This window comes from Callospermophilus lateralis, chromosome 14 (assembly GCF_048772815.1).
Source record: "Callospermophilus lateralis isolate mCalLat2 chromosome 14, mCalLat2.hap1, whole genome shotgun sequence".
NCBI classification, from domain to species: domain Eukaryota; kingdom Metazoa; phylum Chordata; class Mammalia; order Rodentia; family Sciuridae; genus Callospermophilus; species Callospermophilus lateralis.
This window is the reverse complement of record NC_135318.1, coordinates 103,179,477-103,323,655: the sequence shown is the minus strand read 5'-3', so window position 1 is coordinate 103,323,655 and position 144,179 is coordinate 103,179,477. Positions and strand designations below refer to the sequence as shown.

General features: G+C 39.0%; 1 protein-coding gene across 1 annotated transcript; it reads right to left on the bottom strand.

Moving 5' to 3' along the window:
* Positions 1 to 25,774: 25,774 nt before the first annotated feature.
* Mrps9 (mitochondrial ribosomal protein S9) lies at positions 25,775 to 91,477 on the bottom strand. Its single transcript, XM_076832838.1, has 11 exons — positions 91,314 to 91,477; positions 80,304 to 80,483; positions 62,358 to 62,420; positions 62,244 to 62,274; positions 54,120 to 54,199; positions 43,483 to 43,568; positions 42,622 to 42,697; positions 39,890 to 40,058; positions 38,897 to 39,005; positions 28,069 to 28,238; positions 25,775 to 26,013 (listed from the first exon to the last, which is right to left on the bottom strand). Exons 1-11 carry the CDS (start codon positions 91,446 to 91,448, stop codon positions 25,922 to 25,924), a joined length of 1,191 nt encoding a protein of 396 aa, XP_076688953.1. The 5' UTR covers positions 91,449 to 91,477; the 3' UTR covers positions 25,775 to 25,921.
* Positions 91,478 to 144,179: the final 52,702 nt, after the last annotated feature.

Sequence of the window (144,179 nt, the reverse complement as noted above, 5' to 3'; positions counted from 1 at the left end):
TCCTCCAGTTACCTACCTGCCCACAGTGACCGGCCGTTCATCCATATAAATGGATCACGTCATCAGTTCAGTTACAGCTCTCATAACCTGGTCACTTCACTTCTGAACATTTTACATAGTCTCACATATGACCTTTTGAGGGGACACCTCATATCTAGATCATAACACCCCAGGAATCAAGAGACCTCCTACTAAGTGCACCTCTCACTGTTTCTACCACCTCTCCACAGCACCAGTCTGGGGGCCACGTCTTTTAACACATGGGACTTTAGGGACATTCCAGATGCAAACTATAGCACCCTTCCAGGTGGCTTCCTTGTCCTTCTGACTCTCCCCTTTCATCTTTTTTTTTAAAGTCAAATCAACTACAGTATCATTTGCAGAGACTAAAGCCTGCCGATTCCACCCAGGGGAGTTCAGTAAGTTTTAACAAAGACGTCTGTGATCGACCACTGTCATGACATAGGGTCTCCATCATGTTTCCACCTTTCCTTGCGGCCCCATGGTCTTTTTTATTATCATTGATTATTTTGTCTTTCCCAAATTTTCTACCAGTGGAATCCCACAGCGTGTGTTCTCTTGTGTCTCTTAGGTTTTCACTCCATGGTTTTTGAGCCTGACCATGCATTGGGTAGAGTGTGGTTGATCTCTTCTTATTTCTGAGGGGTCTACACCGGAGGTGATACCAGTTTGATTATCCATCCGTCTTTTGACTGTCGTTTGGGTTGTTGGCAGTCTGAGCTCTGTGGGAGCAGAGCTACTGTATGATTGCACACAAGCAAGTGTGTGTGTGTGGACGTGGTTTTTTCTTTATTGGAGTTAAAAATCCAGGAGTGGGATTGTTGGGTCACATTGGATGTGTGGTTAACCAGGTCCACTTTGTACATTCCCTTCTCTCGACAAACCAGCCCTTTCTCCAGTGAGTCCTGGCCCCTTTTTAAATAAATAACAGTACTTAGAAATCAGGGTTGATTTCTTTGTGTGCAGTTTGCTACTAGCACCCACAGGTAATATTTATAAGCAAAAAATAAATATAAATATTTATAAATTAGTAAATAAATAAAAATAATGGACCTTGACTAAAATATTAAACCTTATACAACTGGAATTAACATAAAATGGATCACAGGCTTAAAAAATATAAAATATCAAAATATAAAACTTGGGAAGATATAGAAGAAATATCTTCCAGGCATAGGATTAGGAGTTGCTATCCAATCTCAGAACCAAAAGGGCAATCTCTAAAAGGAAAACTTGACTTCAATGAAATAAAAAACAAAAACAAAAACAAAAACTTTCTCTCTGTGAAACATCCTAGGAAGAGGGTGAAAAGATAAGCTACGTTTTGGCAGAAAATATTTTCAAATTGATACCCGATAAAGGACTAGTATCTAGAATACATAAAGAACTCTCAAACACCAAACAGTTAAAAAAATCAAATCAGAAAATGGAGATATGACATACCTTCACTGACGAGGATACACAGGTGCCCAGTAAGCATCTGAGAAGATGCTCAATATCATTCACCGTTAGGGAAATGCAAGTTAAAACCACAATAAGAAACCACTACACACCTATCAGAATGTCTAGGATAAAAAATAATGGCAAGACCAACTGCTAATAAGGATGCAGAAAAACTACATCTCTAAGTTTTGTGGATGTGGAAGTACAGTGGCAGTCACTCTGAGCAGCAGTCCAGCAATTCCTTACAAAACTAAACCTGCAACATCCATGAAACCCAGGAATTGCATTTTGGGGCATTTATCCCAGAGAAATAAAAACTAAAACACAAAAGCATGCCCAGGAATGTTCAGAGCAGATTTGCTTGTTCTCACATTGGAGCAAAAGATCCAAGTTACAGGAAAAAAAATAAAAATAAAAAATAACTAGATTCATCAGTACTTGCAAAAATAACCTCCTGATACTTAACAAATAAAACCAGTAGTTACAAAATGCCTTTTATGAAATTCTTTCCTGTTTTATAGATAATGCAAATTAGTGGATAATCAAGACAAGTTCCTGTATAAGAAGGGAAGCTTTCTATTTAGTTTATTAATATTCCAAGAAGATTTCCTGACACCTGAAATGGCTTTTCAGAAACAGAAGTAGGGAGAAATCCATCTGGTTTAAATGCAGAGGGCAAGAGCAACACACTTCCTCCCTGGCGACATCCTCTGACCTCTTATCATCTCGATGAATTGCCACAAATTACCTCTCGGCTTCATTTCTTGCCTCTCTCATTAAAAAACCCCATAAACTTTACATTCTACTTATGCTAATGTTTTTAAACAAGCCTTGCTACCTTCTGCGCATACTATCCAAATATTACTTGGAATCTTGCATTCATTTAATCTTGGTTAATTTCAAGTGCAGAGATACCTGAGCATGGAGATGAGCTGAAACCTCCTGCAACCCCAAACTTCTCCATTCTCGGGACCCTCTTTGACTGACACGTAAATCCTCTTGTGGTCATTGCTGCTCAGCCATACAGGAGATGGAGGGTGAAGGGCCTCACACCGACTTACTCCTTTCAGAATCAGAGATATTTCATCTGCATTTCAAAGCTGAATCAAAGACTTCTTGGGTGTCAGACACTGCTCTGAGCATTTTGTATACACTAAGTTAATTTGTTCCTTAGAACTACTCCATGGCATTGAAAGTATTGTTCTCCCATTTTACAGATAAGGACAGTGAGGCACAGGGAGGCAAATAACCTGCTCGAGATCAGACCAGTAGGTACCTGGCTGGATTGGGACACAAACCAGGCAGTCTAGATCTGAGCTCATCCTGTGCTGCCTCCCAGTTGATTATGAAAGTGGCTTCCTGCAAGATGAATGAGTATGAGGGACTGAACCAATCAAACAATGGGCATGTCTCTTGGAGCCATAAGGTGATTATCCTGAGAGCACCGTGGTTCCCAGCACCTGCCAGTGGCTTTGGCATGTCCACATCTGCTTTCATTCCTGACTCATCGCATGCTCTTCATGGATGCCATGGTCACTTCTATGCAATACCAGGAGTCTGGTGGCAGGGAACCAGGATTCTTATTTTGGCTGTACCACCAACTTGCTGTGTGACTCTAGGTACTTCATAAAAGTGGAATCACATAATATTTTTTGTTCTTTTGTGGCTGCTCCTCTCAGCACAATGTCCTCTAGTTTGATCCCTCTTGCTACATGTGTCAGCATTCCCTCCCTTTTAAGGAGCAAATAATATTCCACTTCATGGAAAGACCACTTCTCATTTATCCATTCATCCCTTGATGAACATTTGGGTTGTTTTCACCTTTTCTCTTGTGAATAAAGCTGCCCTGAACATGGGTGTGAAAATATTTGTTCGTTGTTTTTAATAAGGTGCTGGAAAAGTAGCAGGTTATAAATCAACATAAAAATCAAGACTTATTATATACTGAGAATATACTGAATCTACTGAAAAAACAGGAAAAGAGTCCCATTTACAATAGCATCAAAACATAAAATAAAAAAGAAACTATAAAGAAATCTAACCAAGGAGGCAAAAGACCTCTACGATGTAAACTATAGAACACTGAAGAAAAACAATGGAGAGGACACAGGAGATGAAAGACCTCCCATGTTCAAGGACAGGCAGAACTGATAGTGTCACAATGGCCCTACCACAGAAGCAAGATGCAGATTCTAGGTAATCCCCATCAAAACACCAATGATATCCGTCAAAGAACTAGGAAAAAATAAGTCCTAAGATTCATTTGGAAGAACAAAATATTCAGAATAGCCAGAGCAATTATAAGTCAAAAAAGCAATGTTGGAAGTATCATAACACCTAACTTCAGATTACACTATAGAACTATAGAAACAAAAACTACCTGGTATACTGGCATAAAACCAGAATAGAAGACACAGACACCAACCCGTCCATCCCGAGTCATCTGATCCCTGACAAAGGTGCAAAAGGCACACATTGAAGAAAACACAGCCTTTTTAACAAATGGCGCTGGGAAAACTGTTTATCCGTATGTAGAAAAATGAGATGAGACATCTCTCACTCTGTGCAAAATCAACTCAAAATGGATTAAAGACCTAGGAATTAGACCAGAAGTATGTAACTCCTAAAAGAAAACGTAGGGTCAACACTCCAACATATAGGCAAAGGCAATGACTTTCTCAGTAGGATTCTTAAGCTCAGGAAATAATGCCAAGAGTTAATAAATATGATTGAATCAAATTAAAAAGCTTCTCTACAGCAAAAGAAGCAATTAAGAATGTGAAGAGAGAACTTATAGAATGGGAGAACATCTTTACTACCTACTTTTCTGACAGATGATTAATATCCAGAATACATACAAACAAACAAAAAAACACCAAAAACCCAAGTAATTAATAAATGAGGAAATGAACTAAGCAGAAACTTCTCAAAGGAAGAAATACAAATGGCCAATAAATATATGAAAAAAGTGTTCAACTTCCTAAGTAATTAGGAAGATGCAAATCAAAACTACCTTGAGATTTCCTCTCACTCCAGTTAAAATGGCAGTCACCAACAATACAAATAATAAGTGCTGGAGAGGACGTGGAGAAAAAAGAACTTTTAAACTGTTGGTGGGATAGTAAATTAACACAAACATCATGGAAATTGTGTTTTGAGGTTCTTCTCTCAAAAGACAAGGAATGAAACCACCCTATGGACCCAGTTACACCCTTCCTCAATATTTATCCTAAAGAATTAAAGTCATTGTACTAGAGTGATCCATGCATACCCATGTTTTTAGCAGCACAATTCACAATCACCAAACTATGGAACCAACCTAGGTGTCCATGAATGGATGAATGGATAAAGAAAATGTGGTGTATATACACAATGGACTTTTGTTCAACCACAAGCAAGAATAAAATTACGGCTTTTGCAAGAACATGGATGGAACCAGAGACCATTATGTTAAGAGAAATAAGCCAAACTTAGAAGGTCAAGAATCATATGTTTTCTCTCTTATGCAGATGCAGAGAGGAAAAAGGGAAAGAAAGATTGGGGGGGGGATGACAATTGAATGGAGATCAGTAAAGTAGAGGAAGAAAGGCGGGTGGGAGAAAGGGAGAGAAAGGTAAAATATTGGGGAATGATATTGATTAATCATATTGCTAGTTGTATGCACTCATGAGTACATCACAACAAATCTTACCATCATGTTCAACTACAATGTACCAACTAAAACATTTAAAAATGGCGCTGGAAAACTGTACATCCATAGGAAGAAGAATTAATTAGGTCTCGTCTTTCATTAAATACAAAAATCAACTAAAATGAATCAAAGACCTAAATGTCAGATCTGATACTGAAACTACTAGAAGAAAATAGAGAGGAAACACTTTAAGACATAGGTATAGACGATAATTATTTTGGATAAGACCCCACAAGCACAAGGACAAAAGCAAAAACAGATGAATGGGATTATATCAAACTAAGAAATCCCTGCACAGTGAGTGAAGTTATCAGCAGACTAAAGAGATGACCTGAAATGGGAGAGAAAATATTTGCAAGCGACTTATCCAGAAAGGGATTAATGTCCAGAATATATAAGGAACTCAAAAACTCAACAGCAAAAAGATCAAATTATCTGATTTTGGAAATGGGCAGTACTGGGGATGTAGCTCAGTGGCAGAGCATTGGCTGGTTCTGTGTGAGGCTTTGAGTTCAATGCCCAGCACTGCAATAATAATAATTTTAAAAGGTAAATCAGAATCAAAATAGGATGTCACACTCTGGTTAGAATGGATATAATAAAAAAAAGGCCAAAAAATGTTGCTGAAAATATAGAGAAATGGAAACTCTTTTATACTGTTGGGAATGTAAATTATTAGTACAGCCATTATGGAAAACAGTATGGAGTTTCATTTAAAAAACTAAAAGCAGAACTAACTTATAATTCAACGATCCCAGTCCTGTGTATATACATATATCCAATGGAAATCAAATGAGTAAGTCAGTGAGATGCTTGTCCTCCCTGGTGCCTGCGGCATTATTCATGATAACCAAATTATGGAATCAGTCGAGATGTCCACCATGAAAATAGAATGTTGGTCAGATTTTTTACCATGAATGGGTAAAGAAAATGGGATGGATGGATGGATAGATACACACTTACATACACAGAGACAGATACACACAACACAAACACACACTGGGATATCAGTCAGCCATAAGGATAAAATCTTGCGGCACACGCCTGTATTCCCAGTGGCTCAGGTGGATGCAGCAGGAGGATCGCAGTTCAAAGCCAGCTCAGCAATTTAGAGAGGCCCTAAGCAACTCAGTGAGACCCTGTCTCTAAATAAAATACAAAATAGGGCTGGGGTGTGGTTTAGTGGTTGATTGCCCCTCAGTTCAATTCCTGGTCCCAAAAAATAGAAAATGAAATCCTATCATTTGTGGAAACATGGATGGAACTGGAAGACACTGTGTTAAGTAATCCAGGCACAAAAAACAGATATCACATATTTTTACTCATATGTGGAAGCTACAAAAGTTACTGTCATCAAAGTGGAGAATAGAAAAGTGGTCACTAGAGGCCAGGAAGGGTAGGGGGAAAGTGAAAGGAGGCCAGCTAATGGGTACCCCAAAGTATAGTTAGACAGGAGGAATGAATACTGCTGCTCTACAGCAGAGTAGGGTGACTTTAGTTTACAACAATGTATTACATATTTTCCAGAGAAATAGAAATATTTCAAAGTTTCTAACACAAATAAATATTAAAAGCTTAAGGAGGAAATGTTAATTACCCTGATTTTATCATGACATATTACGTGTATCTATCAAATTACCACACCTTACCCCATAAATATGTACAGTACAATTAAAAATATATTTAAGGACTGGGGATGTAACATGTGTGAGGCTCTGGGTTCAATGCATGCATACACACACACACACACACACACACACACACACACACACACAATCTGTCTAAAGGGCTTTGAGCCGATAGTTGTTTGAAGGTGACATGATTGGATTGTGAGAGCTGTAACTTGACCAGTCCACCCTAGTTTGAATGGAATGGGTGATAATTGTAGTCAGGTGGAGTGTGGCTGGAGAAGGTAGGTCACAAAGGGCTTGTCTTGGAAGGGCCCCTGCTTCCTGGCTGCTGTGAGGGAGCAGCTTCCTTCCGTCACAACTCCCACCATGACGAGCTATCTCACCTTGGGCCCAGAGCAGTGAAGTCAGCCATCTATGGACTGAGGCTTCAAGTGACCTGAGGCCCAGTGACCTTTTCCTCCTCTGAGTTGCTCTTGCCAGGTTCTTTCATCACAGGAATGGATGTACTAGGAATGGTCCTTAGCGTCTGACATGTACCACTCACGTCATCCTCCCAACCACCCCAGCCTCATACCTACTCTTCAGAGGTAGATGCTGTTTTTATCTCCGTCTTTCAGATGAGCAAATGGAGGCCTAAAAGAAGTTAAAGAAACTGCCCAAGGTCATAGCTTGTAGAAGACAGAGCCTGGAACCGAATCCAGAAGGTCTGCTTGCAGAGCCTCCACTTCCACCTGGGGGACCAGAGGAGAGAGCTCATGAAAGGAGGCTGTTTGCTAGACCATGGGAATGACCCAGGCAGGAGGCGATGAGAGCCAAGAACTGAGTCAGGAAAAGGCATGAGGGGTGAGGGTTGAGAGTTTCAATGGGGCAAATGTAGATGGACAAGCTCCCAGTAGAAGCTGTGGATGTGAGGGAGGGACGGGGTCTGGGATGACGGATCACCTCGGTGGAGAGTGGCCTCCTTGACTAAGAGAACCGAGGAAGCTGCAGGGTGGGAGGAGGGAAGTGTGATTCTGTTTGGTCCCTGCTGAGTCTGAGGTGCCTGCAGGGTATTCAGAGAAAGATGACTACAATAGGGGCCACAAAATGAGTCAACTATGGAAAGATCTGGCTGGAGTCAGAGATTGGGAAACATGATGGAAAATTCGAATCTTGAAAGTAGTAGACAGGCTTGGCCTGGATCCTGTGGGTAGAATGAAAGGGAGAGGTGGAAACTGAAACCCGGAGCCAGGGAGTCACAAAGTTGGGAGGGAGCGCACACTGAGGACTGTAAATCCTAGGACTGATACGAAAGCACAGAGAGAGGAGGCGAGGACCCACAGTGTGGCCCCAGCTGCCACTGCCTCCACTGTGTTCTCATTCTGGGGAACATGGATGGTCAGGGCTGGGTCAACAGAGAGGAGACAACAGACACTTGAAAGGCAATGTCAGAAGGGTCAGAGAGCATGGATGCCAAGATGGGGAAGCTTCCAGAAGCTTGATATCAAATGCCTCACAGGCATCAGATTAAATGGGATTGAAGGTGCCCAAGGACCTGTGCAGTTGACTTCACTGGTGAGCTGAGGAGGGGCTGGAGGAGCCAGTGCCCTCAGGGTGAGGCACCAAGGCCAGAATGGATTGTATGTGGGTGTCAATCTTTAAAAAAAGGCCAGAGATTCTTCAAAGAATGATATTTATTTGGGACTAACAGAACATTGCGATGGGAATACACAAGTCATAGTAACTACGGCCATATTCAAAGACATCAAGAAAAGGGGAATTTTTTACTATTATTATTTGTTCTAATTAGTTCTACATGACAGCAGAATGCATTTTGACTCACTGGACACAATGAAGCACAACTTCTCATTTCTCTGGCATACACGATGCAGAGTCACACCATTCATCCAATCATACCTGTGCATAGGGTGATAATGTCCATCTCATTCCACCATTCTTCCCCCCCCCTCACTCCCCTCTGCCCAATCCAGAGTTTCTCCATTCTTTCCTAGCCTATTCCCATTATGGATCATCATTCACATATCAGAAAACATTTGGCCTTTAGTTTTTTGGGGGGATTGGCTTATTTTGCTTAGCATTCTATTCTCCATTTCAGTCCATTTACCTGCAAATGCCCCAATATCATTCTTCTTCAAGGATGAGTAATATTCCATTGCATATATATATATATATATATATATATATATATATATATATATATACCACAGTTTCTTTAACCATTCATCCATTGAAAGGCATCTAGATTGGATCCACAGTTTAGCTATTGTGAATTGAGCTGCTATAAACATTGATATGGCTTCGTCATTGTACTATGTAGTATTGTAGTATGTAGTATTGTAGTCCTTTGGGTATACACCAAGGAGTGGGACATATGGGTCAAATGGTGATTCCATTCCAAACTTTATAAGGAATCTCCATACTGCAAAGGGAATTTTTAAGAAAAAATGAGGAGGAATACCTCAGATGTTCTGAACCTGTAACCCTTGGCCACAGTGAATAACAACCAAGTGGCACCAGCCTGAGGTTGAAGAGGCACTTACTGGGCGGATGTCTTATGGAAGGTGTTGTTGTTGTTGTTGTTGTTTTTGTATAAGATTGCAGTGGGCTTTGTGCAAGGCCATTCTTCCGGCAGCCCTTTGCAATAGTTATCAGTCAATCATGCAGAAGAACGCTTTCTTCATTTTGGCTTTACTTACCTCTTCTTTTTAGGGTTGACACAAGTGATTCCATTTTGATTCTGACAGGGTTCACCTTCCTTCCATAATGGCATGGAAGTCTATAGAGAGATGTACACCGGGGGCAGTAGTTAGTGGGACCAGCTCCCAAGGACTGAAGGCATCTGGAATGGAGGGAGGGGCAGGACCCACTCCCACCCGCCTGGGAGGCCAGAGGAGGGGAGGAGGCCCACGGGCACAGGCTCACGCATTTTGAAAATGAAAACTCTCAGTGCCGATCTTGACACAGTGAAGCTGGGACACTCACGCGCTGGAAATGGCGAATCCTATTGAAAAGTCATCTGGTTGGTGCCTATTGACTTGATCGTTTGGGCAATTTGGTTGTGAACTTTAAGAAAAACGGAATCTCCAAGAAGGGTCCCAAGTGACTAATGGGAACCCAAAATTCAGAAAGGAGCCTGAGACCGTTCGCTGATTGTGAAGTCACACACTGCTCTGTGTTCTTACAAAAATGACAACTGAGCTTTGTGGCTTTTGTCCAGGAATGTCCCGTTTCAACTACAAAAATGGTCTCTAGAAAGACACGTTTTGCTGCAGAGATGAAATGAATGATGAGGACCTGCAAGCCCGTGTAACTGTCAACCAATTAGAAATGGGCATGATTGGCCTCATTTACATAAAACCGACCAATCAGGATCGAGCACGCTTGACCTCCCTCTTCGGTCTCTTAAAGCCACCGACGTGGCGGGAGCTCCAGGTGGGTCAGCTCTGACCATTGCTCCTTTGGAGAGCACCTTCTACAGAAGGCAGCAGACTTCCTGATTTGCAGACTTCTTCATTACTTTTTTGAAATAAAACCTCCACTTTTCTTGAATTCTGTTTTAGTGAAGTTTGTTGACATATCCTAAGGATAAATTTTTCAAATGCCTACATTGAATATGCTCCCGACGCATTATTTACAGTATTATTTTTAAAAAGCATATGTGGCTAACGGTATGGAAACTAGTTAAGAAAATTACGGAACATATGCTCAATGGATAGAATATTATGAGGTCATTAAAATTGTAATTATGAAGTTTATAGCTACACAGAAACATGGTTATGTTTGTGAATGGAATATCAGTTTTAAAATTGTGGGTATACTCTAATGGCAACTATGTGAAATACCATTTCACATGATTGGCTGTTGACTGGGCATAATGGTGAGATTATAGGAGACAATTTTTTTCTCCAATTGGTAACTCATTTGGAATCACAATGCTAAAATTCTGGTTAGAGTAACAACAAAAATAGAACAATATCTTATTAGCTAAGGCTGGGGATATAGCTCAGTAATAGAGTGTTTGCCTAGCATGTGTCAGGTCCCACGTTCAATCCCCAGCACCTCAAAAATAAATAAGAGATCACTGAACTTTTTCTCCAATACTGATGTCTAATAAGAGACAAGGTCTTGCTAAATTGTGGAGTCCGGCGACCTCGTACTTGTGAACTTCTTGCCTCAGCCTCCAGAGTTGCTGGAATTACAGGTATGCACCACCATATCCGGCTTGCTTGCATCTATTTTTAAATTATTACTCCTTCTATTTTTCTCATTTTTTGGCACACTAACACTTAGAAAGCTTATTAGTGATTCAAAACATTGGTGCAGTCGGGCGCAGTGGCACACACCTGTAAATCTTGCGGCTCTGGAGGGTAAGGCAGGAGGGTCGTGAGTTCAAAGCCAGCCTCAGCAATGGTGAGGTCCTAAGCAACTCAGGGAGACCCTGTCTCTAAATAAAATACAAAATAAGGCTGGGGATGTGGCTCAGTGGTCGAGTGTCTCTGAGTTCAATCCCCAGTACCCGCCCCCCCAAAAAAAACCCCCAAACACTGATGCCAATAAACATTTGAAATGACAACTTGAAGTCAAGTGGTCACCATTTAATGTTGGAGACAGGGCAGCTTGATATAGAAGCAGTGGATCTCAGACTTCCACTCTCAGGAATTTTCCTTCATTGCAAAAAGCTGCTGCTAAGTATCCTAATTTTGGCTTCTCTAATGATTTACCTTTCATTGAAAGGAATCAATTTAATAGGTGAGATAATTATAGGTTCAAATGTAAGCATGAGAAAAATCAATCAGAGTTTAGAAATTCATCTACAATAGATGGATTTTAAAAAGGTAATGAATATGCCTGATGTTTTCAAGAGGCATTAAATGCACATGAATCACCTAGATTAAATCCAGGAAGGGGCAGGAATCCTGTCTCCCTCCTGCCTCTTCCTTGTGTTGCTTATTCGGTTGTACACTACTCCATCTTGTGGTCAAAAAAGGGTACTAATAGTTAGAAATTTGGCTGCTTTTATTTTCACGTAGAAAAATCAGTGTATATTACCCCCTTCCCCATTATCCATAGGGAATATTTTCCAAGACCCCCCATGGATGCCTGATACCCTATATATTCATAAATTTCCTATACATACATACCTCTGATAAACCAATTTATAAAGTAGACACAGTAAGAGAATAACCATAATAACTAATAATAAAATAGAACAATTAAAACAACAAGTTGTAATAAGAGTTAAGCCTCCCCCTCAAAATATATTGTCGTCTTACCTCTTTACTTCAAAGAAGCACTTTATCACTTCTCTTTGGCATATATGAACCCCCAGTATCATTGCTATTGACTTTGGGGCCATTATTAAGTAAAATAAGGGTTACTTGAAACACAAACACTGCTATACCATGACAGTCTATCTGGTAACTAAGATGGTTGCTAACTAACTAATGGGAAGGTCGCATGGAGAGTGCAGATACACTGGACGAAGAGATGATTCATGTACCAGACAGGACATAATGGTTCACTGTGAGATTTCACCGTGGAGCTCAGAAAACATGCAATTTAAAACTCAGTAATTGTTCGTTTCTGAGATTTTCCATTGAATACTTTCAGATTATGGTTGACCTCAGGTAACCATGCCTGGAACCATCAAAGGAACTACTGCATTTTCTTCTCTTAAAAGTTATAAATGTGCTTTAAACAAATTCAAGTCACATAAAAATTATGAACCAGCTTTAAAAAATTCTAACCATATGGAAAGGAAGAGAGAAGAAAGTAAAAAGTATCCATAATCTTATTGTCTAGAGATATCCACACACACATGTATTTTAAAAGTCAAATACAGGCACACAGCACATGCATTTTTTTTTTTTTTTTTGTAATGGAAGAGGAATAGTTACCATTCGCCTTTATTCACATCAAATGAATCGCCCACTCCACACAATTCATGAATAAAAACTGGTCGATATTTGATCACTTTAGCAGGTTTAATGAAAATTTCTGAGTGTTTTCAAGGCAATTAAGGTAACCACAGGCTACTTGGGCTCTGGCGTATGGCTCTGTTAAAGGACATAGGGGACAGGTAGCAGGGGTTGCACATCAGTGGGACCCCAAGTCCAAATTCAAAATTTTCATGGAAATGTAGGCTGTTTGGGTTAAAACATTTTTTTTTTTTCACTCCCAGGCTTTTTAGTCTGACACTGGTCCAGGCATTTATGTTGCTACCCAGGGACACATTTGCTTGCAACAGCTGGATGAAATGATTCCTAAATTCCCCTCCACTTGAGACCTTTAATGATGCTGTTCCTATCCTGAAAACCCAGTAAATGAGAGTGGTGGTTCTCCACGTGGGGTCCCTGGACCAGCAGCAGCAGCAGAAACTGGGAACTGGCCAGGAATGCACAGTCTCAGGCCTTCTCTCAGATCACCGGAACAGCCCAGGTGGGGTCAGCAAGCCTCTGGGTGACACTCGGGTGCACTTGGCTTTGAGAATGCGGATGGGGAGAGCTCAGTGAAGACGCCCCATTCCTTCTTATCCACTTGTCTTTTGCCCTCTGGTTATCGATTTTCACAATTTTCCCTGTTCTCAGGCGGGATTAGCCTTGAGGACAATATGAGTTCTAAGGTTAATTAAATGGTGCTTTGGGGAAATCTTGGTCAAGGAACAGGAGAGGGTAACGGGGTAACTTCAGATAAGTCTAGAATACTTCCATTTGATTTTAGAATTGACTTTCAAATAAATAGAGCTTTCAAAATGCAGAGTCTGACCTCACCTCTCTACCTCCATGGCTAGCAGTCTGGTACACGCCACCCTCCTGTCACCTGGTTTGGTGCAGTGGCCACTGCCTGGCCTCCCTGTGTTCATCCTGACCCCCTGCAGTCGCAACTTCACGTGGACAAGGGCGATCCACTGCTCAGATAACGCCCATGAGCTCCCTCTCACTCCAAGAAAAGCCACAGCTTCAAGTAAGTGCCAGGCCCTGCAGGTCACCCCTTCAGTCTCTCTCACCTCATCTATTTAGGCTGCAACTATCGTCCCCTTCCCTGCTTCATGGCACTTCCCATGTGTTCAGAAAACACTCTAAGTCCAAATGCAAATCAAAGAGGATTTATTTACCTGGCCAGGGACTGTCACCCACCGTTAGAGACTGAAGTTCTGTGGGACAACAGCAATTTCCTGGCCTGTGTCTTGGGAACGTAAGGATGAAAAGGACAGCTCGGGGACTTTCCATAGGGTCGCGCAAGCAAGCCAATCACAGAAGCTAACACAGCAGTTAGCAGAGCAACTCAGACAATCCCATCTTGGGTTTGAACAGGTGGCCAGCAGGGGCAAGAATCACTTCAAAGTCTTGGGTCACCAAGACCACCATATCCTGGTGAGGTACAAAGTACAGACAAACAGCTTTCATTTCAGTTTCTCAGAAACAGCTCTTGTAACAGTTTATTTATAGAAGGCAGCAAAATGGAGTCTCAGGTCTGTCTATGACAGTTTTGGCTTTATAATTGTCATCTCACTTATCAAAACCTTATTTCTATAATCCATACTTTTTTTACTAAACTATAACCTATAACTTACACTCTTACTGGTTTTATTGATTAGTTTACACCACAACACCCACCAGGTGGAACACTAACTCCTTGACTTAGTTTAAGGTTGGTTTCCCTGGCAGGAAACAGAGGGCTGAACTTTCACCTGCTTCTCCAACCCCTCCCCCTGCCTCCTGAACCTCCTCAGCATCCAGCCCAAGAATGCATACAGTAGTGGTCGGCAACTGTTTGCTGGGCAAATGAAAGATATAGATGCTAATTAGGCGAACATGCACCCTGATGTGGCGAGAGGTCTGGCTCCCTGATCTGGACGGGATTTACCCTGCTTCACCATGTGTGACCTGTGAGTGGTCAGACTCCTCCGTTGCCATCTTTGCCCCACCCAGCCATGATCTTGAATCCAGCAGGGCTCCTTCCTGTCTGGCTGAATTTGAACCTTGAGCCCTACAGGACTGAGCTCCCCACAGTCACCACCAATTAGCCTCTCCCTGAGCAAGGCTAAGACTGAGTTATACCCCAGTCCCTCTTGAAGACCCCAGCCCCTTCAGACGGAGACTAGGGATTTGTTTTGCTGGCTAAATTGAGAGTATAGAATATGAAATAAATCACTGATGTTAAAAAACTTTTTACTTAATTTTTCAACCTAAAGGATACAAGCAGATTTACTAAGCTGCAAGTAGGTTATTGCTATTATACTTCTGGAGCTCAGAAGTTAACCAAATGGTTTCAGAATATTCTAAAAGACTTTAGTTTGAGAACAAAATGGGTAACAGCCACATCCTAGGAGTGCTAGAAATGAAAGACACCTGATATTGACTACCAAGCCACTCTTGTCACCTGCCAACCTCAAGCATGGTCAGTTTCCTGCACAATGGGACATTTGGACTCCCATTCTCATGTGACCCATGTTTGAGTTCTAGCATGTCAGGGGATCTAACAGCACTAGTTAATGATCTGCTCTGGAGTTTAGGGTGGCTTATTATAGATCTCTGAATTCTTTGGCCACATCCTCTGAGGCCTAAGAAACCCGAGAAGTCAGCAGAGCAGTCTTGGAGAAGCAGGTGGAGATGAAGACAGGGAGACATTCTTTCATAAGCAGGAAACAGAATGGGTGGGAGGACAGCCAGAGCAGGGAGGGACGGGGGTCACTTGTTCATTTTGGGCAGGGGAAGCCCTCAGATGGAGAGGCCTCACAGGCAGTTAGAGACACTTATTCTGTCCTGGGATTTTATTTAATCCATAACGCTTTTTAGACAGTGGTTTTGTTTGATTCTTTTTAAGAGACATGGTCTTGCTACACTGCCCAAGCTGGCGCCAAGCTTGTGGGTTCAAGGAATCCTCCCAATACAGCCTCCTGTGACTACACATGCATACCACAGCACCTGGTTCACAAGGTATGTTTTAAAGGTAAGGGTAGGAAAATCAGAAATTAAATAAGATGGGATAAAGTTTGACAATATAATTTGGAAATGTGTCCCATCATAGTAATGAACTGAAGGAATTCTTGACACAACCCCACCCCCACGACCACCACCAATCCATGGACAAATGGTCGAGGTTTCTCAAACTCCTCAATATTATGACACAGAAAAGCTTATATGTGCTGATTCCAGGGCACTGGAATTTTTGTGTTATTTGGATTCATCTTCTCCTGAAAGAAGACAGAAATATGGATGGTGTGCACCGTGCCCCTGGCTTGGTCAGTCTTTATTTGCTACAAAGATGTCTATCAAAAGAGCACCCCATGCCTTCATGAGCGGCCACAGCTGACTCACCCCACAAAGCGCTGTTCGAGATAAGGCAAGGGGGAGTGACCCTGCAGGACACTCAAAGAGGGGACATCAACAAGTTAGTATGGTTTCCCAGTTGGTTCTTCTCTTAGGAAGAAAAGGCCTGGGTGGAGCTAAAGGAGGGGCCCTTGGGACCATGGACATCCACGTCACCCCCTCTCTGAACAAACACCACCTGTGGGCCAGGGTTCACTTTCTCCTTCAGGCAGTTTTGGTTTTTTAGCCAAGGCTGGTAGCACCTATTTACTAGGGGCTTGTCCAGTGTGGGAAACTCTGCCAGGTGCTTCACTTATGTTCTTGGGTGGTCCTCAGGCTTGCTGGGGTGGGCAGCATTGTCTCCATTTTTCAGATGGGAAAGATGAGGCTCAGGGAAGATATGAAGAGCGTGACGTCTTGAGCATCTTTATGTGCCAGGGTTATGCCAGGCCTCTGCCAGCCCGGAGCCCTGAGCTCATCACCTGCTCCCAGCTCACGTGACAGGTGAGGATGTTTCCCCCACCCACTGCAAGGACACCTCCCCCAGCTGTGAGTCATTCTGGCTCCCACTCAGTCAACACCCCACAGTCAGAACTTAATTGCCTCCTAATTGTTTCCTCCGTGTTTGTTGTGTTTCTCTAATTAGACTTGGAAGCTCTGAGGACAAAAACTCCAACTTAACTACTTTTTGTAATCCCCTGCTACTGGACCCAAAAGAGTTGTCAGTAAATATGTCCTGACTGAGAGAAGAACCCAGACTGCACCAGGCAGGCAGGCAGGCCGACTGCCACCTTCTCAATAATTTGAATGTTTTTATGGGGAATCAGTAATGGGGCTCTTCAACTACTAGGCAAATCTTTATTTCTGTGCCTTCCACGTGTCAGAGCCCGGGGAATAAAGATGGCACAACTCATGGATGTGAGGGCGATCTGGCTGCGACATCTGTCACCCCATTGATCACCAGGGTTGATTCGGCTGATCTGGCTGGCTAGGCGGGTGTCCCCTTCCTCCCTCACCGCTCCATGTGCGTCCCTCCCGAAGCTGTGCGCTCAGTCGAAGAGGGCGACCTTCCCCGATAGAGGAGGACCGTTCTTCGGTCAAGGGTATACGAGTAGCTGCGCTCCCCTGCTAGAACCTCCAAACAAGCTCTCAAAGATGGCACAACTCTACCCCTGCCTTTGTTTCCGTCTAATGGGAAACTGCCCCCCACCCCAAACAGACCAGAGGAACCACCCTAATACATGCTCAACAGAAGACAGGAGGAGGTGGGGTGGGTGGGTCTGAGGGCCCAGCAAGGAGGCAGCAACCAGCTGCAGGGTAGGGTCCAAAGCATCATGGTGAGAGGGTGCAATGAGCCTGGCAAGATGCGTAGAAAGGCGGAGCAGTTTGGTCAAGGTCCCGACAACTATGGCTTGGAGAGGGCTCAGATCATATTCTACAGGCCTAAACTCTATCTCTTTTAACACAGCCCACGGACAACCTGGGCAGGGAGAAGTCACAGTTCTTTTTTTGGTGCAACCTGCCACCTTTGGGGAAAAGGGTCCTTATTCTGGGAATTGTCCCTTCTCCCATTGGAACCAGATTTCAATGACTGCTGCCATCATTCCAGCACGTCCCCGGCTCCTAGAGTCAGCTCAGTGAGAGATTTCTGGCATCTTCTAGATTTTTTTTTTTTCTTTTCCTTTTTTGGCAGTACTGGGGGTTGAACTTGCCTCACCTTGCACATGCTGGGCAAGTGTTCTCCCACTGAGCTGCATCCCCAGCCCCTGACCTCTTTGGGAAGAACCCTGGGAACCTCAGGTGTGGAAGTGTGAGAGCCGCATTAGCAATTCTGCATGGAAGGGAAGGAGGCAGGCAGGGTGGAGTGAGGACACTGGGTCGTTCCACCCCGAGACCTGGGCAGGACTCCTCTTCCAGCAGGAGGTTGTCCAGATCTTCTCGGGAATGCTGGACACCCTGAGAACTTCCCAACTCCCCTTTTCAGCTTGCAGATCGTCCAAGTTGGGCTTTCACAGCCTATAACCAAGAGTCCTGATGTAACCTAATAGAATTGAACTGAAAATGTGATATTCAGCCTCCTTGCCTTATCTATTAACCACCACTATGAAAGACCACCTTCCTCCCACCACCTCCTCCCCTCACTTCAAAGAAGCAATATTCTGAAATTACAAAGGAGAAAGTCGACTTACTAGTGAGGGACGCTGTGAGGGAACAGTTATGCCACCAGAGTGATGTTGGGGCCTGGGTGGAGGAGGTTTGCAGTGAGGTTAGACACGATCATGGAGGTTTGGGATGAATCGTTCATTCTTGACATGGACAGAAGACCTCACGCTGGTAAGCAGGCTCCCCTGGAGACGTTCCAATCTTTTTTAGGAGAAGTCCAATCAAGTACAAATTTCAAAGAAATAAATTCTGAAGTTCTCCCGCAGTTTTCATAGACACTCCAAAAGTGGTTCTGACTTTTGTTAAAGCTTAAGTGACACAAAGAAAAGTGATGTAAAACCAAGCTCCTGCTGGATATCCTATGACCTTCCCGGAATGCTTACCAAGAGGGGCTTATAATTGTCCACATGTGTCCTTGACAGCTCAGAAGCGTCTCAAGGACCTGAGATCCGTCCCAAGAATATATCCCTGAAAGAATGAGACCTCTGTCTCCAAGGGTCCTGGAGGGAGGGTAGAATCCTAACAGATACTCACCAGCCAAGAGGCACAGCTGGCCTGGTCTCGTTTACACCAATTGACCCTTTGTACTTCTCTGATTCTTGAGTCCCTGCTCCCCGGTTGGTTACTTGCTTTTGGTTGACTTTAAGAATCACTAATTCCGGAGTCACACAGCTGAGAAACAGGTGACTAATCTCCAACCAGCTCCGTAGGAGACACCTCTGATGGGTGGGTCACAATGGTAATGGTTGCCTATGTTACTTTTCAAAGTCTTGAAGACCATTTTGTCAAAACCACTGCCTCCTCATTTGAGCCTGCACAGGTGTCTCGTGGGTGACCTGATGTCAAAGGGCTGGAAACTCCACCTGCAGATCATGATAATGCTGCCATTTTCTGAACACAAAGACACCATGAAGATTAATTAAATGTGTTCAGACCACTGATGACTTCATCTCCAATCACCAATCTTTAACATTTGGCACCCAAGTTATTATTTATAATATACTTTTTGTGAAATGACAAAAATTCTTTGGTAAGGTTTTGCTCACTCTGTTGAAGTTTCGTAGTTTTTATAGCTTAGTATTTAAAGATTACTTTCAACTTGTAGTAAGGGGTTTATGGAATAAGAAGTTTTTTAACCAAAGGCTCAAAATAAGAAGAAAAATTTCTGTACCTATAAAGTTATTCACCAAAAAAGGTAATAATCATTTCTGTGAGATTATCATTATTATTTTTTCCTTGCTTCTATTTTCTACTTAACATCCATATTCATATACTACAACATAAGGATCTTACTCATAAATATCCATGAGTTCCTTTGTGGGGAGCTATTGAGTATAGCTGCATGTAAGGGGCTGAAGACACTCAATGATTTCGAGGCTTCCTGAATAGGGCTGGCCACCATATTTCACAGGCATGGAAACATGGTGTCTACAACATCGAATTACTCCCAAGTTTGTCTCATTCATGTTTTGTTTTTTCTGAGCAGTCAGTCAGTGAGCTTAGTGCTAAGGAAGGAGAATAACGTGCCAACTGACTTTGAAACTCATTTTCAAAGAAATCACTTGTTTACACCACCTCCTCTATTCCTTTACTTTCCCCAATTCTTGGATAACTCTGCGCTTTTGTCGAACCAAGTGGCAGAGGTTCAAGAGAGGTTTGATGATGAGTCTCCTAACCAGCATGTCCAGGGCACTTCTGACGGGCAAGGTGTTCACACTGATGTCACTGAATCCTGGCAGTCCTTGGAGACATGCTGCTCTCTGCCACTTCACAAATGAGCCACTGAGGATCAAGGAAGTCAATGTGTCTGAGTTCACACCTGAATTCCAGAGCCTGTATTCTAAAACACCCACATACAGCCTCAGCTGGCCTTTTATGAAATTTCCACAATAAATAGCACATGTATCACACTTGTGAAGCGTGATAACGTGGACCCTCATGGATCTGCCTCCCAGCTTCAGGTAGAGGTCATTGCATGACCTCAGCTCGCACCTAGTGCAAGCCCTGTCACCATAGTATCCTGTTGACATCTGCCCCACTTCACCTGCTGAATTTGGTGCTGTCCATGAAAGCCAGACTCACTTTCCAGTGGTTTTATTTCTGCTAGGGATGGATCTGTCTGCTCGTCTCATGGACCCTATGTCAGTTCCTGTTAGCCTGGACCTATGCCCAGAAACACATATGTAAACTCTAGAAAGTATTTCAATGTTCTGCAGACCTCTGACAGCTACAGTTTCCCTATATATATGCTTCATCATTCCAATCAGGACACTTGGGGAGTGTAAGAGGGAGTAAGTTGTGATACTGGGCAACGGCAATGGCTGGGCTAACTCGGTCCACTGAGCAGTGCAATCGCCTCACTCTGACCTCACTGCAGTCTCAAGTTCCCTCTCTTGGAACCTTCTCATCTTCACACGGGCCACTCACTGTCCTCATGACGATCCCTTCCTAATGGATTGGTATGACATGGCCTCCCTGGGTGAGCAGAGGATAAATGCTAATTAATCAGTACTCACCCATCCTTTAGGATTCGGCGTGAATTCTGCCCTCTCTATCAGGTCTTCTGAACTGTACCAAACCAAGTGGCAGAACATGTTAGCCCAGGCCTCCCACTATGATCTCCTGATGATGTCCCCCAACAGAGGCTCAGCACCAGCTCCAGAACCAGGTTCTAGGTGTCCACCTGGCTTGGGCACTCTCTGGATGTATGACTTAGGACAAGTTGCTTAACCTCCCTGGGGGCTGATTATCTCAGTATCTACCACACAGGGTTGCAGGGAGGACGGAATACATTGTCTCTGTTTGGTGCTAGGGGCTGAACCCAGGGACTCACACAGCTAAGTCTGTGCCCTCCCACTGAGCAAGAAGCTACACCCTTAGCCCCTTGGAAGAGTTCTTATTTTTAAAATATTTACAACAGGACCTGGCACAGAGTCGGAGTCTTGCTGCTATCTCAAGACAATCATCTGATCCAATGATCATTTTAAAAAATAGTCCTGGGCGGTTTTCCCAGTATGTGAACACAGAAAATACTGCCCAATAGGCATGTTTTAGTCAGCTTTTGCACTGCTGTGATTAAAAGACCCAACCAGAACAATTTTAGTGGAAGGAAAGTTTATTTGAGGGCTCATGGTTTCAGAGGTCTCAGTCCATAGAGAGCCAGCTCCATTCCTCAAGGCTCAAGGTGAGGCTGAGCATCATGGCAGAAGAGTGTGGCAGAGGGAAGCAGCTCACATGATGATCAGGAAGAAGAGACAGACACTCCACTCTTCAATTACAAAACATATTCCCAAAGCCACAGCCCCAAAGCCCACCTCCTCCAGCCACGCCCTACCCGCCTTCAGTTCCACTCAGTTAATCCCTATCAGGGGATTAATTCACTGATTGGGTTAAGGCTCTCACAACCCAATCATTTTTTGTCTGAACTTCCTGGCTTGTTTCACACACGAGTTTTTGGGGGACACCTCACACCCAAATCATAACAAGGCATTTCCACCAAAGATAGCTGGGGTGTCTGAGAAGGAAGGGAATCAAGGGCTGGGAACTGACTGTGGCCTGCTCCAGCAGGAACTTGTGGACAAAAGAGCCTGTCCCAAGCCTGCACAAAGGGACAAGGGTGAGCCTGGGTGTGCTCTAACCCTCTTCCTCGGCTGCCTCACTTCAACATTGCCCCTCCCCAGTTCCTAGGTCACAGTGGCATCAGTGCAGATAGCTCTTTTAAAATGCTTTTTTTACTTCACTGTCACAAAATGGCAGGCAGGGCTGGGAGGACAGATAACGCAACCCAAGTTGAAGTGAGGAAATCAAGACACAGGTAGAACCACTGGTAGAACTTGAAGAAGCTGCATTTCCTTCTGACCCAGCACAAGAAAGGGCCTGTACTTCCTCCTCTCCCAGGGCCTCTCCTTGGTTGCCCTCCAACTTCCAGGAAACCTGAGGTCGGCTTTTCTCTTGCTCTGCCGCTCCTCCTCCTCCTTTTGCTGCTCTTCTCCCTGCGTCTGACTGTGCAGGTTCAAGTCTTTTCTCCAGGCTTGAGCCTTCATCTCCTTCCCTCCTGGCTGATCCCAGCCCATGTTCCAATCCCCCTTCCATGTGACAACCTGCCCACTCTGTTGGCAGCTCAACCCTTCCTCCAAGTCCCAGCCTCTTGGTTCCAAGCATTTCAGGTATTTGAGGAAACTCCTAAACATCTAAGCCCCAACAAAATTCAAGTTGACTCCTCCGGTGTCGCCCTCCACCGAACTTTTCTTCCAGTGTTCTTAGTTTTGACATCCACAGGGTTCTGCTTGAGTCACATTTAACATCTGTACTCCCTACAGTCAATCGGGTATCACATCTGTCCAGATGAGCTCAGAAACACTTTTGCTACCCACCCTCCCTGCTGTCCTGCCCGGCTCCCTGGCCTACTCCTGCTAGGTCTTGCTTCTTTGGACCCCCTGCTCCTGACAATAGCTCAGTTAGCCTGCTGGAGCAGATTTCCTAAGCCTTTTCCCTGGAGCTCTGGGTTTAGGAGATTTGTCTCACAGGAAGGCAAGACTTAACAAGGCTCAGCTGCTTGTTAAATACTATGACCCTACTTCATATACATATAAAAATATATGTAAATACATGCGTATATATTTCATAAATATATATTTTTAAAAGGGGGACATCTTGCTAAAATAAAGTTTGAATCCACTCTTCTAGTATCATCTCATTACTATATCTGGATATATATTTTAAAAGGGTCTTCTGCTAAATATAGATTAAAACCATAGTTCTAGCCTTGACTCACTATATTCTCTCAGGAAAAAACAAAGGTTCAGTGGTTCCCAACTGGCAGTACAGTGAAATGTGTCCCCACACCCGCCAGCCTCAGCTCTTTCCTGGAGGCTTCCTTGCTGAGCTCCTTCCCTCCCCAGAGCCCCAGGCCTGCAGCCTTTGGTTCCCAGCACATCCCAACTTCCTTCCTCACCACTGCCTCCTGCAGTCCTCTCCCTGCCTCTTCATCAAGGTGTCACCCTCCTTCAAGGCCTGGTCTTCAGTCTCCCTCCTGGTTTTATCATGACAACACCTGGGTCTCCACTTACTATGTTTTATCTCCTGCCTGTCACTGACACCAGAACCAGATAGCATAGGCTGCAGTCAGCTCAGCATTGTCCCCCACACACCAGGAATGGCGAGGGCTCGGCAGGCACACCACAAAGGCTGACAGAACCTCACAGCGTCCACACCACCTGCACAAACCCCACCACACGGGGGTGGGGGGAACCCTCGTCCATTTCTCTTGTCAAAGCGGTAAGAGGCATGCGCCAACAGACAGAGGCTAAGTGAACACGACAGGCCACAATTCTTGGTGTCACCTGAGAATGACTGCTATGGAGCAGGAAGCACGGAAAGCATTTCTGCAATTTCATCTGAGATAAAGAATGCATTGGGCACCAGAGGATGGTCCTTACTCCCATTTTTTGACATTACTAGGTAAGGATTTTTGATATGTACACATACACATCTCAGAACTTATCCAACAATTCTTAAAACATTGAAGATATACATATTATACAATTGTCTACATAAAGGAAAATTGAGTGTCTCTCTTTTGTGTGTGATGCTGGAGATGGCGTCCGGGTTTGCTCCTGCTTGGAAACGCTCTATCACTGAACTACATCCATAGGCCAAGGATCTAAGTTCTTAATTAAACCAATTGCATTGAAGCAGATTCAAAAGTAGCCCACTCAAAAAACACATGCAAAATTGCATCAAGGTTAAAATGCAAGTTTCTTCATTTAAGGGACCTTAGGAATCCTTGAGCAAATTCCTCCATGTAACACTCAGTCCTGACCAAGGAGTCCAGCTCCTGGCCAGACACCTGTGTGTGACTGCTGCTGTCTGGCTGTACCCAATTACAAAGGTTTTTGGAGCACTGCTGCCACACCTGACTCTGCTGGTCACCAGGAACACAGCCTGCTCCCCCATCCCATGGGCCACTGCACAGTGGCCCTCTTAGCCCAGATGTCGTCACTCTGATGCCTCTGCACCTGTCCCCTTGGGCCCAGTCCTTCCTCAGCCACCTTTGCCAAGGCCTCCAGGGAGAGGATCTTGAAGATGCTCTCTCACATTTTGCTGATTTTAAATGGAATCCAAAAGAGATCTAATAAAGAAACTATGCTTATTAGGATGTAGATCTTAAAATGTCCCCAAGGTCCATGTGTTTAAAGCTTGGTTGCCACCCTATGGCATAACCATAGGTGGCAGTGGAGCCTTCAGAGGTGGGGGCCTAGGCAAAGGAAGTTGGCTCATTTTGGGCGTGCCTTTCAAGGGACTACTGGAACCCTGACCTCTTCCTCTCTTTGCTTCCTAGACACTGTGAGGTGAGCAGCTTTGCTCCACCCCCCCACCCCACCCCCGCCATTGTGTTCTGTTCTGCCCTTGGCCCAGAGCAATAGGATCAAGTGATCATGGACCCAAACCATGAACCAATATAAATATTTCCTCTTCTTAAGTTGTTTATCTCACATATTTTGTCACAGAGGCAGAAAGCTGACTTATACAGATATATAGATCTCTTCTCTGTGGAATATCTTCCAATCTTAAGGAGATCCTGCCATTTGATACAAAAAGAGGACATTATGTTAAGTGAAATAAGTCAGGCACAGGAAGACAAATACTGCACCATGGAATTTTGCTATGAAACCTAAAAATGCCAAACTCCTAGAGGCAAAATCTTAAAGAGTGGTTACCAAATTGGGGGAGGGGGGAAGGGGAATGGGAAGATATTGGTCAAAGGATAAAAATAGCAGTTATGTGAAATAGTCTAGGAATCTAATGTACAATATGATGATTAATAATATTGTACTGTATGACACTAGAAATTTGCCATGAGAAGAGATTTTAGGTGATCTTTCTGCAAAAGGAAGGGAGCTATTTGAGATGATGGGTATGTTAATTTGCTTGACTACAGTAGTCATCTCACTATGTATACCAAAGCAAGGTATCTTACACCTTAAATACATATAATAAAAGATTATTTTTAAAACTCTCCATACAAAACTGATTCAAAAATGAGTTCAGCCTTTTGTTCCCTCTGTGCAGTGGGTGATCAAGGCTCACCTGTGACCTTCACCTGGCTGCGGTGGTCACCAGCCTTCATGCTGGCAGCTCAGCTCTCTCCCACTCGGCTGAGCTCCTGGCACAGGCACCTAAGTCACCTCATTCTTCTGAACATCACTCTCACCTCTCAATTTCAAAAGAACATCGTAGCAACTGCTGTGTGGGAAAACAACAGAATCAGGCAAAATGAGTTCTAGTCTAGGTCTAGCATTAAATTAGCAATGATCTGGCTCTGGTAGGCTGCTTAGTCTTTGAAACTGAGCCTTCTCATCTGCAAAATGAGGTAACTTGACTAGATTTTGCTGAATGTTCCTTTCAAGTCTAATATGCCAAGATTTTATGAATTATGCTTCTAAAACTATCTTTTGAAAAAGTTTAAGTAGAAGAATGAAGTAAGCATCCTTTTTTTTTTTTTTTACAACTTATTTATTAATCGTAAACTTTACAAAGCAGCTTTAAAAAAAAATCATCTTACAACTCAAATCTCTGCCAGTGCTGCCCTCAAGTTGGCTGGCAGATGCGGATCGAGCCTGTTCCCCCAACACTGGGCCCTCCGGCCCCTTCCCCAGCCTTCAGCGCTTCTTCCAGGTAAACTTCCTGCGGGCTCCCTCTTGGCCTGGCTTCTTCCGCTCTCTGACACGTGGATCTGCAGTAAGTAGTCCAGCTGCAGCAGGAAGAGAGAAGCCTTTGTGAGCTTTGTGAAAATACAGGCTGTCCGGCAGAAAAGTAGGTAAACCACAAGAACCCACGGAACTGTTGTCAGAAAGACCCACAGGAGAGCAGCCAGACCCCAATACCCGAGCAGCCCTGGAGAGCCTCAGGAGGCGGTCTGCCTTGCTTCTTGGGGGATAGTTTCTCAATTTCTGAGACAAACATCAGTGATGTCGAGACTGCTTTGCAGAGAATTATGACTCCTTTTTAGTTTTTAAACTTGTTCAACTCAGATGAAACTACTCTCTGTGGGCGCTTGCTATTCACCCCGAGGGCCTCCCCCTGCACACCTGTTAGTGCTGAGGTGAGAGTCTCAATGGAGGCAAGAGGGAGGGAGGAAACGTCTTGCATGGTGAGGTGTGGGGAAGCCCATGGACATCACACCTCAGCAGTGTACGTACATGAACAAATGTGTACAAACAGGATTTGCCAAATATGAGGAAAAAACTGTGTTATGATAATTTTTGTGAAAATTATAGTCCTTGATACTTTGTTTCAGAACCTAAATAACCATTTTTGGAGTTGTACTCTGTGCCAGGTAGTTTATTCTAGAAGGATAAAGTCAGTTTAAATTGGAAGCTGCCTCTCCCTTAATCCTCAGGAGCAATTATGTTTCCAGACAATCACTGAGTTACTCTCAGCGGATGGTTCACAAGGAAGCACCCCAGCAGTGGCTGGAGCCTTGGTATGTGAGCAAAAACCCCGATTCCCAGAATACCATGAGGAGAACCCCTGGGAGCTGCTTTTGTAAACAAAGAAGTAGACCAAGGTTTTTCTTTCATCTTTTTTGCTCTTTCAACACTAGCACTTCTCTTCATTTGATACATGCCAAAGGTATTTTTTTTAATATTTATTTTTTAGTTGTAGGTGGACACAATATCTTTATTTTATTTTTATGTGGAGCTGAGGATTGAACCCAGTGCCTCACACGTGCTAGGCGAGCGCTCTACCACTGAGCCACAGCCCCAGCTCAGCACAGGTATTTTATCAGTGGTATTTTAATGGCCAGATAGCTAAAGAAAGCTTATTATATAATCTTTTGTACTTACTTGTACTTAAAGGGCACACATGGAATATTTTGCCCAAAATACTGATAAAGTCTAAGTTCTAGTTTAAATTCCTAGTAATAATGCTTTATTACTTTCAGATATATAGAGAGTCCAGACTAGTTAAGTCATATCCTATCAAATTATTTCATAGTAGTAGATAATGAGAAGATAATAAATCCATATAATGGCAAGTTGTTTACAAGCAAATGGATTTTCAAACGACAAAAAATTAAGTAGCCGAAGCCACAGGCTGTGCCTATCCTGGATCTCAGAGGCGGATGCTGGAAGGCAGAGAGCAGGCAGATCACCTTCCCTGGCAGAGAGGGGCTGTGAACGAACCAAGGTGCTAAGCAACTCGCACGGGGCTGTGCAGCAGGTCACAGGACACACAGCACTGGATCCTCTCAATGCAAAGACAACCTTTAGCTCAAACCTTAGATTTATTATGGATGCCAGGTAGTACCCCAATGAAAGAATCAAGTGTACATTCTTCTCCCCACAGTGTGAAGATTCTTGTTCAACTGACAGGGCCATACTGAGTGGAGTAAAAAAAATTCACATTAACATCATAATGGAAAAAATTAAAATCTCCATTAATCTTGGACAGAAATGCCTAAAGTGCTCTATCATTAACCAAGCAAATTACAAATTTCTATGGTAAGAGAAAAACAAGCAATCTGTCTTAAAGCCAAAGTCAACCTTCCCAACCTCTGGACTGGATATTTTAGCAGACATCACAGGGAGTGTACCCCCCTTTTCTTGTTCTAATTCAAGTTCCCTTTGTAGAAATCAAACCTGAAAAATACTGTACAATTCTGGAACATGAAAGGAGCAGCTGACAAGCTGTAAGATTGCATGGCGAACCAAGTATTCTCTCCCAGAGTTCAGGTCACCAGGACAAGACTCAGGAAACACCTGTAGGTAGAGGGGACAGCAAAGTGTCCCACCCAAATGCATACCTTGTCTCATCCACTCGACCTCATCCTCGGTGACGAAGCTGCACAGGGCTTTTGCCATTGCCAAGCGTATTGCTCCTGCCTGCGCTGACCTCCCGCCCCCTGAGACTGTGCAGGTCACGTCGTGTTTTCCAAGGCGGTCAAGGAAGTGAAAAGGGAACATCAACTGTTCTCTAAAGCACATCACAAATAAATCCAGTTAATTCCACTATAAAGATACAGGACTACATGCACTGTTGGCATTCTGAATGTTTCTAAAAACTGTTGCATGCCAATGTCATCTTTCAAACTTCTTGTCAATCAATTCATCACACCAAGATTGTAAGGTTTTTTTCTTTTCTCTCTCTCTCTCTCTCTCTCTCTTTTTGTATACAGCAATGCACTTACAGAATATGGCAATACACTCTCTTACTGGTTACTGGTTTCCTTTGTCTCATGAGAACTTCGTGAGGCGTGAAAATAACCTCATAAAGTCTTGAAGTTGGGAGACTGCATTAATCAACTGAATCTACCCTCTCTAGATTCAATGATCAGATATAAAATTAATAGGCCTAACCAAGCAATCATCAAATGCCATTTGGATTTTCTAAGTCAAGTATACTATAATGTATTTGCATAATGTATACTGCTTAACTTGACATGGTTACTTTTTAAAGTCAACGAAACAACATTTAAAACTCTTCCTCCACAAAAAGAACACACAGTCCAATGGCAGTTCACTAAGCTGCAAGCCGCAGTGTGGCCTGCTCCCTGGGAACAGTGATGTTGTCCTAAGCCAACACCACAGAGAGGATGGCAAGGAAAAGGCCTGCAGCTTCTTTGCTCAACTGAATGAGCATTTACTGAAAACCATTTATGTGCCAGGTCTGATGTTCACCACCATCTTTGCCAAGGACTTTGATTTTGCTATTTTGCCTTATTATCCCTGCTGAATTTTTATTTTTTTTTTCACGGTGCTAGGGCTCGAACCCAGGGTCCTGCGTAAGTATGTCAGGCAAGCACTCCACCACAGAGCTAGTTCCACTGTCATCCCAGAATTTTTATTTAGGAAAGTCCATTTACATTGCATTTGCTTTTTCTGCCCAACACAGCAGCTTTAGACCCCAAATCAAACTTATTCAACAGTTAAGCTGAGAGATGCACGGGGCAAGTATTCAAATGCCACCTTTTACATTTTAAGAGCAGAATAAACCAAGACAACCCTCCAAGGCCACAGCAAACTGGATCTGTAATAATACTATACAGGATGACACAACCCCTCAGACAACAAAACACACAAATCTATACTGCCTTTTTAAAAAAGACTTCAAAGCAACCAAATCCAAACAATCCATATTATGGAAATAGTAGTATTAAAGCAGTATCCATATGATCATATAAACAAAATTTAGAAACTGATAATTCAACTCTACCACTGCATTTTCCCAGGAGGAAACAGAAGCCAAGACGGAATCTATGGGATTGTCATGTACACACACTGGGGAAGGTGGCTGCAACAGATAAACGGGGTTTGCAGATTAAGTAAAGCTCCTGGACAGCCATGTGTCTGAGAGCTTAGACACCTGTCCTTACTTTCTAAAATTCTAAGATACCTAACAAACACTTATAAAGAGATTAAAATTCAGAAAACACAGATTTCAGAGATATATCAGTAATGGAGCCAGAGTGGTCAAGGTAAGAAAGAACCATAAAGAATCTGGGCAGCTGGAAGGTGGTGGGATTCTGTGGTACAATGACAAATTTGTGTACAGGTGAAAAAATGCCCTATAGGGTTAACAACTGAAAATGATGGTTATATTGCTATCAATTTTAACTATCTTGCACTGCAAACCAGCACACGTAAATACAGTTACATGGCATGAAGTTATTTCACAATCCATCGTCTCTCAGGAATCACAGATTGTTGGGAGCCACAGCCAATTAATATGATGCATGGCATTTTTGATTGAAAGGTGATGCCAGCTAGCCATTGAGATGATATGATTATGTTAAAAAGTACATTCATATGGATACCGGACTCCTGCTGCGGGACTCCTGGAGAGTTCCCATTGGTTGGGAAAGTGCAGTAGGAGGGAATTCCGGGGAGGCGCTTGCGCTAGAGTTCCGGGAAGGAACCGGCAGAACGCCGCGTGGGTGGATCGGGAAGCTTCCCAGGCGGTCGTGTTATTGGCGGTTCTTTCAAATAAAGTTTGTTCCTGTTTGAGTGGCTCGTGATCTTGTGCCCAGCCAGACAGCGGCAACTGGTGGCCCTGTACGGGGAGCGCCTGAAGCTTGGAGGTGAGTAAAATTGCTCGCCCCTGAGGGAAGGCGACAGAATGGGTGACCATTTCAAAAAACAATGTGTTCTTCTTTTGATTTATTTTGTTTTTGTTTCAAGCTGCCTATCCCTAGAATTTTCTCAGGCAAACTGGGAAAAATGGTTGGCTCAAGGCTTGAAGTTGTTTGGCCCGGAGAAAGAGAAAATTGATACAACTATTCTTTGCTCCGTTTTTGTTTCATTCTGTTTCGGGTTTGTTTTATGCTACCTAACTGGGTTGCGTTACCTTTATAGTAGATTAGAAACTAGTAAAAAACAAACCGAAAAACTGTTAAGTAAATTGTTAGAGGTCCAAACTGTGGTAGAAAACATGTCAGGTCAAGCAAAAGAGAAGGTCTCTCCAGCTAGTCAGACAGAGGAAAATTTGAAGAAAGAAAGCTTAGAGGAAAAACGACCATCAGTTGGGGAGTTACAACAGGAGGCTGCTACTAACTCCGTTCTATCACCAGAGGGCGTAAGAGCTGAGCGGCCCTCAATTCCTGTAGTTAATGCACAAAATCCTAAGGCAAGATCCCAAAGACTAGCATGCCCTGTACTTGAGCAGGCAGGAGGGCAACGAATTCATCGCGCTCTAGATTTCAAAACAGTAAAGCAATTAAAAGAGGCTGTAACAACCTATGGCCCGCAAGCACCCTTCACCATAAGCATGGTTGAATCTATTACCAACTTAGACATGACACCAGCAGATTGGGCTAACATGTGTCGATCTGTGCTAAATGGAGGACAATATTTGTTATGGAAGGTTGCCAATGAGGAATTCTGCATGGAGACAGCTAGGCGAAATACAGCAGCCGGTTACCCTCAAAGAAATCTGGAGATGTTGTTAGGAAAGGGACCTTATGAGGGTCAACGGCAACAAATTGAATATGATCCTGGTGTATACGCACAAATTGCTGCAGATGCAGTTAGGGCATGGAAAACTTTACAGGGGCATGGAGATTTACAAGGACAGTTATCTAAGGTAATACAAGGAACTAACGAACCTTACGCTGAATTTGTAGATAGGCTTATTCAGACAGCTTCTAGGATATTTGGAGATGTAGAACAAGCAATGCCATTTATAAAACAACTGGCTTATGACCAAGCAAATCGTTGCTGCAGAGAGGTCATTAGACCATGGAAACATGAAGATTTAAACACATATATTAAATTATGTAGAGACATTAATGAACAAGGACAAGTCTTAGCAGCAGTACAACAGGCTTTAGATGCCAGGCCAAAAACATGCTACAATTGTGATCAGACAGGACATTTTAAAAGGAATTGTCCCATAGGAGGAGGGTTTAACAAAGCTAGGTATCAAAGAAATAGAATACCAGGTATTTGCCCACGATGCCGTAGAGGGAGACATTGGGCTAATGAATGCCGTTCTCAAACTACCATAGAGGGCACTCCGTTATCAAAAAACGGACAAGGATCAAGTGTTTACCCACAATATCGTGGAGAAAGGCATCAGGCTCCATTGCCAAAAAACGGACTGGAGGGCCCAATGCTCCGGGGCCCAAAACCACAAATATACGGGGCAATGGAGGAACCCAACAGCACCATCAAGGTAGTGCCCAGGACACATTATCCATTAAATCCCTCATCAGACAAACTAGAGGGAGCGCAGGGCTGGACATCTGCGCCTCCGCAAGAGCAGTACTAACTCCAGAGATGGGAATTCAAATTATTCCCACAGGAGTAAAAGGACCTCTTCCCCAAGGAACGGTAGGCTTATTATTGGGACGCAGTTCTTCCACACTAAAAGGACTTATGATAAGTCCCGGGGTAATTGATCCCGATTATGAAGGTGAAATAAAAATTATAGCTAGTTCTCCAAGAGGCATATCAGTTATCTCACCAGGGGATAGAATAGCACAGTTACTAATAATACCCAGCCTACATGATAAATTTTCTAGTCGTACTGTAGAAAGAGGTACCAGGGGATTGGGCTCCACAGGTGTAGATTGGGCTATGCTGTCTTTAAATTTAGATTCTCGCCCCATGCTAAAACTAAATATTCAAGGATACGACTTTAATGGGCTACTGGACACAGGTGCAGACCTTAGCATCATATCTAGTCAGGAATGGCCAAAACATTGGCCATTACAACAAGCCACTCAAACGCTTCGAGGCCTAGGAGTGGCTACTAATCCCCATAGAAGTGCAATGGTATTAGATTGGAAGGATCCTGAAGGATGTGAGGGAACTATACAGCCATATGTATTGGATCATCTTCCTATAAATTTATGGGGACGAGATGTCCTAGATCAATTAGGTTTAACGTTAACAAATAACATCAATCCTAATGCGCCCACTACTAGGGCTAAACAAGGTTTTAAAAAAGAAAAAAGATTAGGAAAACAAGGACAAAATATAGCAGCACCAATTCAAATAGATCAAGGAACAGACAGACATGGGTTGGATTTTCAGAAAGGGCCACTGAGACAATAAAAATTACTTGGAAATCAGAAAGACCAGTGTGGGTTCCTCAGTGGCCCCTGACTAAAGAAAAGATACAAGTAGCCCATGATCTGGTTAAACAACAATTAGCGAAAGGACATATACAACCTTCCATATCTCCCCATAATACTCCCATTTTTGTTATTAAAAAGAAATCTGGTAAATGGAGATTATTACAAGATTTAAGAGCCATTAATAATGAGATGGTTATTATGGGACCTGCTCAATCAGGGATTCCCCAATTGTCTGCTTTACCAAAAACCTGGTATGTTTTAGCTATAGATATTAAAGATTGTTTTTTTTCAATTCCTATTCATCCTGAGGATAGTCCACATTTTGCATTTACTATCCCTGCACTAAATCATGAAGGTCCTGATCAGAGATATGAATGGAAAGTACTCCCTCAGGGGATGGCTAATAGTCCAACTATGTGTCAAATTTATGTTAACAAAGCAATCCAACCACTTAGAAATCAAAATCCTGAACTACAAATATTTCACTATATGGATGATGTATTATTGGCACATAAAGATAAAAACATATTGCTGGAATGTTATGCCACACTTACAAACTTATTAAAAAATTATAATCTAGAGATAGCAATAGATAAAGTACAATTAAATCTTCCAATTAATTATCTAGGAGTCCTGTTATCCTCAACCATGGTCCGTCCACCAAAAATTCAAATACGAGTAGATCAACTCAAATCACTTAATGACTTTCAAAAGTTATTGGGAGACATAAATTGGATAAGACCTTATCTAGGCATACCAACAGGAGAGCTAGGACCTTTATTTGATATCCTAAAAGGTCCATCAGATCCAAATTCACCCCGCATGCTAACGCCTGAAGCAAGAAAGGCATTAAAAATCATTGAAACATATATGGAAAATATGCACTTGGATAGAATTGATATAAGTTTGCCTTTATTATTTATTGTACTACCAACAAAAAATATTCCTACAGGAGTATTTTGGCAAGAAGGTCCATTATTGTGGATACATTTATCTTATTCTCCTAATACTATTCTTACTAGATATCCTGAGGCTGTAGGACAATTAATACTCAAAGGAATAAAAGCAGCAAAGGGAGTGTTTGGGATTTCTCCCAATAAAATTATTACTCCATATACTATGGATCAAATTGATGAGTTAGCCAATGAGTTAAATACTTGGGCAATAATCATGTGTAAATCTAATGTTTCATTTGATAATCACTTGCCATCTAATCCTTTGTTGTCTTTTTGGTCTAAGCATCCTGTAGTTTTTCCAAAAATGACAAGAAAGACCCCTATCATGAATGCTCCAAATATATTCACTGATGGGTCAAATAATGGTACAGCAACAGTAGTTACCCCTGATCAAACTTTTACATTTTTAGTACCCAAACAATCAGCTCAAAAGGTAGAGCTTAATGCAGTATTACAAGCTTTTATGATGTTTAAAGATTCTGTATTTAATTTATTTTCTGATAGTCAATATGTAGTTAATGCTATAGTATCCCTTGAAGATGCAGGTAGGATTTCCCCTTCTTCTACTGTTTTCTCTTTGTTTTCCACTATACAAAGTCTAATCTGGGACAGAAAAGATCCATTCTTTATAGGACATATCAGGGCACATACAGGATTGCCTGGAGCCCTTAGTTTAGGCAATGAATTAGCAGATAAATCTACACATGACATACATATTTTCTCCACAATAAAAAAAGCTATAAATTTTCATAAAAGGTTTCATGTCAATGCTAATACTTTACAAAAACGTTTTAAAATAACTAAAGAACAAGCCAGACATATAATAAAACAATGTCAAAATTGTGTGACATTTTTACCACAAGTTAATCTTGGAGTCAATCCTAGAGGACTGATACCTAACCATATTTGACAGATGGACGTCACACACTTGCCAAAATTTGGAAAATTAAAATATTTGCATGTTACAGTTGATACTTCTTCTGGATTTTTGATGGGCTCCCTTCATGCCGGAGAAAAAACTAAAGATGTTATAGCTCATTGCTTACAAAATTTTGCCACTGTGGGCGTTCCAAAACAGTTAAAAACAGATAACGGTCCCGGTTATGCTTCTACCTCTTTTAAACAATTCTGCTCATCATTTGACATTACTCACATAACAGGAATTCCATACAATCCACAGGGACAAGGCATAGTTGAAAGAGCTCATCAAACTATTAAAATGTACTTATTAAAACAAAAGGAGGGAATTGGAAAGGGGTATATATCCCCCAAAGATAAACTTAAAATAACCCTCTTTACTCTAAACTTTTTAAATTTGGATTCATCAGGACTTAGTGCTGCGGAAAGACATATGTATCCAAAAAATGTGCATAAGCCTAAAGTTCTTTGGAAAGATATTCTAACAGGACAATGGAAAGGTCCTGACCCAGTAATTGTCTGGAGTCGGGGCTCTGTTTGCGTGTTTCCACAGGGAGAACAGCAGCCGATTTGGATTCCAGAAAGACTAACTAAAACGATTTCTACAGATCAAAAAGAAGATAATTTGACTCAAATCCATAACAGCTGATATCCAGAACTCCAGCTTGGCCATTCTTACATCTGCGACTGATTAACCAGGATGCTTTTTTCAATATCTATTTTATTATTGCATTTTTCCATATCATAGGTTCTATTTTATTTTTGAGCTCATACAGACCTAGGTTGATGTTTTTCTGATCAGTTTTATTTTTTAACTGTGGAGTTTTTAACATTGCAATGGAGATTTCACCTAGGTGAAACTACAAGGCCTTTACTATTGTCTTATGTGTTGTATGTTATATGTGCACACTTCTGTTTTGTGTTATGTGTCTATATGTGCGTATGTCCATAGATCATATATGAGGAGTGCTCAAAAAAAAAAAAAAAAAAAAAAAAAAATGGATCCAAGTACTTTTTATTATTCACGTCATTTTAATGGTTTAATTTAAATTGGGTAAACAGCTGTTAAAAATTATTTTAATATGTGTACAAATAAGCAGGTTAACAAATCTGTTTGTTTATTTTCATCTTTCCTTTTCATTATATTTAATAATTCTGTTCAAGATAATGTAAATTGTTCTAAAAAAAAAAAAAATGTTTTCTTAGTACCTGTTAAAATGTTACATTTTTTTTCTTTTTCTCTTTAACATCATTGTCAGAATTCTTATTTTTCATCCCAGTGCCGGTGAAGACAAAGATGAAACCAAACTACAACTTCTTCGATAATTATCACAACAAACTGTATAAACTGATATATCAATGATCTTGGGAGGAAATGGACATATTGATAGATTCCTCCACTTTGAACTGCTTACAAAACTTGCCTGGACTATGTATCACTTGTATGCACTGTGATCTATCTGTTGATACAACAAATTATTGGTAATGCTGGCGTATCTTTGCTGATGTGTCACCAGTGATACAATTTTCCCTAGGAGTCGTCAATTGATGTGGTGTTGTGGCATTTCTGTATCCTCCTCCCTTCTACTAGTGATGGTCTAATTTTGGGGGCCAACAGAGGTGAGGCAAAGAACCTCACCCCCCCACTGGCACCAAGGCCAAATCTGGGGGCCAACAGAGGTGAGGCAAAGAACCTCACCCCCCCACTGGTGCATAGGCCTATCCACAATTATGGCTATTTGCTGGACCGGTAGTCAGTGACGGGTATGATCCAATTGCAATGGTATCAACCTAAGACAGGAGGCTGACGCCTAAAGGTCAGTTTTCCAATGACGGGTAAGAACCATATGTTAAATTGGACAAACCTAACAGGCACGGTCCCTAGCCACATTACTTGCTTCTTAATTAAACAGAAGGGGGGAGATGCTGGGAGCCACAGCCAATTAATATGATGCATGGCATTTTTGATTGAAAGGTGATGCCAGCTAGCCATTGAGATGATATGATTATGTTAAAAAGTACATTCATATGGATACCGGACTCCTGCTGCGGGACTCCTGGAGAGTTCCCATTGGTTGGGAAAGTGCAGTAGGAGGGAATTCCGGGGAGGCGCTTGCGCTAGAGTTCCGGGAAGGAACCGGCAGAACGCCGCGTGGGTGGATCGGGAAGCTTCCCAGGCGGTCGTGTTATTGGCGGTTCTTTCAAATAAAGTTTGTTCCTGTTTGAGTGGCTCGTGATCTTGTGCCCAGCCAGACAGCGGCAACAGATGAAATCCTGAGAATCACATTTACTTTATTCTTTGTCAGTCAGCATAATTTTTAAAATAATAAAAAAAATAAATGATTTTCTTGTTTACATACCATCTGAATCCTACTCTTCTGGTATCAAATAAGTAGTCTTTTATTTTTTAGTAATTGATTAAAATGCTAATTTGTCTCCTCTCTTACATGGTTGGCACCGTGTGAGGAAACTGTTTCATCTGTAGCGATGACTAGGTAAAGTGCCTCTTACCTGGCTGCCTAACAGAGCACAGGCCTTTGCTGAAAGTATCCCATACTACCAGGCACATACACGCTTGTTGTAAAGGCTAAGGTCACAGAGATAATAACCAGGAATAGAATCAAGATTCCTGGCTCTTGACTGTGGTCTTCCTACTGGTCAGAGGTCACTTTGTTGCTGAGTAAGTAAGCACCTGTGCCACTCACTCCTACAACAGGATGGCCAGTCCATGGCAGGTGGGGCCACCACCAAATCCCTACAACTACTTAAGCTGGTGAGAAGGCTTGGGGGCTTGATCCCACCAAGACTAGCCTGAGGCTCCCAACCCAAGTTCTTGATGACAGGAATCACACTGAAAACAGCAGTTATCTTCATACTGCCCAGAACAAGACTAGGCACAGAGACAATCCTTATTTGATATTTGTTGATTCAAACTGAGGAATAAGATCTGAGAAGGTAATATAATTGTGAGACCAAGCCATAGTTGGGACATGCTACTAAATCATTATGAGTTATATCTGAATTCAAGTGACAGTCAAATGCCATTCCCAGGGCTGAAATTTCCATACCCGGCAGTAAGGGTCTCTGGGTTTTCCTAAGGGAAATGAGAACTTCCTCCACCCTTTTCCCTGTGAGGACGACTGCAGAGTTACGTTACTTGATATTAAATAGAGTTCAGAGTGGGCCATTTCCTGACGCAGGCACACAAACATAACAAACATACATTCCCGAGGTGATTATCCTGTCCAGAAGCTTACACCATGTTAGAACAGCCCCTTTTCCTTACGTGAGCACGGGGATCAGAGAAGCTTCAGTCTTTTGACCTTAATGTACTGCCACAGTACATTCAGGAAACAGGAAAAGGATTAGGAAGGAGGAACTAATCATGGACTTTCTGTTACTCGTGGATAATGACAGTAACGACTGAAAAAATAGTAACCATCTCAAGAAGAGGCCTTTATATAGGGACTCTCAGAGAGCTCTAAGAGGAGTACATTTAGGGATTAGAAAAACTGTAATATCTATTTATGATGAGTGGAATACAAAGTTTAAAAAATATGACTGCCATATTTAGCACTGAAAACTAAGCAAAGCTGATGAGCTCTTATTTTAACTTATAAACATTTTGTATCTCACAGAAACAGGCTTCTTTGCTTGCTCAATATATGTACAATCAACTTCTTTTAACAGGGAAAAAAATCCAAAAAAATAAAGCTGACTTTTTCTAGTATTTGTGGTCAGGAAAAACAAACATAAACCACAAGTGATGTGCTGGTACTTTTCCCTACCCGTGGCCTAAGGCACGTACAGGAGCCAAGGTCAGTTTCTATGGTTGCTGTGTTGCTTTGTGTGCAGCCACCCCCAAACCAGAAGATGGGAACCTGCTTTGCTTATGTTTTGGCATGACCTGCATTTCAGAATGTAAGATCTATTTAAGATTTAAGACTACTTAAATTCCAGCATGATCTAACACAGGGGCAAGAGTCAATTAAGGAGGATTTACAGAGATGCTTTTTCAAAAATCTGCTTACAGAAAAATAAACAGTGTCCATTTGGCTAGTCTGATATGTTAGTAAAGAGACACAATCAAACAGAATTAGAAAACAACAAGGCTTCTTAATCGATAATGACATATTCTAGAGCATATTTTCTTTACACAACAAGCTAAATAAAAATCAAACCTGTCCTGTGTGATTGGAAAGTACAGCAGGTAATCGGCTCCATTCACTGTTATTCTTCCACTTCCATGTTCATAAACAAGTACTTCTGCTTTTGCAGTCTTTCTTCTACCTTTAAAAATGTAAAGTTCCTATTAGTATACATCTTAAAAACCTGGGCCTTGAAATAAGACAAAACTACATTAAAATTAGTTTTCCTGGAAGAGCAATCTATAACACTGTTTTTAGGAACGTTCTACAACTACTGTAAGTAAAACAAAAGGAAGACAGGTAAGTGTTTTCTGTGGGGTAATTGTGATCTTCACTTTTCTTTTAGAACATTGCAATTACTTTAGTTTCAACAGTCAACATAGTCAATTCAGTTATCTTATTTAAAAAAGCAATTTACATAATGTTCACTTATAGGAATATACCTCATAATATAAATTTTTAAAAATATGTGAATACCGTAATAACATGTAAATGGTAGAAAAGAAAAGGAATCCTCAGGAAAGGTCACATTTCATTCAGTACAATAGTTGAAAATGACAAAGGGATAATGTTAAATTTTTGAGAGCTGCAAAATATAATCTAGTAGGTCAATTCTTACAAGACAGATCGTGTCAAATGTCTGTACATATACAACAAAACTGTGAGTAGAGGGTCAAGTTTTCATGTTACATAGTTTTTTCATCTGACATGTATTTCACTGAGCATTTTTTAGTTTTTGAGAAGAAACCTTTATTAGAAACATCTTATTGATTTTTCCAGTTGAAAATATGAACATAATAGTTGACACGACTGGGTAGGTATGTATTCACTCTTTTTCTTGGGACACTGTAAGATTTAGTTAAACTGTAAGATTTTGAAAACTTCAACAGAATCTTGAAATTAGGAAATCCAACGTAGCAGTAGCAAAAGCAAATCAAATGGATACCACAGAGCAATAGCAAATGAAAATAATTAGAGCTTCTCAGTCTTCGCCAAATTCATTTTCTCTCCATGGAATGTCATTACCTTCACTTGTGCTGAAGGCCCTTCCTTGCTCGTCATACTGCACAGGTTCAATCAGCTGTTTTTTTGATTGAATAGCTACACTTCTGCGAAACTTCTGCACAAATTCTTCTTCAGCAGGATCACACTGCAATGTCAATAACTTTTCTAGCAGCCGAATGAACTGCATATACTGCAGACAATAAAAATTCATTAGAAGATGCAAGTGTAATTGCATTTGCTAGATTTTTTCTATTTTTATATACTTGATCTTTCCAATGTTGCTTTTCTTGATGAATTTTGACAGGATGACACTTCGGCATCTTCATGCTGCTTTTAAAACAGCATGCAGATGCATCATTTCTCCTGTGTATCTTTAGTGCTAAGTTTTTTTCTTTTGAGAAACAAAGAGATTTATCATTCAAAGAAAAATCAGTTTCTCTGGATTATAATTATGAAATTTAGATTTAAATTAATTTTCAAAAAAAAATTTAGAAGATCTTCAAGTGTAATTTCCACTCTTTTATTAGAATTGTATCAAAAGAAACATTAGAAATAATTTTCAGTAAGTTATGTATAGTAAAATGGAAAGAGTCTGATTTTGAGAAAATGCACCTCTTAAATTATATTTCATAATACATTTGGCAAATATATTTTTGGCTGTTCAAGCTGTGTTACTTTAATGTTTATGATTTCCTTTAAAACTGAACAATCAAGCTATTTAAAAATTCAAGAGATACTTGACTTAAAGGGCAACCTCTTGAAATAAATTATCCTTGCTACTCTGTGCATTTTTTTTTAATAGTTCTTGAACATGTGATTAGAAAGTAAACAACTTGGTATTAACCCCTTAAAATTAGAAGCCAGAATAATCATTCTAAAGTGTTTATGGAGAAGGAAACAACTAATACTTGAGATCCTTAGTTAATATGGATTGTGAATCCCAGTTTTTGATAACTTTTTTTTTTTTGCTAACCTTAAAAAAATCATACTCAATTTTGTCACCATTTGCCTTTATAGTGAAAATCTGTCAATAATAATTTAAAGTATTGAGGAATTTGGTAAAATTAATGTTAAAGAAACTTCTTCAAATACAACTTTTTTATGATTTAATAACAGAAAAGGCAAATCTCCAAGGAAGGGTGAAAATACTTAAGCCACCTGTGGTCCTGGGCCTGACGGAGCTCCATTCTCCCCTCCACTCACTGGCCTGTGTCCTTTGTTCTAAGAATTCCATCTCACACACTCCTGATGACCAATTCTTTAAACTGCAAAGGGTCACTACAGGTATAAAAGCCTTACTTGTTTTTTTTTTTAAAGCTTTCCTATTTTTAATAACACTGAGGCACAGACTCAGAATCCAGGTAAGGTACCTGGGGCTATAAACAGTTATTAAAAGAATCTCCATTCCATGTCACGGATAATTAACTCCTTAATGCAACATCCATCTTGATGAAATATAATTTGAGTAGTGTATGCTGATATTAAAAGCCTTACTTGTAAACTAAGCTTAAAGTTTAAGAAGTCACTGATTGGTTTGATGCCAATCACAAACTTCAGGATTTCTTCTATATATTCAGTATCCCAAAAGTATAAAAGATTACCATATATTATTTGTTTTATTTTCATAATTGCATGAATGTATTAATCCTTGGAATAGTTCCAAAATGGAAAAAAAATACTTGAATTTTTTAAAAATCAAAGCAGTTAGAAAACAAAAGAAATAATGGAATGATGCATTTGATGAAGAAGCAAAGAGATTTTTCAATTTGATTCAAGTGTAGCAATATTTGGCAGTTAGGATGTTAGAAATCAACTCCAGATCTACCACTAACCAAATGTCTGACACCTTGTTTAAGGAAGCTGCAACTTTTCCAAATCATTAATGTCTACAATATGCTAAAAAAAAAAAAAAAGAGCAACGGAAGAACGTGACTTAAAATCTACATGGTGGCAGGCACTAACAATGCCAGTCACTGCCATGGAAGAACATAATCTTTCTTGGGAGGATTTGTGAGATTTATCTCCGCTTGAATCTAACAGAGAGTCAAACAATTTAGAACATCAAATGTTTAAAACATCAAGCTACTTCTGATCACGTCAGGCTATGTTAGAACATTAACAAAATAAGACTGCAATTAAGGTCTAAGGAAGGATGAAAGGGTCCCAAACTTCATAGGGCATAAGTTTCACCTGGGGAGTGTGTCAATGAGATAGATTTTTGGGTGAACCCCTCGAGATCTGCCCCAGGTTGAGGGTGAGGCTTAGGGACACTGCAGTTATAAAGAACACTCCAAGGGACTATGACACATGTGGTTTAGAGATCCCAAGGTGAAAACCACTGACCTTTCAGACGCTGCACATGTGATGAGCCAGGAATCTGCAAATTCCGTGTGTGACATTCCTTTTCTACTTAACCTGCAATGGCTCTGTTCACTCATCATTAGCTTGTAAAATTAGCTACCGGTCTCACTGAAGGAGACAAAAATGACATCTGCTACACTCCTCTATAACAACTGGCAGAGGACATGAGGGCACTTATAAGAGGAGGAGCTGGAGACTGGACATGGCACTTTCCTTACCACAGATAAGGCTCTCCTCCCATGGCAGAAATTGACAAGGAATACATTTCAAAGAGAAAAATTGTCCAAGGCACACCTGCTTCTAAGGACTATTACTATTAGGATCCTTAATACAGCAATTGTCTGCATTCTTATGACACAGGTCTCCTTAAATTGAAAAGATTAATTACTCACATCTTGATCTGACAGTTTTTCCACTAACATTTCTTCTAGTTCCTCCTTAATCAGCCATCTGCTGCCAATCAGATCTCTGTTAAAATATCACATATATTCTCTTTTTAATTAACCATGCAATTAGTGTTATATCACAAAAGATCTCACCTATAAGTGCAATTCATGATCTGAAAACAAATTTTCATATTATATAGTAGTATGTTCATCCAAGGAAACCACTTTTCAGAAATACTATTCTGTTTCCTCAATCTAGTTTAGAAAAGGTTCTAACACCACCAAATGTTTTGTTTGAAGAGTTAAATAAATATGCCATCATGAAACTTACCTGAAAGCCATCAGAATTCTGAAAAGATTAAAACTGTGCCTACATAATTTATTCTGAAGATGTAATAGACACAAAGTTAACCCATTTATGAACAAAAGTAGTAATAAAGTCCAAATAAAGGACTAGGAACACACAACTTAAGGTGTGTTCAGAAATCTGTCTTTTGCCCAAGAAGAAACATGAATAGCTGGGCCAAAATTTAACATTGGTTGTACAGGCTGATGGATCTGATCTATTACTGCTTGCCAAATGGAAGTACAAGCCTTGAAATACCTTACAAAAGAAAAAGTCAGAAAGCATACAAATGCTGAATAAATGTGCAGCCATACACATAAAATTTCTAAGGACATTAAATCCAAACACAGTAATTTAATACGTAAATCTTGAAGTAGCAGAAAAATAACCTCAATATTTGCTTCTTCCTAAATATAAATAACCTATTACATGGAATCCTAAATTTTAGGCTGTAGATACATCAATAAGTAGCGTGTAGAGTTCAAAATCTACATATGCTCTAATGCAAGACAAGAACTTACTTCGTTTCCTTTTTTTCTGGAAGCAGATCTTTGGCTCGCAACTGATTCTGACGTTTTTCTATCTGGAGTAGCTTTCCATATACTTCCTATAGCAAATAAAATATACAAGTTAAAATAAGAGAGATGGTACATTATTACTTATGATATAGTTTATATTTTTTATCTGTGAGTACTCCTTATTTTAATGTGACCTCTTGTCTAACTGCAGAGTAAATAAAATGAAAATGCTTTTGAATAAAACTATTTCTCATCCAAACTAAAAGATGATAGAGTAGTGTGAATGAGAATTTAGTACATATCTCAGCACATTTTAAGTGGATTTTAAAATAACTTCAAAGAATTTACAACTCCATTCAGTGAGGATGGCTGAAACAACAAGAACCCTGTGAGTCATTTTTCTTAAGAGTTTCACAAATAGGATAAAAACTTTCTTTAAGAAAAACCATCGTTTATATACTAATACGTACTTCATTTATTTATTTGCACTATGTACTTCAACTTAGAGAACAACCAGTAATTTAGAGCATTTATAGCTGAACTACTTATATAACATTTAATTTTATATAGTATTTAACACACCCCATGTAGTTTATACCTTAAAAGTAAATTTCTATTATATTTATTTTCCATTATTTGATTTTCTTCTATTAATTTACTTTATAAACAAAGACTGTGAATATGTGTCACTGATTAAACTGCAATGGAAGATTTTAAAACTGAACAGCTACATGTAACAAAATGAAATTAATCCGTACTTCTCACCCTGCATAAAAGTCAAATTAGGAATTAGACCAGAAACCTTGCAACAGCTAGAAGAGATCGTAGGGTCAATACTCCAACATATTGGTGTTGGCACTGATTTCCTTAACAAGACCCTCAAAATACAAGAACTAAAACCAAGAATAAATAAATGGGATGACATCACATTAAAATCTTCTGCATAGCAAAGGAAATGATTTAGAGCATAAAGACAGAGCCTACAGAATTGGAGAAAAACTTTGCCACTCACTCCTCCAACAATAGTAAATTAATGTCCAGAATACATAAGGAACTCAAAAAAAACCAACACCCCAAAAAAGCAAATAACCCAGTCAGTAAGTGGGCGATAAGTGGGCAAAAGAACTAAACAGAAACTTCTCAAAAGAAGAAACACAAATAGCTATCAAACATATTTCTAGTAATCAGGGAAATGTAAATCAAAACTATACTAATATTTCATCTTACTGCAGTCAGAATGGCAATAATCAAGAAAATAGTAATAACTTCTGGCAAGGATGGGGGGAAAAAGTACACCTTTACATTGCTGGTGGGATTGTAGAATAGTACAACCTCTCTGGAAAACATCCCTCTCAAAACACTAGGGATGGAACCGCCATATGACCCAGCTATCCCACTCCTTGTTACTTTCTCCAAAGAACTAATATCCGCATACTATAGCAATTCAGCCACCTCAGTGCTTACAGCAACACAATTCACAACAGCCAAATTATGGAATCAACCTAAGTACCCATCAATAGATGAATGAATTAAGAAATTCGGGCATACATACACAATGAAGTTCTACTCAGCCATAAAAATGAAATTATGGAATTTGCTGGTAAATGGATGGAAATGGATAACATCATGCTAAGTGAAATAAGCCAGAATCAGGAACTCAAAGGTCAAAAATCTCATACGTGAAAGCTAGAGTAAAGGAAAGGAGGAGGGAAAGACAGGAGATCATAGAGATATAGGGACAGCATTGTAGAAGACCAAGAGGCAGAGTGGAGAGATGGGAAGGGGAGGCAATGAAGAATGAACTCTACAAAAAATCACGTTATATGCATATACAGAAATACCACAGGGAATTTCATGTTTATGTTCAAATTAAGAAAAAACCAATCAAATATAAGTAAATATATTAGTAAAAGGAAGCCCAGCAGAGTAGAGCGAAGAGAACAGAGGAGAGGCGGGATGGAAAAGAAGGATCAGGAACTGAAATCAAATTCTATGGATGTATGATTTTTGTCTAGAGGAACGCAAATACTATGTATAACTATAAAACTCTATTTATAAAAACCGAAATGCATATACTCCTGGTTTTCTAATGTAAACAATCATGTTCTGGAAATAATGACAATTTAAAGGCATCTTTCTCATCATCAAAAAAATCTGCAATGGGAGAAAAAGTTACAATTTATAAAAAAGCAATAATACCGCAATAGGGTTATCAATGAAATATATTTCCCAGGCAATGAGTGTACAACAAGCAGAATAACACAATGGTTTCTTAACGTTTTTGACTGAGCAAACAATTTTTTGAGGACTCATACTGAATTATATTCACATTTATTCACTTATAATCTATATATAACCTGCCACATTAGTATCTTGAGAATAGGCAGACATTTTAAAAGATGAGCGAGGGATTGGGGACACAGTGGTACAGTGCTTCCCTAGCCATGTGCAAGGCCTTGGGATTGATCATTGGGGGCGGGGGCAGAGGTAGGTGGGGAGGATGAGCTGGAGATGATAAAAATGATTCTTCTTATTTTTAATACACTAATCATGTTAACATTACCTAAAGTCAGGAGACACAACCTGTTACTGACAGAGGTATCCATCTGTATCTCAAATAGTCTAAATAATTTCAAGTGCTAGGAAGCAATTTTTGTGGGTTTTGGGTAGACTGCAATACGACTTCATAATGTTGCTGAGGGTTTGTTTTAAAATGTCTCTTTGTCACTGTCATATTAACTAATGCTTGCAATTTGGCACTATTTCCATTTGCAGTCTTTTTTTCTTTTTGAGAATCCAGTTTTCTCATTGGCAAAAAGAATGCTAAAAAGAAAATTAAAAAAAAGGATGTGATTATTAAGAGTCAGTTTCTTCAAGTAAATACAGGCGAGAAAAGTTGAGATTATACCCAATGGGCAGGACTTCTCAATGAATAAGAATGTAAAACTTTTGACTGAAGAGATTCAGTTTTTTTCCCCCCCAGTAAAATAGTAGAATTGATGGTTCAGAAGAGAAAAGGAAAAGCAGAGAAAAAAGAAAAAAGTTGCACTTAGAAGCTACAAAATAGGGTGAGCTAGACAGTGTGCACACATGACTCAAACTGAAGGAAATCACTGCTCCAGCTCAGTATTTCCACAGGCTCAATACCCACACCAGAGGTAGCAGCATCCACACCCAAACCAGGTTGGAAATGTAAATTCTCAGGCCTTACCAGACCTAGGGTGGGTTCCAGTGAGCATCTCAGGGGTACAAGCTGAGATGTGTGAACAATGGAGTCAGGTTAACACAACAGCAGAGTGACAAATAGAGTTAACTTGATCCTAGTGCCCAAAGAAAGTAAGTGTGACTGCTCTAGTGCTACTTCTCACGCACAAATCCATCAGCTGTAGCAGCTAAGGATACACGTAAAAAAGAAATCATTCTTAAGTCAACAGTCCACATCTAGAAGAGGACCTGTCATTCAACTTAGAACAAAATTCTATAATTCGGCCCCCAGACTTCTATACCTGGGTGCTCCTGTAAAGGGACAGCAGCACACCTCGAAGCTGCCTGGTCCACAGTCCTGAGATGCAGAGAGTCCACAGGTCAGAGCTGGTATGCTTTCAAATCTAGCTGTGGATATATGAACTTATGAGAACATCAACTACAGTAATAAGATAACCTCCTCTGCTTGAAAGGGTTTCCTTAATTTTCTGGAGTAATCATGACAACTCTAATAACAACTGAACTTCCTCATAAGTTTCAAGTCAAAGTGTAGGCTTCACTTATGACTTTTAAGCAATCTTCACTAGTTTATATTTTTCTGGAAACATTCTTTCACGATGTCATTTCTTTCTAGTGTTATATTTATATTCATGATAATTTACAAATGGTGTAAGTAAAATAATCAGAAAAAAATGTGGAAGAGAAAACAATCCATGAAAAGTACATATCAAATTTCAAACATAGTAAGTCCCATTCATGTAAGGCAACAGCTTACAACTTGACAGTTATAATCCCTCCACCCAAAATACACAGTGCTCATTAACCCTCTCCATTCACTTCATTTCTGTGGGGATTGGGGACTAGGGATTTAACCCAGGATTTTACCCTGCCAACCACACTTTCTGCCATTGAGCTACACTACAAGCTACGTACACTCTTTTCAATAAGAAAATATATACACATATCACTGTAGGTCAGGCACTCAGCTTAGGGCCTTACCCATAGCAACGGTTAAGAATGCTTGCAGCAGGCGTGAGGTATGGCTTTTAAGAATCTAATAATCTGAACAATTTTACTGGTGTGCCACTTCTATTTATTCTTTCGCTTCTGCATAACAAAACCACTTTTGAGAGTCTACCTTTGTTAGTTAGAAACAACAGTGCTCTGGAAAGTAGATTCTCTTACTTCAACTCCCTGAAGAGATGCATTCTCATTTACATAAAAAAATCCTTGAGGGTATAAAATATGCCAGGAACTGTCAACATCACAGATTATCACTGGTAGTTTCTGGTATATTGTTAAGTTTCCACTTAATTTTTAAGGGACACTAGAGAATTAGAATGACCCCACCTACACTAAGTTTATATACTGCATTTAATAGTGTAATTTCCAAATATGACAGGAATAACCCAGATGTGAAATGCTGAATCATTAATCACAGCTATGATTAATATTTCATAAAATCAAAGCAAGCCTATCCACCCTTCGTGTCATCAGATTTCCATAATGTATGAGTCAAATTTAGAAGGTGCCTAATTTGAAAATACCAGATGCTCAGGTTGCAGAAAAGAAATGCTTAAAACTAAACCCTTCCGAGAGCATGAGCAATATAATTTTTAGTGTCCTAAAATCTGTTTTGGTCATATTAATCAGGTATAAATTCCAATTTTAGGAAGGGTAAACAAGTAACAGTTCATGGTTGGGGGGCACAGGAAGTCAACTGTATGCTGGTACACAAAATAGATAGTATCAAGCTAATAGTAACTGCCATTTTTGATACTAGTTCAAGTAACTTAAAGTTCATGCTTATTACAATTACAAAAAATCAATTTCTTAAGTAACTATTGCTCTCTCATTGTTTTTGTTGGCCATGGCATATCCAAACTCCATCGAAATAAATATAAATGTAGTTCAGAGAGGTGTCTGCTATGTACCTCAAGTTCCCAAGTGACATACTAATACTACAGATCCCAGCTATTCCTAGGTGAATACAACATGGTGCATGTTTACACATCATGCAACTCAACAAATAAAGGAAACATCTCAGAAACAGGTCACATGAAAAAGGACCCTGGGGATATGCACTGCCAAGAGTGATGACATCCACGTGCTTGGAAAGGAACTCAGATACTATATTTTTACTTTTTAAATTAAAATCATGCTTTATAATAATAATTGTACCATTACAAAAGAAGTAATCTGATTAAAATCAACATAAAGGCAATAATAATAAGTTGATTCCATGTTTTAAAAAATTAGTTTTCCTAACTGTTACACTTGGAGCACACAAGATATACAATGGCAATTATTCATATGTGAGGAAAATGTACATTAAAGATACCTCTAGAACAGCAATTTCTACTGCTGAATTAATTACTGAATTAACTCCTGCTGTCAAGAAGTCTTAAAACAGCATGCAGACATACTTTAGTACCAGTCTGCAGCTTTTTAAAAATAAGCACTTAACATAGTTGTAAAATAGTTATTTTACAATAGCTCACTGTGAGAAGGTTCAGTTTTTTAATTTCAGTTTTAAAGATAACAGCATTATATCCAAGAGTTTAAAATATTCATCACAAGGTCACAAAGAGGATCTAGAAGCATCTAAACCCAGAAAGGACAGTCCATCTTCAGGTATTTGACCTACTGGAACCCCATACAGAAGAGTGCATAGTTCTTGGGGCTGCTGTTTTTGGACTCTAAGCACTCAGGTCACTTAAATCATTTAACATGAACTGGAGAATCTCTGAGTGAGGCAGGAACTTTTTTGCACAATGCAAATGAGCCCTGTTTATGCACAAATTACATAGATTAGAATTACTTGGTTTTCTTTCAGATTTTAAACTTTTGTTTTCCAATTCGACACAATAGTTCAAGTACAGAATAAACTATTTAGTCCTTCATTTTACACATTTGCTTGGTACATCAGTGACCACGTAATTTCCTTTGATTTAAAGAAACACTTTGAAAATATTCCAGTGTTTACTATAAGATTAGCCCTAAAATCTAAATGAAGTTTCTCGTATGATACAAAATCCCCAGCGTAGGTTTTGGAGTTGTATACCTCCTTTATTAAAGACCAGGAAGAGGTAAGTTTACACAAAACTTCTGAGATGCTTATTGTACTGGGGCTGAACCAGGCCTGAAACTGAGAAAATATGTCTCAGTACTGCCTACACTGAAGACTTATTGAGAGTTTCCAACATTTTGCATAGCCTTACCCCAGCACAGTTTCATGGGATAGTAAAAGGTGTCTTGGGCACAAAGGGCTCCCTGGTCTACTCTGAGCAGCAGAGTTCTTTACTCATGGCCTTGACAGAACATGCACCTGCTAGCTGTTCCCTTACTAGAGCTCTCCACTACACAACTGCAACATTCCCAAGCTGATTCCACAACAGATTTCTTCTTGAAGAATATTTCATAGCCAGTGTTCCGAGGAAAGCCATAATCACATACATGCCTTAATACATTATATTTTACAAAAGGGTTCCCACTTCCTGGTCAAATAATCACCTCCCATAGGTTTCAAATGGTTTTTGCTGTTTGGGCAAGTTTCCCCCAAACGCCCTTGTGTAAAGGCTTGGTCCCCAGGTAGTGCTACTGGAAGGTGGTAGAATCTTTATGTGGGGCCTAGTGGGAGGTCTTCCAGTTATTGGGGGTTTGGCCTGGAAGGTGATTGTGGGACCCCAGTCTCTTCCTTTCACTCTTTCATCTGCTATTTGTTCTCCTTGCCAAAGGCCCCAAAACATGGGCCAACCAAATACAAACTGAAACCTCCAAAACTGTGAGTCAAAATAAACCTTGATTCTTTTGAAGTTGATTATCTCAGGTATTTTGTTACAGTGATGAAACACTGACTAAAACAATTTTCAAATCACCATTAATGAGAATTTTAACTTTTTTTCAAAAACATATATTGGTAAAATATGTATGTAAACTTGAATTAAATTTTTTCTTAACATTAACAGACCTTCAAAAAATAAATGGTGAGTACGGAGGTTGTAAATGCCTTGACCGGGAATATAGTCTACTCTTCCCTTCACTGTCAGTTTGGTTGTCCTGGACAGGCTCAAGTTGTTGTGGGCAATAGACAGCCTTGGTAGGGTCACCGCCATGAACCCACAGGGCATGAAATGTATTGTTCCTGCCCAGAATTGAAGCATGATAGTGAAACACAAAGCGAAGGAAAATTGCCAATCCATGGGTTTTTACACTTAGTGAATGTGTCACACTGAACTCTCCTGGCCTACCCCTTTGTCCATTCCCCTTAACCGTACATGCAGGGTCTTCTTTTTAATCTAGGCATAGGCTAGTCACAACTCAGTTATTCTGTTGTATAGCATTTTCTTTTTTGTACAAACATCTATATCCTCTTTAAAATTCTTTCCTCTCCTCAGTTATTTTAAGAAACTTCTTTTATTCTTCCTCTTTTTTCCTTCTGTTATTGAAACCAACCTACACTGAAGAGCCCTAAATCATGTCTGAAAAGCACATAAGTTCTAATGGTTAAATGGCCATTAAGGAAACGGGAAGCCATCTATTCTGGGTGAAAAGCCAGCCCAGTAAATTTCAAGCGTGGAGTCCCCTTTATGGTATTTAACACTACTCTGAGAAACTCAGGAAGTCCCTTATTTCTTCTTAAAATACTTTTTTATTATTTAAGAAACATGGAAATTTTAAAAATACTTTTTCATTACTTATGTATGTCTTATTAATCAAACTATAAAACAGTATATTATTTCCCAGGGACATGAAGAAACACAGGTCATTACATCCATAGGAAAAAGGGAGTCCCAACTGACCTACGAATGAACCTTTAGAATGTGACAAAGTGTGAGAACCCCATGGATTGGCCAATGTCCCTTCACTTTATTCTTTCCTATCATGACTCATTTCTGGCCAGGAGCAATAAATTGCACATTTCTTATCAACATCTTTCCTCAAAAACCTCTCAATTCTCCACAAAACCTAGATGGACAAAATATAGGTCAATTGACTAAAGCACTGTATATCATCCTTAATTGTAAGCTGCATCAGGGCTATCTTTAATTAGTTGTTATAAAGTAGCATATGCACTTAATATGCAAACAGCCACCAAATCCTAAAGAGAAGACTTGGCACGATTACAGAAGATGAGAAAGGTTAATCGACCTCAGAAAGGTCTCCTCACACAGCTGCACACAGGCTCCAGATCTGTTTCCTTGTCAAAAAGCATGGCCACTGACTGCCATGCCTCATGCAATTACAGCTGGTCAAAGACCTGGGGAAAAAAACTGCTTGGCTTAGTGTCTTTTACCCTGTCACAGAGGAAGAAAATTCATCAACAAAAATAAATGGTAGCAACAAAGATTCATTTCTAAGTCTTTAAAACCTGCCAGTCTGCAGGGGCTACTTCCTTTCTCCTGATGGGGTACACAGTGAGCACTCACAGTGAGCACTCCAGGGAGAGCAGGGGAGGCTCCCCCCCCACCACCAGGAGAAGGCAGAACAAAGGAGAGAGAAAGCTCTCGAAAGGGTTCCAAGTTTTATAGTGAGACTTTATATGCAGTGTCTGACTCTACCACAAAAGTGCTTCTGTAAGTCGAACAGTGAACATTCAGTCTCTATTTCAAAGTTACAGTACTTCAGCTGACAGTGATTTGTATGCATTAGAAGAGACTGATGTGTCTGCAGTTGTAATTAATGACATTTGCCATCCATGATACTAAAGATATTGGCAAACATCTAGGAATTCCTGAGTTGAACTGAAACATAAAGGCTTAAAGTATTCTGCCATTTGTAACACAACCTATATTACTCAAAAAGAAGGAATATTTATTAGTCAGATGTAATTTGACATTTTAGTCAGAGTTCAGTAAGATTCTATCCACTGAAAAACCGATCCATTTCTGTAGCAGTACCTTTTAAAGCACATAAGCAACTAAAAATAAAGTCAGACCTCTTATACAATGTGTAATTTCTTCATTATGATGGAATGCAGCAAAATATCTCGCCCTTGGGTTGCTCAGTTTCAGCCAAAACAAATGCAAATGGCTTGTCAGATGACAGCTGTTTGATAAGGCTCCTCTATAAGACCTGCATGCTTTACTTTTTTCCGTGAAACTTGGGATGAAAGGCAGAAGGCAGGAAGAGAATTAATGTAGCATACAGTCTAAAGGCAATGCTACAACCGTGATTAAGTAGAAAAGTTAAAAGGCACAGATTTTCCACAGCTTCGCTGCGTGCAACCCATCCGTGTAACAAGTTGACAGGCCTAGCGCGTCAGCTCCATCATCCCCTCCGACAGCTAAAACGCAGCATTGCATCCCTTTTCAGAGAAAATTTGCGTCTGCACCATGAAGCGTTGTACATTATTTCTTAGCACTGCAGGGGGCTCAAGTCCATATGGAACCTTCACAAATATTACCACAGATCAAACCAGCAGCGTTTGGAGGCAGATTTGACATACCTATTTAAATGAACAGCAGGGGTCCTCGGGCAGCCTCAGGCTGTGCGGGAGAGAACCTCAGTGGAAGCCAGAGCCACAGCTCCATTACTCAGCAAAGACACACTCTACATTTATCATTCATTTCATTTCTGCCAGGGCAAGAAGCTCATTTGCCCAAGGTCAACAAAAAGCGAAAAGAAGGTTTTCTTTTATTTCCCCAAGAAATAAATGTACCTGACAAGTGGGAATTTTGTCCTTTGGGTTTGTGGAGCACAAATAAACACCAGATAAGTCTAAAAAGCAGAGTAAATGTGTGCATTCATTCAAGCCACTGAGCTCTTACTGTGGATGGGGGAAACCCCGTAAATATTTCTGTAATTTTTTAAAAAAATCATATAATGGGTAAAATAGAATTCGATATCATGTTCTAAAAATAGAAAAGATTCTGCTGTTTAAAATCGGATATTGGCATTTGGTCATTCTGGGGAATTCTTCCAAATTTGCACACTATCAAACACAGCTCGGAAAACAAAACAAAAACTGTTCACAGTACACTCCAAAGCAGTTGGAAGTTAAAGTATAATAAAAGCATTTCTTAAGTTATTTGAGGACCAGAAATCTTGACTCAAGACACCGTATTAAAGTATGAGAAGCAAAAATTTTAAAGAATAACAGAAACAAAGCAGAAGATAACTGACTCAAGGTAGATGCCTTGTGGTCCCTGCTGGCACTGTCCTCTCACCTTACCAGCAAGGCACACACGGGCACTAATATTAAGTTGAATATTTCTGCATTTTAAGGACAAACCACTCTGATATGTTTTATAAAGCATACCTTTAACAAAAGTCAAATAATGTGAAATCTTTCATCAGTATACTATCTTGCCTCCAGATGTCTTATTTTTGTCCATTATGAAGTACAAAGTATGTTCTGAAACTGAGACGCCTCTACTATAATTAGTTTTGTAGCCTACAGTTCATATTACTTGTCATAAATAAAATATACTTACATGCATTAATGAATAATATGACTGTTTGCCAGTATAGAAGAGAAAATGAAATGGACGACCATCTTCTCCCCATTGGATTGCTAAGTAAAAGCCAGATGAAAACAAATTAAAATACACACAGATACTGACCACACGGCTGATATTTAATTGCAATTAAAAGACAGATTTATAATTCTGATTAACTTTTAAAATAACTAACATATTATTAGAATTTAGAATTCATATATTTAGCATACTTATTATGCAAATGCTTAGAGTATTTAATATTTCATTTTATTAACATAAAACTATGCTTATATTTGATAAAATACTTCACCATGAAAATATCTGTAATTTCTTTTAAATAAAAACACAATAAAAAATAGCCCAAATCATAATCATCTGTTAGAACAACAACAACAACAAATACAAAAACAAATTGTAGGTTTGGATATAAATACAATGTACTCCTGGGCTAGGGAAGTAGTTCAGTGGTAGAGCATTTTGCCTAGCAGGCACAAGGCCCTGGAAAAGGACCAACACTGCAAAAACAAAACAGAATACAATGCCCTCCTGCTTTCTTCAAAAGGAAAACCGATAGTCAATAATGCAGTATATTCCTAGAATTTGAAATGAGCATTCATATAACAAATTAAAAAACTAAATAACTTAATTTCTGTGGCACATCATTTATTCGAACCCCATGCTTATCTACCTCTGAGAATTTGAAATATCTACAACAGAAGGAATTAAGTTTAATTCCTTTTGCAACGCAGATAGTCATTCACATCTACTAACCACCAAACAAAATTTGTTGATTTTTCTCTTTGGCAGTGTTTCTTGGCTATTTTGTTCATTATTGATCCCATAAGGTACCTTTCCAGATGCTTCTGCCCTAACTGCCTCCTTTATTATGAAGTTTTATTACCACGGATTCACTGAGGATCTACTGATACATCCGGTGGACTTTTGGAGGGTTAGAAGCCACTGTGATATCTTGGCTTCCTCGCTCTCTGCATGCTGCAAGAGGCTTTGGACTCTCTAAACAATTTTCCTCTGGACTTTTTGTTTGATTTCACATTCAGATATTTGATCTATCTGAAATTTATGTTTTTGAAACAGAAAGCCAAGTATTATTTTGTCTATCAAAGAGTCCTTTATCCCTGTATAGTTTTTTGGACAGTATACACTTTTCTGCTGAAACAGTACCTGTAACATGTAGGATCTTTCTTTTCTAAGTATGATTAATATTGGACTGACCACTTTAAGTAAATTCATCTAAAATTGAGTAACCAAAATGTCATAATGAATAGTGGAAAAAAAAAAGTCAACTGAGTATTTACATTGAAAGTTAAAAATGTAATTCTTATTTGTCAAAGTCTTATGGATAATTTAAATACTTTTCCAACATCATTTTATAGATCTCATAAAATCCTACATGTTTTCTAATATCTGTACCTTTATTATGCAATGGATTTTTAGTGTACTGTTATAAGCCAGAAAGTGACAAAAAAAGACAACATCATACAACATTCTACTGCTAAGCCTGGGCAGACGTTTGAGTTGGACTTCATCATGTGTGTATATGGGCGCATGTAAGCACACACACTTGATTTCACAATACACATGGATGCGTATATACACACATACTTAATTTCATTGAACACAAGTTGTCACATATTTTAAGACAACTCATCATATGGTTTTATATACTGCAAAGAAAAAGAAAAATGTTAAATTGCAGCATGTGTCAGAGCTTACATTAATTGAAAACTGCATCCTGTGGTCAGAACCATTATAATTCAAAAAATATATCTTAGAATTCACAATCTGGCATAAACATACACTGGGGCTGACTATTCTACCATCTTACTGGTTCATCTGTTCTGTGCCACGACCACCAATTTAGTCATCATTTTTTCACTACATTTTGACACCAGATGGAGTGAACTCCCTTCACTTTTCTCATCAAACACTGTTCACTGCTTCTTGCGCCTTTAAACTTGAAAAGTTTCCCCAAAATCCATCCAAGACTTTGTCTGGTAATTTGTTAATTTGAAAGTAGGAACTTTGGAATACTGCTTTCCCTTCAGAACATGTAACATTTTTTCCCAACTATCCAGATTTTTATATATGATCTTTAACTGCTTTATAATTTTTTTTATATAAATCTCATATATCTTGCACATTTTACCTGTCCTTGTAATTAGTTTACCTATTGTTGCTCTTGATACTGCCTTCTTTCATTAGATATCTATAACAGATAAGAGTATATATCATAGATAAACTATAATAATAGATTTCAAAATAGGTAACTTTAATTTCACAAGTAGTACACTGACTGTTCTTATAAAAATTAAACGTTAGAATTCTTTGGCTAGAGGCAAGAAGAGAATTTATTGTCCTAGATACTGTACATATTTATATATGTACAGATGCATGAAGCAGAGTATTATTTGCCTATTAAAAAAATTTTCCACTACACCATTTTCAATTGCTTTTCAAGCTCAATGTCTCACCTGTGCTAATACAACTATATCTCATTCCTTGTATAACCTATACATATGGCTGCTATGATTCTGACAATTTATTTAGCCATTCCAAGATGAAAATTTAGATTGTTTCCAATTTTTTGTTGACACATAATATTTACAGTTTCTAATCTTTTGGGTGATAAAACAGCCTCTTGCTATTGTTTTACAAGACATTATTTCTGTTCTCTGGTATTTTAAAATATTTACTGGTTACTCTTATGAGTTGTTTTCTTTTGCCAATTTTTCTACTCAGATTTTCTTCTTGTTGTTAATTTAAAAGAATAATTTAGATAGCAGGTCTCTGTCATGTTTCAAATTTTCCAGTGTCTTTTTAATCAAAAATAAATTTTTACATTCAAAATAGATAATTTATCTTCTTTGCCCTTTGCTTTTTTGTGTGACTTAAGGGCATATTATAGCATTCAAAAATAATGACGAATCTATATTTATCTTCTACTTGCCACTTTATTTCATTCTGTTCTAGAGTCTGAATTTCTTAATTCCAAAAGCACATAAAGACTTCATTAAAGTCTTAACCCAACTCAGGTATCTTCTGGATACAATCTATTTTTTTAACATTCAATTACATGGATTAAAAGGCACACACAGGAATGTGTCTATATGTAAATATATATTTGTATACCTGGGATTCGATTTTTTAAATATATGTAAATGAGATGTGTTTGCTTCCCGCTAATAAGTCTTTCACTCACACTAGAGCAATATATTTTCCATACTGTAGTATCTGCCTTTCCCAATATCAAAGGAAAAATCCCAATAATTAGTAAAGAAAAATGTAGGAAATAATACTCCATTTTGTTTTAAATATTATCAAGGTTTAAAAAATGGTTAAAGTTTGTAATCCCTATTAGGAAAACATTATCTAAATGAACACCCTAATGGCAAACCACTGTAAAATACTTTAACTGCAAATGCTGCAGAGGAGTAGGGATTATCTTCAAAGCACCCCAGCTCTCCTGATGAGGTCAGAGGCACACTGGCTTGTATTATTGCAACATCTACCAAGCAATTTCAGTTGCTTTTCCTTCAGCCAGGGTTTTGTCAGGTGGGCATTATGTTGGTGTGCCAAAATACATAAAGTCAGAGAAAGAGGGCAATTCATTTGCTATCAATAAGACCATCAGGTTACCTAGAGCATCATTATACCCCATTCCACGCTGATTTCTTTCAGTGTGATTTTGGCCACCATGATGTCATCAACTTGCAGGGTGCTCATGTAAATCCACAAGATAGGCATTTCACTCTTTATGTTATATTTAGTATAGACAGTATATGCTTTTATATTGTGGCATGCTTTTATAAAAGGGCATCATCAATTTTTTTTCACAAAAATTCAAAATTTTAATGGTTCAATAATGATATTATACTAAAATTCTAATATCAATGTTAGGTTATTTTTTTTGTTTTCTCAGTAGGCAATCATAGCATATATGAGTAACAACTGATTTCGCCAATTTCTTTGAGATTTTTTTTTTATCCATGCTTTTTAAACTCACACTTTGGAAGTTAAGACTTTCAAAAGAATTTGGATACAGAGGTGAGTACAGGTTTATCTGTCTTATTATTGAATATAATGGAATCTAGTAATATGCTTTAAAATTTGATATGTTTCTGTTTCTCACAACAGTCTTTTTCAAAGAAGGTTTCTTTTCATTTCTGGTTTTAACAAAAAAATATTATTTTTAAATATTATTTTTTAACAACAACAAAAAACTAAGTTTAATTTGTCAATAGACTTTTTTCCTCTATGAAAATATTTTCCCTTTGACTCAACACAGAGAATCACATTAATAATTTCCTAATGTTAAACTATACTTCTATTCCTAAGAAAAAAATATTTTGGTATATTCTATTAGTAAAACGCTTTACTTGGTTTTCTGGTATTTTATCTAGCTTCCTTTTTATATAATTTGTGTCCAAATTTATAATTACATGAACTTTAAAGTGAATTTGGAAGCTTTTTTCCTGCTCTGTAATAATTTACACAATAAAAAGCTACCCGCTCCTTTTGAGGTATGGTAGAACTCTCCAATGAGACCTTCAGAGCCTCTACTTCTTTTATTAGACTTCTGATGACCTCTGACTTCTCCTGACTTTTAGTCTCACCAGCATCTTCCTGATCAAGGCAACTGTAGCAATTATACTACTCTCCAGGCCACCTGAGTGGAGGAGGGTAGTAATCACACATTTATACCCTGGAGTCACCACCACCTGGGCCTACCTACAAGTAGGCCACTTCCTGATTTTGTGTCCTTAGGAAGTTCATTTAATGTACTTTAATTTCTACATCTAAAAAGTAGGGAAATAATAGTGTGTGTTTATAAAACTGCTGTCAAGGCTTTGAGTTAATTCACATCAAGCACTTCAAACTATGCCTGGCTTACTCTAAATTTCAGTAAATGCTACTAGCTATTGCTATTATTTAAAAGATTTTTTCATATAACTAAAAGTTATAAGGAGTTACTTATAACAATCTTGTATTTTAAAAATATCCCCTGAATGTTATTACTTAAAATTTTTAATACTGGCCTGGAGATATAGCTCAGTGGTACAGCATTTGCCTAGCATGCATGAAGCCCTGGGTTTAATTCCCAGCACTGAAACAACAAAAAATACTGTTCTCTTATGTTTTGTTTCTTTCCTGTTCAGATTTGCCAGTAATTGGTTGATTTCATTGATTTTTTTTCAAAGAACTATTTGGTTTTGTTTATTATAAATCTTCTTTTAAATTTCTTCATTATGTTCAACCATTTAGTTTTTCTCTTATTGGCTTCCTGAATTGAATACTTTGTTCATTTATTTTCAGTCTCTCTTAATTACTAATAATATATGTTTGTCTCTGCATGATAAAGTCTACATCCCATAGGATTGGACAGGAACTATTCTCATTGTCATGTATTCCTAAATAGTCTACAATTTCAATTTTCATTTGGTCTAACCCAACAGCGATACAGTTTTATTGATTTTTAAGTCAAAAAATCGAACTGATACGATTTCTACTTTTTGGATTTTGTTAGGGTTTCCTATGACCCAATACATTAGAATTCTATTAATATTTCATAGGCATCTGCATAGAAAATGTATTCTTTGTATTTCTATCTGTAGCTATAAAATCATGCTATGTTTTCAGATTCTTTATAGCCTTAGTTAACAGCTTTTGCTTTACAACATTTCAGTGTTAAATGTTTGGTGCAAAAATGTTCATGGTCGTCAAATCTACTTAATGGATAATAGGTTTTTATCAATATAAATTAACATTCTTGTCTCAATAAACCACTCCTCACCCTCTTTGAATACCATATTGTCTAATATTAAGTTCTGCCATCAACCTGTTATACATCTTCATTTTCCCAATATTCTTAGCACTTGTTAAGCAGAATTTCTATGCTATTTTTATCCAGAAGTTTCTGTCTTTTAATAGGGAAGGGGTAGTACACTGTAAGTGCTATTATCTATCCAAATCTAAAGTTCAGTTATTTTTTTAAACTACACACACAAAAAAATCAGTTTCACCTATATTTACAAAGTATAACAAAATAAGGAGGTAGGGGGGTAAGCATCAAACTACCTCGCTAATCCTAAAGAAGTACTGCTTAAATACAGTTAACTGAAATGCAAAATAATCCTACCAGCTCTGATGTATTTTCAAAATAACACATGGGTACCTTGAAAGGATACACAGAAGTTTCAGTTGTTACATTCCAGCTGCCAATAACAATGAACTTCTAATACTGAAAAGCTGATACAATTTGAAGGAACAAAGGAAATTCAGGAGGAGAGATGTATTAGGAAAGACACAACCAGTAGAGGTATGTAGACAAAGAAGAGGCATTGGTGGGGAGCCTGAGAGGTTGAAAAATTAAAAAAAAAAAAGGCAGGGGAAATCACTTTTATAGACATTTATGGAAAAGCCACTGGGTGTAAATTACTATGCCTTGTGCATAAGGTTATATTATAAAACTGAGCTGTACCTTTAAAATTGGTGGATGCTTTTACGATAGCCTTCATTTATTTCCTCAAAAGAGATTATTAAATTGATACTATATATAATCAATCATGTTTGAGAATTGAATAGGAAAGACAGAACATATTTATAAAAAGATTTGAAATATTTGTAAAAAGGATGAAAGTAAAGCAATTTCAAAGAGTGAAGTAAAGCAGAACAGAAAGCCTAGTTCTGAAGATGTAAGACTTAGCAGAAACATAATGTAAAACAAATTTTCTATAGAAATGCCTCCTCTCTTACCAACTTCCGTTTAATTAACACTAAACATATCGACTAATGCTGCCTTGGAATTGCGCACTCAGCGGGTGGCTCCCAGGCCCTTCTCTGTTACCTCCACACATTTCTGCATGCTTACTAAGAGTCAGTTGTGTTTATCCCCAAACCATTTATTACAGCTGCACTTATTTCTATAATTACTGTACATGAATTAAATATTACATAAACAGACAAACTATGAGTACAAACTGAAAAGATAGTAGCTGCTTCTGTGAAAACTAGTTGAATGCTTTAGAAAGACTCAACGACAAGTTGAAAAAAAATGTTGCGTTGGACTTTAATGTGGCTTAACGGAAAAATTTGTGGAACTATAGATATATGCTGCACTGGGATTTCTTAGGAAGTTTTTTTCTTTTATTCCATTGTAAGAAAATCAAAATTGAAAAATGGTGATGGTACATAAGTGGCACAGATATTCAAAAGGAACAGAGAGGAACACATACATACTCAAAAAATCTTCCAGGAATATACATCAAGAGACTGATGAATAAACGTGTTGATATTTTGAATATTTTTTAAAGAAGTCATTTGTAGCATTAATACTCACTTTTAAATTAACAAGCACCACCAGTCTATGCTGGATAAGAGACTTTTAATGGATAGTAAATATACTATTCAATTCCCAGACAACCTTAAAGCTTCTTGTGCTTTAAAGATTTTTGTTTAAACACATTTAAAAGAGAAAAATCTTAAAAGAAGCCACAGAAAAGAGGGGACATGATTGGAATGATGGCTAACTGCTGATCAGAAACAATGCCAAGACAAGGCAATGAAATTACACCATTAAAGTGCTGAAAGATAAAACATATTTAGTGAAAATGTGCTTCCAAAATGAAGAAAAGGGGTTGGGGATGTAGCTCAGTGGTGGTGCGCTTGTGGTAGTGCGTGAGGCCCTGGGTTCTAGCCCCAATACTGAAAGAAAAAAAAAGAAAAAGAAAGAAAGGAGAAAGAGAAGAAGAACTAGAAAGGCTTCACATAAACAAAAGTTAAATGAGTTTTTAGGAGATGTGTATCACACTTTCCTCAAAAAGGCATATTAAAATACAAATAACTAGTGTGACATTAGTATAGGCTTAAACTCTAACCTGGTCTGATTTTAATATCATTTAATAAAAAGAAATAATTTGCAAACCCCAGTCATTCATTATCAGTTACAAAATATGTTGTACCCTCTTTCATGACTACCAAGGCAAAGAAGGGCTACTCTACAATAAGTGAATAACTGCTGACATTTTTTATTACCCAACATTCTTTATTACCCAACAGTGTAATAAAGAAAGAAATAATCTTATTCTTGAGCAAACTTACCTCTTTGCTTTGGGAAAATCTGTTCAGGATGCTAGAAAATAAATTAAAAGTGCATTAGATAATTACTGTAACATAAAAAATTAAATTAAATTTTTAAAAAAACTAAGAAACTACCTTCATTATTGGCCTGGCTCTTTTCTCAAACAAACCACTTGGAAATAGGTAGACAATAGCTCTCTGAAAGTAACAAACAAAGGTTAGTTAACAACTGTTATAAAAAAACAAGCTGACCTTATAACTAATAGCTATTGAGGGCTGAGCTCAGTGGTAGAGCACTTGCCTACCACGTGTGAGGTACTGGGTTCGATTCTCAGCACCACATATAAATAAATCAATCAAAGGTCCATCAACAACCAAAAAAAAAAAACACTAATAGCTATTGATTTCTCACTATAAGCCAATCATTGGACTAGAGTTCCATTTTCATTCTTATTGCATAATTTTTTTGAATGGGCTAATAAAATTACTATACACCCATTATAACTATTACATTGGTTATTGACAATTTTCAAATAATAGCTTCAAATTTAACCCCTTGAATGTGAGAACACAAATCCTTCATTTGTAAAGGAAAATTAGAGGTGCTCTTCTATAACTTCTGTCGTAATATACTCAAGGGCAATCATTCCAAATCCCAGCCATCACGCAAATAGCAAAGACTAGGCTCTAAGTCTCATTCACCATGACCCCTCAAATATAATTTCCCAGCATAAGGAACTCAATCTTGCAGAAATGGTTGGTTGCAGGCCCATGGCAAGGTACAAAATAAGCATGAGACATGTTCCTGTTCAGAAAATAAAAAAGTGCTCAAAAGGACACAGGACTCAGCTGCAGTAGGCTCCCAATGGCCAAAGGTAGGACAATTTGAACATTAAAAATTAAAAAAATAAAAGGACAATGCCTTGTAACACATTGGATATGTAGGTGTTTATACATTTAAGTCTGGGCACACACACACACAGGAAGAAAAAAAAATGCTTTATAAAACAATAACACTAAAAGTAGAAGGAATGACAAAAGTAGAAAAATCAACATTTTAAAACTTTCAAGTTAGTCTTCCATCTCAGGAAAGGATCATCAGATGTTAAAGTCCTGGCTGAAAATTTACTGGGGAATAGAAAATTCACAAAGACTCAAAATATCACCCTACAGATTACTTACTAGTTACAAAGGGAAAAAGCTACTTTTACAAGCGATTGAGTGGTCACCACCTTAATTAACCAAGAAATCATTCATACCATCATCAACAGGGGGATAAACAGACCACAAAAACCTTGGGGTGATGCAATGAGAAGCAGATGTCACTTACATAGTCTAAACAGTACTCTCTGTCCATTCTAAGTCTGATCATGAGAAGAAGCAATGAGAAGACCAGAATGCAGAACAGTTTTACAAAACAAGAGGTCTAGGTTATAAAAACAACTAGACGGCTGTAAAGATGTTTTAGGGGTAAAGTGGGGAAATTTAAATATATACTATATAAAACATCACAGAATTGTCATGATTACATGAGATGTGAAGCTACTATCAGATGATGAAGTCTTTAGGGGTTATAAATATATCTGATGCATTTACAGGTTAAGTTTAAATCTGAAATTTTCAATAGATTACTCAAAAAGAATTTTACATGTACAGAAAAAAGAAATACAGCAAAACGTTAACTGACAAATCCATGTGAAGGGCACACGCTCATCTACATGTTTGCAGTCACTGAAATATTAAAATTTCCCGGACACTGAAAAATTTCAAAATAGAAAGGTGGAAAGATGTTAAAATTTTAAAAAATGTGCAAGACCTTCCCAAAGGCAACCCAGCCTAGAGCACCTCTGGACCACATCGCTAGTCTCGGAGCTTGTTCTTACAGTTTCATACAGCAGCGTCGAGCTGGTCAGCATCTTGGCCAAAAGGCTGCTGACTCCAAGGCTTGGATCAGAATAGCATACTGCACAGAAGACTAAGCACAACTGATGGTAAACTCACAAAAATCAGAAGTAAGACACGCCAACTGATTCTCAAATGAGGATCAAACTGTCACTGGCATCAGCTTCAAAAATGAAAATTACTATTAACTTAGGTGGTCCACTGACGAAAATCCTAGAGTTTAATGAAAATTTAAGAATTCCAACCCATAGTTGAATTTCTCATTTCTCATTCTCATAGTTGAATTTCTCATTTCTCAGAAAAGGCATGAGGAAGCTGATTGGTAGAATCTGAATGTTAACTATGTAGTGCAAACAATATTGAGGACTTACAGCAATCTGTCTTAAAAAAAAATGAAAATAAGACCACAAAGAATTTGTTGAACATATTCTGAAATTCAACCGAAAGAATCAGGAAAGGTGGCTTTGCCTTAAAAAAAAAAAAAAAAAAGTAAAGCTAAAAGTAAATTAACATATCTTTATTAACTTAAAATCCTTCACCATATTATGCACTGCAGTACGAGGTATTGTATCAAATACTGTGGAAAAGCATTAGATATGACAGATAGATAAAAAGCAATCACAAATGCAGTAAAAAGAATGAAAAACCAAAGATGAAAGTAAAAGGAATGAAGAAATGGAAAATAAAATAAACAAGCTGTTTGAAAACCAGATAACAAAACGTACAAAATAGAAAAGATGAGTTCCAACATGCCACCTGCTGTTTGTTCAATGTATGCGTGGACTAATACTAACATAACTGACCTATTACTTCCATTTGTCTCCTTTGTGCATTCCACAGTTCTGCAAACTCTAAAGTAATGCACTACCTGACTTTAATAAAAAGATAATTTTTGTTACCTTCTGGGTCCACTTAACTCCCTGTTAACACAGTTGTTAAAATGCAAAAAAGATGAATTCCCTTTTGAAATAGTAAATGTATAAAGAACAAAAAGAATTTTGAATGTGAATATTGAGTTGAACAGCTTTCAGATATATTTTGAGGCCAAGTATTATGAACTATAATAGGCAAATCTTTACTTTCACTACATTGCAGAATTCAGAAGAGTGGTGAATAAGAGAATAGAAGATTAAATAAAAATCTAATTTTTATTGTGTCTTATTATAACCATGTTTTTTTTTATATATTTTTTTTATTGTTGGTTGTTCAAAACATTACATAGTTCTTGATATATCATATTTCACACTTTGATTCAAGTGGGTTATGAACTCCCATTTTTACTCCGTTTACAAATTGCAGAATCACATCAGTTACACTTCCATTGATTTATATATTGCCATACTAGGGTCTGTTGTATTCTGCTGCCTTTCCTATCCGTTACTACCCCCCTCCCCTCCCCTCCCCTCCCCTCTTCTCTCTCTACCCACTCTACTGCAGTTCATATCTCCCCCTTGTATTATTTTTCCCTTTCCCCTCGTTACCTCTTGTATGTAATTTTGTATAACCCTGAGGGTCTCCTTCCATTTCCATGCAATTTCCCTTCTCCCTCCCTTTCCCTCCCACCTCTCGTCCCTGTTTAATGTTAATCTTCTTCTCATGCTCTTCGTCCCTACTCTGTTCTTAGTTACTCTCCTTATATCAAAGAAGACATTTGGCATTTGTTTTTTAGGGATTGGCTGGCTTCACTCAGCATAATCTGCTCTAATGCCATCCATTTCCCTCCAAATTCTATGATTTTGTCATTTCTTAATGCAGAGTAATATTCCATTGTGTATAAATGCCACATTTTTTTTATCCATTCGTCTATTGAAGGGCATCTAGGTTGGTTCCACAGTCTTGCTATTGTGAATTGTGCTGCTATGAACATCGATGTAGCAGTGTCCCTGTAGCATGCTCTATTTAGGTCTTTAGGGAATAGACCGAGAAGGGGAATAGCTGGGTCAAATGGTGGTTCCATTCCCAACTTTCCAAGAAATCTCCATACTGCTTTCCAGATTGGCTGCACCAATTTGCAGTCCCACCAACAATGAACAAGTGTACCCTTTTCCCCACATCCTCGCCAGCACTTGTTGTTGTTTGACTTCCTAATGGCTGCCAATCTTACTGGAGTGAGATGGTATCTTAGGGTGGTTTTGATTTGCATTTCTCTGACTGCTAGGGATGGTGAGCATTTTTTCATGTACTTGTTGATTGATTGTATGTCCTCCTCTGAGAAGTGTCTGTTCATGTCTTTGGCCCATTTGTTGATTGGGTTATTTGTTATCTTGTTGTCTAATTTTTTGAGTTCTTTGTATACTCTGGATATTAGGGCTCTATCTGAAGTGTGAGGAGTAAAGATTTGTTCCCAGGATGTAGGCTCCCTATTTACCTCTCTTGTTGTTTCTTTTGCTGAGAAAAAACTTTTTAGTTTGAGTAAGTCCCATTTGTTGATTCTAGTTATTAACTGTTGTGCTATGGGTGTCCTATTGAGGAATTTGGAGCCCGACCCCACAGTATGTAGATCGTAGCCGACTTTTTCTTCTATCAGACGCCGTGTCTCTGATTTGATATCAAGCTCCTTGATCCATTTTGAGTTTACTTTAGTGCATGGCGAGAGAAAGGGATTCAGTTTCATTTTGTTGCATATGGATTTCCAGTTTTCCCAGCACCATTTGTTGAAGATGCTATCCTTCCTCCATTGCATGCTTTTAGCCCCTTTATCAAATATAAGATAGTTGTAGTTTTGTGGGTTGGTTTCTGTGTCCTCTATTCTGTACCATTGGTCCACCCGCCTGTTTTGGTACCAGTACCATGCTGTATAACCATGTTTTCAAATACAACCACTCCTAGTGGTTTTGTTTATAAGGAGATCAACATTTATCTGCTTGTCATAGGGACTAAATGATTAAGTAAGATATTTATAAAAGCACAACACAAAGCAGGCTTTTGATAAATGTTAATAAACAAGCATTTTTAGTTTACATAAAGTACATTATTCACCATATTAAGACATATAATAAAAGTCATGTATTCACAGCTTTGTTCTGCAGATGAAAAAGCAGCTTAAAAGTTAGTCCAAAAATCACACTGAAATAAATGGCAAAGCCAAAACTTGAACTTCCCAAATTTAATTTTGGAATGTGCTCTTCTCTCATCAAGGAATCAATCTAATTTTCTTAGATAACAGATGCACTTTTTCACTGACGTCAAGGACATTCAGCTATTTGGTAGTAAAATTTAAAAAAAAACCTCCTAAAGAAATTATTTTATTCAACAAATTAACTCCACCTGAATTCTATGCGCTCTGCTAGTTTAGTTTAGAACAAGATACGGCTCCCAACCTCATTCTACCATTAGAGATGACATACACATAATCTCAAAAACAGGGTTTACTGTAATATAATACATAAAATATTATGGCATAATAAAATACACAGGACTTATGACAGAACCATATCCAGGCTACACAGAGGGTACAAAGGAGGGCCTCAGTTACCTGTTTCAGTGATACTCTCATTCCTTTTTAATCAGCCAGTTCTTCCCTTCTAGACACCTGGCACACCATCATTCTCCTTGTCATTTTATACAGTCACATTTGTCTTTGCAGACCTAGATCAAAAGCAGCCTCACCTGTCAAGCCTGGGCCCTCAGTTACTTCTCTGTGCTCACATATGACTCTGCCATGTCAGCCAGCACCATCCTCTTTGAAGGCCCACACCACTGGCCATGCCATCCTCTCCCCAAGCTGCCCTGGCCTTCAATTTCCGCATTACTTATTTCAATTACAAAGGGCTAATGCTCCCATTTGCTCCTTTCAGTACCTATGGCTGCCATATTTGTCAGTGACCTCAAATAACATTCATGTGAACAAGTCATCTAATATTTCTATTCTTAGGAGCATCCACCCACTCCCTGAACTACCCCTTTATCCACAGACTTCAATTTAGCCTCACACTAACTCCAGTCCAGCAACTGGTTTCTCATGGTCACCAAGGCCTCTTTCAAATCCCACAACCTACTGGTCTCTTCATGTGAGGTTTCTGTCTCCTCTCTCCCTTGCAGTCGTGTTTCCCACCTACCTGCCTGAAAACTCTTTCTTAATCTCTTCTAAACAGAACTCTGGTCTCACAATTACTGGTTCCCCCAGAGTTCCATCTTTGAGTCTCTTTCTCTCAAGCAGATAGAGGCCAAATCTATTTCCCAAGCTCCAATTTCCAACTGTCAACTGCCTTTAGTATTATTTAAAGTTTTATCAATTTTAAAATTTCTATTTACTCTTTTATAGTATTGTGAAATGTTTTCAAAACTACTCTTCAGATATTTTGGATTGTTTCAATGAAAGATAATATAAAAACAAAACAGTAGACCAATATTGCTTATACTTCCGAGTATTCTATTTCTCTTAAATAATACAAGACAAAAATACAAATTCTTATTTGGGAAGAAATGAAGGAGCGATATTCTAGTTGACAGAGCCCAACAGAAATTTCTCTGGTGATGAACATATTTTCTAATCTGTGCTGTACAATGATAGCCAGTAGCCCATGTGGCTTACTGTGCACATATATGGCCAGTATAATTGAAAGAATAAAATTTCAATTTAATAATAAATTATAATTAAAATAATTGCACATAGCTAATGACAACCATAAAGTTCTAGACTGTTATAACAAGTTTTCCTCTCAATTTGCCTTTTTTCTTTTTAATATTTCTTTTATCTATCTATCTATCTATCTATCTATCTATTTATTTATTTATACGTGGTGCTGGGAATCAAAACCAGTGCCTCACACATGCCAGGCAAATGCTCTATCGCTAAGCCACAGCCCTAGCCCCTCAATTTACCTTCTTACCCTACAATAAATATTAGGATTTTGCCTTCCTAACCAGGATGACAGAGACCTAATTAAAGCCAGGCTAGGGGAAACCAGTTCAGTGGCACACATCCTTATATGTTAGTTTTGCTGACCTCTCAGTTGGTCTATTAGGCTTGATGTTTATTTTAGTAGAAAGGTATTTGCTCAAGTCCTTCCAAATATAGTATTTAAATTTCCCTCTCTACTTCCACCTCCACCTCCACTGATGTTCTTGGTTTCTTTAATCAGTTTCTCTCAAAAACCACCAGCTCCAGGGACTTCCCCAAGCTCTCCCTGCAGATGGTAGACAATTTCATTCTTATTCTTCAACTCAACAGTTTTTATTCCACTTGAGAAAACACTTCATTGAAGATAACATCTTACACAGGCTGAGTTCATGAGTCCTCTAGGCTTCCCCAAATGCACAGTAACTAGAAATGCACTTCCTTACTTCAACAGAAAAACATTAAGATTAACCTATAAAATCCACACCAAACTCACCACCTTATTCAATAAGACAATTATGATAAAGAACAAGTAACAAAAATGAGTGGGAGTAGGTTATTTCACAAAAAACCTTAGGGCAAAGATTTGGTTGGGAAAGGTTCAGAAGGACAAGAAAAGAAAATGAGAAACATGAAAGCAAAGAAGTGTTGGAATACTTCATTCCTTTTGAGCAGTTTTCTTGAAGCATCCATAATGGCATGATAAAGAACGCCAAGTTTAAATATTTTCATAGGTGAAATTTAGCCAACCAGAAAACCACAGGAGGAAGGTGGTGAGGAGACTATTCTCTGTGGATGTGAAGCTCTCTGTTCAGAGTTAATGTTCTTGAGTTCCCACTGTGTGTAGGCACTCACCAGCAGCAAGTGGCCTTGTCCCTCAAGTATTTTAGAACTAGAGAAATACTGGCATTTCACTTTCAAATTGTGGACCAAACTTGCCAACAATGAAAGAACTAATAGAAATTTCACAATTACCTGAAATAAGGGCTCTTTCCCTTCTAAACAACCTACATGAAAAATTATTACTAAGAAATAGAAAGCACTAAATAAAAAAAAAAAAAAGTGCTTATGTTAAGACTCATTTAAATGACTCTTCAAGAAGCTTTGAAACAAGATTGCTAGCCAAAAAGTCTTTGTTTAAAGGCTTAACAACTGTGTTTCAAGAAATGTTTTCTCAGGATAAGAACCATACTTTGGAGTGGATTCATACACACACTGGTGTTCAAACACCATCAAAACTCAGGTCTGAGTACCTGAAAAGATACCCAAACCACTGTCCTAATCCCTGATTTAAGGCTGTTGATTCCTTAATCTTTCAATTTTAAGTTATATCCCAAGAAAATCTAAGGAACTGGAATAAGTTCTAGCTTAGCATTTTTTATACTAAGTTTTAAAATTTGTATGGAATTTACTTGGCAAAGCCCTTAGGTCTTCTCAATTAATGTCTCATTTTGAGAAAGTGTCACATGTATGGTTTCATTTCAATGGCCAGTTGGCCACAAAAAAAATAAATAAATAAAAATTTCTCCTCCCCTCCCACCTCCCTTTCCCCCTCCTCCTCCTTCTTCTTCAAACAAATAAAAATTTCTTCTCCTTCTCCTCCTCCTCCTTAAAAAAAATGAAATATACATTTAATGTTAAGTATGACAAGTATGCTTAAAACACTGCTGACAAAAAAGAAAGAAATATAAGTTTTAAAAATTTCATCTAAAATGGGCTGGGGTTGTGGCTCTGTGGTAGAATGCTCGCCTAGCACAAGTGGGGAACTGGGTTTGATCTTCAGCACCACATAAAAATAAAATGGAGCCATTGTGTCACCTACAACTAAAAAACATTTAAAAAAAGATGCTAAGGGGCTGGGCTTGTGGCTCAGTGGTGGAGCGCTCAAGAAGCACGGACGGGGCCCTGGGTTCGATCCTCAGCACCACATTAAATAAAGGCATTGTGTCCATCTACACCTAAAAAATAAATATTTTTAAAAAGATGCTATTAAATATAAAGCTTTAAAAATTAATCTAAGTAATGGAATAAAGCTAAACTTGCAAGTAAACATGCTTGTGCTTTCTGTTGCTGCTATTATTTTTTGCTGTTTAGGTTTTAATCGGAATACTGATAATTTAAGAGTTCTTTAAAATGAAGGCAAAGGATCTGACTATACTCTTAGGCTGAAGTCAAAGTATAAAAGGACTGTAGGCTCAACCCAAGAGAAGCACTGGGTCAGGAATGCAATCTCTATTAATTAGATATCCCAGCTGGGCAGTGGGTTTGCAGCTGTTAACTTGATCAATGACTTACCTAAATGTCATCTCTACTGATTCGCTTATAAATTACCAGCAAGTGAGACTAATGTACAGGTGCTAATTTATTTAAACTGTTCTCTACAGTTCTACATAGCTTTATAAACTGCATCTGGCACCTAATGTTAGCTGTCAGTTGTACTTAGACATGCCTGTCCTAACGACTCTGTTCATTAGAAGTGAGCACAAATTATGAAATATTGTGAAAAATGATACATCAAATGGAATGGGCACAGCAAATCAATTAGAGAAACTTCATACGGCATATTCACACTTAGGAGAATAAAACATTCTGGTTTCAGAATGAGGTCTATAATACCAATTAAAAAGTAATTGGTAGACTTCAGCAGTGTTATATATCAATTTGCTGGCTTTTTCCCTGAAATTTTAATAGTAATGTAGAACTTAACTTTTAATTCCTAAATAGTCACTACTAAATGCAAGTGCAGATCTGTATTCATAGGATGTAATATAAGTGAAATGTCTCCAACTTAAAAGTTGTAACTACTACATGCTTAATTCAAAAAGGAAAGTGTAAATATCAGTGGCCCTCAACTTTTCTGTGTTTACAGCATGATTCTGAGTAAAATAATCTTTGATACACATGAAAAATTAAGAGATTCATTAAACAAACTGTCAGTCAACTGTTACTCTGTGTCTGCTCTAGTGCAGCAATGTGTTCCAATCTCCACAAAGTTCCATAGGCCCTGGCTGCACCTCACCTGACCATCTTTTTATCTGGGGATCAAGAAGGAAAACTGCTTCTGTCTTTCCTGTTCTGCACTCATGGACTTCTTTTTAACCACTTTCCACTGCTTAACAAAATCCATTCAGTTCCATGTTTCATCTGACAGATTCCTCTTAACAATGATGAATACTGTTATAGCCAAAAATATTTTTTACACAGCGATCAATGTTTGGTAACCTGTGAAAGGTTTACAGAACAGGAATTGAGAACCATAGCATTAATTTGTCTATTTTCAATAGATTACCACACATTTAAAGTACTTTCAGCATGCCACCATCTTTACTACTAGTTGTTAGAGACTAATTGGCATTTTTCCTATTGACATCTTCTGAGAGAGGTTCAGTGGGTAAGACCAATAGCAATTTGTTTCTTTTCAGTATGATTTTAAAAGTTAGGCAGAAATGAAACTACTATTTTGAAATAAGAGAACAGCCATTCCTGCCAATGACTAATTTCCTTTTAATTATCTATCATACCAACTACAATTTTTTCACATAAATGTAACAAAAAGATTGAGCATTAACTATAGCAAAGTAATTCTGTAAACATTTCAGCACACACACAGTACTGTAGCCTTAGTAATAATAAGTCTTCTAGATGATGTAACTTTAAGTACAATAGTGACACACAGAATTAATTTTGTACCAAAATTGTAACCATTATATTCCTTTTTGCTTTAGCAATCCACAACTCTATACTTTAGAATGCTTTATTAAATTAAGGAAACATTAGCATGTAAGATTAACTGGGTATAATATTTACATACAAATTATTTGGTGAGGCTAGATTGCTATTCAAACTCAATCCTCTGAAATAAAATTGTAAAACCTAGAAATCAAAGAGAAAGTCCAATGAGGAGCTAAAATAGCTGACATGAATTCACGGATTTTACTTAGGAAGGATGTACAGGTCCTCAATGACAGCTAATGACTCTTAGTTTTAATTCACATATCTAACAAGTTTAGTTATGCTAGGAGGTTGGCAGGCAGGTGAGAGCATCTAGAGGCAGACTCACAGACACAAGACATCCTGACAGGAAAGAAGAGGACAGGAATCAGGAAGAGAGTACAGCCAGGTCGTTTAGTACAGGGCAAACATGTACTCTGAGTCAGTCAGGGGTTGACAACCACACTGAAAAGGAAATTCAGAAGGTGCTATAGAGTTAAATTAGAGCCACCATACTCTACCAAAAAAAAGGTTAGGGAGAGTACCAATTTATTTTGGAAAATATTATCCCAAAACTTAATCTTTCAAAGTGTGGAAAGAATACATTCTTAGGCTACAGAAAGATCTTATACAGCCTTGCTATCCTCAACAACTAAGAACAATGACAAAACCCACCTCATAACATTTTTATAAAGATTAAATGTGGCTCCTTGATAGCATCTTTCTCTCTATCTCTTTCTCTCTCTCTCACACACATACACACACACACACACACACACAGAAAGTTTTCAGTATGTGGTGGTAGATCTCATTACAAATAATAACTAAAAATAATTTCCTCGTCTGGAAAACTCACTTGGTGAAATATCTAATTTCCTGATCATACTGAATAAGAGAAAAATGATAGTACCTATTTTTAATTTATATATTAAAAGTCAAACATTAATATACTATGTATACAACAAGAGATATAAAAATTATGCTCTATATATGTAGTAAGAATTGTAATGCATCTGCTATCATAAATAAATAAAAAAATTTACATAAAAAAGTCAAACATATGAAAGCACTGTAACTTCTAAACATGTAACAGTAATTGCAATGGGAGCTTAAAATGTTTAAAATTAGTTATCATAAATAACTAAGCATTTTTAACATGAAAATGCTAAATAAGATCCATCAGTTACATTTTCTCTCTTTCAGCTTACATATACAGTCAAGCTCTTTTTACAAAAATATTTCCAAAAACATAAATAAAAACCACAATAGGCAGATAATTAAAATGCTCTGGCAAGAGTTGGTTGTCACTGTCTACTTTTATAACTACTCAGATGCTACAGGGAATCTGCTAAAATTAATAAAATGCCAAAAAAGTTAACTGATATAAAAAGTGAGACTCAGTAAAGCCAATCAATCACTTGCAACAAAGTCTAGTGCAACAGAATGGTAACCCAGTGTCAATGAAAATGGCAAACACTCACTTCCATATGAGCGTCCAGATACCAAAGGAGGTGAGACACAGTATCAACCTAACCTTTAAATCAACCATGATAAATCAATACGCTCAACAGTATTTCAGATAATTCTCCCAACATTCAGTCTCAGGTGGCATGGAGGATTTGTGTGACAAAGACAATTAGAGAAAACAGTGAATGATTCCAGTTATGGTAGATTGTATTTATTAATACTGATAGTAATGAAAACAATAATACATTGCATTAATCTCATGCTCCTTGGTTTTATTTCGAGGCAGGCAATCAGGTATTATTTCAGAGATTAGAAAATCAAGTGACAGAAAGCTGTGACTTGCTCAACGTTACAAAGCTAGTTAGTGACGCAGAATCATCTATTCCCAGATACTACAACACCATCACTTCAGCTACAATAAATTTATCAAAACAAAGCAAAATAAACCAAAAAAATAGAAAAAAAATTAATAACAAAGTTTTACAACTTCTGCATTCAATATTCTTCATAAAAATTCAATTTCATGTTAGAAGAGATACATATTCTAAAGAAGTACCAGGTTTTTTTGTATTAATTCATTACTTAGTCAGCTAAAACTATGAGAAAATTTTATTGAACAATGACAAAATGATATCAAGTATCTTCACCAAATGTACATGTATTTTAAAAATACAGAATAATTGTCACCACTAACATTTATCTAGTGATGTTAAGTATCTCTTCTCTGGAGGACAATTTTGTTTTTTGAGGACCAGAACTAAATATATTACAAAAATTTGTTTCTACTTGATTGAATGATCATGTACTCACATGATCCTTTTAGATTTCTCTAAAAGGAGGATCCATTTAGATTTCTCTATATAACATTAAAAGGATTCTCTAGATGAAGTCACCAACGTATGGTGAAAAATATTCAAGATATTTTAATATATGAAATGATCTATTTTTGCCTAAATACATTTCATAAGTGGTTTTGGCCCTTGTTATTTTGGCAATTAGATAAGCAGAATGGAAAAAGGTGGTTTCTAAAATATATAAAATAACTAATGATTTAATCTAAACACAATGGCACTTAATTTACCTATGTAACAAGTAAAGTAACCCTAGACTTGTAACTAGATGATTGAACAAAATTATAGGCCATGTCTACTTTGTATAAACTAAGCCCCTGTAAAAATAATTTTAACATCCCAAAATAATATTCTGAGTAAACAGCCAAGCCATGAACTTGCCACTCCAAACAACGCAATTCATTTAAATATGTACAGTGTGAAAAGGTTTGTCCTTTCAGATAGAATCCCAAAACCACTGACTGATTCTTTTTCTCAGTAAGCTAAATACACCTGACATAAATCCAAAAAGATAGTTGAAAGCTGTTCAAAAACATTTCAGTGGCAAACTCAGCTGGAAGTGCAAAATGTTACTCAAGGACACAGAGGCCACAAGGAGACAGCAATGCCATTTTAAAAATCAAACAGTAAAAAAGTAAAAAACAAAAACAAAATTACCTACAAAGACAAGTCTGGGCCCAGATGGCTTTCGCCAGTGAATTGAACCAAATATTTATAAAATAATTAATATCCACTCTTTATAATCTCTTCCAAATATAGAAAAGAGTATTTCCCAACTTATTCTATGAGGCCAATATTACTCTGATATCAAATCAGACAAAGACATTCTAAGAAAACTATAGACTAGTATTGATTAGATGCAAAAATCCTTAACAAAATGCTAGCAAACTAAATCTAGAATTATATAAAAAGTACTATGTAAGCTGACCAAAGGAAATTTATCTCATAAGCACAAGGTTGGCTTAACATTCAAAAATTAAACGTGATACACCACACCAATAGAATAAAGGATAAAAATCATGATTGTAAAAAAGCAGAAAAGATATTTGACAACATTTAACACCCCTTGATGATAAAATCCTCAACCACCACCACCAGAAAAAAGTCCAACAAACTAGATATGAAAAGGAACTTCCTGAATCTGATACATTCACCCACACAAAATCCTGTGGCCACCATCATCACATTTAACTGTGAATGAATATGGATGCTTTTGCTCAAGAGCAGAACAAAATGAGAATGTCTGTTCTAGCTATCTCTGTTCAATACTGTTGGAGGTTCTAGCCAGGGATATTAGGTGAGGAAAAAGAGTGAAAGAAAAGGGATCCAGATGGAAAGAAAGAAGTAAAACTGGACTATTTGCCAGTGACAATATGTTGTATGTGGAAATCTTAGAAAATCCATTTAAAAACTATGGGAATTAATGAATGAATTCAGCAAGGTTCTTGATTCATGAGTGATAAACAAAATCACACAAAATATATACAAAAAACAACTGTACACACTTTCAATGGAGAATCCAGATTAGAAAATCAATTCTATTTTATAGTAGGATTTTTTTTTAAAAAAGAAACTAAAGCTTAGGAATTAATTTAACAAAAGAAGTGTCAAACCATGAAAACTACAAAGCATCACTGAGAGAAATTAAAGATATAAATGAAAACAGAAGAGCATCTCATGCTCATAGATTAGAACTTAGCATGAAGATGGCATCACTCACAAAAGTGATCTAAAGATTTACCAGAGTCCCTGTTAAAGTTCTACCTGACTCTTTGCGGAAATTAATAAGTCAACCCTAAAACTGCATACAGAAATTCAAGAGGCACAGAACAGTCAGAATTATGTTGGGGGTTAAAAAAAAGAACCAAATAGGAGTATGTACACTTCACAATTTCAAAACTTACTACCAAGCTATGGTAATCAAAACAGTAGTTACTGGCATAAGAATAAATAGATAAAGGGAAAAACTATAAGTCCAGAAATAAACCGTAATATTTACGGTCAATTGGGTTTTGATAAGGATGACTGTTATGGTTTGAACATGACCTATCCTCTGAAAGTTCAAGTGTGAGATGATGAAAGAATATTCAGAGGTGAAATGATTAGATTATGAGAGCTGCAACCTAATTAGTGAATTAATCCATTTGGCGGATTAATAATTTGAAAGAACTACACTGTACTAGGTGATAACTACAGGCAGGCAGGGTGTGGCTGGAAGAAGTAGGTCACTGGGGTTTATATTTTGTCCCTGGCACCTGCTTTCTCTCTCTACTTCTTGGCACCATAAACTGAGCAGCCTTCCTCCACCACCCACTTTGCCATGCTGTTCTGCATCAACAGGCTGAGAGCCATGGAGTTGGCTGACCATGAATTCAATCCCTGAAACTGTGAGCCCCAAATAAACTTTTCCTCTAAGATGTTCTTGTCAGCTATTTTGTTCACAGAAACAAAAAGCTGACACACAGAGATAAAAGAATTCCATGGGGGAAACAAGTCTTTTCAACAAATGATTCTGGAACAACTGAATATCCACATGTAAAAAAATAAAGTTGGACCCCTACCTCACACTATATACAAAAATTACTTCAAAATGGATCAAAACCTAAATGCAATAACTAAAACTGTAAAACTCTTAGAAGAACCCAAGGGCAAATCTTCATGACCTTGGATTAGCAATAGTTTCTTAGGTATACACTAAAGAGAACTAAAAACATGCCTACCTAAAAACTTGATATTCATAGCACTCATGTTCATAGCAACATTATTCACAATAAGCTAAAACAGAAACAATCCATATGCCACTCAACTGATGACTGAATTTTTAATAGAAAATTACTCAAGAACAACTTTTCTTTTTTAAAATTTTCTGACATGAAAATTGAATATGTAGCCAGGTATGGTAGAGTATGTCCATAATCCCAGTGACTCAGGAGACTGAGACAGGTGGAATCTAAAATATACTTAGTTATATTTGTTCAAATATTTCAATTGTAAAACTTTTTAAAAAATAGTGTATGATATTTATTGCTTATCTCTTACTCTATTAAAATGGAATTTAAGTGAATTTTTTAAAAAAGAAAATTACTCAGGAACAAAAATTAATAAATACTGATATAAGCTACAACATGGATAAATATTAAAAACATGCTTTGTGAAAGAGGCCAGTCACAGAAGACCACAAATGGATGGATTCTATTTATATGAAAGAGCCAGAATAGGCAAATCTATACAGACAAAATGTAGAAAGTATAGCTGCCTAGAGTTGGGGGATGGGAAGAAGTACAGCACACTAAAGAGTAGGAAGTTTCATTTTGGGATAATGAAAATATTCAGAAGTTTGATTATAGTCATGGCTGTACAACTCTGTGACTAAACTAAAAACCAGTGAATCATATACCCTAAATGATACATGAATTATGTCTTAACCCAGCAGCTACCACCCAAAACAGGAAATAGCAAAAATGTTATCTCAGGACAAATAACTAGGGAAGCAGAGATTACGTTCCTATTTAGAAAAAAACTACAGTATGACAATTTGTGCCAAATTTCTCACTAATCTATCTTTTAAAAGGGGACATGGGGAAGAATAAAATCTTATTTTTGACCTTTTCTTCAGTTCTTAAAAACTCATATTTTTTGACTATATAGATACCTAATTTTTGTGGGTTTTTTCTTCTAATTCTCTTGAAAATAATAATTTTTTGAGTATACAGATATCTTAGCTAAAAATTATGGATATTTTCAGGTGACCATGATCTATGAAATGAGGCAGATATGAAAAAAGAACTTTAAAGTTAAAGTTTAAAATCTTACAGCTCCTCCATTTTTGCATACTTATTTACACAGAATGCTAAGTCTTTCTGTGCCTCAGGTTCCTTTTTTTAAAAACGCAGCAAGCAACCATACTTAACCCATACTACCTAGGATAAAATTAAAGTGTATTAAAAATAGTTTTATTAGTATAATCCATATTATCATAAGATTAATAAAGAGGACAGCAGTTACAAGGTCTACAACTTCAATCACTAAGACCTAAAAGGGCAATAGAAAGTTTTTAAGACAAAAATGTTGATCTGAGACATTAAAAATATACTTCAGAACCATTTACAAACAGAAAATGTATACTTAAAAATGGGAATTAAACTAATTCATTAAAAATGATAATTATGTCTGTGTACTCTCCATTTGTGGATTCAATAACCACAGATTGAAAATATTTGAAAAAAGAGAAACTGCACCTATACTAAACATATGCAGACTTTTTCTTGCCATTCTTCCCTAAATAATGCAGTATGACAATTACTTACATAGCATTTATATTGCACTAGATATTATATAGGTGATCTAGAGATGATTTAAAATATACTGGAAAATATACGCAGGTCTTATGAAAATATTACACCATTTTATATGACAGTTGATCATTCATAGACTTCGGTATCCATGGATATCCTGGAACTAAGCCCCCAGGATAACAAAGGACAACTATATACAATCATGTCACCTAATAACTGTTTCAATCGTGATGATCACATAAGATTACATGGGCTAGTGACATAGTTATCCTCTTAATATAAGTACATTCTATGATGTTCACAAAACCACAAAATCACTTAAGGAAGCATTTCTCAAAACATACCCTGGTCATTCAGCAAAGCATTACTATATTTAAAAAGCATATAAAAATGTGACATCTATATGAAGATGTCATTTTCAGTTAAATACAAAACATTAGGAGATGTCAGATGTTACTTTTTAAAAATCAGCACAAGCTTAAAACTGTTAAATTTAAATTCCTCAGCTAGTTACTCTGGAATTTCGAACACAAAAGTATTATTAACTATTACTACTTTTATCAGGAATATAGTAATTCAAGAGCACAGAAGGAACTAAATTCTGACCTTAATTGTCAAAACACCTGCAACATGCTTTCATTTTAAAAATATTACCATCTATTTTATCATTTTTGTCAGAAAGCAGAGCCTAAGAGTACCATTTGAAAACAGGACAAATATTTTCAATTGGTATATAAGCATCCATAGAAGTCCAGGTCCTCTGACCTTGAATCAGGAAAAGTATCCATTTCTGGTTAAAATCTAAAATTCACCATACTTTGTGATGCTTCAAGTACAAAGTGGCATCTCTCTTTGAAATCACGGTTCCAACTTGCAATGTACAGTGACATTTTTCCTTACTCTGACAGTTTGATTAAAATTTACAGAGAGCTAAGGGGCTCATGCTGAAGAAAAGTGCTGTAAATGTCTAAAACTCTACAGCAATTACTTTTCCAACTGAGTTAACTGTACTTACGTCAATATCCTCTTGGGTAAAAGTTTCTGGATCTTCTCCCATCATGTTGGCCAAGTGTCTCTTTCCTATGTTGAACTCTTCAATCTGCTTTTTAATAAAGTCCTCTGTGTATGTTTCACGTCTTGAGGCTGGAACACTTTTTTTTGTCGTTACAACTGTGGTATGTATTAACCTTAATATCTAACAGAAAATGTAAATGGAAAGAAAAAATATTTTAAATTAAACTGATCCAACAGGCCAGCATCTCTAAATAAAAGAGGATATCTAAACAGTTGACTTTTTAAAAACTATCATACTCAGCTGGCAAGGAGTCCAGAAACAAGTAAGAGGGCTCCTTAAGAAAGGAGGACTGGGGAATACAGCTCTGGAATACAGAGCTACAGCATTTGCCTCACATGCAGGAGGCCCTAGGTTCAATCACCAATATGACAAAGCAAGCAAACAAGTAAGATGTTAAAAACTGATCCTGCTCAAAAGCTTATCTGTGAAGCAGATTAAACTACTAGTATTTCAGAACATTTAAAATACTTGAGTGGCATGCTACACATCCTTATTTACCATAAACACCCATCCTTCCCATAGCTTTCCCCTTCCTCTGAGAATACTAAAGTCAGATGACTCTACAGCAGTAATGTCACTATAGTTATAACAGGAAATATAAGAAAAAATATAGGAAAAATATTATGACATCTAATTAATGGTAAACTTATGTTTTTAAATGCTTCAAAAGAGTTTTAAAAAAAAAGGATCTTTCTATTCTTTCATGGGTCAGAAAGAGAGATTTCAAATTGCACAAAACTTTATTTTCCCTCTGGAGAGCACAGAGGAATTCTCCCTTTTCAATATGTAATTAATCAAGAATTATAATTTTTACAGTGCTATATAAAGATACACTGTTATTATCAATGAATAAAAACAAGACCACAACTTGCTTGTGTATATGGTGGCTTCCTATATCCATGGCATGGTTTTGCTTTCCTTGATTTGTTACCCTAGCAGTTGAAAGACAATACAGTACAAAAAGATATTTTGAGACCACACTGATATTATATTTATACTTTTTATTATAGTATATTGTTATAATTATTATAATTATTCTGTTTTATTATTTATTATCGCTAATTGCTTACTCTACCTAATTTATTAACTAAATTTTCTCTCAAATATACATGTTATAGGAAAAAACAGTACAGATTTCAGTACTATCTGTGGTCTCAGTAATCCACTGGGGATCTGCAATGCATCCCCTGTGGATAAGGGGGGCTCCTATAGTTAGCCTACTCTTTTACAGACAGGACTTGTTTTTATACCTCTGATCCCCACTGCCATCAACTCCTTACTTTAGTAGTTTAATCATCTCATGTATTTACTGGAGTATAGGGGTTTTCTGGTATTTGTTTTTGTTATGATTCCATGTCTTCTGTGAGCAAGAGGATGCTGCTTCTCATATTCACAGCAAAGAGAAAATGCTTTGTTGACCCAAGAATCTGTCAAAGATATAAACTGACCAAAAAAATATCAGCCATACACTAGAGGTAATTCTCCCAAATGTTTCATTGACAAACTATGATTATGATGCTGGTTTTATAAATAATATGACAAAATATTTTTGCCCAGGGCTAAAACAATCCACTCATAAAACAAGTGAACCCACAATTCAAACAAATTCCTTAAGACACTGTTTTAGGTTACTATCACAATCCCCAGCCATCACCACCCATAGACCTTGGGAGAAATGAGCCTCCCAGTGAACATGGCTCTGTCACTGAAGTAAAGAATTGTAGAAGAACAGCAAGATCAGGAGGAAAGCGATGAGTTCAATTTTAGGAATGTTGTTTGAGATATCTGATGGACATCCGAAAGGGCAGATGGCTCTGAGGATGGGCACATGGGAAAGATCTGAGATACAGGTACAGGTATGTTAAAGCCCGAATGAGACATGAAGCAGACACCATTAGCAGTGGGAGGATGGCAGGCTTTGGTATTAGAATTGAGAACTGTCTCTTCTATTACATGAACAAAATCATTTACATATGAGGGAAGGAATCAGAAAAGTAAAGTTACTTGTCTTATATGGCCACTATTTTCTTTGAGAAGTAGGAGATGAGATGGTCCACTGAGAGCAAAAGGTGATAGATTTAATGGACTGAATATTTCATATTCAAAGAGCGATGATACAGTGGTTTAAAGTGTAGCAAGAAAAAGGAATCTAGAACCATACAATATTTTGTCAGTTATCTTTTCCTTTCCTGTAGATTTTCTCTGTATGTCTCAATAGTACATTCAATACACTATTCAGTTCAGAGAGTTACATCTTAGGACAGATTGTACGCTTAAGCATTACAAAGTTTTCCACTCCCATGAAATCATTTTTACCTTGAATTAAATTCTGTTGTATCATAAAACTGCAATCCTTTCAACTACCTAACATTGCCCATGCTTTTCATTTAAATTTTAGGTCATTTTAGGTTCTGTTTGATACAATCTGAATCTTTAATAGATGAAAATAAGTGGGTTTAGCTCTTCTGTCATCAGTCATCTTATCTTTATATTTTTCATACTTTTTCCCTATTTTCTTTCTTTCACTATATGGAAGGATCTGGGTTTGCCTTTTGTTTTTAATCTATCTTTTATCTAGCAATCTGAATAAGATACAGCCTGCTCTGTTTTGCTAGTGTATCTCTGAGTAAAACATTTAAAGATACTTTTACTCTCAACTCTGGAAAGAAAACAATACCACTGAATTCTCACCAAATTACTCTGCACCCATGGCAATGATCCACTCTTGTGTTCTCCATTCATATCAGTTTCTCTCTGATTTACTGTCCCTTGATTCTGCACTTGGGACAGTGGAATTCTTACTCCTTTCTGCAGTGTCAATTCTGCTTACAGCAGCCACTGTGAACTTTTGTTTTTTGTATCACTATCTTCAAAACTCAAGCCTCAAGATTTTCGTTTAATCATACCTTCTTGTCTTTTCCCTTTTAAAATCCTTTTAATGCTATCTTTCACAGTGAGCATAGCTGTGGTAAAACACAGTTGTTAGAGGATATATTCCAAGACTTCAAAGTGCAAGCCTGAAATCATGGGTAGAACAGATCCCTATATACACTTTATTTCATGTATTTACATACTTTTGATAAAGTTTAATTTATAAATTAGGCACAGTAAGAGATTACAACAACTGATAACAAAATAGAACAATTATAAAACCATATGCTATAATAAAAGTTAAGTGAACACAGTCTCTCTTGAGAGAGTTAAGACAAATATTTGGACTACAGTTGAACACGGACAAAGGCAACTAGAGAAAAAACAAAACTGTGGATGGGGGTTGGAGAGTACTGTAATTCTTCTATTTTATTTTATTAAACAAATATGCCTTTGTATTTTCTTTCTCTATTTCTCCATTTTCTCTTCTTTGGTTCCTACATTTTAGCATCTTCTCAAGCAAAACAGATGATCACTGACTTGAAGATTTGCTTCTTCACTTGATTTAAAAAATTACATCTATCTCTGTTCTCTGGAGTTTGTAACACTACATGGTAGCTTCTCTACTTTTAACATAAATAAGGTGCAAATGTATTCATAAGGATTTTTATCATTCATTTAGAAAGGGCTTTAAAATTGACTTAACTTACTATTTTTCATAAAAGCTCTTTAGGATCTTTTTCAAAGACATACACACTGCTTAAGAATATGATGTCCTAATGATGGTGGAATGTGATGGACATTATTAACCAAAGTACATGTATGAAAACACAAATTTGTGTGAATATACTTTGTATACAACCAGAGATATGAAAAATTGTGCTCTATATGTATAATAAGAATTGTAATGCATTCTGCTGTCATATATAAATAAAAAATTAATTAAAAAGAATATGATATCCTGGAAATTCATAATATTTGTTAAATTTACAAAATTATCACAGCATTAGTACCAGGCTACTGAATATATTTATTAAATGTTCTAAATTATTCCAGCAAGGAAGTCATACAAAAATATTTACATTTAAAGGAGTTCATTATTCATCGGTACAATCCATTAAATAAGAAACAGAGAGTGTGAAGAAACAAGATGTTTAGCCAAACACACCAAGAATTCCTGGAGAAAATTTGCTTTCCAACTGTAAAGAATAATTCCCAACAAAATTTTCTATATCCCATTTCCAGCTAAAAAGCTATGATAAGAGAATTTTCATCAGACTTTTGTTGGTGGAATAGTACAGATATGACCTGACAGATTTGTTTCTTTTTAAAGATAATCAGTGGGTCAGACAACTATAATTTCAATAAAGCAGGCTGCCAAAGATGCAGACACATCTTGACAGCAGTGATGTCCCAAATTTGGCCAGATGCCAGCTTAACACTACTTTAATGGTATTACAGCAGTATTAAGGAGTTTCCTTTCAGTATAATTGGATAAAATGGAACAAAGAAGAATGTGCTGCTAATTTGAATAGAAAGGCAAAAAAAAAAAAAAAAAACAAACTTTGAAGAAATTTTAAAAAGGTAAAGCCTAAAGTCAGATAAGGGAAAATGTGAATAGGAAGACTCTATGAGTTACTTGTATAAATTAGGTCCCTAGATGAAAGCAAATGAAACAGACTTTGGTTTACCTAAGCAAAAGGGACTTTTCTTAAAAGGCTATTTAGGAGCCCACAGAACAATGCTTGAAAACAGGCAGGGCCTATGGAATCTCTCTGGCAGCCGCAAAGCAGGAATTCCAGTGATCTTTACCACAAGTTCTCTTTAGTACAATGTGGCTATTAAGATAAAATGAGAGTCAAACTATCTTGTTTCTATACCCAAGATCTCAAGGGAGGGAGTATCTAATGCGACTACCTTGGGTTAGACGTCTCAGATTGTAGTTCTTCTGGATTGCATTTAATGGGAAAGATCTAATTTTTCCTGAGGAAACTAAGGTGCTATTATGAAGGGGAAATGGATGCTAGGTTAAACAAACTAGGAAATCCACTGATTGCTGAAAAAAATTCACCATTTATATTCATTCCCAAACTACTGTAAATTAAGTGACTTAACATACTTACCAATGAAATAACATAAGCAAACTCTGAATAATGATTAAAACAATTTAACTATAAAAAGTTCTTATTGGGACAATCAGGAAAATTTGAACATGGAATGGATAAGGGATGACATTAAGAAATTACCACTTGGGCTGGGGCTGTGGCTCAAGCAGTAGCGTGCTTGCCTGGCATGCTTGCGGCCTGGGTTCGATCCTCAGCACCACATACAAACAAAGATGTTGTGTCTGCTGATAACTAAAAAATAAATATTAAAATTCTCTCTCTCTCTCTCTTTTAAAAAAAAAAGAAATTACCACTCGTTTTGTTAAGATATGATAGTAGCATGGAAGTTATGTTTTTAAAAATCTTTATCCAGTAGAGATGAATATTCAAGTACAAGTAAAATAACACAATGTTTGACATTTACATAAGTGCCTCCAGAAGGTAGCATTGGGGAAAGATGCACATAGAGGTGAAATAAGACTGGGAAAATCTTAATAATTGTAGAAATTCACAGTCAGATACATGGGCTCATTATATTTTGTATATGCTTCAAATTTTACATAATAAAACTCTAAAAAATAAACTATAAGTTCACTTAACAAATTTGAGCAACTACCAAGGGCCAGGCTCTGTGCTACATTTCAAGAGAAATAACTATAGGGCAGAACTGAGTGATGTTAAAATAGGACTATTGCCAGAAGAAAACATAAAACATAATAAAGATGTCTCAACCCTATTTGAAAAAAATAATATAGCAAGTATTTACATATATACACATATATGCCCATACATAAGAAATATTCACATTTGTTTTTTGAGAAAGGGTCTCATTATGTTTCCCAGGCTGGCCTTGAACTCTTGGGCTCAAGTGACCTACCTCAGCTTCTCAAATGCGGGGACTACAGGTTCACTACTGCACCCAGGCCAGGTATTTAAGAAACAATGAACATCTTTGAGTTACTTTTAGACACTGTACTAGGAATTGTAGTGGTGATACACGGGTATTATATTTTTATTTTCAAGAATTTTACAAAACTACTTCAGGGTAAAACTGCAAATACATAAGACACTCAGACATCAACAAAAGAGGTATATGTGGGTCTTCTGCTGTCATGGGCAACTTTCAAGACAGCTCCCCACGATCTGCTGATGTTGATTCTGCTGACATTGATGTCTTGTGTAATCGCCTTCTCCCTCAAGTGCAGGGTGGACCTCCTACATTGATTCAGACGAGTGGAATCAATTAAGAACATGGATGTCACTTCTGAGGTTAGGTTAGAAAAAGACAGTTTCCCCTTGCTCACCTCTCTTGACCAACTTGATGGAGCCAAATGTGGCAAGCTGTCCTACAGAGACCATGTGGCAAGAATTGGGGGAGAACTCTGGCCAATAGTCGGCAAAGAACCAGGACCAAACTTTGCAGGAATTCAAAGCCTGATAATGTCTACAGTAAGAACTCAAAAGTGGATTCTCCCTCAGTGGAGACTTGAGATGACTGTAGCTACAGCAAACAGATGACTTCAGTCTCATGAGAGACCCTTGACACAAAGACTAAGTAAGGTAGACTTGGAGCTCTGCATGCCCAGAAACCATGGGATGACAAATGTCTGTTGTTTTAAGCTTCTAAATAATTACTTCATCATCTTAATTACAATAATGAAGCACAATAAAAGGAAGTTTACTTATCTTGTTTTACAAGGGAAAGAGAAATGGAGATGATAATAACATAGTTATCAAGTTTTCTTTAAATAAGAAATTTATAAATTGCTACCTAAGGAAAATTTTAGTGTCAAGGTATTTTAATAATTAAAGCAATGAGGACCACATTAAATTCTATCATTATGAAGACAAGATGGGATCTCAAAATGAGCAACTTATCCCACCCAAGGAGTTTTCTTTTCCATTGCTAATAAACTAGGATCAAATATATATAGATTTTTTTTCAACAATTACTGGGGGGGAGGTCGTAAGTAATTTAGAGTTGCATTTTATACAACTGCATTTGATAAAAATGAAAGTCAATTTTAAAATTTGTTTTTCAAAACATTTTTAGACATTTATCAAAAAAATATTACTAAGCCTTTATTGTAGACCAAAGGGCTACTGTGATAATTACAGAATGTAATAACTTCCAGAATCCATCAAAGATTTTAAAAAAATATATACTTCAGACAAAAGGCAGAAATATGTTTATAGTATTTACAGTAAAATCAAAATATACAAAAGCTAAGCCATCAAATATCACTGATCATTCTTCTCTGGCAGACAACTCAAATCAATAAGTGCATATTGGCTTGGTTAAAAACTGAAAGTTTAAGCATTAAGCAAGTGTACAGAAAATAAAAATTAAGAGAAAAACCCTACTAATATCCTAGCAATAATTTCAAAACAGCAATTTGTTACTGTTTTTCCTTATTTACAAAAACATAAATATATAGAAAGTTAAATTAGCACTACTGTTATTATAGTCACAGAGGATTTAAGAATTCATGGGTAATCTTTGTAGAACATCATGAAACAGAACTGTCCACTGCTTATAATAATGCCAGAGCTATTTTCATTTGTCACAGGTTAAAGAAAAAAAAATTCAAGTACTTTAGCATAGCAAAGCAGATCACTTCTGTCCCCTGCCCAACTTTCTAATCCTTTTGTTACCATTGAAACCAAGAGAAAGCCTGCATAAAACTCTCTAGCTTCACTTGCTTTTATCACCAATTTAGAGGTCACACGCTAAGCAATATATTCCCATTAGCTCTCTATAGATAACTGACCAGGCTCACAATGGCAACAGTTACCTAAGTTGTTTTTCAAAACTTGGATGCAGCTCCAATGGGTTGAAACCACTCATCCTTCCCTTGGACCTATACAAGTATCTAAGAGGTCAACTTTTGACATTAGAGGGCCAAAACTCTACCCTCAGAGCATTCCAACTCTGCCATTTTTTGAACATGTATCCTATGAAGAGCCATGAACTTGATTAAGCATACATAGAGCACTGATTATTTCACTATACCCTACCTCTAATAAGTTTTCCCCAAACCTCAGACCACTCTGCTTCTTTATCTCCCTATCCTAGGGAGATGCTTCACTTCCTTGGCTGCCCGGTGAATCACCTCTCTTTTGCAAAACTCTTCTTGCAATGATTAGGTATATTGCATGGCCTGGTTCAGTAACCAAAACTAAGCTATAACCAAATGTTAGTTATTGCCAGAATCCACTATTATTCTACACATCTCTATACCTTTATGCATCTATTTACATTTCTAGAGCAGAATACCTCCATTTTTTCATTACTAATAGCTGCAAATGGCTCCACTTTGCTATCACCACTTGCTCTGGGATGCTGCCCATACAGTCTCTATCCTTTACAGCTCTTGTCTGCATTAGGCACTGCACTTCTGTGCTCTTCTGTATTGATCTCTGTCAATCTCACATTACATTCACGGACATATTATCTGAAAAGTTTGGCCATTCACAAAATTAACTTACTTGACCCAAAATTTGGGAGACTCAGATTATTTGCTATTGTACTAAGGTATCATATGAAACACATTCTACTAGATTGGTGAGCAAGATGAAGTCAGCCAGTGAGGGTCACAACTAAGAACCCAGGGGTTGCAGTTTAACAAAACTTTTCTTTTTTTCTTGCTGTATGAATGTTTCTCAAACTTTTTGACTGTGACCTAGTTATGTAAATATTTATAATCAACCACCTAGTACATACTAATGCACATATACAAAATGCAAAAATATTTAACTGTATAAGATGCACTTTAATTATAAATTATTCTATTTTCTCTACTCCTTTCAAGCTGCCTAAACTTCTGAGACTTCAGGTTATTAACAGGTTATGGCCCAAATTCGGGGAAAAGAAAGTGGGAGAGCATTAAGTATTTTAGTCACTCATGAAGTGAGTAAAAATTAAAAATTTTATTAACATAGCTATTAATATTTAACATGGCAATAGGTGCTTATTAATATGAATATTAAAAATATTAATATTTAAGACAGATGAACTCAATAACAGAAAAAAAATAAGCTTTAAAAATGGCTTTAACTATATACATGGAATCATTAAGGATCTAAAGGGGTCAGTTAAGTTTTTCAGTTATATCTGAGCTGTATCCCATGTGGTAAAACATATGCTGTGGTAGTGTTCAGGAATTTTGAGATACAGCCTTCTCAGAGCCATTCCTTGAAAGTGCTAAGATTGCTACTTTCAGGTAATTACTGGATTATATACTGGTTACCTCAGGTGAGGTGATCAGTAAATATCTGCCATGGGGGTGGGGGGAGTTATGTTTCAAGAGTGGTCAGGGAGATCAACATTAGGAGAAATCAGTCTTCACCCATCTCATTCCACTCACTCAATCAATTGATCTTGATGTAGGTAGAAAAGAGACATTCTCACAATGATAAAATGTGAACCACTATAGCCTTTCTGTACATCTATATGGAAAAATCCATTAGAATTTAAGATGTATGCATCCTTCATATAATAACCTCACAAGTGGAAATCTCTACCACAGAAATAAAAGTATCAGAACCTAAAGACCAGACCAGGATATTTACTGCAAACCTGTGGGAACAAAGTGAAAGAGCCAATGCCCACCAATTGTTACATTAACTTTAATACATTCATAGCAGAATATAATTCAGCAATTAAAAATGCTTTACAGATGTAAGTGACCTGATGGAATTTCTACCACGTATGTTAGAAAAGCAAAAAAGTGGAATGTGATCTGATATACATATTAATACATGATTTTAAAAACATGAGAAAATACATAGAAGGAGACTGTTTACAGTTGTGGGGAAGGTAAAGAAAATTAGTTCCCAACTCCTACATACACATTGTCAAAAACAAATATTCTGTATGCTAGGGTCCCTTTTATAAATATTTAAGTACAAACAGGAAAGACAGACTTAAAACATGCATGAAAAATTTAAATTTCCAGCATATTTTCCAATATAGTTTTTTTAAAAGTTTGATGGATAAATGAATGGACTGATTTATTTGAGCTAAAATACAAAGAATATACAAAAAAATAGTATTCTTTTTTTCAAAACAGATTTTGGGACAAAGTATTTGGCTTTTCTGCAATATTTGGTACTTTCTCTCTTTCAAACATTCTCTTGCTTTCCATGACACCACACTGATTTACTCCTACTTATTTGAAAGCGCATTCTCAATTTCCTGGGGCCAATTCCTGATTTGTTTGTCCTTTAGGCTACTATCTGTCCCTCTACAAGGTAACAGGGGACTTCTAAGTCAGTTCTCCTGGGTTATAGACAGGCATATCTATAGGCCTTGTGAAAATCTCCAGTTGGAAATGCCACAGATACCTAAAACAGGATCATATCCAAAAATAAATTCGTTTCTTTCCTTTTAAATCTGGTTCCTTCTCCTGGGACGCTGTGTCAGTGAACTGGCATAGTCAGCGAACCAGCTGGCTAGCATGACAGTTCCCCACCCCTCTCGGAATTAAGTGAATGTACAAGTTCTGGCCTCTGTCTCTCCAAAGACAAGGTGTGGGGAAATCTGAGAAATCAAACTGCAGTTGCAAGACACTTTTAAATAAAAGTTGCTGTTCTCTCCACAGTGTGACTTTCTCCATTTAGTCTTCCAGGCCCCTGCAAGAGTCCAGTTTCCACTCTCTTGTGGTGGGGCCCTCCTCCCCTCTGGACCCAACAGCACACCTAAACACAGAACACGGAACCTCGGCTCTTCAGCAAGTCGAGGAGGGTCGCTCTCGCTCCATCTGGGGGTAACTTTACTGCACTCCCAAATACCCCAAGCAACCTCCAGAGGGACCGCTAAAAGCCGATACCCACCTCCGCAGTCCTAAACTCAGGCTCTACTAAATATCTAAGACCCTAAAGTCCCCACTTGGGGACACGAGAGACGCCGCGGGTGGCAGCGCCGGTTGCACATCCTCACATTACCACCTTCTCCAGTTCTCCCAGGCCTTACCTGGGATCCGGCACCTGTCTGTAAACCGGCCGCCGCGGTTTGCCAAAGTCCTTGCCCCCGGGCGAGGCTAACCCTTCCCACGAGAAACAGGCGGTAGGAAAGCGTCCCACCGCAGGACACGAAGGAAGCTGCCATGTTGCCTGGAGGAGACCCCGGCGGGAGGGGCGAGGGGCGGGGCCTGGCGACTGCGCAGGCGCGGATGGGCGCCGGGTTCCCCGGCTATCGCGAGGAGGAGCTTAACCCGCATTTGCTGCGGGGGCGTGTCCTGCGGCCCGAGACGGCTCGCGGTTGATTGGGTGCATGAGCCCGCGGGGCGTGTCTGACTCCACCCCCTGGGCGGTGTCGACCCCTTCGTGGGAGTGGCTAGTAGATGTTTACTTTGGCCCCTTTGCCTCTTCAGGTGCTCAAGTCCAGGGGCTCTCCTGTTCTTTTTGATACTGACTTCCGCGTGACTATTCAACCGGGCTTTCTTCCCAGGCCCATTGCTGCACCTCGAGCTGGCTCTCCCTGCACCTCGCGTTTAGGCACCCTTTGTAGCTGCCGAACCTGCCTTCTTTCGGTGGGAGTTCTTTCTCCAACACCCAGGGGCCCCACCGCAGCCCTTGCGCACACCAAGTCTTGGTTCCTGTCTGCCTTCCAAGAATGGGCTTTCGGCTCCTAACTTTCCGCATTTTTCAGGATCCAGGTAAAGACCCTTCTCCAGCAACTGCCAAACCAGTCTAGGTTCCCTGGCACTCAGTCCCACACTGTTATAACACAGACTGAGAGCAAACACTGCCTTAGTCTTTGCAGAGGGTTTCTTTTTTTTTTTTTTTTTTAATATTTATTTTTAAGTTTTCAGCAGACACAACATCTTTGTTTGTATGTGGTGCTGAGGATCGAACCCGGGCCACACGCATGCCAGGCGAGTGCGCTACCGCTTGAGCCACATCCCAAGCCCACCTCCTCCAATTTTTAAAAGAATATGAGAATAGTTTCTAGTTTTAACCATCCCAAAATGTATGTGTACATCCAAATATAATTAATACATAATTATAGTTATTATAATTATACATACAATTTTTGTGTGAAAAATTTTTAAAATTTTTATTTGTTTAATTAGTTATACATGACAGTAGAATGCATATATGCCCTTTGATATATCATACTTGGATGGGATATCATTTCTCATCTTTCTGAGTGTACATGTTGCAGAATCATATTAGTCATGTAGTCAAATATATTCATACAGTAATGATGTCTGTTGCATTCTACTACTATCTTTCCTATCCCCACTTCCCTGTCCCCTTCCTCCCATCACTTCCCTCAACCTAATCTAAGGTAAAGCTATTCTGCCCTAGTGCCCCCTCCCTCCTGAATTAGCGTCTGCATATTAGAGAAAATATTCCTTTTTCGTTTTGTGGGATTGGCTTATTTCACTTAGCATGATATTGTCCAACTCTAACCATTTACTAGCAAATGCCATAATTTTAGTCTTCTTTCAACCTGACTGATATTCCCTTGATTATATATATACCACATTTCCTTTATCCATTCATCTTAGGAGGGGCACTTAACTTGGTCCATAGTCTAGCTATTGCAAATTAACCTGCTATAAACATAGTTGTGGCTGCTAAGGAGGTCATACATGTGAAAATATTTTTTAAAAAAACAAGTTGCTGAGCAGGAGAAAACATTTCTCATTACATATTTAATTATTTCCTACTATCCAGACTATAAAAGGAACTCTAATGACTCCATAATAAAATGATTGACAAATTATTTTTTTATTGGTTGTTCAAAACATTACAAAGCTCTTGACATATCATATTTCATACATTAGATTCAAGTGAGTTATGAACTCCCATTTTTACCCCAAATACAGATTGCAGAATCACATCGGTTACACATCCACATTTTTACATAATGCCATAATAGTAACTGTTGTATTCTGCTACCTTTCCTATCCTCTACTATCCCCCCTCCCCTCCCCTCCCATCTTCTCTCTCTACCCCATCTACTGTAATTCATTTCTCTCCTTGTTTTTTTTCCCATTCCCCTCACAACCTCTTATATGTAATTTTGTATAACAATGAGGGTCTCCTTCTATTTCCATGGAATTTCCCTTTTCTCTCCCTTTCCCTCCCACCTCATGTCTCTGTTTAATGTTAATCTTTTCCTCCTGCTCTTCCTCCCTGCTCTGTTCTTAGTTGCTCTCATTATATCAAAGAAGACATTTGGCAGAGGGTTCCTTATAGCATTGGTACTGAGCCTCAATGAAATCAGTCAGAAATGAGTAGTTGTCGAATAGAGATGAGTTTGCTTTGCTTTTTAAATTTTTTTTTAGTTGTAGATGGACACAATACATTTTATTTATATATTTTTATGTGATGCTGAGAATCGAACCCAGTGTCTCACATGTTCTAGGCGAGTACTGTACCATTGAGCCACAACCCCAGCCCATATGCCTCGCTTTTTGAAACTTGTGCGCTTTTGACAGTAACTCCCAGGGTACTTTCTATCAAATACAAATAAAGTGATTTAGTAAACCATTCTAAAAGGACTTCCAAATATCTAGATTTGGAGGAGCAGTAAAATTAAAACATACACATTCACAGAAAGTCTGAAATCATATAAAGTGGTCCAGAAAATACATGCCATCTACTTATAAATATCATCTCCCAAAGCACAAAAATTTTAACATTAAAAAAGTAGAAGTGGGGTGGCTGGGCTTGTAGCTCAGTGGCAGAGCGCTTGCCTAGCATGTGTGAGGCACCAGGTTCAATCCCCAGCAGCACCATATAAAAATAAAAAGTATTCTGTCCATCTACAACAACAAAAAAATGTAAAAAATAGAAATGGAATAATTTCAGAATAAAGAGCAATCCTTTAAATGTAACACATTTACTTGTATGAAGAACTCATCCCAGTGTTCTTTTTTTTTTTTTTTTATAACCTTTTAACCTAATGAAAATTTCTTTAGAAATTGGCAGGGGTCCATGAACTAACATTTGGGAACCAAGACTTTATAGCTCACTGAAATAGGTACATTTAAATATCAGTTCCCTACATATTGCAACATTTTTTTAAAAGAATGAAATGTTAATAGCGGATAATTAACCAAATAGAAAACACTAAATAAGTATACAAAAGCAGAACTTAAACCATTAAAAAATTGATGTTAGAGCATATAAGAATGTAGTTCCGACTGACATTAGGGTAACGAATTGTGTATTTTCCTTTTATTTTTCTAAAATTTATGTTATAGCCTTTTACTATAATCAGTAAAGTAAATATAGTACATTGTCCACCTCTATGGGCAACTCTTACACTGCTGCCTTGAATTTCCTGTGTAGTCTCAAGTTTGTGAACAAATACATTGTTATAGATTGATGATATTCTGGTTTACCAGATGTCTAAGACTTGGATTCCTTTCATTTTTCTCTCATTTATTGAGCCCCTCTTATGTTATAGGCCTGGATCATCATCCTAGCTACCAAAATTCTAATGTAATAGGGTCATGTACAATGTGAAATTTGGTTCTAAAGTAATATAAATATCAAGGGAGTCAAAATGTTGGACAAACATCAAGCATTGTTGAGATGTAGAGTAGGAGGCTCTGTTAGATGCTGCTGGTGTGTAAATTGATAAAATCTTAATGAAATGATCCAACTAGTCAGTGACCTACTAAAATTAAGATGAGCACACCCAACAATCCATCAACTGCATGCCTAGATATATAACCTGCATATATTCTTATGCATTGTATCAGGAGGCGTACATAAGAGGGCCCTGGCTCTCAGCTCCTGGGGAGTAGCAGGTATGTGGGGGCTGCCCACAGGAAGAAGAGAGAAATACCCAGGAGAAGGCCAACCCTTTGATGGGGAGGGACAGCACCAGTTACAGGCGACTGAGAAAAATCAGAGCCTTTTCATTCAGTTATTAATCTCAGTCTTTATCAGAAGGTTCTGCTTCCCTATGTAATGGACAGATAGGAAACCAAACTGAAAAGGAGGAGGAAGGGAGTCTCAGAGCCAGTGTGGACAGTGCTCAGGCCTGGCTTATTACAGCCCCTATAGCAACGTTTTTGTAATAACAAAAATAATCTCTCTGTTGATAGGAGGATAAATAAGAGAGCACCATATGGTAATGACAACAAGTGGATTGCAGCTACACATATGACTATGGATGAGTTTCACCAGGTGGAGGAAAAAAATAAGACTCACATATGCATACACAAAATATGACCCTATTCACATAAAGTTCAAAAACACGCAAGACCCAGCAAGATGCATGAGTTTAAACACTAGGTAATAAAACCATAAAGAAAAATAAGAGAATGGTAAATAAAAAATTCAGGATAGTAAATACCCCTGAGAGGCAGGGAAGGGAGAACATGAGCAAGCACAGAGGAGGGCAGTGTTCATGCCAGTGTTCTCTATCTGTAGATGTTTTATTACTATTCTTGAAACTCTACATATGCATTGTGTCTGCAGTTGGACTTACACACACACACACACACACACACACACACACCTTTTACGTGTAACCAGTATATACAATATATAAAATAGAGTTGATTAAAGCAAATGTTCTGAGCTTGAATCCCCATCCTGTCAACCCCCAGGCCTCTGATGCACCTCTGTAAACCCCTCTGGCTTTCACTGTCACTTCAAGCCCAGCCTAGGGTTCCCAACAATCTGTAACCTGTCACCTGTATCCTGTAGCAACAGATCTTGTTTGCTTCCAGCAAGCCAAATGCTGGCTCTTTAAGATTCAAGACTTCAGTTCCCATAGTAGAAGTGTAGTAATTTGATCCATTATGACGGTTGATACCATCTCTTTAATGGTATTTTGGGGCTCAGAATTGGTGGAGGAAGTACACAGGTAGAATATTATATTTAGTTTTTACAAAATCTTTACTGCTTTAAAAGTGGTTAAGAAATCACCTTTTAAGTAGAAGGGAAACTATGAGTTTGATGGTGAAATAATACTGATAGAGACTCCTCTGGCTGTGGCTGACAAAAGAACATCCCACTGATGCCCCAGTACAGGCATTCTTAAAACCCCACCTTCCTAGTGCTTCCTCCTCCCCTGCCCTCACCCAAACAGTGGAAGAAGGGAGAAAGGCCCCAAATTAAATAGGTCCCCAAAGAAAATGGAAGGGGATAAGTCTCAAACCAACCTCAAAAACTTCTGACCACTTATTTTATTAGTCAGTTATTAGGCCTGAGACAAGTATTCACTTGGCTTCTATATCTGCGGGTTTCATGCCCATAGATTAAACCAACTATAGATCAGAAATAGCTTTTTTAAAAATTTCATCTGTATGGAACATGAACATTTTTTCTGTTATTATTCCTTAATACAGTGCAACAATTATAGAATTTATATTGTATTATGTATTATAAGTAATCTGGAGATGACTTATAGGATATGGGAGGATGTATACAGGCTGTGTGCAGATACTACGTTATTTTATATAAGGGATTTGAGCATCCAGGCGTTTGGGTATCCAAAGAAGGGCCTGGATGCAAAGAGGGATGATCTTACATCTGACATGAAGTATTTATTTTCATCTTCTGTCTCACCCTGACTCACACTGAAAGGGGTGGCAGGCTGTGGCTGGCATGTAAATTGCCATAATTGTTATTTTCCCCCCAAATTCCTTATACTTCATTTCCTTATTCCTCTCTCTGCTTTCTTGCCACCTCTCATCACTACTCTCTTCTCCTCCTGCCCAGTGGGTATAGCTTAAATACTACATGTCGTCCTCAGAAAATTGATGCCTTCCATCTTTAAAGGATTCCTAGAAAGTGCCCCAGGAATGGCAGAGCCTTGCGGATCAATATAAAAATCCTTAGCCCAGGAAAAAAATTGTACATGTATACTGGGTTCCACAGATAACTGGGATCAGCAGAGAGCATAGGATTAAAGATGACCAAACAGGGTGGTTCATGAAATCAGAGTTCTCAACCAAGCCCTGCCATGGCCTTGCTCTTTGATATTTAATGGTTTGATAGTTAGCTGATGGGCTCCCTACATTTCTCATTGGTGTAACCAGTGGGTTCTCAACAATGTGGAGCCTTCCCTGGTTGAATTGAGTTGAATCACGTTCTTCAAAAAAGTGGTTAAAGTCCAGATGCCATGTACCTCCTGATGTGACCTTACTTGGAACTAGGGTTTTTAGAGAAGCAATCATGTTAAACTGAGGTATTAGGATGTGGCTTAATTCAATATGATGCTAGTCCTTATTTTAAAAATGGAATTTGGATCAGAAGCAGACCCACAGAGAAATCAATATGAAGACACCGGGAGAAGACAGCCATCTGCCAGCTAGGGAAGGCCTACAGCTTATCAGAGGACAGAGGCCCAGAACAGTCTTTCTCACAGCTTTCAAAGAAACCAACCTTGCTGACCCCTTGATCTTGGACTTGCAGCCTCTTGAAATGTGAGACAATAAAGATTTCTGTAGTTTAAACCCCGCAGTTTATGGAACATTTTTACAGCCATTCCAGGAATAGACCTAATGTATTGCCTTTCAAATACCCACCAGCTTTTGGATACTCCTTTTTTCTAAAGGCAGAACCATCCCTTTTGAGAGTAAGCTGGATTTAATGACCTGCCTTGGAAGCAGATAATTAAATGGGAGTCTTGGTGTACAACATTGGATTCCAATCACAAAAGGTCCTGTGGCTTCCTGCTTGCTGTCTATCTTTCTCAAAAGGCCCTTTCTGGGAGAACTGGGATGTTGCATCCTGAGACAGCCCCTGGAGAGCCCACCTACATGAACTGAGTCTCTTGCTAACAGCCATGCAGATGAGCCATCCTGGAAGTCGCTCCTCCAGCCAGGCCTTTATATGGCTCTTGCCACATCTTGACCGTAGCCTCAGGACAGATCCTGCACCACAGCCACTGATAGGAGACTCTTGGGCCAGAACACTATGAGAGAAAAATAGTATTGTTTTAAGCCACTAAAGTGTGAGTAATTCATTATATAGTACACAGAAAATGACAGTATATTAGAGATATAAATTCTTGGATCATAATCCAGATCTATTCTATCTGGACACAAGGCTGAACATATATCCCTCAGGGATTCTTTTTGTTGTTGTTTTGAGTTTGCCATATGCTATTTAGAAATAGGTCAGATTCCATCACACTTACTCCACTGGCAGAGCCCGTTTACATATTGTTCATCTGGCAGGTTCCTGTAGATCATCATCATCATTATTATTACTATTATTTTGAAACTGCATAACATTAACTTTACCATTTTAATCATTTTTCAGAGTACGATTCAGTGGCATTGAAGACATTCTCACTGTATAACCATCACCACCGTCCACCTCCAGAACTATGTCATTCTTTCAAATTGAAGCTTCATACCCATTGGACCTAATTCCAAATTCCTTTCTCCCCACAACATCTCGAAAGTCACCATTTTACTTCTTGTCTCTATGAATTTGACGACTATAGGAACCTCATAAGTGAATCAAGCAATATTTGTCATTTTATAGTTGTCTTATTTCACTTAGCACAATGTGCTTAAGATTAATCTATGTGGTAGCATGTGTCAGAATTTCCTTGAAGCTGAGTAGTAGTATTACAGTATATGTATATACCACACTTTGTTTATCTATTCGTCTGTTGATGGACACTTGGGGTGTTTCCACTTTTTGGTTATTGTGACTAATTCTGTTGTGAAGATAGGTGTATAAATATCTTTTTAAGTCTCTGCTTTCCATTCTTTTGGCCATATACCTAGAAACGTAATTGCAGTATTCTCCTTTTTAATGTGCACATATTTTTAACTTTATTCACAATAGGCAGGTTTTCAAAAAAGAAATTTTGAGTGGTATTTAAATCTACAATTTGAAAAATCTCTAATTATTTAGGCCACTCTCAGTTAAATAAACATTATATATAGTAAGAAAATGAACAATGTAAATTTCTCTGAAATGGTAAAATGGGAAGTAATTTCAGTATTTCCTTGCTGTAGATCAAGCAAACTTAAAAGCAAAATCTTTCTCAGGTTACAAGTAAATCTATTTTTCCAAAATGCATACATTTTTACTGTATTAATTGAATCTTAATAAATAACAGAACAAGTATCTTCTTTGACGTTCTTCACTGTGTTCAATGTGGACTAAATCCATCCACATATGCTCTTTACCTACGAGCTGTCAATTATGTTTGCTTTAAAAGAGACAGCACACTTAGGGAGCTGTCAGTCAAAGCTGTTGTGATGCTTCAAGCATCATTTCTCCAGGCTTAGTTATCAAAAATAAAACAAATTTACATGGAACATAAAGGTGGATCAATCACACCATTTGCTGTGCATTGAAAATGTCTTCCAATGTGCACAATTTCAGGGACAATGTGCTTAGGGCCAGTGCTTCTTTGAACCTGTTTATAGTGTTTTTGCACAGATTTTTTGTCATTTTAAAAAAGTACCTGTAGGCAATAAAAGTAGTTATTGCAATAAGGTGGCAGGATTCATTGTGGTTCCTCTATTTGAAATTTGAAATAACAATGTATTAAAAAATTGTTCTGTGTGGCATCATGGATAGTTTTTGTTTTTGTTTCTTTTTCTTCAGTGATGGGCATAGAACCCAGGACCTTGCACATGCTGAGCAAGTGCTCTACCATTGAGCTACACTCCTAGTCTCAACGGGTATTTCTTTCACCAATGCCCTGAGCATGGGTTTGGCTTGAGATAGGACTTCCCTGTGATGGATGCTGAGAAGAGGTAAAGAAGATCTAACAAAAGAGAACTAAATGACTGAGGCTATAGGCTGGGCATGTTTAGGACATTAGGACTTTCAGAATATAGTAATAATAATAATAATAAAAAGAATGGGTATATTGAAATCAATAAAATCACTAGGAGAATGGCAAAAATAAATACCAACTTAATAATCAAATTCCAGAAAACAAGAACCAAAGGGAAAATCCTTGAGGCATGAAAGAGACTATTTTAGGACAAACAGAAGAAGTACCACTTTACACAGCAGGGCGGCAACTTAAAAAGTGCATTGCCTCAAAGCTGATGCTGCCTGAAAATGTAAATGAGTGCGAGAAGATTGTGATCCAGATCTGAAAAGTGAGAAGGGTTCTGAAGTGTAATTTTCATTCTTAATCTTTTAAGGAAGCAAAGATAAAAGCATGGTATCTCATGTGTCTCTATCAGAAAAAAAGGTGGGGATTTAGAAGGGCCAGGAGGCACAAGTCTAAGAAATAAAAAGAAAATTACATGAATTATGTGTACGTAGGCACATAAACGCACATTATATATAACATTGCAAACTTTAAAAAGGATTATATAATGTGGAATTAATTGAGCACTGTTCTAAGTAGCTTGAAAGTTTCATCTTTTTTAATCATAATACTATCTCTATACTTTTGGTATGTTATTGGTGCAGAAATGTTAAATAATTAAGATCCCCAAACTAGGGGCTGGAGTTTGACTCAGTGGTACAGCACTTGCCTAGTATGTGTGAGGCCCTGGGTTCAATTCTCAGCATCCCATATAAATAAATGAAAAAAATAAAGTCCATCAACTTCTAAAATATATATTTTTTAAAATTATATTAATATTAAAAAGAAACTAGGAAGGGGTGGAGCCAGACAGCATGTGATGGCACTGGAGCATGCAAAACTTGACCAATGTCCTCTCTACACCCTGTCTTTACCAAGTGTGTTTTATGACCTTTAGCCACAGCATCTGCTCACTGTTACCCTTCTTTTTAGGGACCCATGATCACTTGTCTTTTGGCTTTACCACCCAATCCCAGGCAGCTCAGCTCACTGCTGTCAGAGTATTCTCCATCCCTCTCCTGTATAAGAACACAAGATTATATTTGTCCCAGTTGCTTTATTTGGGGAGGAGGGGGTGGGTACAGGGGATGAATCCAGGGGCATATAACCACTGAGCCACATCCCCATCCACACCTCTTTTTTGTATTTTATTTTAGAGACAGGATCTCACTGAGTTGCTTAGGGCCTTGCTAAGTTGCTGAGGCTGTCTTTGAACTCGAAAGCCTCCTGCCTCAGCCTCCTGAGCTGCTGGGATTCCAAGCGTGTGCCACCTTGCCCAGCTCCCAGTTGCTTTTAAGAAGTCAAAAACTGGCCCTCAATCAGGTGTGTGTTCTTTGGCCTGCCCAGTGTTTGGGGAGTGTATGTGTGAAATGTAAACTGGGATGCTTTCAGTCCATCAGACATCACCCTGTAGCACTTCTTCCACTGCCTCCACCCTGGTGTCCTATATAAGGCTGTCCCCAAGTTCATATTACAGTCTTGCTTTCTATGTCACCTACAATGAGTGCTGTGTGCACACATTTGACATACGATATGCTTCCTGATACAGATATGGACCTCACCCAACTGCTCAGATTTTGCTTACTCAGAATAGAATCTTACTCAGAGCTAGGATCTAGGACTCTAGAAAGATCAGCCAGCTACTGGATAGTTCCTGATTTGGAGTCATGGAAAATCCTGGCTTTGCTGCCCAGTTGGAAAGTAGACTTTTGGCATTTTAAGAATTAAAGTAAGAATTTAATCTACACAGAATCTATTTTATCTTTATCAGATAACATTTATTGATGTTTCACAATGTTCTGGTGACAAGAAGCATCAGGGTATTAAGATAATACTACCCTTCAGGAGCTTATAACCATACAGGGGAAAAGATATTTACATGAATATTATAATTCTAGGAAGACCATAATAAGTCACAAAAGTTATCACAGAGCAATTTAAGAAACAAAAGGGGAAACCTTGCCTCTTGCCAAATGGATCAAGATGGTTTTGTTTCTTAACCATTTTATAGAGTTGCAAATCAAAATAAACGATCTAATTCAATTTTTTTACTCTTATGCAGAACCACTTCTAAACTCTCTCTGAAGGTAATTAACCTACCCCGTTTTATAATACCTACAAAGTAAAATTTTCTTTCTCAATTTATCAAATCATGTGATTAAAAATTATTCTTTAATATCCTTAAATGACTCTTAAGCATTTGCATGACACCTTGTCTGTTTGCACGAAAAGAACATTCCTGGCCCATTTTCCAAGTGTTTTCTAAAATCAAGTGTCATATTTGATGTCTGAAATTGTGTCCAATTTCGACGAGCACATCCTAGCCTAGTGTATGATTAAACTATCTCATCTCTTTATGAATAGGGTTTGCTGTGATTAAATTGTAAACACCTGCACGATGCTATTTTGACTTTAAATTCAAAGGAACATTTTATCCTGGGGAATATAGATTTCCTGAAATAAGCCTATCACTTTTTCAACCAAGTGTCACAGTTGTATTCTTATGACCTTTGAAGCTTTGAAATATATATGATAAATCCATGTTTTCCCATCATCTTAAAGATATGTCCAACACATTTTGGATATAGATTGCTGACCTCAGGGCATCAAATATTCATATTCTTTATAATTTTTTATCTAATCAGTGCAATAGGCTCTTTATGTTGTCAAAATCAAGAGCTCAATTTAGAAATTCAACAAGTTTGTGCAGTTTATCGCATTAGCATGACTTCTAGATTTTAAAAGATAGATAGACACACATGTACATGCACACATTGGAAAATCAGGTCATGAGAAAAGCTATAGAATTTTGGCCTTCATGGGGTTTTTTGGTGCTTATTGTGATCACACAAATAGTAATCAGTATTATAGATGCATTCCTTGCTAGTCTTGGAGAGAGTGAGCCCAGCTAAACAGCGGACAAAACCACTGGGTTCACAACATTATCTCGGTTTGGGTGGTCAGTTGTAGAAAACAGAGACAAGTCTGACTGGTTTCAGTAGAAAAAGATTCATTACCAGGTATTAATTAGCCTACAAAATCAATGAAAGGGAAGGTGGATCTAGCTGTAGCTGAACTTTGGGAACACATCCCCAAACTTCATTGACTGAACTCGCCAAGTAGATACCTTGCACTCTGCCTATCTGTTCTGAAATTCATTAGACCCAGTTACAAATTCAAGTCTAATACGAGTGTGTCTATATATTAGCAGAAACTAAATAATACCCAGAACTCTAACTCTTCATCTTTAGTGGCATAGAAGAAAAGTAATTTTTAAAAGGTTTTGGCATTAAATCCTCTGGATTTACCCACGTTATCACAATAATGACAGGATTTCCTTCTTGTTTAAATCTGAGTAGCATCCCATTTTCTTTTTCCATTCATTAAGTGTTGGACACTTAGGTTCCTTCCATCTTGGCTACTGTGAATGGTGCTGCAGGTGGGTGCAGGTGTCTCTTCAACATATTGATCTTTTTTCCTTTGGATGTATATGTTGTGGTGAGGTTTCTGGTTACGTAATTGTTCTTGCTTTTACTTTTTTGAGGAAACTTCACATTGTTTTCCACAGTGGTGTACTAATTTGTATTCCCTCTATTAGAGTGTAAGGGTTCCCTTTTCTGCACATCCTCACCAACCATTACGTTTCTCCTTCTTGGTCATAGTCATTCTAAAAGGTTTGAAGTGATATTTCATTGTGGTTTTATGTTGTGTTTCCCTAATGAGAGGTGAAGTTGAACAGAAATCTTCTATTGTGTGTAAACATGAGGTTGTATCTATTTAATGATATTGTTAAGATTTTTGAACATTTTCTCTTTTAAGCATTTTAACCTTGAGGTTATTTTATTTCTTTTGTGTGTGAAATTATCTAAGGGGTAAAATACTTGCTAAAATCTCACAGCAAAAATGTTAATTCGAAGCAAGTTATTTGAAACTTCTATGTCAAATAAAAGTTAAGGGAAAAAAAATGTTTTGCCCATTGCTCTCTATTCCTCACAGATTTCCCCCACAGTACCCAGTACCTGGAACCTGGAACTCAAATGTTTATTGAGGAAGGGAAATTGGAATGGATGTCCAGGAAGCCAATTCAGAGTTTCTTCAATGAACATTTTCATGGGGATATTGCAGCAAGGGCTTAAGCATCCATTAGATAGTTAGATGAGATGACTTGAGGTCTCTTTTGAAACACTTTGAGGGCAGAGTCAATGTCCTCTTTGTCCATATTGTCTCCTCAGCTCACTGCTGTGCCTGACACATAGGAAACAACCAATAAATGCTTGGTCAATGGAGTGATTACATAAAACATGTGTTTCTCCTATCTCCACCATCTTTCAGAAGTGGACCTTCATATACTGTTTATTCTCCACTTACGCTGTATAGATATTTTTACTTGTAATTGGCCATTTGATTTTCTGTTTCTAAATGGAGGATGAGTGAGTACGTACATGCACCTTCTATTTAGACTTTGGTACTTCATTAACTCCGTGTAGGACTGAGCATCACAGAACCTGTGTGGTTGTCTGATGGGTCCATTTCTCCTGTTTTTTCCCTTTGAGGTGCTGATGATTGAACTCAGGTCTCTGCACAAGTTAGGCAAGAGCTGTACCACTGAGCTACACCCAAAGCCTTATCTCTTTATTGTATGGGGAAGTACCAACACAAACTTTTAACCCTGTAGAAGACACCTTCCTCCTGAGCTTAGAAAAAGCATCTTAGCTCCTGAAGCATGACAAATACAGCATGATTAATCTGGTAACAATACTATCGTGACAGTTCTCCAAACAGCATGTCCTTGATGTGGCTCTGTTTCTGTGAGGTGGGGCAAAGGATGATAAGGAGATCTGCTAGTTATTTGGTAAATGCCTCCTTCTTTTGTTATCATTTTCATAATGTGGGGTTTTCTACTTATTCAAAAAAATTGCTTAAAGGAATTTTTTGGTGTTTTCTCTTCTGTTTAGCTATTTGTAGAAACCTACATTTTATTTTGCATGAAGACCCAGGTCTGTGAATTTCTATAAATGAATTATAGAAATTATTATTTAATTAAAGTACCCAAAGATCAGTACCTTTTAGGAATTAAAGTGAATTTATTGCACATTATGTACAACTCCATGTTTTACTTTACAAATTTTCATTTGGTAAGTTTCAATATACAGTTTTGCATATTTTAAATGCTAAAAAAGTAAATGTTAACAATGGAAATGTTATTTTAACACCAAAACCAAACCAAAACAAAACAGTGGAACCAGGCTTGGTGTCACATGCCTGTAGTCGCAGCGGCTTGGGAGGCTGAAGCAGTACAATCACAAGTTCAAGACCAGCCTTGGCAACATAGTGCGACCCTAAGGAACTTACTTAAACCCTGCCTCAAAATAAAATGTAAAAAAGTTCTGGGGATGTGGCATCCCTGGGTTCAATCCCCAGTACAAAAAAAAAAAAAAAGAAAAGGTGGGAGGGGGACTCACATATTAAACACAGTGATAATTAAACACTTGAAAAGGTTATCCAGCTAGACTGGTTGTGAAAACCATATTACCTCAAATTTCTTAAATGTTCTTAATTTTTCACACATTTATGCACACCCCCACATACGGAGTAAATATAACAATCCTAAATAACATGAGACAATTCTTTTAATAGTTTTGAGATACTTGTACCACCACACACACATAATTTGCTCTAAGTATTGGTTTCTAGATTTCACAAAGTGCTCCTTTGGCCAGGGAAGGATCAAGTTTGTCCTCTAAATTTAGAGTAAGAGGGAGGAAATAAAAATTTAGACAACCAGTTGGCTGAGATGTCTCTCCCACCCTTTCATTGGCTTTTCCTTTGTTGGCCTACTATCCTCCCACAAAAACCTTTTTTCTCTTTGCTTAATATTGATGTCTCTGTTCTTTATCTTTAATTGTGATAAAATAGAGATAACATAAAGTTTACTATCTTAAACATTAAGTGCATAGCCCAGTAGTGTTAAGTACATTCTTCTTGTTTTTCAACCGTCACTACCATCCTTTTCCAGAATTCTTTTTGTCTTGCAAAATCAAAACTGAGCATTAAACAATACCTCTCCAGTCTCTCTCCTCCCAGCCTCTGGCAACTATCATTCTACTTTCTGTCTCTATGGATTTGACTACAGTATTTGTGTTTTTGTGACTGGTTTGTTTCCCTTAATGCAACATATCCTCAAGGTTCATCCATGTTGTAGCATGTGCAGAATTTTCTTCCTTTTAAAGGCTGAATAATATTCCATTGTAAGTATGTATCAGATTTTGCTTATTCATTGATTGATGGACCATTGGGTTACTTCCATGTTTTAGATACTATAAATAATGATGCTGTGTGATTAATGGTCCAGTTTGGATCTGGAATGTCCCTGAAAGTCCCATGTGTTAAGACTTAGTCTTTAGTTTGGTGCGGTTGGGAGGCAACAGAACCATTAAGATGTGGGTCCTTGTGGGAGGTTTTCACTGGGGGCTTGCTCTTGAAGGGAATTGTGAAACTCTGGTCTCTCTTGTTTTGCTTTTAGCCACCATGAGATAAGCAGCCTATTCCACCACGTGCTTATGCCAAAATGCATTACCTTGCTGTAGGCCAAAAGCAACAAGCCAACATCCAGAATTGTGACCCAAAATAAACCTTTTCTCTTTATAATCAGATTATCTTGTGTTTAATATAGTAATGGAAAGCTGACTAACACAATTACTATTTCCACAGGATATATTTTTCCAGACTTTCACTGTCAACCTATTAGTGTTTCTAGACCTAAAGTGATTATTTTATAAATAGTATATCATTGAATCATTTTATTTTTATGCATTCTGCCAAGTTTTACATTTTGATTAGAGTGTAGTCTATTTACATTCAAAGTAATTACTAATAAAGAGGTACTTAAGTCATTTTGCTATTTATTTATTGGATTTTTTTCCCATTTCTTACTTGCTGTCTTTTTTGTTGATTTTTTTGCAGTGAAATATTTAATACCTTTATTTCCTCTTTTGTACACTCTATAGGTATTTTCTTTGTAGTTCTCATGTTTTAATATCCTAAAGTCATCACACTGATTTAAATTTATGCTAGGTTAACTTCAGTATCAAATAAAGCTCTGTTCCCTTAATGTCTTAATCTCTACCCCCTTTCATTTATTAATGTCACAAAGTTATATCTTTTTACATTATTTGGACAAAAACAAATCAACAATTGTGATTTTTATGCCTTAGTTGTCTTCAGTTCCATAGAAGACAAAATGTAGATTTACAAACCACTCTTACGATAATATCAACTTTTCAACTAATAATTATTTTTTCAAATATTAGTCCCAAATTATGTAGGAAACAAACAGCAGAATTACAAACTGGCCTTGTAATACAATTTGCTTTTTATAATTGTTCATGTACTTATCTGTATTTCTTTATGACTTCAAAAACTGTCTAGTATCCTTTATCTCTACCTGCAGTGCTCCTTTATCAGTTCTTATAAAACAAGTCTGATGATCATGAACTCACTCAGCTTTTGGATAACCTGGGTGTGTCTTACTTTCTGTCTCACTTTGCTGAATTTCAATTGAAGGTCTTTCTTTCAGCACTTACTAGTTCACTGCCCTCTGACCTTCAGGTTTTCTGATGAGAAATGTGTTCACAGTCTTATCGAGAATCCTTATATTTGACAAAGTACTTCTATCCTGCTGCTCTCAAGCTTCTCTTTGTATTTGTTATTCCACCACTTGACCATCTGTTGTGGCATGGTCCTGTTTGTGTTTGTCCTATTTGGAGTTCATTGAGCTTCTTGGACATTTATATTTATGCCTTTCATCAAATCTGAGAAATTTTTGTTCATTATTCCTTTGAATAATCTCTCTCCCCCATTCTCTTTCCTTCCTTTAAGACCCTGGTAATTCATATGCTGGTGTGTTTAAGGGGGGTCTTATAGTTCCCTCAGTCTCTCTTCATTTTTCTTTATTCCCTTTTCTTTCTGTTGTTCAGACTTGCTCATTTCAATTGGCCTTTCTTCAAGTTCATTGATTCTTTTTGCTTTTTGCTTCTATCATCCTTTTGGTTCCTCTAGTGTATTTTTCATTTCAGTTATTGTCCTTTTTAACTCCAGAATTTCTTTTTATTTTCATTCTTCAAGGCTTTCTATGTCCTTATTGCTATTTTCATTTTGTTTATTATGTTAGTGTTTCATAGTTGTGACAAATTTTTTAATATAATCAACTTAAAAGAAGGGAAGTTTTATTTTGGCCCATGGTTTCAGCCCATTGTTGCTCGTCCTCTTTGCCTTTGGGCCTGTGGGGGCATAGTACAACATGGGGGGGGGCATGTGATAGAACAAAAGTTTACCTCATGGCAGCTAGGAAGCAAAATAAGAGCAAAGAGTTCTTCTTGCAGTAACCCCTGCAAGGGCACACCCCCAATGACCTAACTTTCTTCTAGGAGTCCCCACCTTCCTCAGGCTCCACCCCCTCCCAAATGAACCACTGGCTGGGGAGCAAGTCTTTAGCACATGGGCCCCTGTGGAAGTTACAGATCCAGGCCAGAACACTCATGAATTCTTTTCTTGTGCTTCTCCACATCTTTCTTCAGTTCTCTGAGCATCTTTGAAACAGCTGTTAATTCCTTGCCTGGTAGTTCTGCCACCTGATTTTCTTAGGGATAATTTTTGGTTTGGGTTTTATATTCCTTTGAATGGATCATACTTTTCTGCATTAATATGTTATTAATTGTATGGACATATACTATCAAACATATTATATGTTTCATTTTAAAAATTACGAACCATTTTAAGAAGGACAAGAGGAAGGGGGTGGCAGGCGCAGGCACCACCTCTGGCCAGGAAGGTACAAGAATCCCCTGAGACTGGCCAAGGAGATGAATGAGGAAGATGAGGCTATCAAGCAGAAACAAAAGAGGAGCACAGGAACTTGAGGAGGTAGAAGTGAAGGCTACGCAGAAGGACCCCTGGGATTAAGAAATCTGGCAAAAAGAAAGCTGTTCCTGTACCCGAGACGATGGTGACTGAATGGTGACAATTCCTTCTTAAACATCTGAATCCCTGCCAAAATATGTTTGCCACCTATACCTACAAAGAACCATTGTCTTGGAATCTGTTGTAAATTTAAGAATAAACTTTCATTTAAAAAAAATAAAAACAACCACATCTTTTTGCAAATGCTGTCAGTGTTGTGACTGTGCTGTATGATAAAGTTTCTTAACAGTGAGACAGTCAGCCACCCCCACTGAAAAGGGCAAATGCACTCCTGGGCTTTAACTCACAGCCTGACAGCCATTAAAAGATGCTGTGTGCTTTTTCCTGTTTTCCACCTAAACTCACAGTTTGTCAGACACCAGAAGCTTGGTGTGTGCCTCACTCATCCACTCTCAGTCCGACCAGCCTAGGAACCAGGTGCATCATTAAAGCCAGGACACCCTCACCATGGCTCTCCAAGGGCAGACAACATAAAGGGACACTGTTGGGAGCCACCGAAAACAGCGACTTCCCAGGACCCTTAACTTGTTAATCACATGATTTGTGTTCTCTTCACCTCCCCCCATGTGTTCTCTTAACAGCTTTAGCAACTCAACCTTATTAAAAGGCGAGCATGTTTATGCGAGAGCAGCATCAATCTGAGATGTAACTTTTGGTCCAAGAATGACCAGGATGACCAACTCACTACTCCTCCCTTGAAGTTGAAGTGCTTAGTCAGGAAAAGAAAAGCATGTACCTAAAGTCAATAATCATTCCTAAACTCTAGTCCATCTCTAACACCCTTTCACACGTGTACAAACAGCCCTCTTCTTTGTCCTGAGAACCCCTGGACGCTCTGTTGATCAATGCTGTCTCCCTTCTGCTCTACCAAGAAGTGCCAAGAAAAGAGTCTGGTTCCCATCAGAGTGATGCCTTTGGTATCTGATTCTTCTGATGGAGAGAAGAATGCACTAAGCTGGTAACAGCACTGGCTCCATGTTGAAAAGCATATGCCTGTTCCCAGGTCCAGAGATTCTGTTTGAACGGTCTGGGGTATGGCCAGCTTTAGGATTTTTGAAATGTTCCCCAGGTGATCCTAATAGGAATAGGAGTCTCTGGTCTATACCTTCTCTAAGGCGACTCAAAATAGACTGCTCAGACTTTTAGCTTCTATTAGAATAGAGCTCTTGATTTCCTTGTGAGTGTTCATCCATACTTTATAATTCCAGGCATATTTCAAATGCCACACATACATGTTTGTGGGCACAGTTGGGGTTCAGCCAGGTTCTGTTGAATCTCTCTTATTCCTTTGTACCCCTCCTATGCCCTCTGCTTTTGCTTCTCCTGTCTACACCTGTGTCTTTTTTGGAGGTCTGCCCAGTGTCTATTGGAGCCACTATGTGTACAGGCACAGAAAGCAGGAAATGCCTGGGAATGTCCATCCCTCACTGGCCAGCACTTAGCCAGTAGCCAATGGATGCAACCCATGAAAGCCCAGCTCTCTGGCCTCCAGCTGAGGAAAAGTAAGGTGAAAGTCAAGAGTCAGATCAAAATGGATCTTCTATCCAGGGAACTTTGTCTGAGGTCACCACTTTTCTTGGCCTGCCCCCCTTGCCTATCCTGCTTTTCTCGCTCCCTCATTGATTTCTCCTGGGAGCACTTTCTGAATTGATCACTTATAACGTATCCGGTCTCGAGATCTCCTTCTGGGGACTCAAAGTGGGCCATGGCTTGTTGATAGTCCTATGAAGTAACTAACCCTGGAAGTAAGTTAGTTAGGGAAGGAAAGAGAAAATAACAAATGAAACATTAATTGTAAAGAAGTAACTAAACGTATTCACCAATGATTATTCTTAAAATCAACAAAGAGGATTTTCTAGTTTAAATCTTCATTTGAAAGCTAAGAGATTATTTTGTGTGCTTTTAAAAATTGCCCAGGGACATTATGCCACAACAATTGACGTTTCCATCTATTAGACAACAGTACCAAAAGCAAAATGTTTTCATATATTTGGTCATCAGAAAGAGTTTCAACCAGGCTGACTCTACCAAAGTTACACACCCTGATTCCATCTTTTGGTTACTGGAGTGTGACAAGTTCTGACTGCCCATGCAGGGACATGGTTACACGAGAAACCAGAACAGATGAGATTTTTCTCTGTTTTTGCAAGAAAAATATTGGGTTACTCTAAGTAGGTCATGGTATTTCAAGAATCATTTGGGGACCACTTGCAGATGGAAAGGCACAGTGGATTCAATTTAGTTTCTGTTTGAGTGCTGCTCTAACAGATGATTGTTTTCCACTTAGGGCTGCAACCTTAGCCAAGAAGTAAATACTAGATCAACCTAAGCTTTCTCTAGGAAGTGGTCTCTCGTGCAGAATCAAGGCCAACAGCAGCACATTGACCGTTCTTTTCTGAATGCACTGATTCTGAGGCTAAGTGTGTTAGCTCCCCATTGCTGTAGCAAACATCTGAGTTGATCAACCTATCAAGAAAAGAGGTTTGTTTGGGCTCACCATTTTGGAGGCTCGATTCCATGATTGGATGGGCCTATCATTTGGGGCCTGTGGGAAGGCAGCACATCTTTGAGGGAGCACTTACCTCATGGCCAGGAAGAAAAAAGAGAAAGGGGAAAGGGTCAGGGTGCCTCGGTCCCCTCAGGGGCGTGCCCTCACTGACCGAAGCTCTCCTACTAGGACCTCCTTCTTAAGGACCTCACCGCTTCCCAGCACATCACCCTGGAGACCAAGCCTTTAGTACATGAACCTCTGGGGGATGCTAGGGTTTAGATAGGAAGTGTCCCCCCAAAGTTCATGTGATGAAGTCTGGTTTCCCATGCAGCAGTGTTCATATGGGCCTTTGAGGGCCTTGGAGAGGTGATTGGATCCCAAGGGCTCTAATCTCATCACTGGTTTCATACATTCATGATTTGACAATTGAGTGGGCTGTTGGGAGATGGTGGGAACTTGGGAGGTAGAACCCAGTTGGCGGAAGTAGGTCCTCAGGGATGTACCCTCGGAGCCTCTATCTTGTCCCTGGGCCCTTCCTGTTTTCTCTCTCTCTCTCTGCTCCCCAGCCTCCGTGAGATTAGCAGCTTTGTACTACCACATGCTCCCTCCCACGATGTTCTGCCTCACCCCAGGCCTAGAAGCCAAGTGACCAAAGACTGAAACTTCTAAACCTGTGAGCTAAAGTAAACCTTTCCTTTTCTGAGTCAGTTTTCTCAGGTATTTTGTCACAGTGACAGAAAGCTGACTAACAAGGGGAACATTCAAGTTCCAAGCTCTGGCACTGAATAAAAGGTTCCATTTCCCAAAGCTGTCAGTTCTGATGACTTTCTTGACAATTAAATTTAGTAAAGAATTTTATAGAGAGAAGAGAGAGGGAGAAATTAAGCAAAATGTCCATATGTCATCTGTTAAAAAATGTTTTATTGAGGCAATAAACAAATAAAATCAACATGCACTAAAATTTTAATTAAAATATGATTTACAATGTTACTATATACCACTAGAAGCATTCTTATTGATGGGAAATAAGATTGCTTTTGTTTGTATCCTTAGGACACTTGAACACTCCATTTGACTTTTTGGGTCTCCCACCCAAGTAGTGTGTTCTTATAATATCTTTTCCATGCCCATGAGCATGAAAGTTCTTCTTAAAGCTTTAAAATACAATGGCAGTATCAATCGTTCTGTTTCATTGCTGGCTGCATCACTAAATGGATGTATATTATGTTCTCTTGCCTTCTGCTCAGAAAAATCTAAGTATTGCATTTCTGTCAATCCATTGATTGAAGAGCCTCCCCCACAGAATGTTGACAGCTGTTTCAGACATTTACAAAATAACTTGGATAACAGCTGCAAACGGATTGGCTAAAGAAGATTTGGTACCATGTAATTAGCATTCATCAAATGCACACATTCCCATAGAAAAACCTTTTCAACCTAAAAGTTGACTATCAGGAAGCTTTCTAAGTCTCCAGACAAGACCTGCTAATGCTTAGTTCTCCATTAGCTCCACTAGCTTTAAATGAAGCATGTTAATATAATTATTATTAAGTTAATGTTCAATATTGTATATAACTAATATTGCTTTGGTTTCTGTCCTCTGTCCATCTAAACAAACATCCATATGAGAATGATATCAGGTAGAAAAATAAAATGAATTCCTACATTACACACACACACACACAAAAAAAACTCATTGTGGTAGGTGATGATTTTTCTATAATACCCTAATAAATCTCTTTTACTTGAGTAGATGTAATTCTCCAGGTCACTTAATTAATTACTTTGCTGGGCATAAAGATGTTCTTCATAGGAAGCAAAACTTTCTATGTATTTTGTCATCACTATGTTCAGGAATGCATTAAAATGCTGCAAGTAAACACCCAAATATTCATGGTAATTATTTAGTACAGCATGAATATGGGAGATGTTTACTTCTTCCTGTATATTGCATATGTTTTACTTGAGCATGAAATTCTTATATAACTGAAAGGATAAACTTTATATTATAATGCTTTGAGGCTGAGTGTGGCTGTGCTTGCCTATAATCCCAGGGATCTGGAGGCTAAGGCAGGAGGATCTCAGTTTGAGGCCTGCCTCAGTAACTTAGCGAGGCCCTAAGAAACATAGTGAGACCCTGTCTCAAAAAAAGAAAAAAGGCTGGGGAATGTAGCTCAGTGGTAGAGCATCCTAAAGACTCAATCTTTAGTACCTCAAAAAGAAAAATGTTTTAAATACTTAGCTACACGTTAATACTGAATACTGAATACTGAAACTACATGTTACCTTCAGAGCCAAAGAACCACTGGCTCTTCAACTATCTTGAAAGAAACTTTCATTTAAAATGAGCTTTTCCAGAAACTATGATTTACAGATTAGATGATAGATAGATAGATAGATAGATGCTTATTTATCATGTGTATATCTTACTTGGTTGAGTATATACATAAATTAAAAATTGCCCATTTAAAAAACATTGACTTACTTTCATATTCTTGAGTTGTATGCATTCTTGATATATTCTACATACAACTCCATGTTTTTTGAAAAATTTCTTCAGGCATGTGACTTCACTTTTTAATTTTTACATTATTTTTTTAAGAGCAAAAGTTTAAAAATTTTTTACTGTTTTGATTTTTTAGAGTTCATATTTCTGTGTCATAACATTTTACTGAATCAAAGGTTACTGTGGTTTTGCCTTGTTTTTTTATTCTGGATACTTTTCATTTTTGGTCTTATTTTTAGATTATGATCCATTTCAAGCTGATTTTTATATGGTGTGAAGTACAGGATAATTTTTTTGTGTGCATATAGCTGTCTAATTGTTCTAGCACCATGTGGTGAAAAGATGATCTTTTTCCTGCTAAATTTACTTGGCACTATTCTTGAAAATAAGTTTTTTTACATTACTCCCTACCTTAGGGTCTATGATGATTTTCTCATCTTTTTTTTTTCCCCACTGATACTGGTTTTTGTGTCTTCTATATTTTTGTATTGATCAACATAGTTAGAGATCAATTGATCTTATTGATTTTTTTCTGAAATAACTAGTTTTGATCTCTGAGTTACACATTGGTTACACTTTGTTTGGAACATTTTAGCTTCTGATCTCATGATAACCAATGATGCTGTTTCTGAATTTTAGGGAAACCAGAGGACTCTCTTTCCCTTCAGATGTACCAAAAAAAAAGATTTTTGCTTCTCAATTTCTAATAGTATCCTTTCATTATTTTGAGTATCCTCTTTCAAAACCCTGTGACTAATTCTTTCTGAGCTGGAGCTAAAAGAAGTACAAGCGTCATGACACACAAAAATGTTTAGCCACACTGTATTACCCTCACTTCCAATAACTTCAGGGGGTTCTTGAAACAACTCTAGGGGTCAATAATTTCTAGGAAGATTCATGGAACTGAGTAAAAGCTGTGATACTCATGGTTATAGTTTATTACCAGGAATGGATACAGACAAGAATCCACAAGGGAACAAGCCCATGAAACAGAGTCCAGAAAGGTTCAAAACATGGAGAGTCTAATGTCTCCTCTCTGTGTGGTCAGGACGCTTTAGCCTTTCGTCATGGGCACGTGACAATAGGCATAGAGGATGGCCAACCAGAAATGCTCACCCAAGCTTCAGTGCCCAGAGTTTCCATTAGGTCTTCATCACCTAAGGATGACTGATGAATTGCCCATGTGCTTGACCTCAAGGTCAGCCAATACTGTGTGAATGTCATCGAGAGAGAGGGAGGTCAAGATTTGAGAAGGGAGGCAGATAAACGCTTTGCTGGCTAGATGGTAGAAATCTGGATACTACTTGGGATATGGAAATGTACTAAAGCTCACAGTGGCAGCGTGAGAAGAAAACTCAAAGTCCATAAAGGCAAAAAGGCTTTCAACATGAGAACGGCTGACAAGCGAATTGGAAGTTTTCCTACATGGTATGTATGATGGCGCCTTCCTATAGACAGTCTTTATAGAGACTGGTATGGGCTGAATTGTGTTTCTCCCAAGTGTGTATAGAAGGAATGCTGAAGTCCTACCTGTCGATTCCTCAGAATGTGATTATATTTGGAGAAACTGTCTTTGAATAGGTAATTAAATTAAAATGAAGTCCTTGGGGTGGACTCCAGTCCAACACAGCTGGTGTTCTTCTAAGAAGAGAACAGAATGAAGAAACACACAGCAGAGCAACTACAGGAAGGTACAGGTGATAGACCCAGCCTGATTTTTCTCTTAAAATTGGGAGCCATCTCGCCACAAAGCCATGAAAAGCTAATTTCGGCTTTACTATAAATTACTGCAAATTCTGAACTTGCTGGAATGCCTGCCCGTGCCTTGAACTCACCCATTCCTGGCTTTCTGACCAGATAGCAGCCCTCTCTGAAACTTTAGTGGCCCCTTATCAATCTTGGCCTTCCCTGGCCACATACCAACCCTCTCTGAGGCTCTAATGACCTTCATAAATTCTGATGTCAGGGCCAGCGAAAATGTAAACTAGCCTTTGTGTTATGCTCATCAGAGTTTTGTTATCTGTAACTCCCCTTTGTGTAACTTTCTGGGCTATAAAGCTGGGCTGCAGGAAAGCTGCAGCTGCTGTCTTGTTTTTTGGTGGGAGAGGCAGCCTGGTGGGTCGAAATAATAAGCTTGCTTTAATTTGATTTTAGTTGGAGTCGGTGGTCTTTTCTTGCATCCTGGTCTAACACAGGGAGAAGATGGCATCTCCACACCCAGGAGCAAGCCCTCAAAGCTGCCGGTCCCTGCACCTTCAGCTCCTAGAATGCTGGGGACACACACTTCTGTCATGTAAACCAAGCAGCTCATGGTGTTTTGTTTTGATAGCCCCCACCAATGAATACACTCACAGAAATGTAGTGCAAATAGCTTTGGGAGAGCATAAATCAGTAAATGGTTTCTGTGCATAAGTCAGGGTGGAGCATGTACAGAGCAGAGGCAGCCCATGCAAAAGCAGAATCTCAGAGTGAAAAATCACCTCAAGAAAACTCAAAGTCCATAAAAGCCTTGGGGGGAGATTTGGGCCTCCACGGGAAGGTCAGGCTGGTGGTAGCCAGATTCAGCTGCCCGTAGGCCTTCACTGTAGGGGGCTGGTATTCGCTTTGTCAAATGCTTGTTTAGAATGAAAGTTAGCAAACAAAGACCTGTGGACTAAATCCAGCCTTTTGCAAATCTAATGTTACTGGTGCTCACCCATGTCCATTGGTTTACATATTGTGCATGGTCACTTTCAGGCCATAACGGCAGAACTGAATAGCTGTAACAGAAGTCAGATGGCCTGCAGAATCTAAAATGGCTACTAAATTTTACAGAAAAAGTTTGGAAAGTTTTGGAAAACACGACAACAAAGTCTCCCTTCTTTCCAAATTCATGAAGGACTTGCAGGTAGATGCTCAGGCCCCTGGAGTTCAGGGTAACTGTGGAAACTTAAAGTGAAACATAGTGTGTAGTAGAGATGCCCCTGTGAGTCAGTGGCCTGGGGAAATCAGCAGAGATATGCTTAGGGAGCTGGTGGGACACGTGGGGATTCGACAGAGGAAGGAATTCGGACCTGCTAATGGGGATGAGAGGAGGAGGAGTACAGGAAACTGAGTCAGGTCTGAGACCCCAGAGGTAGAGAAGCATTTGTCAGAGGATCCATCTGGGAAGAGCCCAGGTGCAGAAGCTGCGCTGGAGAGAGTGCCTTTGTCCTGGACGTGGAGTGCTGTGTAACCCAGATGTCGGCTGGCATGGAGTCTCCCAGGCCCTGCCCATCCGGATGGGCTTGGCTCAAAATTTTGTGCAAGTCCAACCTCCTCTGTCTTCCAAGGTTTCTACAAATTCCTGGGGGTTCATCTCCTTTTGGTCACCTTCTGTCTCCAGGTTCCTTGTTTCAGCAGGGCACCTCTGGTCCAGACACATCAATCCCAAATATCACACTCAGCCTCTTCCACGGATTATTATTTTTTTGTCTCTCTCTCATAAAACACATTCAGAAGAGTGAAATATTTCATTACCATCCTGTGGGAAGCTGGGAAACGCATGGAAGAGTAGTTTACATTCTAGCCAGGTATATCGCCTTAAATCAAATTTTGAAAATTGCCTTTGCAGATTCTCTGATTACTTCCCTCCTGGGAGATTTCTTCTGGCTGCATCTATTGCATAGTCTGAGCCTCAGACCTTCTCACTGTCCACTATTACCTTCTATCCCCACTTCTTTCCTTTCTCCTCTCCAGCTTTTAGTTACTATAAAGAGGTACTGGAGTCAGGCTATTTTATAAAGAAAAAAAAATATTTATTTTGGCTTATAGTTCTGGAGGCACAAGGTTCCAACAACATGGCTTGGGCTCTTTTGAGGTACTCGCTCCATCATGGTAGGAGCCCATGTGTCTCTCTGTGTGGTCTCTTTCCCCCTCCTTAGAAGGTCACCACAGTTGGGTCAAGGTGTAACCCTCTTACTAACAATAACATAAAATTTGGAGGATCGAGCTTCTGCGTGAATTCTGGGGGAGAAACCATGTCCAAACCATGGCAGTGTCTCTCAGAGGCAGGAACTACCCCTCTTTGCATTTTGTGCAGACCCGTTTGTCTGCATGATTCCAGGGGCATTCTGGAGAAGTCCATCTTTTGGCCCCTTGTGACTTGCTTTGTGACTGCAGTCATTATCAGCTTTCCCCAAATGCTTCTCCCCTCTGTTTTCACCTTTTCATGTTGGCATCCCTGGTATCTGGAAGTTAGCTTTTTATTACATCCTGCTGCCCTACAGGAAGATGGGTTGGTCCTGTCTGCTCATGAATCCTCCTTTAGTGCAATCTGTTCTGATATTCAAGTTCCTTACGTCGGCAGTTACCATTTTTTAAAAAAATATTTATCTTTTAGTTGTGTTTGGACACAATACCTCTATTTATTTATTTATTTCTATGTGGTGTTGAGGATCGAACCCAGGGACTCGCGTGTGCGAGGCAAGCGCTCTACTGCTAAGCCACAACCGCAGCCCGGCAGTTACCATTTTTAAACAATATCTTGACTACTCGATTTTTCTTTTAATATTTGCTTGTTATTCAATGGAATTTAATAATATATTTTGAAGAATAAAAGAAACATGGAAGTCTTCAGGTAGAATAATTCCAAGACCTCAGTTTGAAAGAGTTCACAGGATAGATAGTAAAACACTGCTTCTAAATACAGGATAGCAAAATTGAACAGTCTTAAAGAGAGCTGGGTGCAGTGGCACATGCCTGTAATCCCAGTCTCTAGGAGGCTGAGGCAGGAAGATTGCAAATTCAAGGCCAGCCTCAGCAATTTACTAAGATCCTGTTTCAAAATAAAAAATAAAAAGGACTGAGGATATGGCTCAGGGATTCAATCCCTGATACAAAAAGGAAGAAAAAAATTTTGTACTAATACTGCTATGCTCATTTTATTTTTTCACTTTTTTTATCTGTTCTTTTTAGATCTACATGACAGTAGAGTGTATTTTGACCTATTATACATAATCAAGCTTCCACTCCTGTAATTGTACACTTTGTGGACTTTCACGTGTATTCATGTATGGACACAGGCAATCCATGTCTGATATATACTTACTTCAAATTCTTATGGTCTGGGAATTCACTTGGAAGGGTTGTTTACTATATTCTGTTTTCCTCTCAAATGAGGGTAAATTATCTGTCAATGGCAGAGATCTAGTCATCTCTCAGGCGATTAGTGGAGATGTGGTGTTGGCCATTGTTTTAAGTCAGATATTCTATATCATGTCCAAGAGACAGTATTCTGGTTTATATTATTTTTTAAAATTTGTTCTAATTAGTTATACATGACACTAGAATGCATTTTGACATATCATACATAAAGGGAGTATAACTTCCCATTCGCCCGGTTGTGCATGTTGTAGAGTCACCCAGTCATATAGTCATATATGCACATAGGGTCATAATGTCTGATTCATCCTACTGTCCTTCCTACCCCTATACCCTCTCCCTACTTCACTCCCCTCTGACTAGTCCAAAATACCTCTATTTGGTTTTTTAAAAGTTTGTCTTTTTTATTATGATTTGATGTAAGCTTTTAACATATACTTTCTAAAACAAATAAAACGTGTGTATTTCAGACTAATGCCATTTATAAGTACTGTTGGTACTGATAGCTCGCCCTGAGATTCTTCTAACTCACTCTTTAATTTACCAGTAAATAGATGTCTTGAATTCTCTTGTGGTAAGGGGCCAAGGCTCTTGGTCTGCAATTTTCCTTTAAGCCTAATTGAAATTTGATAGTTCTCACATTCAATTCTTAAAAGCAATGCAAATAAAAAATTACTCCAACCCCAATAACCCTAGTCTAGTCTAATTCATTTAACAACCTATACAGATCCCTGCTTGTCTAGCGTGGGTCAAAGCCCCTCATCTTTCTGCTTCTCCCTGCTGTTTTCTGGGAATGCTGTGCAGGCTCACCTGTGTACCCTTTCACCTCACCCTTTGCTATGGCTCCCATGCTTTGATGAATTAACACTTTTATGCTATTGTTTTCTTATCTGGGATATAGTATGCATCTGTATATAATTGATATCAAGTTCACCTTGGATTGCTGATCGCCTTTGAATGAGATGAACCCTGGACTAATTATCTCTAGGAGGTGCAAGTCAGGGCATGGGCAGGGTTGTTCCCGGGATGGCAAGAATTCCTGGGACTGAACCTTGTGTAATGAATGTTCTCTTAGATGTGACTTCTCCCTGGGAAATTTCATCCTCTGGTCCTTGGGAATTATTAATTTTGCTTCTCAGGACGTGCTCCTTCCTTCTAAGGATGGTGATTTTCTTATAAGTCAAGGTGCAGTCAGGAAAATGGAACCCCAACAGTAATTTTACTAAATCAAAATTAATGTAAGAAATCACTAAACAGTTGTTGTGGAGTAGAAAGTGCAAAAGAGTCCACAGAATTAACACAGAGTTAATAGGAGGAGGCTACCACTCCTGGTACGGGAGAAATAAAGGTGTGTGGGGGGGCATTTGGGATCACCAGAACCTGGCAGCTTGGCGGGGGTCAGGGGAACCGTGACCTGTGAGGAGGGAGGTCAGCCAGTGGCTGCGGTATTCCAGAAGGGCTAAGATGAGCCTGGTGCTCTTGGGATGTAGGACAAACTGGAAACAAGAACTAACTCTTCCTGGAACCCGTTGCTGCTGGTGGAATGAACTGCCTGCCACCTTGGACACGGTCCACTTCTTCCTGTAGCACCCTCTGCTGGCAGGCTCTGGCAGGAATGGTGTGATTTGAGAGTCCCCATGGCCAAAGGGGTAGTTTGAAGCTGAGGGAGGGCAGCTTTATGGGCAGGGGAGCTCAGCCCAGATCCTGAGAGACCTGCCGCTGGGGCATCCCTCTAGTGCAACACTTCAGCTTGGCCTTCCCGCTGTTGCCACCCTGCTCTCTGTGCTGTGCTCAGGTTACAGATGTCCTCTAGGCTCACTGAAAATGGGTTTGCTTCTGTGTCTTATTCTCTTAATGATCTAGGGTGATTTTTGAGGAGGAAAGGGCCATCCTTGCCTTTTATTCCACCACTTTTACAGCATAGTTGTAGGTGCGCTATTGGTTTTGTAATTTCCTTTAACACTTTCTTATTGCTCCCAGCTTTCTGTTCATTTTGACACAGCATTTTATTTCATTTTTTTTCTTGTGTCATGGAGAACACAATTTTTTTTTTCACATTAAGAAAGATGCACGATCATTAGTTAATCTTTCTTCTGATTTTTATAGTCATTTTCAGATATAGGTTTTCCTTCTGTGTTTTTGGAAGATGCTCTATATTGCCTGATGAGCAATAAAAAATATGTATAGACACACACATATACATATACAAAGAAAAGTTTAATATATATTAATTAATATATAATAATAATGGTTAATATGTAATATTTATTATAATTAATATATAACATATAATTAATATTATATATTATATAATTGTTACATAACTAATATATAATGATATTAATTAATATGTAATATGGGGCTGGGGATGTGGCTCAAGCGGTAGCGCGCTCGCCTGGCATGCATGTGGCCCGGGTTCGATCCTCAGCACCACATACAAAGATGTTGTGTCCGCCGAAAACTGAAAAATAAATATTAAAAATTCTCTCTCTCTCTCTCTCTCTCTCTCTCTCTCTCTCACCTCTCTCTTTAAAAAAATTAATATGTAATATATATTAATATATATTAAACTTTTCTTTGTAAAAGAAGAACCAGCCAAGAAATGCTTTTTACCATGAGCAGGGTATGTATATTTCCCTAGATCCCAGGCATTGATCATTTTTATTTTGCTAGTGTCTCATTCTCATATACATCCTAGAGTTCAGATTGAAACAGATTCAGATTTCACAGCCCAATTCTGAACATTTGACAGCTATCAGTTTATGTCATTGCATGCTATTGAGATGCTAGAAGAAGAGGTGAACAGTTGGCATGTGTCCCTCCCTCTGACTTCCTTTAGCTAGATGACCTTTGATTGAGCCCCCTTTACAATACTGCTAACCTAGGAATATGTTGAAAGATACTTGTGGAATTCAACCTAAGGCTACCCAGCTGTCCTGGAAACTGTGCCTCATTGTTGAGATTGCTATTGAGTGGTGAGTAACCAGTCTTGATGAAATAAAGAAATGTATTGTAGAAAGGGACCTGCATGTCCATCTAGCTGATGGCCTCCAGGTGTCAGCTGGGCCACACCTGTTGAGCCTGGTCTCTTAGGACCCATCCCAAATGAATGAGAAATCTATGGGAAAGCAAGAGAGTCGTGATACCACCTCTTTGCTATTGCTGTGTGTGCTATACTGCCTGTCCTGGTGTGGTGAGGGCACTTGGGCCTGTAAAGAGAGATGTCAGCCAGTTGGTTGTCGGTATTTCAGAGGACCTAAGATGACGCTGATCCTCTGGGAATGGAGAAAAACTGGAAACAGGAACCTGGCTTAAACACACACAACCTCACTTCTGCTGATATCTATTGTGCAAAGCAGGTCACAGGGCAGCCCAGATTTAATTGGTAGGGAAATAAGAAGAGTTGCAAATAAGTGGCTCCTTTAGGAATCTACTGTAATGCTTTAGGATTTAAATACCTCTTGTCAATGCCCTAGACAAACAAGCCAAGTAGCAGGAGTAGGGAATCAGCAACGGCCACGTCAATCTACAAGAGAGACCATGAGCCTCTTTGACCACCAGTAAGAACATACAGAGAATCACACTTGGACCTGGGGAGTGAAACTAGAGATTTGGGTAATTAATGGTACTTTTATCTTTTCTGTTTGGCTCATGATATCAAATAAATAGGCCTTTTCATTTCTGTTTAAAAGCACTCCATTCTACAACTGTTTAATTTGAGTGCAGGAAAACTGAAATAGCTTTCTGTAAACAGCTCCAGCTGTAACTGAAACCATTTTTGCAGTAGTAGACACTGTGAAGTCAAGATCAACTCCAGATACTGTGTGCAGGTTCTCTATAATAATCCACATTTGTCTGACACTCGGTGTGGCAGGGGAGGTGTATATGTGGCCCGATTACCATTTCCCATTCATGTTTTCTAAATTTTTTTTATTACCACAAATTCATTGCACTTAAGATTTTAAGAAGCTATTTGAGTTTTTCCTGACTGCGTATCCATAACAAGTGACTCTTTGAAAAGATAAATTTTAAATGTACTGAAATGGGCTTAATCTAATTTTCATATGTACAGGTCAAGGTTCAATGCAAAACAATAAGTAAGTCTGATAAACATTTCAGAGCAAAATTTAAATTAGTCTAACTATTTAGGACTGTTTATTTTGAAATGTTTTCAAGGTTTTACTACATAAACAGATCAGCTGGAAACGGTACTTTTTTTTTTTTTTTTTTTTTTTTTTTTTTTTTACCCATTTCCATCCACCCACTCAGATGGAAGAGCAAGCATGTTTTTATAACTTAAAAAATTAGCTATTTTTTCCCAGGCAAGTGCACCGGTGGAATTTTCATGGCATTTCCAAACATTACACCTGCATCCTGGAGACCAAAAAGAGCGTCTTTGTGTTTTGGGAAGGAAGAAAACATCAACCACTAAATACCTCTTGGCTTTTTTGCACAATGATGCTATTTACTATGATATGTATTTAAATTATAGATTCGAACCAGCATTTAGGCAGGTGGCCAATATGTAATCACCAATATCATTGCTGAAATAGCAAGATAATGTGATAGAAGATGGCGATGGAAACGCGACCCTTTGGATTTAGGTTTTGGTACTTGGCTGAATCTTATCTACACTTGTATCTGAGTAGATGACAGGATTGTGTAAATTGTTTTAAAAAATCATATCTGTCATATGTTACATATAATATACATTGTTATATATTATATGAATCTATATATATATATATATTTCAAGGTCACATTTCTGCGTGGGCCATAACATAGAAACATAGTAACACTTCATAGTGATCGAAGCTCTGTTCAAATACACATAGTCTTCCAGCTAAAGGGAGAACATACATGGACAGCATTGCCTCTTGCTGCCTCGGGCTTCTTTCAAGCTTTCTTCATGGTCTTCTGTCCTGCCTTAAGCTCGCGCCGAGGCCAACAGTGACTTCCACTTGGCTGGACACAGTATCATTTTCAGTGGTGGCTTTCTTTGACCTGTTGGTAGCAGTACTTATCACAGGTGACCTCTCCATTCTTCATATGGCTTCCAGCTCACAGGTTCCTAGGGTTGTTTTTCCCTCCTTGGTCCTGTTTCTTATCTCCCTTCTTCAGGTTGGAGTGTGCAGATGTGACTCTGGAACCTCCCTGTACTTCTCAACCTGCTTAACACTCCCTTGGTAATCTCGTGCTGTTTTGTTGTGTTGTTTTGTTTTTGGTCCCCAGGATTAAACCCAGAGGCATTTAACCACTGAGCCATATCCCCAGCCCTTTTCATATTTTATTTAGAGATAGGGTCTCACTGAGTTGTTTAGGGCCTTACTAAGTTGCTGAGGCTGGATTTGAACTTGTGATCCTCCTTCCTCAGCCTCCTGAGCCTCTGGGATTAAATCTCCAGTCCTGATGACCCCTCTGAATTACAGACGAGTAAGCCCAGCTCTCTACTTGTTCCCCCACCTGGGTATCTAGTAACATCTCTAATGTGCCGTTAGGATTAATGATGTCTGCTCCTCCCACAGCTCCAGTCCAGCCCCACTCTTTCTCTTATCAGCAACTGTGACTTTCAGTGCACAAACCAAAACCAGAGTCATCCTTGATGTGCACCCCTGCCCCCGTCTCACACTCCAGATTCAACCCATCATGAAATCCTATCGCACCAATCTTGAAAACAGATCTAGAATCCTCCGAGTTTTCACCGTGCCCACTGCTTACCCACCCTGGTTCAAGCCACTTTCTTATCTCATTTGGATTGTGGCCATAAACTCCCAAGTGACATCCCTGCCTGCATTCTTCCTATCTTAAAATGTCAGTGGGATCATGTCATTCCTCTAACCAAAATCTCCTAGTGATTCCCATCTCACTGTGAGCACAGGCAAAGTGTTTGCAATGACCAACGGAAGCCCTGCAGGACTGGCCGCCCCTGAATCGCCGTGTGCCTGCATAACCTCTCCTCCTGGAGGCCCGTCTCGCTCCTCTGCTCCAGTGGGGCTCCATTGTTCTTGTGTGATTTTTGAAATATTCTAGACTTACCCCCAAGTTGGGCTTCTTCCTTCACCCCCTTTTCCTTCCTGTGTTCTTTTTGCACTGGATAGTTGTTTCTGGTCACAGATTAGTGCAGTCACCTTACCCCTCCCCCCCCAGAATGTGTTCAAATGCTTCCCTCTCCATGAGGTTTCTCTGGACCACATTATTTAAAGGGCAACCCCAGCTCTTTTCCTCCTTCTCCATTTCATTGTTACCCAAAACATTTATCCTTCTTATTATGGGCTTATTAGTGATATTTATGGTCTCACCTCCAGTTATAACATAAGGCATGAGACAAAGATATCTTTCCCACAGCTGCATCCTCAGTGCCTAGATCACAGAGTAGGCATTCAATTATTATATAAATGAATAGATGGGTAAACAGAAGCAAAAATTTCTTCATTTCCTCTGCCTGAACTGAAAACCCTTTTTTGAGGGGGGTGGGAGTGCTGGGTATTGAACTCAGGGGCACTCAACCACTGAGCCACCTCCCCAGCCCTATTTTGTATGTTATTTAGAGACAAGGTCTCACTGAGTTGCTCAGTGCCTTGCTGTTGCTAAGGCTGGCTTTGAACTTGCCATCCTCCTGCCTCAGCCTCCCAAGCCACTGGGGTTATAGGCATGGGCTACCATGCCTGGTGAGACTTTTTTGTACCAGTGAAGGATAAATATATGACTGCTCTTAAAACTCTCTCCAACATTAAAAAAAAAAAAAAGAAGTCAGAATGTATAGAATGATTATTGCTGTAAATATAACCTCCGTATTATACTGCAGCTTGAAATGTAAACATTGTTTTCTTCAGAAAGAAAGCTAGTTATTTGCATTAAACCCTTGCTCTCCTAGGTGTCAAAGGATAATTAAGGGGGCCCATGCAGTGTGTCTGCAAAACCTGAGAGGCACAAGAGATTGTATTTTTGAGTCGATGGCTTGATTGTATCAATTTGTTGTCCTACTTTTATTACCCACTGAATGAAAAATGAGCTAAACCTTTTTTAAAAAATATAATTTCTTGCATTTAGGAAGTTTTGAAATGTAGTGAGAAATGTGTCTTAATTTTCCCAAGCTCTTTATAAGTATAGAATTCTTAATTTTATGTAGCTTGAATTCAGAGTGGAATTTCAATGGTGCCATTAGAGTCGGTCGGCAATGTGATTCTGGTGGAAAGGAATTTTGTTTGTTTGTCTTGGGTCTTTCCCCCTTCTGCCTGTGCCAATAATTTGCTCTGAAATTTCAAGGAATTCCCAACAGTCTTCTGTTTTAAAACTATAAAGCATGAAGAGGAAAAATTATTACTTTTTCGTAAGAATGTTGTCATGTTTTATAAATGAATGCCAGTAAAGGTAGAATTAAGATGCAAGGAAGAAATTCACAGTTTAAACTCAAAGTGCTAATATACATTCAGCAGGTGAATGGAGAGGTGGTTGTGGAACTTGGAGTATGGATCTAGTGGGTGAAGACTGCAGGGCCCACCTCTGCTATATGCTGTCCTCCTTGTCCACATGGGGACCTGGATCCACATCTAAATTTGTGCCCTCTAAAAAATGATTTATAAGTGCAAGACATCATATTGCTGTTAAATTAGATTATTTATTATTTTGACTTTAAAAGAGCCTCTTAATAACCTAATTGACCTCCAAATTTACAAAGCATTTTCTTTCTAATATTCATTTCTTTCATGGTTGGGAGGATCAAGTGTTATACAAAATGCATTGGTCTAAATGTTGGGAAGGGATTTTTCACTGTAAAATGGTTTATACAAATGCAAGGTGTTATTATAATGCAGTGCCTTGAAACAAGTGTGACATATGTCCATATTGTACACAAGGACATTGAGATCCACAAGATTAGGATTGGCCCAAGGTCATATAGCTGGTAAGGGGAGGACCAGAGATTCCAAATCAGCCTTCTTGTCTCCTTCCCCATTCCCTTCCCCTACTCAATTGGGATGGTTCTAAGGATGGCTGGCAGTGAGACACACTTACAATATTATTCATACCCACAAAATATCATCCTGGGTTTTTCCCAACCAGATATTAAGTATTTCAAGGAAGAATTAACATTCATTCACTCATGGATATTCTTGAAAAACCACTTCTTTACACTCTTCAAGAGAAGTGAATCTAGATCTCATTGTACAAACATTGTATAAATTCCAACTGAATTGTTTTAAAAGCATCTAATGATTTCAAATGTTAATGGAAAGCATGACTGTGCTCCAAGATCTCCGAAACCACGAATCTTCAAATCCCCTTTTGCCTGTTAGATAATAGACACTCAATAAATGTTTTTGAATGTGCAAAAGAATAAATGCAAGGATTTCTGCACTCATTATTTCATTATTTGCAGTGACATATCTTTTCACTGTGTTAGCTCACATTGTTAGTTATCTTTGCATAAGTGCATATCTTGCCTTTCCAATATGATGTTTTTTTTTTTTTTTTTTTTTTGGTGGGGAGTGGTTGTGCAGGAACACTGTCCTCTTCTTGGTATTTTCCTCCTCAGGAAGCACCTTGCACACAGGACGCTCACAGAGAACATTTACCTAGAGTGGAAAGAACGAGAGGAGTATTTGCCTCCGACCCCTTTTGGCCCCTCCTTGGGTGTGCTCAGCTGCATGGACTTTAGGATCCTTCTCACAACACCCATGTCACCAGCTCAGCTTGGGCTCCACCAGACACGCCAGCACACAGACTCCCATGGCTGCCATTCTGCACCTCACACCTGCACTGGTGTAGCTGCCCTTCTCTCATTGAGGCAAGAGATTCAGAGGATTCACTCCGACCCAAGTCCAATGAAGGAAGTTAATGTCCTGGTGGCAAAACTTTGAACAGCAGGAAGACAGGTATGTGCGTCTCTCTCCCTCCCGCCTTTCTCAGACAGAGTCTACTTCACAGGGTCTTGCCAAAGATGGTTCTCCAGGAATGGAGCATCATCTGAGCAGGATACCGAGTCACAACAGCCTGGCGACACCCTTCAGATCCCCTCTCCACCTTCCTTCCCTCACTCTCTTTCCCAGGGACTGTCCTCCCTAATGAAGCTGCAGCTCAGAGGCTTTAATTTCAGCCTCTGCTTTCTGGGGAGCCCTGGCTAAGGCATGAGAGTATTTTAAATATCGAGGACAGTGGTTCCCTTTGCTTTGGGTAGAGGCTGGGAAGTGGGAGGCAGCTTGTGACGGAGGTCTGCAGTACTGACCCTAACATCCCTTTCTTCTACTCTGCCGGCAAGTATCCTTTCACAAGGCCAGGATCTTCTGTTTTCTTCTAAGATCTGACCTCTCAGGCCACTGTTAAATGAGTCCTGGGATGCACCTAGTTTCAACTGTATACATCCTCGTCTGCCACTGTGTTTGTTGGTCTGGAGATGGCCACCTCTGACCTGAGCTGGTTCCAGCCAAGACCTGGTCATCACGTTATTGTGGGGCTTATTTTGCTCTGAGAAACACAGCGCACTGTTCCTCTATCCTCTGGAGGCAGACCATGCAGTGTTAGGAAGCATTCTGTCAATGTGCTTCCCCTGGTATGGAGGAAGCTCATCTATCGTGAGAACACATAACAGCAAGGTAGAGTGAGGAAAGAAAGGTCAGCGGGAAACGAAATGTCCTGACTGGTGCAAAGCGGGGTCAGTCAGCTTTTTATTCATGCGACCAAAACACATGACAGGAACAACTTAGAGGAGGAAAGGTTTATTTCTGCTCAGTTTCAGAGATAACATCCACGGTTGGCAGACTCCATTGCTCTGAACCTGAGGTGACACAGAATGTCATGGTGGAAGGGCATGACGAGGCAAAGCTGCTCATCTCATGGCAGCTGGGAAGCAGGGGAGCGAGTGGAGGAAGGGACTGGGGAGAAGATGAACCAATGACCCACTTCCTCCAACCAAGTCCCGCCTCCCAGTAGTCCATTGGATTATTAATGGATTAATCCAGCAAGTGGTCGGAGACGTCATGATCCAATCATTGCCTAAGAGCCCCACTGCTGAGTCTTTCTGCACTGGGGACCATGTTTTCAATACACAAGATTTTAAGGGACATTCCATATCCCAACCATAGCGAATAGCCTTTTATGATTATGAAAAGCATAAGCCCAGTACCAGACATTTTTGGTTGTCATACCTCTTGCTTCTTTACTTCTGGAGTCCAGGTTTTGTTCAGAACAAAAGTGAACCAGTGAGACCAGTCCCATTTTCCTTTGCTAGGCACATAGATTCCCAGAACCATGTGATGTCATTCTGCCCAGTGAAAGGGCTTCTGGGAAAGCTTTCCTTTCATGAGATTGGAAAAAGAAAGGACTTACTTGGTGCTGCTTTATGCTGCCATAAAAACATGGATGCAATGCCTGGAGCCATAGCAACTGTCTTGCCACCAGCATGCAGGTGTGCCTTAGCCAGTTTAAGCCTCTATTACAAAGTACCAGAGATTAGATGACTAATGAAAAACAAATTTATTTCTTATAATTCTAGAAGCTGGAAGTCTGAGATCAGGGTGCCAGCATGGTTGGGACCTAGTAAGAGCCCTCTTCTGCATTTCAGACTGTCAAATTCTGTTTATAGCCCCACATGACAGAAATGCAGTGAAAGAGCTCTCCAGAATCTCTTTCATAACAATACTCATTCCATTGATGAAGACTGTACCTTCCTGACCTAATCATGACCCAAAGGCCCTGTTTCCTAATGCCATCCAACAGGGACTAGATTTTAATATACGCATTTGGGAGGCACACAGACATTCAGTTCTCTACAGAGTAAAAAGCCAATACTCTAAATACGTTGGGCTGAAAAGAAGGAAGAAAGTACTTTGGCATTTCATGATGTGGCTGAGCTAGGGAACCAACTCTGAGATAACCTAACATTTGAATTTCCATTTAAGTAAGAAACATATTGTATTAATTAGTTGGATTCTATTTCTTCCTGGCAACTAAGTCTATCCTAGCCAAATATAATAGAGAAGAAAGAATCTAGAATTTGACCATTGTCTGCCAGAGAGGAAGAAATCACGCTGGGACCAAAGGACTCAGAAATGAGAAAGGAGAAAGGTCCTAATAGAGAGAGTGAACCCTAGAAACACGATAGCCGGCTGGGATCCAAGGAAGGGGAGTGTTTTGATGACAAAGAGTTAGGAGACTTCGAGAACACAACATTCAGATTCCCATTGTTTTCTATCCCATCTGGCAATGCTACATCCTCTTTAATGTCACCAAACCTTCAGGAGGGACTATTTCTTAAAACAGCTTTGGCTACTAGAAGAGGGAAGGGTGCTGCGTCTCTGAGGGAAGAGGCTCTAGGGAGCTTGTAAGCCATTATGTGTGAGATAATAGTGAGAAAATTTTGAGATTCTGTTTTAGTCTGCCTTTTTGCTGTTGTGACCAGAACAATCATAGAGGAGGAAAAGTTAATTTGAGGGTTCAGTTTCAGAGGTCTTAGTCCATAGAATGCTGGCTCCATTCCTTGGGGTCCAGGGTGAGGCAGAACATCACGGCAGAAGAATGTGGCAGAGGGAAACAGCCCACAGGATGATCAGGAAGCAGAGAGAATTCACTGCCAGGTACAAATATATACCCAAACGCCACGCCCCCAAAGGCCCACCTCCTACAGCTACAGCCCACCTCTTCAGTTACCACTCAATTAATCCCAATCAGGCGATGAAATCACTGATTGTGTTAAGAATCTCACAATCCAATCATTTCTCTTTTAAACCTTCTTGCATTGTCTCACACGTGAGTTTGGGGGGGAACACCTCACATCCAAACCATAACAGACTGGAAATGAAAGTCTTCTGTTGTCCCTTCAGAATATTCGGTTATAGAGGAAAGTACAAGGATCCCGTGGTATATATGATAGGGCTTCCAGCAATTTTGTGTTGCTATTAAAAGACCTGAGTGACCACAATGGACTGGAGGATAAGACTTCACTCAGTTTACATATTGATTGCTGCTTCTGTTGGATTATGATCCTTAAGTGCTTACTTTGACCAGCACCTATACTAAAATTGGATTTTTTAATAATTTTCTAGGCAGAGCTTCCCTGTATAACCAGTTCTATAAAATCACCTTGTCTTTGACCATCTCCATGTAAGCTAGTGCCCCTCCTATCTCAGTCTAAGTTATTCTTTACATTTGCAAAGAAATCACACCCTACTCAAAGCATGCAAATCTTAATGACATTTTAAACGTCCAGGACAAAGATGTATTGTTTAATTTTAATTTTGAAGTGAAGAAATACAGTGGTGATGGTAGGGATGGTGATTGTGGTGGTGATGGTAGTAGTTATGGTGGTAATGATGCTATTGGTGATAATGATGGTGGTAAGGGTCATGGTGGTGATGGAGATGATGGTGGGAATGTTGGTAGTTATGGGGAGAGTTCAGTAATGGTGATAGTGGTGGTGGTAGTGGTAGTTGTGGTGACCAGTGAGGTGATAATGGCGATGGTGTCAATTGGAGACAATGGTGGAGATGGTAGTAGTTATGGTGATAGTTGTGGTAATTGTGATGGTGATGGTGGTGGTGGTGGTGGTGATGGTTGTGACAGTGGAGGTGAGTGGGCTATTTATCATGGTCCTGTGTGTTCACCAAGGTGAACTGGCACCAGCCTAACAGGTCAGCTGAAATTAATGACTAAACATCATAAGAGCCAAAACTCTGCATCTCGATATCTTGACAGATTTTATAGATAGAAAATTAAATCATCAGCAAAGGAAGCATGATGACAAGAGTATTTTAAAATGACTTTTCTTTTAATTGAGTAAACTAGTCAAATTAACTGGAGATTTTCAAATAATAAAGACATGCTTGTATTTGACAGCCGCGGGCTGAAGACATCCCCTCTCTTTTGGTCTCCCTTATTTCCTTTTTACTTACTCACTTTTCTTCTCTCTCATTTACCATGTAATCAGAAATAAACCGATATCAATACAGTTTGCCACTTATCTCCACGATCCGTCTGTGTTCTCTTCCTTTCGGTGAGTCTCGTGGGTTTTTAGCTGTAACGACCTCTTTCTAGTCAGTTTGATCCCAAATGCTTCATTCTCCTGTGTGTAGGCCAAGACAGGGATATTATTTGAGTTTATACAGGCGGAGAAGTAGCTATTATCTCAATATGACAGTAAAACAGTTGATTACTTCCTGAAGTACCACTTTAAATCAAGAATTCCTCTAATAAAATCTTTTAAAAATTCTTTTAAATTGTAGAACATGGAATTAACCACCCTCCACACACCACTGAGGTCTCTCTTGAGCTCAATCTGGAAATGTCCCCTTTCTCCCTGAATGGCATGGAATTGGAGAATGTAGATTCAATATCAACCCAAGTGCTCCTGAGAAGTCATGCATGCTGCCTCTAACTTGGATGCTAAACAGATTATCTTGAATGATCTCTGTTCCTGCTTCTCACCTACAGCACAAAAATAGTAAAAAATACCTTCATCCCAGAAAAGAGTGAAAAATCTCATAAAGACTTGTGGAAGTTCCAAGTCGTATTGTTCTATTTAGGTTATTATTTTTTTGTGTGATAACTTTTAAACTTCAAAATGAAGTCAAACTCCTCATAGTTGGCCAAAGTGAAAACTCCTCATTTTTTTCCCCCGATGTTTCCGTGTCAAAATTTCCATGTGATAGTGGTTTAATCATGCATATTTTTTTTCTGTTTTTTAGTCTTGATGAATTCTGTCACTATAATTGCCACGCAGAGAATCACCACCCACCACAGCAATCAAACTGGCAAATTTCTCACGAAGGGCTTGTTCAAGTCAGTGTGGCAGGATTGTACTCCATTTGAGACCTTATAATCTGTGGTCAGTAGAAGAAAGCATATTTGACTCTTGCTGCAGGGATTTTTATTAATTTAGTATTAGGTAATGCTGAAATGTTAATTCTACCTCAGCTGCTAATTCACAAAAACCTTTCCTTGTATTTTACACCTGCCTACAGAATTACATGAAGTATTATTGTTGGCAAGATAACAAGCTCCCTAGGGTATGTCTGGTGTTTCTACCTTTAGATGTCTGAATGTCTGTGTTCCCACAAAATTCGTATGTTGAAATCTTAAGCCCCAAGGTGATGACATTAGAAGGTAGGGCTTTGGGAGGTGACAAGGACATGGAGCAGAGTCCTCATGAATGGAATTAGTGCCCTTATAAAAGAGGGTCCAGAGAGCTCTTGGGCTCCTTGCACCAGGTGAGGAAATGGAGAAGAGTTGCCCTCTGTGAACCATGAAGTGGCCATCAAATGTGCCAAAACCTCAATCACAGACTTTCCGTTTCCGTAACTGTGACAAATAAGTTTCTGTTGTTTGAAAAAACCACCGAGTTAATGTTATCTTGTTAAAACCGTCCAAACGGACTAAGACAATGAGCATGTATGCAAATGTAATCTTTCTTATCTATTATAATTAAAGATTCTCCCCAGCATCTATGCTAACTAGAATGTTTGAAAATAAGAACTGAAATATTCATGACATAAAGCATACAGCCCTGAGTTTAAAAATATTTTGGCATATTTTTATGAACTTTAACAAAGAAGTGAGTTCCTTGCTGAAAACCAGAATTTCCATGTTCACCAAGCACATGGGAAGGGAAGTCCCTTTCCTTCTAATATCATCATCTAGAACACAAGCTCCAGAGGGCAATGGCCAGGTGTGTTTGGTCCACCAGAATTGTGTCCGTCACTTTGAATAAATGAGCCCAGACTCCACTGTCAAAGGGATAAGCTTTCCTTAAATCTGGAATGAAATCCACTTCCTAAACCACATCACACATATATCACACGTTAAGGAAAGTAAATTATTCTTCATTACTCCAAGAGATTATTCTGGAGATTGAAAAAGGAAAATACATTCAAATGAACAACAAACAAACAACTCTCCCTTTACTTAGAGAAACTAGTGTTGAAGGAAATGGGTGAAAGATTCTCTTTTTTTTTTAATTGGTTTTTTTAGTTGTACATGACAGACATTTTGGTAAAAATTATACATGCATGGAATATATCTTATTCCAATTAGGGTCCCAGTCATGTGGATGTTCCCGATGGTGAGATTCACTGTTGTGTATTCATATATGTACACAGGAAAGTTATGGCAAATTCTTTCCACTGTCTCTCCTATTCCTATCCCAAGGACAGATTCTTGCTGTAGTGTTGAAGGATGAAGGCTAGATCAATGAGCCCTTCACTTGGCAGATTGCCTTCGTAAATTTTGGAATGTGAAAAGGCAGGCCTGGCGCTTATTTTACACTGGTGTGTGAAACTTATCTGAAGCACAGTATTAATAAGTGACTTCAGATGTTAGTAGCTGACAGCTAGAGGGGAGAAGAAAGGGAGTAAGGATATATAAGAAGGGAAGTGTCTTGAAAAGGTAGAACAAATTGGACCCAAAGGGATACCTGGCCAATAAAAACATTCCCATATCAGGGGATGACAGTGGCTTTGGGGGACAGCTATGTCTGATAATATGTTCTTGTGCTGCTGATTTATTCAACAGATATTTATTGAGCATCCATTATGTGTCAAGCCTAGGTTAAATACCAGGAATGCAGCAGCTAAGTGAAAACCAAAAGCCAAGACCCCTGATTTCCTCGGGCTGAATGTCTAATGGGGAGCAGGACATTGACTAAATAACAATTGGGTTATGAATTGTGATTTGGCGGGGGGCAAAGGATTGGGGGAAAAGAAGGATAGGAGCTTGTTCTAGAAAGTGATTCCTGAGCTCAGGGATAAAGAATGAGTAAGAGCTGCATATGAAGACATGGAGGAGAGAAGATTTCAGAAGGGTGGGAACAGGAGAGAGCTGCAGGCACCAGCTAGCATAGGGTGGGGAGAGGAGAAGGACACCAAAGGAAGATGGACAGACAGGGAGGAGATCATGCAGGGCCTTGTAAATTCTGCTAAAATATTTGTATTTTAGTCTAAGTGAAATGGGAACTTCTGAGTTTTTTTTTCAAAAAGGGAGGGGTAGCTCATTCTGGCTGCTTTATGGAGAATAAATGGGAAAAGAACAAGAATAGGATTGGAAAGAACAGTGCGATGGTTAATTTTATGTGTTGAGTTGACTGAACTAAGAAGGACCCAGAAAGCTGGCAGTACATTACTTATGGGTGTGCATGGGAGGGTGCTTCCAGGAGAGATTTGCTTCTGACTCCATAGACTGAATAATGAAGCTCCACTGTCACCGTCACCAATGTGGGTAGGCATCTTTCCCTCCCCTGAGGGCCTGAACAGTATAAAAAGACAGAAGGGTGAATTTGTTTGCTTTTCTTGAGCTGGAATCTCCAACTTCTCCTACCCTTGACTATCTTAGCTCCTGCTTCTTGAGGCTTCGGATTCAGACTAGAACTTGCAAGTTGGCTGGCCTGGTTCTCAGGCCTTGGCTTTGGAATGGGACCATATCACCAGTTTTCCTGTTCTCCAGCTTGCTCAGGAGAACAGGCAAGTTGTTGGGACTTCTCATTCTCCATGTTGCGTGAACCAATCCCTCACAACTGAATTCTTTCTTTCTTCTTCCTTCCTTCCTTCCTTCCTTCCTTCTTTTCTTTCTTTCTTTCTGTATTATATAGATACATGGATGTGATGTATATACATAGTACACACACATACATATATATATTATACATATATATGCACACACATACATACATACATATATATATATATATATATATATATATATGTATGTATATAAATCCTATTTGTTCTGTTTCTCTGGAGAACCTTGACTAATATGAGCAGGTACAAGATGACTGCAGAAGTCCCAGGAACAATGTAATAGAGTAGAGAAGACACAATAGGCACCACTCCACTCCATCTATCCAAAAGGTGAGTGAAGTGAGCAAATAGCTTCCTGCCTTTTGGGTGGGCAACTTCCTCTGGGGATTCTGCCCTCATGCCCATCACCTTTGAGAATAGATGCCCAGAGACAATGCCTTTCATTGGTCAGTAGATCCATTTCCACTCTGCACTGTTGGTAGGTAGATGCTCTGCTGTCCTACCTTACATGTTGCCCAAAACCTTTCCAAGAAGAGCCCCTTGCTCCAGTCTAGCGTGTGTGTACACGTGTGCGTGTGGTTTCTCAGCAGCCCACAGCTTTGATCCCTCCCTTCTCAACATGCATCAAGTTTCCCTTCCAGCTTTGACTCTGAGAAGCACAAAAAAATTAGAATATGGAATGGGGGGGCAGATAGAATGAGTCTGTAAAAATACCCTGCTAATAGTAGGAGAAATGTAAATGAAAAACACTTACAAAGAGATGCCTTTTATAGCATCTACATTATTACACTAACAGAAGTAAATTGTATTTTGATTGTGGCCGGTTGAAAACCACATCCTACATGTATGAGGTATATAATCAGCTTAATCAGTTGCTGATCCCAGGACAATTTCATCCCAGTGTATTGGGAGAGTGCAAATAACATAGAGTTTATTCCATTCTTCTTAGTAATTTAAATGTCACTTTGTTAAATGAACTTGAAGACAGATTTGCATTACTTGAATGCAGGGTTTCCAATAATAATGTAACAGGTTTTTTTTTTTTTCTTTCCCCTTTCCCTGTACTAAGGCAATGGCTTAATGTAAAATGCAAGTAGTTAAACTAAAAACATTTTCCCAAATGAGTGTCTTTTAGTGCCATGATTTTCGTTTTGTTTTGTTTTGGTTCAGTTTCTGGTGTCAAATTTATTCTCCTAATCTTACTAAATATGTTAAGTATTAAGTTATTGTCGCTCAACTCAAACTCACGTCTACGTAGTTTTATGACCTAGGGCGGAACTCCGTGCGTCACACTTCTGCTTTGCCAGCAGCTTCCCAGATAGACATTGCCAATAGGAGGTGCAAGGGGGTGTGGTGCTGCCTGTTCCTGTGGAGTCCTGCGTGCCTCACTTCTACACTCAGGCAGCAGCAGATCACTGAAGTAGTGACAGTTTAATGAAGATTGTAGTTTTCTGACACGCACAGAGCCAGCTTCATCTCGCTCTGTCAGAGATGCCAGCCACCAGCCAGTGGGTGCCCTTCCTTAGGAGTCTCGGTTCCAGACATTCGGGGTCTCTTCTTCAAGCTCCTCAGTTTAAATAACATCAACCTCTAGTCCTAGAAGAGGAATCTGCTTCCTACAGTAGTCACCCCTCTGTGATCTCTTAGTGTCCTTTCTTTGCCTTTTTAGCCTCTCAATATGGAGTTAACCATTCTTTGTTGTTAAATTTTCTCTGTTAAAATACTGTTGTGGTTTATTTTTTGGATGGCCACAGAGTGGTCCATAAGGTACTGTGAAGCCTCTATGAGTGACTGGCCACTGGTGGGGCTTTGAGATTCCAGCCTCTGTTAGAATTCTGAGACTCTAAGCCCCCCTGTTCCAAGGACTGGCAGACCCCCTGCTGCCAAACAAAGTCGTGCTGCTGAAAGCCTCTGGCCCCCAAACTTTGCTTTATATTCAACAGGTTGCAGAAGCCCAGGCATTATAGAATTGAGAGACATAGAAGTCATCAAAGTGGCATTTGCTAATTTTTCCAGCTGAACTCCAATGAGAATTCTAAAGTAGGAGAATAGAAGGATTTCTATTCCTAAAAGGAGCTGATAAAATAAAAGAATTTTTAAGCTCTGGTTTGGTGCAAAGCCTTAAGTTGCCTCTTAGAAGCTGTTATTAGACTTGTGGCCAGAGTGATCCAACCAGCAAGCTCTCCTCAGCCGTGAAGTCCTTTTTTTATTTCATTTGCAAACATTCTGACAACAAAATGCTGGAAAGGAGTTCCTTAAGGAAAAAAACCCAAAAAACATGTAAGACCAGCACGGATATGGGGTCAGAAAGCCATCATTTCTGTTTCTGGTGCCAGTACTTGTAGGCTGGGTGATCTTGGGTGACTTGTATTCCAGCTTCCTCATCTCAAAAAGCCTGACAGTGATTCCTGCCTTCATGACTGTTTTGAGAATTAAATGAGACTGTGTTTGTAGAGAGGTGAGCCAGGGCTTGGCATCCCGTGGGCGTTTGACAGGATGGGTAGCCTTTCCCTGCTTCCAGCGTCTGCTTTTCTAGCTCTAAGTCTCAGTTGGCCTAACTCCCCCACCACACACTCAAAGCAAACCAGCCAGGTTGGTGTGACGATGAAGCATGGGATGCTCCCTGGAAGACAGAGTTCACAAGTGTCCTTTGCTTCTGTTTCTAGTTTAGCCCTCCTACGGCCCCCATTACCACGTCCAGCTGTCATGCAACGATAGAACCAAGACTGAGGGCACACAAATTGTATAGCTGGTTTTGCATCCTATCTTGTCCGTCTCTTTGCTCCCTCTGGCATATGAAGAAGTAACTTTGGAATGTGGCAGAGAATTTAAATCATCCTGAACTTGCTTTCTGTGCTGACGGAGCACTAGCTCTTCTATTTATATGTATGAAGACTTCTGTTTTTAGGTCACAGAGCTCTTGGTCCTGTACCTCTTCTTGGCACTTGAGAGGTCACTAACAGCACCCCCACCCCCATACTCTTAATTTAGTCCAGAAAAGAAATGGCTCATTTCTTCCTGATGTAGTCCACTTAGTCCCCTCAAAATTGAGTTTTTTTGGAGGGGTGGATAACCAGGGATTGAACTCAAGGGGCACTTGACCACTGAGCCACATCCCCAGCCCTGTTTTGTATTTTATTTAGAGAGAGGGTCTCACTGAATTGCTTAGTGCCTTGCATTTGCTGAGGCTGACTTTGAATTTGTGATCTTCCTGACTCAGCCTCCCAAGCCTCAGGGATTACAGGTGTATGCCACCGTGCCTGGCCCAAAATTTTAACTCAAATCTATATTCTGCTTAAAAGCCTCAGTGACTCCCCATTATCTATAGGATAATAGCTAAGCTACTACCTGGCCTTTGAAGATGCCCCTCTCATTGAGCCATGTCTCCTGGTAGTAATGCCCTTGTGTCATCTCTCCCACATTGAATCTGGGCTGGCAGCTAGCCTTTTAAGTCTAGGGTACAAGAAATTTTGTAGCTTCCATCTTGATCTCTTGGGCTATAAAATGTGTAGCTACCCTTATTCTCCCTGCTGTGAGTAAGCAAAGTACAGAGGCACATGGAAAGTCACTGAGCCTACACACAGAGGGAGGGAGGCCAGTCATCCTTCCTCCCACTCTGGCCTTCTTACTCCAGTCCCAGCCACCTACTGCATGACAGATCCCAGAGAGACCTGCAGGAGCCCACTCAGACAGTGGTGGAAACTAGAACAGTGAGGGGCTGGAGCAGGTGGAGCCTGGCCAACATCCCTCTCTCTCGGTGAAGTTCAACCTCCCCATGTGTTCTCTTTGGGCTTCCTCCAAGGGTGGTGGTGGCTTCCAAAAGCAAGTAACCTAAAAGACAGGAAGTAGAAGTCGCCAGCTCCTTAAGGCCTGGGCTTTTAAAGTGCACAGCCTCACTTCTGCCAGATTCCTCCAGCCAAGAGGCACAGGCCCGGGTTCAAGAACAGCAGACACAGGCCCACCTCCATGGGAGAGGTCTTGAAGAATTCAGGGGCCAGGTCTGCAGAGTATCACAGTCTGATCTCTTTTGGGAGTTATTTATATTTCTCTCCTGTGTTAAATACATCTCCTCATTCCCACCCTGATAGGCAACGCAGTATTTTAATTAACTATTTGAATGTTTAACAGTCATATAAAATTCCTTCCAGACAGGAAGGGTTCTTCTTTGGTTGTCTTTTGCCTGGTGTGCTTATTAGCCAAAATAAGCTTCGGGAAAGACTGAGCCCCCAATAAATTATATTGTGCGCACACACACACACACAGTCAACAGATTGTGACTAATATAAATTGAGACAGGGGAATATCAGCCACTGGTTAGATTAAGTACCTTATAACAACACTTTTCCCAAATAGATGTTTTCCTCTTTTCAATTCTGTTAAGATAATCTTGAAATTAAAAGTAATATTTAAAAATTTGGAGGTCAGAATGGAAGCTACAAAAGGCTTCTCTGTGCCCTTTTAGAGGAGCAAGGACAGTGCCAAGTTGCATGGTTTTCTCTTCATTCCTTCATTATCCCAGGTGTTAAGGGTGAAGGAACGCTGACCAGCACACACCTGCAGTGTGTGGAGGTTGTGAGGAAGGTTGTGCGGGCTGCCGGGGCTCATCTTTATGTTTTTACTCTCACTATTCCTTTGGATGCTGTGTGGAGGACAGATGGAGCTGGGGAGGCCTGAGGTCAGACTGCTCTCGTGGTCCAGGCAAGACATAGGTGGCTGAGACAGCAGGAGTACCCATGCGGGTGGAGGGAAATGAGGGGACTCACAGGGCATTTTTGGCAATATGGCAACAAGGACTCACTGGTGGGTTGGGGAAGGAACAAAGGAAGAGTCAAATTTCCTCAGAACTGTGTGATCCTTTATGGAAAGGATAATCTTAAGATGTCTACAGAAGTACAAGTGGAAGGTGTGCTCACTGATGAGAACATGTGACAGGACAGATGACCACCCAGGACCACGGTGCAAGAGTCTTGCTATGGTTTGGATAAGTGGCCCCCAAACGCCATGTGTCAAAGGCGTGGTCCTCAGCTTGGCAGCATCGGGGTGGTAAAGGCTCGAGAGGTGAGCGTGGTGGGAGATCCTCAGGTAGTTGGGGGCAGGCCCCAAAGAGTATCTTGCTCCTTAGCCATTAAGTGAGCACTCTGCTTTGTCATGTACTTCCGCCATGAGGCACTGCCTTAACGAAAGCCCCAGAGCAATAGGACTGACCCATCATGGACTGGAACCTCCACAACTGTGAGCCAAAGTAAAACTTTTGTCTTCATTGGCTGATCATCCCTGGTGTTGGTCACAGTGATGGAAAGTTGACTAACACCAACCTCCAATGTTTGGAGATTGTAAGAAACCAAAAAACTACTATGGCTGGCTGAGCCAAGTGTATCCCTTTCCTCTCACTGTTCTTTTGTCTGGAATGTCCTTCTTGTCCCCTTAACAGGTAGAACCCCATTCATCTCTCATTACCCAATCCAAGTGGGGTCACCTCGGAGTCGTTTCTGACCTCACCGGCTCCATCCCTCCCCAGCTGAGTCACTGGCTCCCTCTTCCGTTGGCTCTTCCCCACAGGCTCCCCAGGCTCTGAGAACTCTGTGTTCCAGTAACTACTGACTTGTCCACTTCCCAGAGTCGGAGCTCTTCTAGGAAGGACCACGGCTTTGTTGCCTCTTACAGCTGAGTGCAGGCCTGATATCTTACAGACTATAAACACCTGTTAAATTAATGAAGTAGCAGAAGATTGGTCTACATATATAAATTAAAATAGCCCAGGAACCTGCTGGTGGATTGGGACTATCTGAAGAGATTGGTGAATTTAGGTTAAAGAGAGTGAAGTGAAATCTTTAGAGCAGAACTTTGAGAACCAAGTTGTCTGTGGAAGCATCTATGTTGCTTATTAAAAAAAAAAAAAAAAAGCTTAAGGGATACTTGTTGATAAATGCTTATCACTGAGTCACTTATCTCATCTCAGTGTGCTGAGTTTTCTTGTGAAAGTCACTGAAGAGACCGGTTGACTGTCAGGTCAGCGTGCCGACCTTTAGCAGAAATCCAGGTTCTAGAATGGAAAATGAAGGAGGGTGTGAGACGACAGAGCCCTTTACTGGCTTCTGGTTCCTTGTCACTGAATTGGTGTCCGGAATGCATGTGCTTGCCGGCAGCAGGGAATCCATCCCTCCCAGTAACAGGGAGAAGAGTGTTACTGAAGAGTAGCAGCAAATCATACCACAGTTCATGCGCAGTCTGCTCTTCTCCCGCACATCCTGCTGGGCTGGGACTCCAGTGTTCTGGCTACAGATGACCCACTGAAACAGGCACGAGGGGCAGGAATGGACCTGCCTGGCCACCAGAGTGCATACGGACACCTCCTGATGAGGTGGCAGGCTTTGGAGCCTGCTGCAGTGTCTCTAGGCTGACTTTTCTTGTTATCACTGTGGCATCGTGTGGAAACAGGGGGCCCTGATTTTCTGCTCAGCTTTCAATCAATCACTGCCACCCTTGGACTCCCACGAGGGGGTCATCTTGCCCTTTCTTTTTCATCACAAGCTGGGAGATTGCTTTACCAACTGCTCTTTAAAATCCCTCTAGCAAGCAAAGAAACACAAAAACAACTTCACTGCCAATGGTTAGTTGAGTCCATAGGCTATTCAGAATCAAGGCAACGCTGAGAAAAAAATAACGAGGGCTGGTGCAGGACCCGCGGCTAAGAGCAGGAGCTTGACCACACCTAGACTTAATGAAGAAAAGGGGATGAGAGATACCAGGCGTGTGTGTGTGTGTGTGTGTGTGTGTGTGTGTGTGTGTGTCCAGTGGAAGATTTCCCAGCCCAGTCTTAGCTGGCTACTTCTCCTGTCCACTGGATACTTCTCCTGTCCACTGGCCTAGGGTTTGCCTAGGCCACGCCCACAAATGTTCTTTGCATAATGACTTAGGGGTGAAAATAGCTGTCTGCTGTTCTCACCATCCAGGATTTCAAGAACAGAGAGAAGCACCTGCAGGGATGGAGGCCCGTGCTCTAACCAGTAACTACCCAAAGCACTTTTCTTTCCTGGCTGACGGTAACATCAGCCCTTGCTCTTTTGTTATCGCTTCAAGACTTGGATCTAGACTTACCCTGGTACTCACTTAAGATTATCCTCACAAAGCAGGCACAGTAGCACAGGTCTATAATCCCTGCTATTTGGAAGGCTGAGGTAGGAGGATCACAATTTTGAGGCCAGTTTGGGTCACTCTACCAGACTTAAAGTTTAAAAAGTAAAAAGGGCTGGGGATGTAGTTCAGTGGTAGAAAGTCCCTGAGCTTAATCCCCAGTATTTTTATACACACACACACACACACACACACACACACACACACACACAAATTATCCTTACAAGGACTGGACTTTCCCTGGTTGGTTATTCTAGACCTTGATCCTGCCTGCATCCCTTCTGCCATGGGACACTGGTTTGACATTGCTCTCCTGGTACTGACTCTAGCACTCCTGTCATCAAGTCCTCAGTGGTTGCATTCTGTCTTAAACGGTGAGCAAGGGCCTTTCAATCTGCAGACTTTATGCTCTGGGAGCCTTGACTCAACTCTCACCCATTCTCACATTCATTACCTTCTCAAGGTCATTCTGTGCCTAGATGCAGGAGAACAGGGCCATGTCCCTAAGTGTCCAGGATCACCATGCTGGCTTAAAGTGAATCTTACCAATCAGAGCCACTGCTCTTCTTAGCTGGACCTCCCCGACAGCCTCACTGTGCAATTCTGTTGGCCTCTCGCGCCATGCACCAAACACCAGGTCCTCCCTCACTCTTGAGACTCTTAGATGGTATATCCTGCACTTAGACGTTGGTTTTATTTGTTCTAGGGAACCTGGGGCTTCATCCATGTTTCTCAGCCCTACAGGTTGCCCCTCTCTGGAGCCAACTCCTGGTTCCCATTCCACATTTCTTTTCCACTTTCTACATTCACATCTGCCATGCTGTTTTCATTGGTCCTTCTCTGGATTTGAACTGGGCCTCTGCTAGTTCCCATCTTGGACAAGAAGATGAATTTAGTATTTTTTGTTTGTTTGTTTTGCTAGCTAACAGCAAGTTCTTTACATCTTCAACGCTCAGTCCCCAGGGTGGTGCTATTGGGAAGTGGTAGAAACTTGGAGAGGGATGGGACATTAGGGCTGTTCTCTTGGAGGGAATCATGGGATCCCACTCTCTCTGTCTCGGCTTCCTGACTTGTCATGCTCTGCTGTGAATTCCACTCATGACATTATCATCAGAGGCCCAAAGCAATGGACTGGCCTGATTTCCATCGGAATCTCCAGAAGCCATGAGCCAAAATAAATCTTTTCTCCTTATGAGTTCATTGCCTTAGGTATTTCATCATAGTAACAAGATGCTGACTAATAAATATATGGTGATTTCTGGAACCCACATATCCTGCCTTGTCTGTTAACAGTGAAACCTTTCAGTACTGCTTTCTAGGATTAAAATTCTCTTAAA

Coding starts and splice junctions, on each gene's coding strand:
- Mrps9 (XM_076832838.1), bottom strand. CDS start 91,448: ATGGCAGCTTCCTTCGTGTCCTGCGGTGGGACGCTTTCCTACCGCCTG. Junction 62,275..62,357: donor GAGCCAGGCCAATAATGAAG/GTAGTTTCTTAG, acceptor TTTATTTTCTAG/CATCCTGAACAGATTTTCCC. Junction 26,014..28,068: donor GGTCGAGTGGATGAGACAAG/GTATGCATTTGG, acceptor TTCCTGCTGCAG/CTGGACTACTTACTGCAGAT.